The sequence below is a fragment of the Pygocentrus nattereri genome, chromosome 25 (genome assembly GCF_015220715.1).
Source record: "Pygocentrus nattereri isolate fPygNat1 chromosome 25, fPygNat1.pri, whole genome shotgun sequence".
NCBI lineage: Eukaryota > Metazoa > Chordata > Actinopteri > Characiformes > Serrasalmidae > Pygocentrus > Pygocentrus nattereri.
In genome coordinates, this window is record NC_051235.1 from 23,967,791 (window position 1) to 24,080,802 (window position 113,012).

Below are 113,012 nucleotides of genomic sequence, written 5' to 3' on the forward strand. Positions count from 1 at the left end.
TGCATTTTTCATGGAATCCTGCGTCACTCTAGGCCTACATCTGAGAGAAGTTGTTTTCGTTCAGGTAGGCCATATAACATGAGACTGCAGCATTTGCTTGGAACATCTGTGACAACGTACGATTGCTCTGAAAGAGAACATCTGGTTCTTTACAGCACATGTAGGCTTATAAAATATATTCTCGCTCTAGTAAAACCCTGTAACTTGCAGAATTCCTTATGATGACACTTTCTATAAGAAGCATTGAGCATTTTCATAATACATTATAATGCATTTAAAAAGGCATAGTACACATGACTGTATATACACTTTATAGTCACGTTTACTCCGCATCGTGAATTGTTAACATGATGTATTAATAGTGTTCAAGACCTGTTATGTTGTCAGTACTAAAGAAAAGTCCCGTTGCAAGATGATCCAGTACAAAGTAAAACAACTAAAAGTTACTACTATATTCCAGATAACTCTAATTCATAAGTTATTAAAAGAAAACATAGAATGACTCAGCTTGTGTTTATGACTAGGCAGGCTTGTTAGTTATTTTCTTTGGGACTGACAATATAACATGTTATAAACATTACTTAAGGTAATGATATGATCATTTATACTGCTTAATAGACATGGCTATAAATTGCAATACATTTCTAAAAATATGCATAGCAGGGGTTGCATAGACCAACAACTAATAGATGCACTGTGTAGTTGGCGCTGTGGGCAGTGCCTGAAATACAGCGGATGTAAAACTTTCTAAAAGCTGCAGTGAAGAGGCAAGAGGAGAGAACAGAAATCAGTTCTTCCAAAGTCTTCTGTCTTTTTTGCTGAACACAAAGTCCAAAGGACTTAATTAGTGTGAAAACTCTACATGAAATTAAACCAATTCCACCGCAAACTGCACAGAAATGCAGGGTCATAAATCAGTTCAGGTAGTAGGTTTTAAGAACCGTGATGGAAAAAGGCCATTTGACTGACATACAGAATGTCTGAATTCAGACCATTTATTGCAACTCTCAGCAACAAAGAAAACAAGCATGAAACATTTTGTCCGACCCATCAAGTGGTTGTACTAAGCATGCGCATATCATTAGTATAGCGTAGTAACTTATTGTTTCAAACATTTTATTGTGTTTTCAGTGCTAATTTAATACAGACTTGGGGTAATATTACTACTTACCCAATGATAAGCTGATTTAAGTTACCCTCATTGGTCCTACAATGAGGGAAAGTTTCACGCATTTAAGCCCATTAGTGCAGTGAAACATTCATATATAGAATGCACACATGCTAGGGTGGTGGGCATCCCTATCCACTGCACCTGGCGAGCAGTTGGGGGTCAGGTGCCTTGCTCAAGGGCACTTCAGTCACATATTGTCAGCTCAGGGGATTGAACCAGTGACCAAGGCCGGGTCTCTAACTTCCAGCCCACAAGTTTTAGTCTGCAAAAGTATACACTTACCGCCACTTTATTAGGTACCTGTTCAATTGTTTGTTAACACAAATAGGTAATCAGCTAATCACATGGCCACAACTCAATGCATTTACGCATGTAGAGGTGGTCAAGACAACTTGCTGAAGTGCAAACCGAGCATCAGAATGGGGGGAAGAAAGGTGATTTAAGTGACTTTGAACATGGCGTGGTTGTTGGTGCCAGACGGGCTGGTCTGAGTATTTCAGAAACTGCTGATCTACTGGGATTTTCACACACAACCATCTCTAGGGTTTACAGAGAACGGTCCAAAAAAGAGAAAATATCTAGTGAGCGGCAGTTGTGTGGACAAAAATGCCTTGTTGATGTGAGAGGTCAGAATGGGCAGACTGGTTCTAGGTGATAGAAAGGCAACAGTAACTCAAATAACCAACCAAAATCTCTGAGGAACGTTTCCAACATCTTGTTGAAAGTATGACACGAAGAATTCAGGCAGTTCTGAAGGGAAAAGGAGGTCCAACCTTTTACTAGCAAGGTGTACCTAATAAAGTGGCTGACGAGTGTATATCCTACCTGTATGTTTCCATACTGGTAGTAGAAGCATAGGTAGAGGTACAGCAGCATTTAACTTCATAAACAAGTGTTTGTTTCCCAGTGGATAGTACACAGGCCAGAGCCAGGTTGAAATCTCTGTGAGAGGTGAGTACAGAGAGCTGTGGAGAATTTCCTTGAGATAGACTGTGTAACCCCATGGGCAGAGTGCCTGAGATTGAAACTTGTTGAAATATAACAAAAACCTCTTCTGATGTGCATACCTCGCACCTCAAACTGCAGCATCTGCTGCTCTGCTAGAAAGCTTTTAATAAAATACTTTCAGAGCACACACACCTTTTGACCGTTTAGTTCAATCAGTTGAAAAATTATTAGCCTTGCAACCAGATAGGTTTATAATGTGTATTGAATGCATTTTAACATATTATGAAAGTGCTCATAGATTCTTATAGGTATATTCACAGAATGTGTTACCAAGTTGATTTGAATCCTTTTACACTATATGAAAACAGCAGTAGCCTTTCACAATGTTAACACTTCTAAACAAATTGACCAAAAGAAATGGTCCAAAATTGCTTGGAATATAAAAAACTGCGATTCATCTTACAACAACAGCGTTGTGCTTTTATTTTATTTCAAACAGGAAACAGAAGGCATGCGTATTGCAAACCCACCAGCATTTTAATGCTTCTAGTTTGTACAAACACATTCCATTACCAAAATATGCTCAGTCATTTTCAGCTCTCCATTTTCTCCTCATCTCCTCTCCAGTATTACTCAGGTTTCTTTTTATATTTTTCATATTGCCAGACACAATTCTCAGCACCTCCTACTGTGAAAATCATGTTGAGAAGTAAATTTCATTTTTCTAAATGAATCTAACCACATAATTCGCTCAGTCTCTTCAATCTCCCTCACAGAAAATCACACATCCTGCTTCTTCAACAGCAGAATACGAGTTCTGCTCAAGTCAGCCTCTCAGACTTTTGGTGATATAACTGTTGTTGTGTAGCTACTTCACAGCATTGTTTCATGCAGAAGACTTATGTTTTGTTTTCCGCCATATTCCACAGGCTTGTCTTACCTATAGCTGAATATATTTCATGTGTTTAGTTTAAATGAGGCAGATGGTCAATGAATGTCCATAGTGCTCTCCAAAATAGCAGCTTTACAGGAGAAGGCAAAGAAATTCTTTACTTTTAATGTATGTTAATGTGAAGTGATCTTATTCCAAGCAATTTTGGAGCTTTTTTATTGGTCTATTCATCATGACATTTTCACACAAAGTAAAGGGCAGCTTCTGTGCTCAAATGATGTAAAAAAATGGAAATTGAAAAAAGAGATATAGTGATGATATGCAAGTGAATTTGTCTCCACATACTTTGACCAAATAAATATGACCTCTCTCACCTGAAAACCTTTAGTTGTACTGTAATTCCAGAAATGGACTTTCAAAAAAAGGTGCCAAAGTTGCCATAGTGGAACCACTTTTAATTCCCTAAAGAACCTTTCAGTGAATAATAAAAATGGTGCCAGTAAAAATAATGGTGCCAAAAAGTGTATTTGGACCAGCTGCTTTTAAACTGCTCCTCAGGCCCTCCCAGGTGGTCCAGATATTCCAACAGCTTTATTCATGTTGGAAGGTGAATTTGAGCATAATGCAGAACAATTGGGTGGGCCCCAAGGACCAGTTTGATATTTTTATAAATGAGATTTTTTAATTTTAAAAAATCTCCTCGTAATGTAAAAGGTTCATACCAACTAAAGATTATTCTTAGAACTGTACATCCAAACACCATTTTATAATCATTTTAATGCTGTACATTACTATTTTTAATTTAAAAATTGAAACCTTGAAAACTTCACTCCAGGCCTTCTGCAAGTCTCAGATACATCAGTGACTGAGAATATGAGTGGTAGGCTGACTAATCCATTTCAGAAATGGAAAACAGCAGCAGCAGCTCTGTGTTAGAGAGCTTTACTGAAAGAGTCACTCTAAAACTGTAACAAGGTAAAATCGACGGGAATGTCTGTTACAGTCTGCTACAACCTTTGATGTAATTTGCAATACCGTATAAGGTTTTTTTGTTGTGAAACAGAACCATCAAAACAAACTACATCAGTTCTTTATTTTTCTCACCAGTTTAGTTGTGGCCAGTTGCACTTACTGGTTAGGTCTCCCCTTACCACACAATGGCCCCAAACTGGGAGAGAGAAGGCTACAATGTGCTTCCCTCAATACATATGAAGCCAACACATCTTCTCAAACTGCCAAAATGCAACATCATTGAACTGTAACTGCCAATTGTATTGCATCAGCTAATAGAAGCCTATGTTGCCTAGCCTTGCTAGCAATGGGGCAGAGAAAGGGCCCAGCAGAGATAGCAAGGCCATTTATACTGCCTTGGATTCCTGGCCCCAGATGGTGCAAATTTTTCCTCAGTGTTGCTACTTCATGCTAAAAAATGTCTTGTAAACCTGACATATGATGCTGCTTAGACAGCTGAGGCACTCAGAAGACTTTTAACATATCAGCACACAGGAATACTTGGGGCCAGATTCACAAAAGTTTCTTTTTTAAAGAAAAAAGTTATGAAGATTGCTATTCTTCAGATAACTTAGTAAGAATTGTCTGTTCTTAAATGTTTTCTTAACCATATGCTAGGCCCATACTTGCCATAGGCTGTAAGAGTTGACGAGGCGAGCATCAGAACTTACGAAACACTGCACTGCGTCTGCCACAACCTTGTCTCTTGCTTTCCACTATTACCCCACAATTATCATATTTTTAAAGGAGGATTTTCTTGTCGGCTATTTCTTCCTCCATCTCATTTAGTCTTTGTTTGCTATTTTTTTTAATGGTTGGTTTGATGTATTTCCTCCATTTTGCTGTTCTCTGAGTCGGTTAATGAATGCAAGTAACAATTAATACATTCAAAATGTATCTTGTGGCATTTAAAACCTCTTTTTTTGGGGGGATTTGCATTTAATAACATTATCATGAACTTCTTAGCGTTTGTCTCATTGTTTTTCCTTACGAAAGCTTTTGTGAATCCGGCCCCTGGTTTATTAACTTTGTTAATGCACACTTAAAATCTCATTTAATACTGTGAAACTATTAATACCTCCTGGCATTTATGTAAATCGGAGGACGTCTGCACAAGATAATTCTCTTTAAAAAAAAACTGTCCACAGTTTACTGGAAATGGTGTCAAGAAACCCATTGTCTTGAGTATAATTAGGAAATTCACACCAGTAAATAGAATTTTGTATTGTTTTTAAGTCTTACACTTACACAAGAATGAGTGCCAACCATCCAGAAAATAATATTACGCTTTTTAGCAACTGAATCCTCATGCCATAAATATTCATAAAACTCAGACAGCATATGCAACTAAACTGGAGGCTTTGCACTTTAGGAACAGACACATTTTGGAATTTGTAAGACACTGGTAGAATAGCAAAAGCAGCCCCTATACATCCATTTGGAGCTTTGTAAGGAGACTTTCTGTCACAGTAAATTATTCCAAACACACCCAGTCATCAGACTGAATGCCTGGAATGAACACAACATGCCACCAATGTGATAAATAGCCTGGAGTTTTGCCTTAAAAAAAACTAGAACCTCTAACATTAAGATAAACTCGCTTACTTTTTTTCTGTGTTCTTCAGGGTGCTATTCTCAGTCACTAGCATATTGCAACATTAATCATACTGCAAATGATGAAAAATAGCCTTTGATATTCTGTCTGCAACATTCCAGACACATGTATTTAACTATACTATAAGAGATATGATATAAATCTGTTTTTGTTTTATTTATTTTTTATCTCCTGTTAGTAGCAAATCCCCAGTGTAGAGGCCTCCTCTACTGAAACATCAGTCTAAAAATATGAAGACTGTATATGATATCAGGATCTATAAGGTTTTCCTGTTATCAGCCTCTCAATATTGTCAATCGCTTTAACATGCTTAAGGTTCTGTCATGTGACTATTGTGGCCATGTATACTACACCCTTAAAAGGGGGCTCTTTAAGGTTTCCATTCTAAAAAAATGTTTATAAAGTACTGTGCAGAAGTCAGAGCCACACTTGACTTAATTTCTAGTCAAAACTGGCATTATATTGGCATAATATTTCTGAGGGACCCCTAACAAACATGAAAGATCTGGTGGAATATCAATCACATAAACAATACATAAAGTGTTCATCTTTGAGACAGAGGGGGGAAATCAAGCTCCACTCTTGCTTTAGATCAAAGAATACTCCACAGGTGTTTCTGTCCATCTTTCCCCTGTGTGAAGAGAACTCTATGCCATGGGAAAGGACGTGTAGCTGTCAAGATACCCCTGCTGAGAAAAGGAAATAGGCCAGTCAAACAAAAAAGCTGCTGGTGTTCTCAGAACAATGGACTGACCACCCCAGAGTCTAGACCTCAACATCACTGAATGTGTTTGGGATTACTTTTGGAATTGTGAGAAGCTGAAAATGCAACCAACTTCTAGGACTGAACTTTAGAGGTGTGGAAAGATATCCCTGCAGATTTCTTTGTAAAAAGCTCAAAGCAAGTCTCTTGAAAAGAATGGAAACTATAATAAGGGCAAAGAGTGGAAATAATAAATACTGAAAAATGTTGTATTTGGCTGTTAAGGCTTTGATGTTATTTTTCATTAAATATATACTTTCTGTGACTTTCTGTGTAAATGCTTTTGTAATGCTAACAAATGAATGACTTAATAGATGTTTTGACTGGAAATTAAATAAAGGATGGGTGGCCTCTGACTTTTTCACAGTGATGTATATTAAATGGTGAGCTTAAGGAACTGATGGTCAGTTATTGTGATCTCTTTTGTATCTAGAAACCTAATATCAAAAAAAGAGCGAAAAAAAGAATAATTTCTGTTTGGCCTCTATTAAAACCAACTTTCTTGTTTTGTTTTTTTTTGGGGGGGGGGGGTTGTCTTTTTTTTTGTAAATGTATGCTCTTTCCAAATTTGATGCCTGCAACATGTTCCAAAACACTTGGAACAGGAGCTTGTTTACCACTGTGTTACATCTCCTTTCTTTTTCCTTTTAACAACACTTAATAATCATTTGTGGGACAGACACCAACTGATTCCGTCTTTTGCATAATTTAAAATCACATCTGCCATTCACAATTTGTCAAAATTTCAAGGCGGGAGGACCAACAGATATTGGTCCAAAATCAGTTGGAATAAATCAAAAATAAATCATGTCTCCATTGACATCCAATAAAAGTTAAGAATGTTTGTTCTTTTTTCTGCACAGTTATCATTTTGGAGATATAAAGATTTGTTACAACAGTGACAATGTGTTGCTGCAAAATGTGTCCAGCTTTAATGGTGCTTTCACAGATGTGCACGCAAGGTACCCACTAATACACCCCATACCAATACAGACCCTGGATTTTAAACTTTATGCTAGTAACAAGCTGAATGATCCTTTTCTTCATTTGCCTGAAGATTGCAACAGCCATTATTTCCATAAACAAGCTGAAAAGTTGATTCATCATTTGTGACATCAGAGAAGAACAGTGTTTATTGACAATGGTTCATCAACATATTCCAGAGCCCAGGCAGTGATCAGGGGCGAATTCAGTGATTCTGAGGCTTTAGGTAAAAGACAATGTGTATCGCAGGGGCAGAAGCAGGTTACAAATGCAAAGTTGGTTTAATGAGACTGTCCAGTACTCATAGTCACAGCAGACAGAGGTCAAGATAAGTCAAAATAAGAGGCAGATCCAAACCCGAAAAACCAAAGAAAATAGCAGGGGTCAAAATCAGGGAAAATCACATTATGAACACCGAGACTTGGCAAACACTCTGACTGCTACATATACCCCTTCAATGACAGACGAGGGAAACATAATGCAGTGATGGGGCCACCTGGGTGCACATTTTTTAATTAGTGGTCAGTGCAAAAAACTGCTATCTTAAATATAATATTTTGTATTACAAGATTATTTAACTGATTTCAAGGAATTTATACTCTTTTGCATTAGGTGAATTTATATATATATATATATATATATATATATATATATATATAGTGAGAGAGAGAGAGAGAGAGAGAGAGAGAGTGTAACAATTTAGTATAGATAAATGTACTAGTAAAGTAATGAGATTACTTTATTCACAATGTAAAAAGTACTGTAATCCAATTACCTTTTGAGAGAAGGAACTTTTATCAGTTTACTTTTATTTGAGTAATTACTGCAACACAAAAACAGTCTATACTTACATTAACACTAGCATTATGTATGGTCTACTGAACCTCTTCAGATGCATTTTTGGCGAAGTGCCTAACCTCAACCCATCTTTGCATATTTGCATAATTGCATCATCTGTTTAAAATGGTTTTTTGAACATTTTTGAACATTCCTAATGTTGTCGGCATCAGTTTCAAAATCTATGTTTATTTATAAAAACAATGAAGTTGATAACATAAAACTACTGTGCCATGTCTTTTTAGGAATTGAGCTCATACTGTTGTCGTCTGTGATATCAATGATAGGGAACCTGTTATATTTGGTTCTTTTAAGCATCTTTTTCAAATGGTTGGTTGGTTGGTTCTATAAGGCAACGTAACGGTTTCCATTGTTGTTACAGAACCTCTTTAGTACTATATAGAACTAATTTTTGCTTTGTATCACACTGTTAAAAATTTACTTTCAGAAATGGTTCTTGGCTTGGATGAGTGCTTCTTGGATCTTCCTTCAGTGAGAATAAGATCATTTCAAATTCTTCCAGCTGCATGGCACGCCGATTTGTTCTGCTTCATTACGATGCACTAAACCAAAGTTATATATCATTAAAATATGATCAAATGATATTGAAGTTGTAAAGTAATAAACTCAACCTTGAGTGAGTGCAAAGAGACTAAATTACCCTCCCATTACAATGATGCTCGTCTTATAACAGCTACTGCAGAGAGTCCGTTATACGGATTGAGAGAATTGTTATAAGTGACCCACTGTAGTGGGATCAAGTAGAGCTATTTATTATGTTCCCAAAGAGAGGCTGACACCACTCCAACTAAAAAAAAAAAAAAAATGCACAAAAGAGTCACTCGACTCAAAGCCAGGCCTGTGACTCAGGCCAAATGACACACAAGCAAAACCGCAAGCGATGTGCACCAGTCTAGATTCAGATGTCTCTCCAATGAGTCCTCCACATCTGAGCCCTTACATAACCTCGCAGTACTGCTGTTGCACTCAATAATGATGTTTGATCATTCATTTTCAATTACCTTCTGATCAAACCTCCCTCTCAGACTCCTAATCAATTTAGCGGCGGTGAGTCAGGAAGCAAGGCCTGCCGCAAGGCCGAGTAATTGCCAGCCAGATTGGCCTCTGCTGCGAGCAGAAGACACACAGCATCAGCATGATGAGCCGAACCAAGTAGCAGGGACAAAACTCATTAAAGCCTCCCAGGCGTCTGAACATACTCCTCAGTCAGTCCCTTTTCCATAACAGCTCCATGCCATGAAGACAGAGTGTTAATTTTCATGGGAGAAAAGGCACGCCATGTGAGTGCATGAAGTTCAAGTGCATCTCTATAAAGGCTTTCACCAGTCGAGGTTATGCTAATCTTCTCACTACGACTCAAAGCAAGAGTGCATGGTGTGACACACAGCTCACAATCTTGATGCCACAACAAGGTGTCTTCAGTGCACTGAAAGGAAAGAATGGAACTCTTTTGCCTTTTCTTCACGTATTTCACCATTTTCTGCAATAGTGAAAATGCCATTCATAGTCATGGCTGAAGACTTATTCAGCATTGCTGGTGTAGCCATAGCTTTCCATCTTAGATGAAAAAGGCAGCTATATTGAAGTAAAGGTATTGTTACTTCAAGAAAATAGGATCTCAAGTAGAAGTAAAAATAGCCTAGAAAAAAAAAACTTGAATAAAAAGGAAGCAGGTCAAGAAGTCCTGAGATCCCTATAGAAAAAGATTTTGTTAGAACAACCAATATTTACCAGCAGAGCTGTGCAGAGTGCTCTGAAATGCAGTGATGGCTGAATACTGAATATACTGTACTATATGTACAATATATCTTAGGCACATGGAAAAACTCCTATGCTTTTCAGTATATTATAATCTGATGCTGGTGATCTAAGTGAAAGTGGGACAGGTTTTGATGGATGTACCAGAGGACCCACATAAAAACTATACACTCAACTTTGTGTTTTTGCTAGGTGTCCCAAGCCTGTATGTAAATGTATTTAAATTGTAGTGAATATAGATCTATTTGGACATTATACACCCTGGAATTCACTTAGACCCTGTTTTTCACTTGAATCATTTCTATGTAAAGTGGGACTTCTAACATTTTTTCAAGATGTATACATAATTCAATCGTTGAGTTACAGTATATATCCAAAAGTACCCCCTACATTAGAGTTCAAGTATCCTGCCACACCTATTGCTAACAGGTGTGCACAGTTAAAAACAAAGCCATGCATTTTCTATAAACAAACATAGGCTGTAGAAAAGGTTGTGCTGAAAAGCTCAGTGACTGTCACTGTCTCTGAAAGCAATATCAGCCCAAAAACTGCGGCACCTTCATGAAATGGGTTTTCATGGCCAAACAGATGCAGTCAAGCTTAAGATCAATATGTATAACTCCAAGTGTCACCCAGAATGGTGTAAAACATGCTGTCTCTGGACTAAAGCAGACAACACAAAGAAGGCCTTCAGAGCTGGAGACAGGGAGGAGGTGAAAATGATCCAGAGGGAACTGAAGACAACTATCAGGGAAGCTAAGAACAAATACAGGAGAAAGCTGGAGTAGAAACTCCAGCAGAACAACATGAGGGAGGTTGGGAGTGGAATGAGGACCATCACCAGCCTCAGGTCCAGCAACAACAAAAGGAGTAGAGGGCAGCATGGACAGGGCCAACAAGCTAAATCTGTTCTTTAACTGCGGGCTCTGTCCTCCCCTGTCTTGACTCTTCTGCTGCCAGTCCTCAGCAGCCCACTCCACTCACCCTCCCTCCTCCTCCTGATAGCTTGCCCCCCTCCTGTGACTGTCCATCTCACACCTCTACCTCTCCCCCACCTGTCACCTCTACAGTGAGTCTCACTGCTGACCAGCTGAGAAGACAACTAAAGAGACTCCACCCAAACAAGGCTGCTTAAAGCCTGTGTCACCCAGCTTTGTGGAGTACTGCAACATGTCTTCAACATGAGCTTGAGTCTCCAGAGGGTCCCTATGATGTGGAAGACATCCTGTATTGTTCCTGTTCCGAAGACGCCACAACCAAGTGACGTCAAGGACTACAGGCCAGTGGCACTGACATCCCACGTCATGAAAACCATGGAAAGGCTCGTCTTGGATCAGCTCCGGCCCATGGTCCAGCCACTCCTGGACCCCCTCCAGTTTGTCTATCAGCCCTGCCTGGGAGTTGAGGATGCCATCATCTACCTGCTCAACCGAGTCTATGCACACCTGGACAAACCCGCCAGCACTGTGAGAATCATGTTTTTTGACTTCTCCAGTGCATTCAATGCCATTCGGCCTGCTCTCCTGGGTGATAAGCTGGCAATGATGCAAGTAGATGCCCCCCTCGTGTCCTAGATTGTTGACTACCTGACTGGCAGACCACAGTATGTATGCCTGCAGCACTGTGTGTCGGACAGAGTGGTCAGCAACATTGGTGTCTCATAGGGAACTGTCCTCTCTCCCTTCCTCTTCATCTTTTACACCACGGACTTCAGTTACTGCACAGAGACTTGCCACCTTCTGAAGTTTTCTGATGACTCTGCAATAGTTGGATGTATCAGCAGGGGTGATGAGGACAAGTACAGGGCGACGGTGAAGGACTTTGGTGCGACCTGAATCATCTGCAACTCAATGCGACAAAGACAAAGGAACTGGTGGTGGACCTGAGGAGGGACAAGGCACCGGTGACCCCTGTGTCCATCAGGGGGGGTCAGTGTGGACACTGTGGAGGATTACAAATATCTGGGTGTGTATATTGAAACTGGACTGTGCTAAGAACACTGACGCCCTCTACAGGAAGGGCCAAAGTCGTCTCTGTTTTCTGAGACACCTGAGATCCTTCAACATCTGCCGGACTATGCTCAGGATCTTCTATGAGTCTGTGGTGGCGAGTGCTATCCTCTATGCTGTTGCATGCTGGGGAAGCAGGCTGAGGGTGGCAGACGCCAAACAGACTCAACAAACTGATCCGCAAGGCCAGTGATGTTGTGGGTGTGGAGATGGACTTGCTGACGGCAGTGCCGGAGAGGAGGACGCTGTCTAAGCTACAGGCCATTATGGACAATGGCTCCCACCCACTCTTCAACACAGTGATGAGACACAGGAGCTCATTCAGTGAAAGACCCATTCTACCAAAATGACCACAGAGCACCACAGGAAGTCATTCTTACCTGAAGCCATTAAACTCTATAACTCCTCCCTCAACATACAATAACTCAGAGGTGTAATAATTTGAACTGTTTTATACAGTATGTTTCAGATTTATTATCACAGTCACTGCCACTTACTGTATTTCTACTAATTTAAACTTGTACATATTTCAGATTTCTCTTTTTTGTTTTAATTTTTTAAAGTGTTTATTAATTTAAATAAATGGTTGCAACTGTAACAACTGCAATTTCCCTCTGGGATCAATAAAGGATTCTGATTCTGATTCTAAAGCCTTTTCTCTGGAGTGATGAATCCTGCTTCATTGGCAGATGGTAGAAGAATGCTACCGACCAGAATGCAATATAGCAGCAAAGGGGCCACCTGTTAATGGCCATGGTTTTGGAATGGGATGTCCAACAAGGTCATGTAAGTGTGAAGGTTAGTTGTGTACATACTTTTGACCATGTAATGTATATGTATGTACATGTACAGAGTCATTTAGAGTGGCTTGATATGAAGTTGTTCACTGCAGAGAACCTTCCTGACTCAGATTTCTTTACAGTGGTAGGGATAGGAGCCAGGGTTGTAATGTTGCCAACACAAATATAGCCATTTTATTTATTATTCAAACAAATCAGTGAACATGTATGTTCTGAGTTTTTATTTGTATGCCAAGCAGGCCACAAAGTCAGAGCAACATCGGCTTGGCATCATGCTTGAGCTACGGATGGCTGAAGGGGTCAAACTTGGAAAATATGAAAATGGTGTTAATTATTCATTGTGTAAACACGTTATTAGCGTGTTAGCTTTGGCACCATTAGTTGGTGCCTATATAGTTGTATGTGGAAGCGTGAATGTTTGGGTGCCCCCAGTCAAATCACATGTTTCCTAGATCTGCTAAGGGAAAGTAAGTTAACACATACTCTACAGAGAACACGCTTCTGCACATTTAAATGCACAATTACTGTGTATTTGGTGAATGTAACATATATGCAAAAAACAAATGGCCTATGTAAAAGCAATGGCACATTCACTTTCCAGACCAGGCCAGTGAACCTATGTGTTCTGAGTTTTTATATTTAATGTTGGTAATGGTAGAACAGTAATAAATCTGGGAGGGGGCAGTGTTTAGGGGACTATTTTGTCTTACAGTATGTATCTCTCTGCCATGAATAGCTATTAAAAAATTCTTTTAAGCCAAAAGCTTATCTCAAAAACTGTCAGGCATCTGGCAATATATTTGTAATCAGAAGGGGGTAGAATTGAATATTTGACATCAAACCACTCTGGATTACTTTGTTTACATGTCAATCATTTAGAAAAAAAAAACTAAATTGGTGGAATTCCCTTTTAAGCTTACAGGAACCACATTTCCAATAACCTCCCAGCAGTAAAATCCTCCATAGACCAACAAAACATCTGATCACATTTGGCTGACTGAATAACCACCACAAACTCTACTGGCTTAATAATTTCAAAGGCAATCATGTTTAAAGGATGGATTCAGCAAGTTCCCTGACTCAATCTACATTTTTCTATCATACCACCTTTCATTCTCTCACAGTTTGGGACTGAGATTCAACCCTCCCTTGTATCACTGTTAACCTAATATAGGTATTAAGCCTGTTAAAATATCAAAAATAATAAATCTTGTTTAATTCTATTTACTTTATTTGCCCAGATTTAAGCCTGAAGATTTTTCTTCCATCTAAGCTTCAACAGAATGTGTTTATTATTGTCAGTAATTTCATAACATTACTTTCATTGCGTAAACACAGAGTTCACATGAACTGAACATGAAAGTCGCATTAATGCAGAGTCAGTGTGAAATATGAATATGTTATCTAACGAAAGCACAATTGAAGCCCTCTTGCTCTGGAAATGCTACAGTACATCTTGTTTCAAAAGGTAAGTGCAACTTTCTGCTTTGTTATTGCTTTTGTTAGTTTGCTGCTCATTGATTTATCCATACTTCTTCCATGAGCACTGTTCAGCATAGTCTACCGAATTATTGATATTGTCGGCATCAGCGCTGTGTTTTGCTGTTAAGTGATACTTCAGACTCAGTGCACTTCGGTTCTAAACAAATTTATGGCATTGCAGTTGATTAAATAACTTTTTTATAAAGACAGCAATCAATGGAGCTTTTCATTGAACAGCTGTATTTGAATGAAAGGGCTGCATCGCACAAGCAGCTGGCCTTCGGGCTGGATCTGTTGATGGTTGGAGGGGCCACACTAGGAAAATGCAAAAATGGTGTTAATCATTTATTATGTAAATACATTAATAACATATTAGCTTTGACACCACTAGTTGGTACCTATATACAATTTAATGCACAATTTGGGCACCCCTGGTCAGTTTTATGTTTGTGAAGTGAAAATAAGTAAAGTCATCTTCTACAGAGAACATAATTCTTCACATTTTAATACACTGTTTATAAGCAATGGCACATGTTATGTTTTTTTTTTTTTCAATATGTCAAACTCACCAAATAAACAGAAATTTTGCCCTAAAATGAGCAGAAAATGTCATATTTAAGTGTGTTCCCTCTAGAGGATGTGTTAAATTATTTTCAGAAAATCAACAAAGCATTCAACAGGGTGTGTTCAAACATTTCAAGCACATGACAATACAAACACAAATAATACATTATATGCCATTTTGGTAATGACATAATGGCATTTGAATGTTTCACCATAAAAAATAAACCAGATTGGCTTTAAATAGAGTGTCACTTTATCTGAAAACCTTGTCCCACTTTAGAGCAGCCTATCATGCAGTGGGTAAGCATTCTAAAAGTATTTTTCTAGAAATGTAAAAGGAAATACTGCCTTTTGAAAATGTAGCATGGAATAAAAACAGATACATAATCCTGAAGTCTAAATACATATTCTGAATACTTGTCCCAACCTGGTGGTTTTCTTATCTTTTTGGGATGCTGTTGGTCTAAAATAAAATAATATCAAGGGAATCCAAGAGAATGAATAGGAAAAATGGAATCGAATAAAACATGGAATACTTTCTTCACACATACACTTGGATACGAGAAAGGTTTTTACCATTTGAAAAGTACAAATTCATGGAAAGTTTACTAAAGTTCATGTAACTGAGTAAATGCTGCTTTCCACTACCTACCACTCCAAAGCAATCAAAACACACAAGTGGGCAGCAGCCTGTGCTTAGTTGACCAAAAGTAAGGGAAAGCACATTTACCACACTCACATATTAGTTTAGTTTGCTGTGAGTAGGCCTGCAGAGCCATCATCAACCATCAATATGAAGTAGTATTTCACTGTGCTGGGAGAGGAGGCAAAATATGAGTTAATGAAAGTGCTCCCGTGTGGCCATCAGCAGTAAGTAATCGAGTAATTCATATGCTTTTCCACTCAGAGAAGCCCTGCCAGCTGTGCCTTACTGCTCCCAGAGCCTCAGACCTCTCATGCCAGCCTGACCCTGATTAGACTCACAAAAGTACCAGCAGCTCTGCCATGTAACAAGAAGGGTCATAATCTCTCCTTTGTTGGATATACAGTGAGTTACCAATTTATTAACTATACTATGCCTACAGTCTTTGGCCATGTTATTAGCGACACCTATGTATAGGTGCACTATACGTACGTATACGTACACTATATTGCCAAAGGTATTCACTCACCCATCCAGATCGTTGAATTCAGGTGTTCCAATCACTTCCATGGCCACAGGTGTATAAAACCAAGCGCCTACATCAACATCAGTGTCTGACCTCACAAATGCACTTCTGAAAGCTCCTAAACCTTGTGAAAAAGCCTTACCAGAAGAGTTGAAGCTGTTACAGCTGCAAAGGGTGGGCTGACATCATATTAAACCTTATGGATTAAGAACGGGATCTCACTCAATTTCATATGTGTGTGAAAGCAGAACAGCGAATATTTTTGGCAATATAGTGTACATTTACTGATTGTAGCCCATCTGTTGCTGTAGAATTTGTCAGCACCTCTCTACCTCACCCAGCAATGGAAAAGGACCACCACATAGGACCAACACAGTCCACATATTCTCAGTACAGCAGTGATACCAGCATGGTAGAGGATAGGTAGTATGTGTGATGCTGGTGTAAATGTATCACTAAAATCAATATGGCAGAGGCTTCAACTCCAACACACCCGGCTCTATTAATCAGATGCCCCTGAAGGCCTCTATTACATGGATCAGAAGTGACTGACTAAGGTTGGAGCAAAACTCTGCAGGGTGGTAGATCTCCAGGACTAGGATGGGGCAAAACTGCTCTAGGGTGTGAATACTCCTCCATTCAAAAATATACAGCGTTTCTAGACTGCATGTTTAATTTAGTTGTGTGTATACTGTACAGTACGTTTAACCTTTTAGATAAGGATTCTTTATAGCACCAAAAAGGGGTCTTCTGTTGCTGTGATGTGAAACTTGCAACAGTGGAAGAACCTTTTTTGGTGCTATAAAGAATCCTTTTCAAAAGATCTCCATCAACATAAAGAACCATTTCACCACACAAAGAACAATTCAAGCATGCAAAATGTTCGCTGCGTGTTTATGGTTCTACACTGAACCATTTTCTTTGCTACAGACCTCTTGAAGAATAATTTTCTTTACTAAAGAATCCATGAAGAACTATCTGTTTTAAGAGTGTAGCTCACGCATCGACCTTTCCTCTGTGATTATAGTGGGACACAGCAATGTTTTAATGGGGCACTTGACCCATTAAATTGGGTCTAATGATGCTCCCAACCAACAGTGGATCTGTGGTCAGAAACTGCCCACTATTGATGGGCTGGAGGATGGCTAACACAAGCAGTGCATGGAATAAGAAACAGTATAAAAGATAAAAGGTCAGCGCTGGTCCTGTGAGAGACCCTTTGCATTGATGGAGGGGATAGAAAGGGGCCAATATTTCGCTCAGCAAAAAATCAGACCAACAGGGCTACAGTCAGTAACTATAAACCTACAAAGTGTACGTATATGGAATGTGTCCTGATAAAATGGCCAAAGTACAAAGTAGGTGGACCTAATAAAATGCCAACTCAGCATAAGTTACTATGCCTAAGAGACAGATAGCTTCTGTGGATTTAAAGTGTTTAAATTCTTGGTAATATATCAGCACAGTACACAGTGTTTTCTCACCTTATCATCTCCATCTAAGGTGCTATTTAACAGCACCTGCACCTAAGGCCATATCTGATACATGACAAGCGCTGAAGATTTCAGAGCTAAGGTTTCGCTGCCTATTTACAGCTAGTATAAATACATGCTTTCCTCAGCAACCTTGCAAGTGAATAATAGTAAGTCTAATTGAAAAAGAATAATGGAAAAAAAATCAACTATAGCAGTGCAGTAGAGGAGAGCTGTCTAATCTGAGGTCTAATACAGTACAAGATAATGCAGATATCATTTTCTTTAAAGTGTAAAATAAACAATATAATGAGCAAGTTAGATTACATTTATGTTGCACTGTGTCAGGTAAAAGCAAATACAATAGAATGTCTTGGCTTTTGCTTGTTGGGCTTATAATTACTGGCACAGTGCTCTGTTCCTGGTCAGCTGGCTCCAAAAACACTCAACTAAAGCATTACAGGACGTGATTATATACGGCATGGTGATTACCACAACAATGGTTCTCAGCTTGGAGAAGGTAAATAGGGAAAAAATCAAAATGCGTAAAAATAAGTAAAATCTCATTTCCAAGTGGCAAATTGAAAACTCTGTGGTGCTTTACAGGCCTCCTGTGGGCCACAGAGCGTACAATAAGAGATCCACTCCAAAATTCACTACAGGTATTCAGCACCGAACCATATGCTCCGTTAAAGGTCACCCACAGCCTGGAGCTTGTGGATTGCTAAATGTCACCCTGCTAATATGATTATCCCAAGTCTCTTCCATATTCACACTGACAAATCTGTCATATCGCTGTGATTATCATGTAATCAACAACCAGGTCACCTTTTCCAGACATGCTCATGCATGCTGTTTAGTAAAACATTTGTTCATTACCTCAAGAAAGATATCCAAGGCTCCATTTAATGCTCATGGATTATAGGTCGGGCCGATAATATGAACTGAAATTTCTATCAGGATTAGTGCTGTCAAAGTTAAAGCGTTAATGACAGTGTGATAAATGATTAACACTACTATTTCATTTACAAGGAATTCCACTATTTTTTTCTTCTGCAATTTCTGTCTCCTTAAATTATGGAGATGTAAATAGAGTCATTCAGAGTGGTGGGATCTGCACTGCAGAGAAAGCTACCAACTCTTTACAGTGGTGGTGATAGGAACCAGGGGTCACAATGTCTTCAACACAAATATAGCCATTGTATTTATTATCCAAACCACCAGTGAACCTACATGTGTCTGAGTTTTTTGTGTGTAAAGTTGATCATAGTACAATAGTAGTCAATCTGAATTTCGTTGGATACTATTTTGCTTTGAAATGCCCTGCACATAACTCTGCCTGTGTTTAAAAAGTATTTTAAGCAAATATCTGAATTTAAACCACTGTAAAATGATGTTTTAGGCATCAGGTAGGAACTTCCATCCATCCATCCATCCATCCATCCATCCATCCATCCATGGATGGATGGATGGATGGATGGACCTCCTTTGAGGACACTTTCAGAAGCATTAAATGCTTTGCATGTCTGTTTGTGAACAGTGCTCAGCCTGAAGCCCAGCTGCTTCAGCTGGATGTTGCTGTAAATGTTCAAATACAGTTGTTTAATTACTTAAAAGTTAACACTGAGGAAACATCAGAGCAAATAAGACAGATTTGATTCAACCCAGTTAATGACACAAAATCATGATTAATTATTTTAAATGTTTGATTGCCCTCATGGGGATATGTTAAATTAGACAATATGGATATGAAAAGAAAAAAAAAACAACAACAAATAGAACAAAGGTATTTTTCCACTGCCTCAGGAACCAGACCCTTCAGCATTGGAAAACTGGAACTGACCCTTTTCCACTGACCATCAGTCCAATAATGACAATTCCGGTTATATGGGTCATTCCACTAGAATGGTTCAAATTGGACTTTGACATTTTCAAATTTTTTGCTTAAATGTATCATTGATATGTATACCTCACAGTCAAACATGTAACGGGGTTGAGTGTGACGGGGTTGTGATTTTTGCACAAAATGGCCGCTGCTCTACATACTGTATACCAGAGAGAGAGCACATGGCATGCATGAGATTCAGAATTAGCATATAGTTTTGAAATAAAAAAAACTTTTTTTATAAGTAATAGTTTATCTTTTTTTCATGTGACGGTGTTAAGTCACTGAGTTTGGCGACCACAATATCACAAGATAAATGACCAAAATTAAATAAAGGAAGGAAGCCACTTGCCTGTCTTTGCTGTCCTGTTGTCCAAAAGACTTGAGTGATGTCACTTCTTGATGTATATGGATCATATGGATCATACCATTGTTTTTGTGGGGGAGATTCATTTGTGTTACGGGGTTGAGGGGTTACTTAGGTACAGAACTAAATAATGTGATTTTAATAAATAATTATCAATTAATTTTGAAAAATAATATCACAAACAATTAAACACAGACAGTTGTTTAGGTGGACATCAAAATATATGGACTTTTTTATAGTTGTATTTGGTATATTCTAAGTATACTTTCGTTGAAGGCCATGAGGGACATGACAAAATAGGTGGTGTCAGCAAAAATAAATAAATAAACAAAGTTCTCATAAAAAGATCAAATAAAAAAAATACACTGTATTAAAGGAGATATTTCAATGTATGTGTAAAGCTGTTAAAATATAGATTTTTGTGACCCAGTAGATAAAATACACCTAAAGAGGAGATGAGGACTCAAAATGTGCCATTTCCATGGAATGACCCATATGTTTTTGGGTATCTGCTTAAAATGACCTCCAACAGGACCTAATGGTACTGGAGGGTGTTCTACTCTGTTTTTGGCTACACTTGCAGCTGAATCTAATATCAATTTAGCACTTTTTACTCTTTCAGATGAAGATAAAGGCCGGGTGTTATTATATCACCAATAAGATCATCAGAATGTAAACTAGAATAGTAAGTTGATGTGTCAATTGCTAGTTTTAGAATTATTACTTTGTAAACAGTTTAATATGGTAAGCTAGCTAGCAAGCGAATGCTAGGCTCTGCAGAGTATATGAGTCTTTTAGCTCATATTTTCACACTCGACATAAAACACATGCTTTGCTTGGTTTTGCACATGATTCTGTGTAATGTTTTGTGAGCACAGAAGAGTGAAGTATATTGTTTCGTACGGGCCAGTAAGTTAAGCTAACTAGCAAGAAAGGCAGCTAATTAGCAGGTTTAGCGTGACATAAAATGATCAAAAAGGCAATTAAAATATTAACCGTAGTTATTATATTTCCAGCTCACTTTGAAGGAGGAGGAAAATGAACTGGAACTGTTTTTGTGTTAAAATAGGCTATGTGTTTTGCCCAGTTGAAAGCAACAAAAGAGTGAAAACACAAGTCAGTCTCAATTGCAAATTAACAATCTGTGCTAACGTGCTAACATGGTCAATAGTTACGATGCTTACATTTTGTGTAATGCTCAGTGTTGAGTTTAGAAGACTTATTTACGCTATTCAAGTTTAAGGGCAGGGATGTTTGTTATTTTGTCGTGTTGTTAGGATTTTCATGATATGCACATTTCAGAAAAATCTACATCATAGGACAGCATTACAGTTTTTTGTTCTACAGCGCCCACCACTAGATCATAGCAGTAATGTACTATTACTATTACTATTAGGAATATTAGGCTCCCTGAAAATTGCATGGTCTCCTTGCCTCACCTCATTTGCCTTAGCAGAAGCCATCGCAACATTACAATGTGCCAAAATTTCATAACCGTGCTCTTTATTTTGTCATTGCTCCACAATTTCAGCCATTGCTGACCATCCAGCAAGCTGAGATTATGTATAAGAGCAACATGGGTACATATCAATATACTGTATTCCACTGGCTGAAATTGTTGCCGAGGTGTATATTGGCTCTGTAACGAACCATTTCTGAGTAGAATTAGAATTAGAAACTCAGCACTGGAAGAATAAATGTTCATGCCATTATTTGTACTTTAATTCCTTCATAAAAACAGAAGATACATTGCAATAGATTTCTTGAAAATGCTGTGAATTGTCACATGCAGGGTTTTAGAAACTCCACCACATCATTTCCATCTGAGAGCTGCAGTTCTTTGATATTTTTAAGCTTCCTTTATAAAAACAGCTCCATTATATCTGCATATCTCACCTTTACCTCTGAAAAAAAAAGGTGGCATATGATCTCCCCCACTCCTGTTCTTATTTTTCCTGCCTATTTTGAAAGCCTGATATGTGTTTTTAATGGGTAACTTTGTTTGAATTAAGCACTAAAGGCTTGTTCTTATAGACTGACCGGGCTAAACCATATACATACAGGGGTCAACTGGAGCTGTGGCAGAATGGAAAATGCAGTGCTGTTAAAAGCTAATTTTAATTCATATTAAAAGCTGTATTGTTTATGTTGTTTTTTGTAAAACAATTTTCAGAACTACCATTTTGTGGGACTTTTCCAGACATACTGTATGTCTTTTTATATTAATGCCAGTCATATGTCTTTATGCATTAGTGTCACACACACAGGCTCAAAAAGAAAGTCTATTTCGATGTTTAGGTTTTAAATACAACATTATGCTGATGAAGATATAATAACAACTGTAAATAATTCACTAACATCCTCAGAAGACAAGTACTTTATCAAGTGTTGACTGAGTTCTCTTTGAATACACATTCAACACGCTCCAAATAATCAGATTCATCTCCTCAGGGAAGTGCGAAGCAGGGTTATTGCAGTTAACTAAAACTATTACTAAAATGAAAACTAGTGTAAAAAGTGCATATTAGCTGTAATAACTATAAAAAACAACAGTTTTCAAAAACACAGGAACTAAATTAACACCAAAATGGAATTGCTGAGATAAAAGACTATTATAAGAACTATTATAGCACAACGGGCATTACGAACTGTTCTTCAGCAGATTGCATGTAAATGCAGATTTCTATCAGAGAGGTCTCCAAATCCCCTAAACTTTTTTAGTGTGAATGTAGTTTCAATAAGAATATTTCAGTCAGCCTAAAATCACATGAAAATGTTTGTGGGTCCCTGTTTTTTTCAGCACCCTCTGTGGAACTGTCTTAATATTCCACCCCAGAGGATGAACCCTTGCTTTTTCCTTAGGTTTGAATCCAGTTGTGCCATGTATTGTATTTATCATGGCAGGTAAATAGGCCCCTTTTGGATTGTGGAGAAGTGTTTTTTTTGTTTGTTTTGTTTTGTTTGGTCTTGTTTTTCTTTCATAACAGCTGTGTGGTAAGGACCTCACTAGATACCACAAGGTATGTTTGCTTTGCAAATGGTGGATTGGTTGTTTGCATCAGCCAGAATTGTTGCCGTTACCCTGAAGATTTAGTGCTGAAGTGTTTGAATTTCCACTGACGACTAAAAAGAAAAACAAGGAGCTCTCTCTCAAAGTGCTTTTGCTACTGTCACGCTTGAGGCAGAATCAAAATTCAAAGTGAAATGAAACACAATGATTAAAATCTCTCAAACAGGGAAAGATGCTGAGCTATTTTTAGTTATTTTCATGACTGCTCTGCTGTTCACTGTATATGTATATGCCTGAAGATGAAAACTTGCAGATGTTTGAAGCTTTAAGTGCACTGAGCATTGAAGTTTATTCATTTTAAATCCCCAAGGCAGCTGCTTTACGCTAACTGCTGCCACTCTCCCTATTCTGAATCATTACTGCTGTAAGATAATAGTAGCATTTTACACAGAAAGCATAAATCAAAGCTTTTTCGGACAATTTTTTTGTTCCACATACTGAACATTAGATGCATATTGAGTGTCTATTAACCATAAGTGTTTTAGCTTTGGATTCTGACAGCTTGATGTTAGAATGACAAGCAATTTTTTTTGATATATTAGTACACTTATCTGTGCATTGAGGTTTTATCCAAATCAACAAAACAGTCTCCTAGTTGAGCAGTTTTATCCTCTCTCTCTCTCTTCAAAATGTAGTCAATTTGCACACTGAAAGAAATTGGAATACATTAACCTTTACTGCTGTTGTTTTTATTCCTCTACTTGATTGTTTAAAATGGAGCAACACTGGTCATCTCGCTGGTAGCCTTGGGACTCATCGAAGCCGTTGTCTCCGATCAGCCTTCAAGCAAACAATTACTACAACAAAGGGAATGGATCCAGAAAAATGGGCCTTTTGTCAGCACAGGTACGTCCCAGCTTTTCTAAAGACTTTGCAATCACCACGGTGCATGAATAAAAGGTCACGGGTGCTTGAGATGGCCCTGAGTTTTATCGCGCAATTTCAGACAGCCTCACAACATCACAAAACACGGCGTCATAACCAGCTTCTCCAAGGAATTAATTTTTCTCTTCCTCCTTATTGAGCAGCCATGCCGGTGGCAGCTGCTGTCTTTGCTCTATTCCCATTACGAGGCCGCTTGGATGCTGGCTGTCACATGATAAGCTCTTGAAAAAACTAGATACCATATTGCATAACAAATACCTTAATTACATACAGTATATAAAGCTCTATCTGTGATCCAGTGTCCCACAACAGCCTCCACGCACTGATTAAAGTGCCATACAAGAGACAACAAATCCGTAGTTGGCCTGCCAAGGTGGTGTCATTGGAATTTCGTTAGAGGTTGAGACAATCTCAACATCATATTTCGGCATCCAATTTATGAAATGCTTTTCACGGCTCTACGAATGGGTTATAGATGTCCTCTTAATGTAAAGGATTACCCCAGGCTGTTAAGACCTGGAGACCGTCAGTGTTACTCATAGCTGTACTCATAGTTTAAACAGGCCATATCCTACATTTTCTCACTAGGATCCACTTATGACATTTGTTTGGATATACATACCCAAGTCAGCCATAATTTATTTTTACATGACCCTTTTCCAACCTCTCTTTATCCTTTAGAATTAAACAGGCTATTTTTGTATTATATATATAACAATGCTAAGATAAGAAATGTAATTGTCTTTTTTTGTTTATTGTAAATTATTAAGTGGCCCCTATCCTACATTTTTCTGGCATTTTATTTTTTTGGCTTAGGTCCATGTTTGATTTTTCTGTGCTTCTGTGCACCAACAACAGTCATATTTCCTTTTTAACATGACAATTTTCCTGCCTCTCTTTGTACCCTTAGAATTAAACAGAATTAAATTCTGTTGCTGTACCTTTAAGATTGGTTTATGTAAATGGCTTGCCTACCCTGTATTGTGCCTCATTCATAAAGCAGTCTGGGCTGAAACACTCTTCATAACTTCAGTGTGAGTGAACAGAACTCAACTACTATTGACTGAATATATATGTGTGTGTTGGTTTTGTGGCATCTCAGAAACAATAAATTCAAAATGGGCTGTTTTCACAGCTTAGTTTCCCAAAATGGACTGAATAGACTGCAGAGTGAAGGGCATGTATATGGATGTTTATTTCATAAAAGATTTCTAAGTACAAGCCTAAAATGACCAAATTGGCTGCTTAGCTATCTTGCTTCCTAGCTGTATTATCAACATAGCTCAAATAAACACGCATTACCTCCTGCTGCAGTGTGGCATGGTGGAGCAGTGGGTAGCGCTGTCACCTCACAGCAAGAAGGGCCTGGTTTTGATTCCCCGGCCGAGCAACCAGGGTCCTTTCTGTGTGGAGTTTGCATGTTGTCCCTGTGCCTTTGTGGGTTTCCTCTGGGTTCTCCGGTTTCTTCCCACACCCAAAGACATGCAGTCAGGCCAATTGGAGATGCTAAATTGTTCCTAGGTGTGAGGGTGGGTGTGAGTATCTATGTCTGTCTGTCTGCCCTGCGATGGACTGGTGACCTGTCCAGGGTGTATCCTGCCTTCCACCTAATGACTGATGGGATAGGCTTCAACTCCCTTCCCCTGCGCAACCCCAGAAGGGTAAGCGGCTTAGAAGGTGTGTGTGTGTGTGTTTGTGTACTCACTGCTGCCCTCTGAATGTGTAACTGCACCAGTCATAAGTTCATTTGTTTAAACTTGTGACATATTTTTTCTATTTGAATACATTTGCCTGTTCTGTTAATGGAAACCCAATCACTTCACATTCAATACTATCAAAAATGATGAAATGTGAAATGTACGTTATAATATATTTCCACTACAGTAGCATGAGAGTCTTTGTGGGAGCATCAGAGTGTTACATCACAAAAGCTTTGACCGTAACTAAAGACAGAGGCTTTTTCCTCCCTTTTAAACCAGCTTCAGAGTTGAGCTCAAAATGTTTTGGATGCTGCAAGCAAATATTGATTTTCCTCTCCTCCCTCTGTGGGCTGCTACTGCAGTGACAAGTTCAAGCCACCCTCACATTGTGTGAAAAGCAATGTGTGGGATTTAAGTGAATCAACCATCTGCCACCCCACCCCACCCCCTTACCAAAAAAAAAAAAAAAACAGGGAAAAAAGCCTCGTCCTCCCCTGGCTGTTTCTCTTCCACACAAGAATACACAACTCTATCAGTGCATTCTGTAGGGACGACCATCTATCCCTATTTAGGATTCAATTCAACCTTCACCGTCCCCTGTGATTTCAAGGCATTGTGCACCGGCTTGTTTCTACTCATGTCGTCCCAATTTTGTCGGGCCTGTCATTTCAGTTTCCCATTACGCAGGCACATCTTAGTGAAAGCTCCCAGATGCCGAGATTGCAGGCACTGTGAAGAAATGACAGCCAATCAACAGTCTCGCTCAAGTCACCTCCTATTGCCCAGCTCTCTTCTGCCTCTATCATTGGAAGCATTCATTTGATAAGTTCCTCTAAAAGGCCTTGCAATGCTGTGCTGTAACAGATGTTAACCTTATCTTCCTTAACATTCAGAAGCTTTGGGCAGTGAAATGGCTCAGCATGTGGAGCTTTCTGTGTTCTATCATGTTTCCTATCACAGTATAAAAGAAGCTCTATGCTGCATTTATTGTTGGATGCACTGTGAGAGTTTCTGAGCTGGCTTGTGCACACATTCAGAACATTTTGTCTGTATTAGATCATGTGGCAAAAGCATTCTTATTAAGGAGAAGAGTGGATTATAAAACAGAGACAATACCATCCATCCATCCATCCATCCATTTTCCAAGCCGCTTCTCTGTCAGGGTCGCGGGGGGTGCTGGAGCCTATCCCAGCAGTCTTTGGGCGGAAGGCAGGATACACCCTGGACAGGTCGCCAGTCCATCGCAGGGCCAGAGACAATACATTTTATATAATGTTAATGTACAGTACTGTGCAAAAGTCAGAGAACACCCTTCATTTATTTAATTTCCATTCAAAACAGCCATTCAGTACAAAAGATTCCTTTTTCAGGAGATATTCTAGAAATGAGATGTTTAAAAGATTGGACATGTGATAATACACTTGCATAAGGAAGGGAAAGTCAAGAAAATAAGTGATAAAACAGGAGTTCAAAACATCATTAAAATATAGAGAGAAAATGAGACTCCTAACAGTTGTACAAAACCTGGAAGACCACCTAAACTGTCATGAGAAGCAGAAAATTCAACCAGCTTCTAAGACTGAACTTTGGAGGTGTGGAAAAAAGAGTGTAAAGAATCAACACGGTAATAAAGGCAAACAGTGGACACACAAAACACTGAGAAATGTGATAATTGAGGTTTCACTCTTAAAGATGTTTCCTGCTTTCTGAAAAATGACATACACAATCATATACAAATGAAGGGTGGTCTCTGACTTTTGCCCAGTACTGTAGTTTATGGAAACATTACATGATTCTTACCCAAAATGTTTTCATCTAATTGTCTTGCCTTAGCACATGGTCTTAAAATGCCTAGATTTGTAAAAATGGAGACTTAGCATCAAGTACATGTCCACTAAACATACTGCATTCCTGTTTGGTGCAGCCAAGACATTTAAATCTATTCAATCCCCAAACATAACTAACAATGCTCATTAACATGCCAGTCTGCTCTCTCTGCACACATACATATACATGCAGACTACTGTGGCCCATATTTATCCTGTACTTATACTGCTTAGTTTTGATTCATTTGCTGGTGCATGAAAAATGGAATAAAATTCAATGGATGCATTGGACTTCCTGCAGTTAGGACTTTGATTTGAACTTGTTGTCTTCTTGGTAACTTTTTTTGTTCATTATTCAAGAGACGTTTTTGTTCTTTGCTCTTAAGAGCTTATATTTGATGTTAGAGGATATATCAGAAAGCTGCATTATTTATGCAGTTGTTGTTAAATGAAAAAGATAATCCATATGTATTCCTTTTCTAAATAATTTTTATACTGTAATGCAACACAGTCAGAATTTCAGATCAAGCAACTGAACCTGGCAGACTGCAGAAAAGCATTGCATAAGATTGCAGAGAGGTACATAAGACTGTCTAAAGTCAAGGTGCTGGATAGAGGGGCTATGTGTTAAGAATGTGTTTTCTATACTGAAATATCTAGCTTTATTATAAAATGCACAGTAAAAATAGCATGCTCAGTCCATACTGACTATCAATATTGACTCATCCCAGATGATAACAGGTAGGCAGTTTTAGCTGGTAATGAAACACTGAAACATAGGGAAAGCACGAATCATACAGCAAGGAACGCAAAGTCACAGGAGACAAGAAGATGAGAAAAATTGCATCAAACAACAGCTGTAATTACTTTTATATAGAGAAAAACCTTCTTCTACCAGATTCATATCGATGGCTTGGGAGAAAACAGTAGATTTAAGGCCTCAGTGTGAAGGAACATTCTGGATGCCTTTCAAATGTCATACATGTTGTACATGGCATGTGAATTGCAACTTGATTACTAAAGAATTGATTACAGTTACAATTAATTACAAAGAGAGTAGGTGTAACGGGGAGCGAGGTAGCGGATGCATGTGCGGAGGTAAGCGACTTTTATTGAGGGCAAATCCAAAATCAGGGTCTTCAGGGTCCAGGGTCATACAGCCAATACGGAGAGAACGGGGTGCAGACATGACAAACCAGAGTACAATCAATAACACAGAGATTCAAACAAAGCAAACAAACAGACCAATACATCAAACAAAGACCGATACATCAAACAGAGCAAGGAACAAAGACCAGCAAAGACAAAGTCCATACACAGGGCTTAAGTAACAAAGGGAAAACGAGGGACAGGTGAAAACAATCAGGGGCGGAGTCACGAAACAAGGGGGCAGGACTAGAAAAACCAAAACAAATACACATGGGCTAAACAAAAACACGAACACATGGACAGGACTGGGAGGGGCCAATCGTGACAGTAGCTTTGTTCAAGTTCATATAAGCCAAGTTGTAAGAAAAGCTATGACTCAGTTCTAAACACCACTTTTTTGTTTTAAGTCGTTGAGATGTAAGCAAAGCCTTTTAGAGTGGTGTGATGATCAATCAGTACTGACGTACTGATACTGATATTTTTACAGTGGTGGGGATAGGAACCAGGGGTTGTGATGTCTACAACACACTTTTATTGGCTATCCAAAATGATCAATGAACCTATTCATGTCTTCTAAATTTGTGTATGTGATGTTGATGATGGTAAAATCTAAAAAAAAAAAAAAATTAAATTTTCTCTGTAAAAGAGCTTTTAGAGGTTAAAGTTAGATGTCTGCTTCCTACTACCACCACTGTAAACAATTCTCTAGAATGGATAATGTCACATCAAATCATTCTGATTGACTGTTTACTTTACATTTAATTATAAAAACATTTTGAAAAATCTGTGGAATTCTCCTTTCACCATTTCTAGCTATACAAACTAGTTTGAATTCCTCTGATTTGGCAATTGCGAGAACTTCATGGCACAGGGGGGAGTAGCAGTAGTTCAGTAATAAATAAGCCAAAAGAATAATGAAATGGATAGTCAGGGATTGCCAATTTCTCAGCATGTTACAACAGGGGAATTGACAGGAGCAGGCCAAAATGCTACCAGTGCAACTCTTCAGCAGCATGGGAGTCTGCTCTTTCCAGATGTCATGGATGAAGGAGAGATTTTGGAGGTGCAAAGGACTTGGCACAGTAGAGAAGCTGCTCTAACTTGACAAGGTTAAGCTTCTGCTTTTCGTTTGGTACTTGAAATGTGTGTATCCTTCAGGCAGCAGATATTCTTTCCATGTCTTGAGACACATAGAATAAGCAATGTGAGGAGATAGATTTTAGTGCTGGCAATGAGTACAATTTCAAATTTTACAGAGAAAAATGGTAACTGCTGAAGGTCATTAATAGTTGACCGAACGCTGAGCCTTGAGGCTCGCCAGAGTAACATTTGTTAGCTACTTACAGTGTACCTTGTCTACAGAGAATGTATCACAAGAATGTGTAAGCAACTTATTGGCCTTTCCAGAGTACTTTTCACACCCAAGAAACTTTGTGCTGAGTCATCCAATCAATAGGTTAATATTGCATAATTGTTGCAGGGCTCTTGTATTATTCAGTGTTATAACAGTATTGCTAGTCATTTACTGAATTGCATACTGATGCAGCAATCTTCTTTTGAGAAGCTGGCAGTTATTGGAAAGGCTGAGAGAAGTGTGGCATCACTCCAGAGGCCCAGGCAAGAAGACAGTGGTAAAAAAAAATTCTAGCCCAGTTTGAGGTGTTTAATATTAAATGACTTATCTATTATTTAACCATCTATCAGAGATATATGCCTGCTTATCTGTGTGCCACATTTGTAACAGAAATAAATAGCCAATCTCTTAGACCTTGCAATCTTGCTCCATGTAGTGCATGTAACCTGGTAATGTGCATTACTCCATGGGGAAAATGTAAACTCAAGGATCGGGAATCGGCTGTCTTGCATTATTACTCTTTGCCAGTGAAAAATTCTGTTTGTCAGTGGTCAGCCGGAGGGAGCAACGCTCCCTACTTGAGGTTTTTAACAGTGTACAGAGACATGACAAACGTAATTATGGCTGCCCTGTTTTGAGGGGCCCTTGTTTATGCTCGCAAACCAACAGCCATTTCGAGGGCCTTGCCTTGACTGTCAGGAATCGCCATTGTTTCGTTGGCACTGGCCTGGAGCAAAGAAGCTGAGCAGTGCATCACAGATGACACGGTATCCGCTGAGAGGCTGGCGTGGGGGAGGTGAGAGAGATAGAGAGAGGCAGAGCGGGGGCTTACATAGCTGGCAGAGCCGCTAGGCATGGCGGTCCCATGGTGTTGGTAATGAGCGTCCTCCGGCTGAGCTGGGACCAGCCTGTCTCTGCCTTCAGCACCGGAGCAGATGCTGACACCGGGCCAACTAAGCCGGAAGAGACCTGGACCAACTCCTTCTCTGTCATGATACAGATGCCTGAGTAAGGCCGGTCTCCGAGCGGTGCTTAATTACGCCATAATTGCTCGCTAGCACTAGGGCTGTGAAAGCTACGGCTGATTTCACAAAGGAGGAAGGGCTGTGTGCCCGTCCTGCATCAAGAGAGTCCGAGGGGGGTGTGTTCATCACTCATGTTGCTCTGTGGCCAGGGATGAGAAATGGATGTGTGCCTTCAGATGAAAGTCACTGGAAGGAAAGGTCAGAGGGAAATTAGTGTGTTCAGGTCCTCATATTGCTTTTATTCCTTTGATACAGCCTGGTTATTGTACACCTTTAAAAGAATGGAGAAAACATAGCATTTTATTTGTAATTCAAAAGAGGAATTCCATCAATTTTGCAAAATATCTCCACAGCTGACTGGTTAAGATGTAAACAAAGTCTGATGTGAATGTACCATTCTAGAGAAAGGTACTGAGTCAGAATGGTTCACATGGTGGTGGTGATGGGAACCAGACATCTGAAGAGTTTAATGCCTCTAAAGCTCCCTTAAAAGTTATTACATGAAAGGGTTAAGAATATGCTTTCTTGTTCTCCAAAGGAAATTTCTTATTTTCAGATTTACCAGTACCACATACCAACCCTTCTAGGGTTATGGTTAGGCCTAATGATATCTGTGTAATAATAATAATAAAATACATTTATTCTTACATAAACCCTGCAAGTATTGAGCTAATACTTTCATTTCATTGTGACATTTTGGTTGCAAACATGAAGGTTAATCTTGAACATCTAATGGAAAAATTATCCAATCAGGCCTTTTTTCTCTGTGGTATCTAGGTAGACATAGCAAAGCGAGCTGCTCCATTGGATAGGACTTCAAGAGCTGAAATAAAAGCCTAATACATCACAAAGGAACTGACCATTGGGTGGGAACAGTTTCATGTAGCGAAGAAATGTCACTCTAGGCCTTCTGTAAGTACTAGATAATTCACTTACTGAGTGTAAGCACTGGTTTGAGTGGAAGCCATCCCCATGCAATTCAGTCAGTTGTTTGAACTAGGAAACAGTACTAGGGCTCTTTACTAAGAGACACTGTAAAATCTGCTACAAGGTAAAATAGATGTTGATGTGTCTATTACCAGCTTTAAGTTAAACATGGGATTTCTTTTACAAGCTTTATATGTCAGTGTTTAATCTAGAACAACCCAAAGAATTCACCTGAATTGCTGTTCGCTTAGCATTAACATGCTACTAGAATCCCATAGATATACAAGCAGAAATTTGCATTATTGTAGAGGCAATTTGTTCCTTGTTTTTGACCATGTTTCATAATGTATGGCCCAAACTGAAGTCCTGACTCTTATAGTCATGCTTCACCACTTCAACAACTCAGAAGACAAGAGTAGGTTTGCTGGTATTGTGTAGTACATTAAATGGCTATATTTGTGTTGCAGACAGCCCTTGGTTCCTGTAACCACCACTGCAAAGAAATCTGAGTGCGTACGTTTCTCTTGAGCATTTCACATCAAACCACTTTGTTTGCCTTTGTTCACTTCTCATGCACTGAATTATGCAGACGTTTTGAAGTATCTTTGTTAAAATCCCCAAATAGTTTTCCTCTTTTGCATGATTAAACCAACTCCATATTTTGACTCTGATCAATGCTAATTTTTTCCCTCATGCCTCAGCCACCACTGTGCTGCCTTTTCTTTCAATTTCATGGTTTTACAGGTGAAGGCTCCGGGTGCCGCTACCTCTAAAAGTAGAATTTAAATTTCAAGCCACATTAAGCCTCCCACATCGCTCTGAGCAAAGAGAATTGTCTTTGGCTTGTCTCGTCTCCCCCAGACTGTCTGGCCACGTTATTCTAGTTCATGTCAGTCCCTGGCTCCTAAAACCTATATCATTTCATGCCACTCAAAAAGTGCAGCCTACTCAGAAAAACATAACTATGATCCCAGGGTGAGTGCCAGGAATTTTCTTCTCCCTTTTCGCCATGACATGACAATGTCATATCGGCTTTGGCAGTGTGGAAATTGCCATCGGCTGACAGAATTCGGTATCTGTCCACTCCCATTTTCATGACTCTACTTGTTTTGCTGTGTGCTGAAGACAAGTTCATCTGCTCCTCTTCCTCCTATTTCACAATGGATCATTCATGAGGGGCTGAACAGCTGGATGTGTTCTGTGCCTTGTGTTTTTGTGTCCTCTAAACAGAGCTCCCTTTGTCATATTTGTTCATAGACGTCCTGCCCTGATGGATCAGTCTTTTTACTCCATATGGGGGGTTTTAGCTGAACAAGTGGCATCCACTTCCATAAGTAGTACAATGACGAAACCCTGCTCCTTTCATGCAACCTGTTCGCCAAAGGGATTTCTCTCTGCTGACAGATACTGTTTATCAAAGAAATTCAAAGGTGCCAAAGCTCGTTCTGCATGCAGGAGGAGGCACTTACTCTGGCTTTCTGGTTTAAAATGTACAAGGGCTCTGCTGAACAAGCTTTGTCTGTTCGCTCATTAGCATTAGCTGGCCTCTCTGCTTTTCATTTCGATCTAAAAATGGCTCTACTTTTTTTTAACAATGATAAAATACTATCAGTGCAGAGTTGTTAAAGCTGCAATATATGAATGTTAAAGCTTTTTATGTATTATGTTTTAATGCGCATCCTAACAAGATTGCAGCTTCCTAATTCAGTTGTGTATGCAACCAGGGGCTGACCCCAAAGAGTACGTTTCTGCGTTAATGAGTCCTTCCTTTCGATGATGCCACAAACAAGGTTAGATTAAGCGTTGAGGTTAGGGCTGGTAGGCATTAGACGATATAATTGATCTGCGCTGGGTTTTCCAAGAGCTTCACAGCACAAAGATCATCGTAAAATGCTGGTGATACTATGACTTTGACCTGTAGGTGCCCTATTTGGAGTGAAATTATTGCTTATTACATGCTGTCCAGTGGTTCAATTACCTTTGAGATGCTTTGTGCTTACATTTTTGCTCAGCGGGCAGTATGGAGCACTGTGAAAGAATTTAGATTTGCTCTAAAAATCTCTTACCATATGAAGTTGTATTTGTGGTAGCACTTTATTTAAAGGCTACCTACATAAGGACTTTATTCACACATATTTAAGCAGTTGTAATGGTGAAAAAAGGGGGGGGGGGTAGAAGAGATGGCAAGGCTTCTTCTTTCCTGGCTTCTTTGGAGGCACACAGACAGGAATACACTCCGTGCGGGGTAGAAGACGTATTTAATGATAGGTCTCCCACTTATCTCACCATCACTGTCCAGATAACTCAGAAGATAGTTACAGCAGACCGGCGGCTCACAATCTTAGACGGAGGGGCTACAACTCCCTCGCGCATGCGCAGTAGTACAGTACCTGTAGGCAATCGTTACGCAGTGTATTGCATATTTATAAGCAATATGGACAAGTTATGACAGCAATGGCAAGATGAAATGATATTTTATGAAGTAAGTACATTTGTATTGACATAAGGGGCCTTAATGTGGAATTCTAGAGGTTGTGATAGAAACTAGACATTTAGTGCTTTTACTGGCCTCTAAAAGCTAGACATGACATGAAATGCTTATAAATAGGCTGCTTTTCTTTTGTTATGTTTTATGATTGACAATATTACAAACTCAGAAGCTGGGTATATTGACAGGCAGTTTTGGATAGTGAATAAAATGGCTATATTTGTGTTGTAGACATTATGATTCCTATCACCACCTCTGTAAAGAAATTTGATTTAGTTTCTTTAAATGAACCATTTCACATCAAACTTCTCTAAATGACTTGGTTTACATCTCAACAACTGAATTATGCTGACATTTTGAAAAAAATCAATGGAATTGAAACTAAAGTGACAGATATTTGTGTCAATATATGCCAATATTTGCAAGATATGTGTGTGTGTATATATATATATATATATATATATATATATACACACACACACACATATCTTGCAAATATTGGCATACCCTTTAGGTAACACGGTAACACTACTGTAGGGTACATTTCATAAGGGTATATGACACCCACATAACCATCTGTCATAAAGGCTACTATTTATCAAAATTGGTAAAAATAGCCTTTATGGTGACTGCTGCCTACTGGAATAAGTATTCACAAACATTTATGTAGAGTTATTTCAGTTGTCGTGACAAACTTTTGTGAGTTTCCTTCTATTGCTACACGTTATTCAATGCTTATGCATGTGTTATGATGTTTCTATGATTGTGGCCTGTAAATAAAGTATTAGCACATTTGTTAAACCTGCATGTTAACTTTCATCTTTGTAATCCAAATCTGTAATCAAGATTCACAAAATGTTTTTAAGCAGTTCCAGGTCTAATGTTTAAGTCTAACAGATACATTCTTAATTTGAAACAGCTCACGTTAGTACAGTTAAGCCTTGTAGAACAGACATTTGAATGTAGTCATCATTATTTTGTTATTACCCAAAAGCTTTTGTGAGTGATTCATCTTCTGTGTATCACTCCACCCACTCCACTCAACTCCACTCCACTTCATAATAAATAGCATAATCAGTTTTGTGGGCTAACAGCTGACAATGACCTTGTTGAGGCTGCATACATTTGTTGAGTTGGTTACATTGCAAATTTTGTTTGGTGTCTTTGTTGATTTATTTGTTTAGTTTTTTTTTAGCTCACACTCTGGAAAATGATATCTTTGTGAGCAAAATAGCCTCAAACTGGTTGCATTTCAAGTAAACCCAATTACATTAACCTTTTGAATGGCCAGGGCCCAAAGTTTTATTAGACTTGTTTATAACCTAGGATCAGCTCAGCCAGTTTGCTTTGTTGTTACTAAATTGTAAGCCTTAGTATGTAATAAACCAATAATAACACTGTTTTTCAATTACTTTCCTTTGATTTATGTAAGTGTATATCATATCTAATCTCAGAAATATCTCCTGAGAAAAGAATGGCAGTTTTGACAGTGCTATACTGCACAGTTTTGTATTTCTAGGCATGTTTACTTGATTTAGTAGACTTGATTCTAGTCACTGACTAAATTTAACATAATTTAAATTGCAAAGATGACTTTTTTGGACCTCTACATTTGAATTGTTTCTCGTATTATGAATTATGAAGATCCATCAGAGCGGTTTTGTTGTGGGGTTTGAGGTGTAAATTAGGTTACACTGCTTCAGCCACTGCATTCACGCATTAACCTCTCCTGCCAGCGCAAAGGCCCCTGAGACCTCCGCCTTCCGTGACAGAGGCCTAAGTTGTGAGCTGCTCCTTGATCTGCCTGAGACTGGCATATTCAGTGGAGTTGCAGTGGAGTCAGTGCAGTTCATGTGCTGATCCCATTAGCTTAGCAGTGTGGAATAAAAGCGTCTCGGAGGGAGAGAGTGACTCACCAGCGCTTCCCTCCTGCTCTCCTGCCCGTGCTGAGTGATGTCACGGCGTGACGGAAATGTCTTCCACTTCATAGCACATGGGAAAGAAACTTGACTGAGTCTGTCAGAGTGTACCTTGTATTCATGTGTACAATCATTTCAAACCGCTGTAATAAATGTGACATCAGTTATAGATACACTGCCGCAGATGTTTACAAGGCAAAGTGTAAGATTAGAATCCCTCAAAGAGCATTCCACAGAAGCACTGTACTATTTAATATTGAGTTTATAGAACTGGGCACCTCTAAGGTCATTAATACCATTAACCGTTATGAGGTTTATATTGTGGAAAACTAAGTTTGCTGTAGGATGTCAACATTGCTAATGTTTCAAAAAGTAGCCCTGATCCCTTTCAGTGTTTAATTTCTCTAAATAAATTATTTTTTGGCTTCATAATTACTGACTTTTCCTAATTTGATGGGGACAACTGGGTAAACATAACATTAATACATGATGAATTTTCAATGTGCTGTACACATTTTGTATTGGTGTCCTTTGGAGTCAATTTGACCTCAGGCTGTTTTAGCTGCATTTTCTGATTTGAACGACACCGAGGTCACTATAAAATGCAATTTTAAATGCTTAAAAACCTAACCTTCCTTCTGTAGTTTTCTTTATGGTGTAACAGGTGGTTTGGAGTGCAGTGTGTTGTCCTGCATTACCCCTTGCCTGTGTTTCATGCTGGAGTAGCACTGGGCTGGGCATTTCTTACTGCCTGTTGAAGTGTCTGTTCAAAATAAAAGAGCATTTGCCTATGTGCACTATGTTTTCATGTCTTCTTCTATGCCAATGCCACTGCCACAGTGGTGTCAGAAGTGAGATAGCAGAATGACACAGTGGACAATGGTGATAGAGGAAGGTGGCAAAGAGGAAGGCTGCTGCTGCTGATGCGGAGTTTCATCTCGTCCAGGTGAAGGACCCAATACTCAGTCTTGACCTGGAGTGGAGTATGCCAGTGAGTGACAGCACCAAGGACATGGCCTTGAGAGAGGACTGGAGCAACCACCACCGAAGATTGGGCACTTGTGCTGGCCATGATGGCAATCAGCCCAGGGATTTTGTTCGGACTGAATGGGTCAATAAGACAGCTGACTCTTGGGGAAAGGGGCTAAGTCGCATAACAGGTATTCTGGATGTATAAGGAGAAGTTGGTGTGGGCTTTGCTTGCTTCAAAGGGCTATTTAGTCAGTCACACTGACCCCAAGCATAAAGCATGTTAGCAAATTTGAAGATTCCAGGGAGGGCTAGACCCTTCATTTATTTAACTTCCAGTCAAAATAGCCATTAGGTACACATTACTAGTTTTTCAGGAGATAATTCTAAGAAGATTTGCTATAAAATAATTTGCTTTCATATACAAGCTACAAAAACGGAACTTGTTTTGAATTAATCGTTTTTGTCACAAAATTCTGGGACTGCTGTATGAATTAGGCTTAAGGAAGAGCAGCCAATTAGAACAATGATTCACAGTATAAACAATCATTTATATGTTATATTTGTTTATATCCCTTAGTATAAAGCAGAGTTTGAAAAACAGGTAAAAAGAGGTTTTCCTGTAAAACTGACTTACACATTTTGGTTACACAAACCCACACAAATGTCATAAGTGGATTTCAGGGAAAACAATAAAATATAAGAAAAACACAGGAAATGGGAAGCACATTAGTTTAATAGTTTTAGAATTAATAACTGAATGGCACATCAAGGTTTCTAGGGGTTAAAAGATTTAACAAACAGATTTATGTGATGCTACTTTAGATTTTGATCTCATGCACGATGAACAAGCTCGTGGATGGTTGTCTACTTAGAATATTTTCAATTATGTAGTTCTCCTCACTTTCAAACCGCCTCCACTTTGTGATCCCAACAGCTGTGATTAGCACTAACACATTAATGCAATGTCTGTATAATTTATCTAATGTACATGGAAGTGCTACTTGTGTTCTGTTGAAAGAGGATTTGTTTGGAAGCAGTTGATTAGAATGTCAGAATGTTGGCACTGTTTAGTGAACAATAGGAGTTGAATTAGTAGGCATATTGTCACGGTCGCATTGCTCCATTTCTACTTTCTTTTTTTTTCGGATTGAAAATAGAAGCTGCCTTTTACTTTGTGTGAACACATCCAGAGGAGTGGACCAGTATGGTCCAAATTTACCCAAAATTACATTAACCTATTCATGTCCAGCAATCAGCAATCCGAAATAGGATGCTGAGGAATAATGCAGCAGAATCTGTTCTCATGATGAATTTTGGTATAGCTATACATATATCAGTACACATTGTTTAGATTGCGTCTAATTTTGTTACTTCCATTTATAAAGAAATTTGGATTTGCTAATGTTTTGTTGAAGAGAAATTCTGTTGAAAACCTATGAATAATTCAATCATTAAGATATAAACAAATCATTTAGAGTGGTTTGATGTGAACTCATTGCAGAGAAACTTACAGCAGTGGTGATGGGAATCATAGGTCACCATGTCTATAACACAAATATAGCTATTTTCTTCATGCAACACAAACAGTAAACCTACATTTGTCTTCTGAGTTTTTATATGTAATGATGATGATGGTAAAATAGCAAATACCTGAAAGAATGTGGTTTGTCTGGGGACTATTTTGCCTTACAATGCCCTACATTTACCTCCCCACTGCTAATATGTTTTAAAAACCACATTTTTACATCTATCTCTAAATTGTTGTAAAATAATGTCTCAGGCGGCGTTTTCATAACCATTTCATGTCATAACTTGCTGTGAGCAGCTTTAAGAGACATCAAACTCTCCAGATGTCTGGTTCCTGTCACCACCACTTTCACCACAGTTCTGTTTGAGCAAGTTTCTCCAGAATGGAACATTTCAACAGACATATCAAACCACTTGTGGCTTAGTGCCTTAGTTTATATTTTAACCATTTAATTTTGTAGAAATGTTAACAAATTTGGTGGAGTTCCCCTTTAAACATAGTCCACAATACTTTAATAGTAAGTTATTAAAGCTCATTCTTAGCCATGTTTGTATGCTTTCTTCAGAAAATATCTTCTGATTTGTGTTCAGGCAAGCTCAGAGAACCCATGGACCGAGAAATTAAAAATATCCTTAATATGTTGACTTACATTCTCCATCTCCTGACTGCAGTGATGTGTTAGATGTCCAATATCATCTTGGATGTTTTCCTAAACTTTTTCGTAACCTTGTTGTTCAGTAATTGGAATGCTGTTTGTCAGCCATTAGTTCGGATGTATATTGCTTCTGCAGTATGAGAGGTGAGGTGAGGTGAACTTCATGCACTTCATGAGAAGACAGCAAAGCAAGGGCTTACTAAAGAGCTGCTCTCTTCCGAGTCATTGCAGGTGTAAAAAAGCGCGAACCGCATTAGTATTCCTGATGTTGGCACCAAATTCTCTCCTTTCAATCAGAGTCTGTTCAAGGTTTTGTACAGCCTCGCGGACTGCCTCGGGGCCGGGCTTCAACCCAGAACCACCACTGACATAACTCAACATGAAATGCCTTGAACATCAATGGTTCCTGGCATGTAAAAAGGCAGAAAACACCACTGAATGCCCCTGGAAAATAAACCTGTTCCTCTTAGGACAAAGAGAACCTCTCGGGTCGATCAAAGATGCTCCTATGGCTACTCGTCAGTCATAACAAAAAGCGCCCCTCATTTCAAAAGTAAGCTTCAGCAGTGCAGATAAAAATGTCCACTAGCTTATTTTCCTCAGTGTAGCTGCTCAGCAGTTCAGTGTTCCACACACTCACCCAGCAGTTAATGCAAACACACATAACACTCATACAAACACACAGGCATAGTCAGAGGCATACACAGGGGGATTAACACGCTTCAGGGTGTCAGGGAAAGCGCTTCAGGGCTGGTTGCAGTTTCCATCTTACCTGACTGCACAGTTCTGAATCACAGTGAACTGAGAGCTTTCAGAACAGAGACACAATGTATAAACATCTAGGCAAAACCCACACGGTGAGTTTACATACAGACAGCAAGGTAAACATGGTGTTCACTCTTTAAATAATGGATAGTAATGCAGTTTTTGTTTTTGACTTCTGTACTCAAGCATAGTAGGTTTGAAATGGAAAAACTGATATGATAATGATCATAACTAATAATTTACTCTACCACGTCTCCGATTAGGGAGACCAGAGAGTGAGTGGAAGGGAATAAACAGAGGAAATGCCTAGAGTACTGTTTTGAGATTAGAGAGTAATATAACAAACCTAACTGCCCTGTTGTCTTCAACATGTTTAGTAACACGTCCATTTTTAAAAGTGATATGTCTCATACAAAAAAGAGCAGCGAGAGAGAAGGAAAGGCAGGAGTGTGGAGGTTAGAGTAGGGACTCTGAACATAGGGACAATGACTGGTAAAGGCAGAGAGCTTGCAGACATGATGGAGAGAAGGACGGTAGATATTCTGTGTGTCCAGGAGACCAGATGGAAAGGAAGCAAGGCCAGGAACATTGGAGGTGGATTCAAACTGTTCTATCATGGTGTAGAGGGGAAGAGAAATGGAGTAGGGATAATCCTAAAGAAACAGCTTGGGAAAAGTGTTCTGGATGTAAAGAGAGTGTCAGGCAGGATCATGAGCCTGAAGTTGGAGGTTGATGGTGTAATTTTGAATGTGGTCAGTTCATATGCACCACAGGTTGGTTGTCAGTTAGAGGAGAAAGAGGAATTTTGGAGTAAGACGGATGAAGTGGTAGATGGTGTCCCTAGAGAGGAGAGATTGGTGATTGGTGCAGACTTCAATGGACATGGTGGTGAAGGGAACAGAGGGGATGAAGAGGTGCTGGGTATGTATGGTGTGAAAGACAGAAATGCAGAAGGTCAGATGGTTGTAGATTTTGCAAAGAGAATGGAAATGGCTGTGGTGAACACATATTTTCAGAAGAGGGAAGAACACAGGGTGACATACAAGAGTGGAGGGAGGTGAACACAGGTGGATTATATCCTTAGCGGGAGATGCCACCTAAAGGAGATTGGAGATTGTAAAGTGGTACCAGGGGAAAGTGTAGCAAGGCAGCATAGGGTGGTTGTCTGTAGAATGAGATTAGAAACAAAGAGGAAGAGAGTGAAGACAGAGCCAAAGATTAGATGGTGGAAGCTGAAGGAGGAGGATGGTAGCAGGCAGTTGAGGGAAAAATTGCAACAGGCCCTTGGGGGCAGTGAGGAGCTACCTGAGGACTGGGAAACTACAGCTAAGGTGGTGAGAGAAACTGGCAAAAATGTGTTAGGTGTTTCGTCTGGTCAGAGGAAAGAAGACAAGGAAATTTGGTGGTGGAATGAGGAAGTCCAGGAGAGTATTCAGAAGAAGAAGGCAGCTAAGAAAAAGTGGGATAACCAGAGAGATGAACGAAGTAGGCAGGAGTACTGTGAGGCTAGTCGCATAGCGAAAAGAATGGTGGCAAAGGCAAAGGCTCAGGCCTATGATGAGCTGTATGAGAGGCTGGACAGTAAAGAAGGAGTAAAGGACTTGTATCGTTTGGCTAAACAGAGAGATAGAGCTGGAAAGGATGTACAGCAGGTTAGGCTGATAAAGGATAGAGAGGGAAATGTACTAGTGAGTGAACAGAGAGTGTTGAGTAGATGGAAGGAGTACTTTGAAGAACTAATGAATGAGGAAAACGAGAGAGAGAGGAGGACAACGGGGGGAGAGATAGTGGATCAGGAAGTGCAGAGAATTAGTAAGGTGGAAGTGAGGGCAGCTTTAAAAAGGATGAAGAATGGAAAGGCAGTTGGTCCAGATGACATACCTGTGGAGGTATGGAGATGTTTAGGAGAGAAGGCAGTGGACTTTTTAACCAGGTTGTTTAACAAAATCCTGGAGAGTGAGAGGATGCCTGATGAGTGGAGAAGCAGTGTATTGGTCCCCATTTTTAAAAACAAGGGTGATGTGCAGAGCTGCAGTAACTACAGAGGTATAAAGTTGATGAGCCACACCATGAAGGTATGGGAAAGAGTTGTTGAAGCAAGGCTAAGGCGAGAGGTTCAGATCAGTGAGCAGCAGTTTGGTTTCATGCCCAGAAAGAGTACCACAGATGCAATTTTTTGTGTTGAGAGTGCTGGAAGTGAAGTACAGAGAAGGTCAGAAGGAGCTACATTGTGTCTCTGTGGATCTAGAGAAGGCATATGATAGGGTGCCAAGAGAGGAACTGTGGTACAGTATGAGGAAGTCAGGTGTAGCTGAAAAGTATGTTAGGGTGGTGCAGGACATGTATGAGGATAGTGAGACAGTGGTGAGGTGTGCAGTTGGAGTGACAAATGGTTTCAAGGTGAAGGTAGGGTTACATCAGGGATCAGCTTTGAGCCCCTTCTTGTTTGCAATGGTGATGGAAAGGTTGACAGATGAGGTAAGACAGGAGGCTCCATAGACCATGATGTTTGCAGATGACATTATAAGCTGTGGTGAGAGTAGAGAGCAGGTGGAAGAGAATGTGGAGAGGTGGAGGTTTGCACTGGAGAGGAGAGGAATGAAGGTCAGTAGAGACAAGACGGAATACAGGTGTGTGAATGAGAGGGAGGCAGGTGGAAAGGTGAAGATGCAAGGAGTAGAGGTTGTAAAGGTGGATGACTTCAAATATCTTGGGTCAACCATCCAGAGCAATGGACAGTGTAGAAAAGAGGTGAAGAAGAGGGTGCAGGCAGGATGGAGTGGGTGGAGACGGGTGTCAGGGCTGATGTTTGACAGAAGGATAGCAGCAAGAATGAAAGGGAAGGTTTACAAGACCGTAGTGCGTCCTGCTATGATGTATGGTTTGGAGACTGTGGTTCTGTCTAAAAGACAGGAGGCTGAGCTGGAGGGGGCGGAGATGAAGATGCTGAGATTTTCGTTGGGAGTGACAAGGATGGACAAGATTAGAAATGAGCAAATCAGTGGGACAGTGAAGGTGGAGCAGTTTGGAGATAAAGCCAGAGAGGCCAGGTTGAGATGGTTTGGACATGTGTTGAGGAAGAATAGTGGATATATTGGTCAAAGAATGTTGGAGATGGAGCTGCTGAGTAGAAGGAGAAGAGGTAGACCTCAGAGAAGGTTTATGGATGTAGTGAAGGTGGACATGGAGATGGTTGGTGTAAAAGTAGAGGAGGCAGTGGATAGGGCAAGATGGAGGCAATTGATACGATGTGGCGACCCCTAAAGGGAGCAGCCGAACGAAGAAGAAGAAGAAGATAGCAGCAGATAATGTTGTAACAGTCAGGGTGGCACGTGCCAGCATCTCAGAAAACATGTTGTTTTTTACATGACTTAATGGAAACGGTGTGGCCAACAAAAGATAAAAATGGTAAGATAGTTGATGTTTTCCATCATGAATACCGTAATGACAATCCAAACTAATGATTCTTCAAGATTAAACTTATATAGCTAAAGTGAGTTTATTCACCAGCATTACTGATAGCAATGTCCATCATTATGTACAAGATAAATGAGCTGAAGCAAGACAGTAGCACACATTTAACTAAAAGTCAAGCCAGCAAACATCCAAACTGTGCCCACTGTTTTAGATTCACTTTTATAGTCTCCAGAGAATAACAGATATGTTCATGCAACACCACAGCTTGTAGCAGACAGTAGACAGTAACCCAGAAAAAATATCTAAAAGCAGCTCTAAATGCTATTAAGGTTAGGTACAGCAGCAGTAACACGTCTTCGTAGGGCAAGTATATGCAGGACTAAACGGCAATAGTTTGTAACCATTCATGTTTTGGTCTATCACAATAGCAGTGATAAATCTTGATTTTGAGAGAAGCCATAAGACTCAGCTTCACAGACAGCAGGGACAGATATGATTGGTTTACAACTTACAAGGATTCCCATCTCCTGTTGTGCTAGAGAATTTCTGTAATGGTACTTTGAATGAACGTCTTTACATATCACTCTGCCTTATTCACCTGCAGCGTAGCAATGGCATCCACCCATTAAAAAGTAACACTGATAACCACCTAGACATTCCAGTTAGTAGTACCATGTTTTAAATCTCTTGTGAGCTACTTCGTAAATGTTGTGTGTATTATACAATACATTTCTAGAGTCTAGCTTGTAATATTTTAATCTACACAGAGTCATGACAAGTTATTAATGAGTAAAATAACAACATTTATTAATATTACATGATCACAAACTTTTAGTTGGTAGTTTAATTATTTTCCATTCGTGTATAGTTAATAATAATGATGGTAGTAATAACTAATAGCCTTAATTCAAGAGCATAGTGTTGAACATGCAGCGTAATATGAATCCCATTTCAGGGGACCATAAGCATTTGGAAAATTATCATTTGCAGTATATACATCATTAGACATCAGAACTAGTGTTTTGCCAGGTCTGTAATGCTCATCTTGAGGGTTTTTTTGCTGCTGTATGTTTGCTTAGTAGTGTTCAAGTTTGCCAGTAAAGAACATTCCACTTTCTGATCCTACACAACTCTACAGTGGGTTTAGCTGTATGTTTCGGGTCATCACCCTGCAGCAAAGTAACACTCTTTCTGTTGAGTTGTCAGGCTTGTGGTTAGGCCTGACAACTTCTGAGAAGATTCTATACACTTCAGCACTCATGCTCCTGCCACTGTTGTCAATCACTTCAATAAAGACAACTGAGCTGGTTCTATCATAGACGTCAGAGGTAGCAGAAGTGCACAAGTCCTCTACTCTCTACTTAATTAAAAGTACTAGTAATCCAAGTAAGGCCAGGGTTGAAGCGGGACTTGAATTACACACACAAAACATGCTAAGATCATGCAATGTAATAACATCAGGCTATAGGCTGTTTGTAACATCAGTGCAGTCATCACCTTCCATATGTTAACAATTCCCCTGACACAAAACAATAGCAACCAACACTGCAGCATGTTACGCTCACCAGACAACTTCTAAACAGAGAACAAAACTAAGTTAAAATCAGACAGCTTGAATGTACAAAATGAAACTTTCAAATTTAAAGATGTACAAATGTAAAACCTTATAATTATTGAAACAAAAAAAAACACAGTGTAACACGGAGCAACGAGGAGACGGACGCATATGCGGAGAAAAGCAAGATTTATTGGGGGCAAATCCAGTGTCGAGGTCACAACAGTCCAAGGTCAACGAGCCAAGACAAAGAGAACAGTGGGCAGACATAACACCAAGAAAACACAGGGTAAACAAATAACGGAGAACAGAAAATACAACAGAGGCTAGCAGAGGTAACACCAAACACAATGCAAACAATACAAAGACCCACAAACCACTAGGAAAAACACAGGGCTTAAATACAACAGGGAAAACAAGGGACAACAGGACACAGGTGGAAAACAGGTGGTAACATCAAGGGCGGGGCCTGGAAGCAAGGGGGCAGGACTAGGAAAGAATCAAAACAAATAGCACATGGACAAGACTGGGAGGTAAACACAAGCACATGGAAGACTTGGAGGGGATTATCGTGACACACAGGTTACTGCCACAGCGGTCGGACCCAAAATTAAGATGCTAAATCAAACAGCTGATGTCCAAAGGATGAGGGAAAACAACACAGAAAAAAACCTGAACCTATTATATAAACCCACTGTGGGCAAAAGCATGAATCATATTTATGGTGCATTTGTCTTACCTGTATTGACTCAATGCACTGAAGTAACGTCCATACAGGAGACGGAACGTAACCCCCACACTGTTTAAGGTGTAACAGGAAATGAAGACAACTTCTAATGTGTATCTACTGTACGAGTCTCAGTTACAGTCCAGGGGCTGTATCACTTCATACATTTGGCTGTAACATTTACAGTGTGAGTGCTCTTTTTCTGTGAGTTTATTCATTAGCTCACAATAACTGGCATCAAAACACTGTGAATTCTCTTGACTATCCCTATAACCCACTCCAGGATTGAGGCCCTGGATGCAGTTTTTTCAGACTTGTTGTCTGTATTAAGAGCTGATTCGACTGATTCTGCCACTTTCTGCCGATTCCACTGCCTCATCTGTATATTTTTCCTCATTTTTCCCATGTGCTCACTTCTGGGACCTGTAAGCCGTGAAAACAGCCAATCACAGGTTTGCTGCCCACCGCCTCCCCGCTCCCCTCACTCCCCTGCTTCACATCCAGTAGGGTGCCGATTTGCCCTTTGGTTGGTGCCTCAATACAATTGCCCGATTTTAAAAATGCGTAAATAAGAAGATAGACAGTAAAATTAATAAATAAATCAATCGTTATACCGAACATAACAAGCCTTTTGGAAAATGTAGCGAACAAGAAGCACAGAATTTTCTTCTAAAATATAGTACACAACTAACCCTTCAGTCTGTTGTGGTTACTCTAACCTTTAGAGTTGGTTGTAACATTTGCTGTCCTGCAACTTCCCGCTGAATTCTTTTGAATTTTTTCAAGCTTTTGACATAATTTGAAAGTGCCTGTTGCCCCTTACATTGTACATACAGTCACTGATCACTTTATTAGGAACACCTACATGTATCTACACTCATTGTCCATTATGTCATTTCCCCTTACTGTATAGGTGTAGTTTTACATTTACAGACTGTAGTCCATTTGTGGTTCTGCATATTTTGTTAGCCCCCCACATTATTTAGATGGTTGATCATTCTCAGCACTGCATTAACACTGATATGGAGGGGGTATGTTAGTGTGTTTTGCACTGGCACAAGTGGATCAGACACAGTGCTGCTAGAGTTTTTAAACACTGTGGCCTTTCCCTGTCCACTCTGTTAGAGACACCTACTTTGTTGATCGACCTTGTAGATGTAAAAGTCAGAGATGATAGCTTATCCGCTGCTGCACAGATTGTGTTGGTCATCCTCTAGTCCTTCATCAGTGGTCACAGGACACTTTTGGATGGATATATCCCTGGTTGTTGGTCTATTCTCATTCCAGCAGTGACATTGACGTGTTTAAATGCTCCAGCAGCACCACTGTCACTACAGTGCTGAGAATGATCCACCATTCAAATCGTACATGCTGGGTCCTGACCATTGTATGGCAGGATGAAAAGGGGCTAGCAAAGTATAGAGAGAAACAGATGGACTACAGTCTGTAATTGTAGAACTACAAAGTGCACCTATATGATAAGTGGAGTTGATAAAATGGACAATGAGTGTAGAAAAAGAAGTGTTCCTAATGAAGTGTTTGGTAAGTACATATACTTATATAAAAATATTATTCAAAAACAAAAATGTGTTTGTACCCTGCTCTCATCTACTGTGGTCTTCTGTTGTCTGTCTGCTTGCTTGCTTTAGCTAAACCTGCCATTGTGCTCCTGCTTCTAAACAATGCCCTAAACGTAATATTTTGGCTCCTACTTTCATTGATTTATTCATTTTTCCAGTCTCATGGTGGTCTGCTTTACTGGCACTGACTCTTCTTTCTAATGTGGAAAGCAACAAGAATAAACATCAGATGCAAATGCTACATTAGAACCAACTCTAGACATTTTGTTATGCAAAAAAAAATTATTTAGTGTCTTCCACAAATACTGACACCCCAGGTAAACATGAGCAAAATTACCTTAAAAAAACATTCATTATTGCTTAGCCTTTTGATCTTTTATTCAAAATGTTAACAAAAATCTAACTTTTATTTGAAACACAGTGATGTAATGTTCTTCTTAAACACAATGCACAATTGTTGTCACTCTTTCATTTAATCATTTCTGCAGCCTCCCTTTGCAAAGAAACCAGCTCTGAGTCTTCTCCTATTATGTTTAATGAGACTGGAGAACAAGGGAGCTGAGATCATCCCTCCATTCAGAACCTCTCCAGATCCTTCAGGTTTCGAGGACCATGCCTGTGGACTTTTCAGTTCATCCCACAAGTTTTCTACTATTCTATTATTAACTACATATGGGCAATGGGCTTTATATAAATATTTATAAGATATCGACATATCTAGAACTCTAGATCTTTTGTTATGCACCAAAATAAATGATATATTGGAGAGTAAAATCACCTTTAATAGATCTAATATAATGTTTCAAGCTTAAAATCTACAACATGGTCAGCCAATGGAATAAGATCACTTCACTGCATAAAATGACTTAGAAGTACAGATATCTTTAAAAAGTTTGAATTATTTTGTAATATTCTTAAATCAACTTCAGATAACATCATGACTATCGATTTGCCTGATTTTATGTTTTTACACTGTATTTCACACAGTGCCAAACAGCTAATAAAGGAAAAAAGGAAGCAGCCGGCTGTCCAAATATTTATGGTTCCCTGAAATGGAGGAACTGTGTATAAAAAGGCCTATAATCTTATAAGTTACTCAGGAACTGATGTAAATGAAAACTTCATAGTTCTTGTTTTATTTTACATTCAGTGTGTTGTAATATAGAGGCAATGCAACAAACAAAGGTGTTGCTGAACACCTTTATATACATATTACAAGCTTTAGTGTGTGTAATGCACTCAGACTCTTCTGTTTCAGTTCCAGTTTCACGTCTAGTTGGATGTTCAAACTGAGAAGAATGTGTTTGTCAAGCTACTGAAAATTTGACTTTAGATGCTTCCACAAGGTACTGAGAAAAGTAGCTAAGCTATTCCTTCGGAGGTCATTTCAAATAGCAAAAAGCTTTACCAACACCCCTCTGATGTGAGGGTTCATCTCATATCTCAAGGTTACTCATAGCGGTGTCTGGTGAGAGCACACTATGTATCAGGCCTGTGGAATAGAAGTTTAGTTTCATAACCAGGTGGGTGTGAGGTGCTGCACAAAGTCAACTCTATTAGGTGAGAGTTTGTACAATTTTTGCAAGAACATGCAAGGTGACACTGCCTTTTCTTCCCATTGCAAGAAATCTTATATCCGCACCATCACGTAACCCAACAAGCCGATAATGATCATCGCTTGCGAGATGCACACAGATGTGTTTATTGCATATAAGCATTCTTCCATTTACACCCATATCTCATTCTGTCTCAATTACAGGCCTTTGTTGAGGAGTTACTAATTCCTCTCATGTAAAAGAGTAGTAGCAGATGGGTCTAATTACGGACTACAGGCTGTGTTGGAATCGCATTTGATGGCCACTGGGAATTGCATCCCTTTCTCTACAGCTAGGGTTATTTCTCTTTGGTCTTCACGGTCAAAAAAGTAGGAAAAAGTGCTGATTATAAATAACGTTTGAAGAAAAGTCAAAGCACTCATAAGCGAGAGTATCTTGTTCAGGGAAATGTTTGTGAAATGAGGTCATTAAGACAATTTGTTTCAATGTAATGATGCTGCATCGGAAGTGTTGCCAGGTGAGGCCTGTGGTGTTGAAACTAATTGATTTCACTCATGGATGTGGCACATTTCTGGTGATGGTATATATTTTCTGTTCTGCTTGATTGTAGGTTCACTGTCTACAAGAAACAACCTGATATCACAGTCCATAGCAAAGAAATTAACCAGATGAATCCACAATTGTGATGACATGTAAATGAAGATGTGTAAATGATTAATGACGTATATGCTGAAGGAAAAACAGCCTTATCGCTCAAAAAGAAAACAGCTTTATCTCAAGTATTGAGACTTTACAGTAGAGTTTTCTTGGTCCAGCCATGCAGCAGTGCAGGTGACCTTGCAGGAGGGCAGAACAGTGATGTGTTTAACCTCAAACCTTGTGTTTTCAAATACACCTGGACTTTACTCTTATAGATAAGCTCCAAAATCGCTCACTTTTGTATGACAGTGTGAGTGTTTATACACTCACACTCCATGGGTAGGAGTAAAGTTTTGCACTCATCACTCAGGCCACCAAGGCGCTTCATCTTGGGGCCAGAATTACAGAAACATGAGTATATACATTGTGCATTTATATGCAAAAGTCTGAGCACTCCTGACCAGATTACATATTTTGGTGATTTTTGAAGTGAGAAGAAGAAAACACGCCCTCTGCAGCAAGCATTTTGTTCTTCAAATGTTAACGCAGTTACTATATACACTTACTGGCCACTTTATTAGGTACACCTTGCTAGTAAAAGGTTGGACCCCCTTTTGCCTTCAGAACTGCCTTAATTCTTTGTGGCATACTTTCAACAAGGTGTTAAAAAAACATTCCTCAGAGATTTTGGTTGGTTATTACGGAATTGCTGTTGTCTTATATATATATATATATATATATATATATATATATATATATATATATATATATATATATATATAAATATATATATATATATATATATATATATATTTTTTTATGTATGTATGTGTATATATATATATATATATATATATATATATATATATATATATTAACCTGGCTTTTGGCCTTGAAGCCTCAATAAAACATCAGGCATGAAATCTTCAACATATGTGAATATTCCATAAATTTTGCACAGCACATGATTCTCTATGAAATAACCAGGGATTCTCTTTAAAAGGATAAATATTTAACACTAACAATGCATTTTATCCTCATCATAAAATATTAATGTCAGAGCTGTAACAATAGTTACAATGTATGGTCTGAAATGCTCTCTAATCTCAATGAGTATTCAAAATCCACTTTGGCTGGATTCTCAGTAGCTGACGCAAAATTACTCATTTGGCTAACGGCACATAATCCAGTGAAGCCAAAGGGATGTGAATAGAAGTATCTCTGTCAGACTTAAGTTTACATGAGGTCAAATTTGTGTCCCCCCCCTCCTCTTTTCCCCATTTATTCAGAGAGAGAAGAGAGGTCAAGACTAATTTGCTGTAATGCTGCACTCTGCTGTACATTGTAAGACACAGCAGCCAATCTAGGCCACAAACGAACACTAAAACTAACAGGATTTAACCAGGAGACACTTTACATAAGCACTGACTCACCCAGCTTTGTCACCTGTCTCACCTATGCTATTTTAAGTCTATACAGTCTCTAGAAATGAATTCTAGTTACCTTCAGTTCAGTTAGGTAAGACAGTCATTTAACCTCGTGACGGGGCCAAACATCTATTATGTCCTTCTAATTTAAGAATAACTCAGTCCTTGTAGGCCTCGATTAATAAGCCTGAGGCAGGGATTTTAAGGGGTTAACATGTATAATAAGACATGCATGTATACCATTGATCATTCATATGTGTTTTTAGGGCACTAGAAATTCATGTCTGCTGGATGGGTTCCCTCCCTTCATACATATTGTATCTGTTTCCAGCTGGAACACAAAGGAATCCTAACACCTTAATCTTTTCTTGTCTAAATGCAAGATGAATGCCCCCCCCAAACCTCACAGCTCACTCCTATGTGTTTTCAGTACGTGAAGGTGTTTGAAATCGGCCTTGACAAAAAAGCTGTAAGTCTCAAACCTCAGCCTTTGCTTGCTCCAGTCTTCCCTCTGAAAGCAACACTGTAGCTGGAAGCATACTCATAAAACCTCAGCAAAGTAATCTGCTACACAGGATGAATATGCTTCTGTGCTGCCCTTATTTTATCGCATATAAATATCTGCCTCTGCATATTTGTTATGAGTGAATGAGTCCATTACTTGGCACAACAATGCCCTCTATTAGACAAGGCAAAAATATGATACCTGCTGTCAGTCAGGGGCTGATAACAGCAGACATACTGGAACAGATATGGGAAAAAAGAATAAATCAGATCTGATTCTGTAACATGTCCAGGGTGGTTTTTATGATATATTGAAGTTGAAATTATAATGTATTTTTTTGGAAACAGTCCATCTGAATGATTTTTTCCTGTATTTTTCCCTTTGAGGTCCACTTATCATGACTGTTTGGGTACAGTACTGTGCAAAAGCACCCTGTCATTTATTTAATTTCCAGTCAAAATGAGCATCAACTGCAAATTCATTTTTCAACGTATAAACAGAAAATTACACTGAAGCCTTAACAACCAAATATTATCTCACATTTAATAATTACTGGTATTTCATGTGTCCAGTCACTGCCTCATTACAGCTTCCATTTTTTGGGGGAGACTTGCTTGCAGTTTTTCAAATAAATCTGTAGGGATATTTTTCTACATATCCAAAGTTCATTCTTAGAAGCTGGTTGCTTCTCACTATTTAAATAATCCCAAGCACATTCAACGATGTTGAGGTCTGAGCTGTCTTGCTCCACATCTCAGATATCCAGTTTCAGTGTTCAACTGCAATTTTTCTCAGTTTTGTCTATTTATTTTCTTAGTAAGCTCTTCTTGACAGCTGCACATCCTTTCAGACTCATAGTGCTGAGCTGCCTTCTCACAGTGGAAGGATGTTTTCAGATCTGAAGCAAAATTGCAGCTTAATTTTCTCCTGTCTGTCAAAGATGAAAGCTTAAATGCTGTTTATCTGATGGGGACAGTTTTGATAGTCTATCAAGTTTTGCGTGGGCTTTAGAAGCCCAATTTTCTAAATATATTTAATTTTTAAAATTTTTTAAAACTCCAGTTTTGGAAACTCCTGTGTTTTCCCTTTTGTAAATCAAGTCTCTTAATCTTCTCATGTGAAAGAAGCATGAAACCAACTTGGGTTTGGGTATTTGCTTGAGTAAACATTAGTGCATCTATGTCATGGGCTGGAGGTTAGGGAACCAGCCCTGTGACCAGAAGGTCGCCAGTTCGATGCCCTGAGCCAACAGTAAATGACTGAAGTGCCTTTGAGCAAAGCAGCTAACCCTAAATGCTCCCTGGGTGTTGTGGATAGGGCTGCCCACCACTCCGGGCAAGTGTGCTCACTGCCCCCTAGTGTGCGTGCTTTCACTAGTGTGTATGTGGTTTTTCACTGCAAGGATGGGTTAAAATGCGGAGATGAAATGTCCCTGTTGTGGGACTAATAAGGGGCATTTAAATGAAGTGAAACATTTCAACAGCTTTTGTTCGGTGGCACATCTGTAACCTGTTGGTTTTAAGATTGGAAGGATGATAGAGTTAAATGCTCTGTATTACTTCAATGTGAATGGGCAGGGCTAAACTGCTCTGGGCTAAATAGGCGGATATATGTAAAAACACTGGTGATACCATAAAAACAATGAATCCAAAGTGGTCCTTTTTTGCCACTTAGGCTCCAGATATGGAGTGTACAGGCAAAGGAGTGAACGGTATGTTTTGAAGTATTAACAGTTTTTACATACTACTTCAAAATTTCAGTTTTCCATTGTCCTTTGAATTGTCCTTTAACTTCTGTTAACTAATATAAGGGCGTCAAATTTTGGCTTTCCTGTGCCCTTTATGTTACTGTATGAGCTTAAAACTGATGTTCCCAAATAGGGACAGACTGTGCTGCTGCCTAGGAGTATCAGTAGTACAACATGTTGCTACAGTGTTTAAAAAAGAAGGCGCCCATCTCTATAAACTCACCTTTTGGGAGAAATGCATACAAAGACAGCCATTGTCCAAAACAACATGTTTTGATGCTGAAATTAGTTCAGTAAGTTACCAAATTTCCAAAGTTTGTAGTTGGGTCTGATACACTATTTTGACACGTTTTATGCAACATTTATGAGTCAGCATAGCACTAAATATAAGGGCAGGGTTCCTGCAAAATGTATGTATAATAATAGCCTTGCAAATCAATAGGTTGCCTAATATACATCATATTGTTAATCACCCGACAGTGTCACATTCACTATTTAGACTGCTTGTCTATTTTAGTTTTTTTTGTTTTGCCTAAAATGTGCATGTACCATATGAAATTAATTGATGTGACACGTTTCTGTGCTTGCAACTGTTTTCAGCAATTTACATTAAAGAAAAGCAGAGGCTTTTTGCCCAACTTGAGAACTGTAGAATGATAAAAAAAGTGCAGTTATTTAGATTTTTTTATGCATTTGAAGTTTGTAGGCCATACTGAGTTGTGTATGCTGTAGAGGCACAAACAAATACGAATAGGCTGCATTATTCAGAATGAGCAGATGCATTCTAATGCATTCTAAACAGATATGAATGCAGATATGAGCAGGAGGTGCACTTTTTGAGTTGCTGTTGTTTATTTGTTTTACCTGCAGTTGTGCATCCAGCTTCCTCTAAGTTTTTTTTTATCTGCAGGAAACAAGTTGCAACTTTGTTATTTTTAGACCCATGCCAGCTACATGCCTTTTACACCAAAGAAACTTTAAAACGTTACAAGAAAATGAACCCGCTGTCCTATATATAATTGTACATAGTTAACAGGTGATAACTGTACATAGTAAACAGCTGCTGCGAGTTCCAAACAGCATGGGCACATGAAAAATGCACTAAACTACACAGGTTGGGTCTTCAGAGGTGAAGTACATCTCATTTAAAGCCTCACAGGTGTTTAGAGGGAAAAGTCTAAACCAGAAATTAAAAAGTGCTATCGTGTCATCTCTACTTCCTGCCATTAAAAACTCTTTTTCACAGCATGAAATCATGAGGGAAACGAACATGAGTTGACCTTCATGGACCTAATCCAGTGTGCAGGACTAAGTATTACTCTCTCAGTTCAGATGATCTCTGTCTGCATCTCCGTCTGCCTATCGTAATATCTGCCTGACAACAGGATCTGTCACCACTTGGGTGCCACATGACTTCAGTAAAAACTCATTGCTCTGCGAATCAATGCTTCCCCTAATGTCCAAGGATGAGCCAGCGGGAATTCAAGGTCATCCAGAAGGAGTTTACACTTTCACCCACCCCCCAGTGCAAGGCGATACATTTAAAATGTGGAAGGTTATATCAGCGGCAATGAGATTCACCTATATGGCTCATATAGTCAGCAACAGGTAATGCATATCATTCAACACAGAGTGCAAAGGTTTTAGAAAACAGTTTTGGCCATGTTTTAGTGTAGGCTACATTTGCTATGCAGCATGAAATGTGCACTTATATTTAATTTATTACTGATTAAAAAATGATGACTGAGACTGTAAATGCATGACAGATGTCGGTTTTAATCTGTCCATAACCTAGCTGAGTTACTATTATGTGGAGATGTTTTATTTTACCACCCGTATTCCGTGAACCGGCCTCCTGGGCTAGGATTGGCTATTAGCGTATAGATGCCATTTGTAGGGGTACCTACTCATAAGCAGCCCGCCTTTCAAATGCTTCTAGCCAATCCTAGCTCAAGGGACGGCATGCTATTAACGCAGGAGGCGGGGCTACTGAATACGGGTGGAGAAAAAGGCAACGGTGCCACAGACAGTTAGATTTGAACAGGCGACCGGCTGTCAGTTGTGACAACACAGAGTGAAGTCGACTTGACAGACATGTAGTCTATATTATGCCTCCATGGTCCGGTCAAATAGGCTAAGTTGGTCTCTGAAAATGTTGACTAGAGGACAAAAATTCACTATTTAGTCTGTCATTAAAGCGCAGAAGGTGACTCTTGAAACTTTTTAGGGGAAAAAAAATCTTTTGCCAAGTAGGTTAACGTAGCTAGGCTGGCGCGCGCTCCCTCTCCGATGAGAAGCTAAGCTAAGCTAAGCTCCACTGCTAAGCTGAAAGTATGACCACTCCCGCTCAAAATGCGACCAACACCTGGACTGTCCGAGTGTCTGCGGCTGGTGAACCTCGAGGGAAAACGCAGCCAGGACTGGAGATGTCAGATATCCCACCCGGAAAGTCGAGCAGGAAGAAAAGCTCGTCGCTGGCCCGAAGCCCGGCTCCTCTGGACGGTACCCGGCTCTCCCCGGATGGTTTCCCCCCCGCGGGAACGGTTAGCACCCAGCGTCGAGCATCTCACCTGTACGGCGGGGGCTATTATGGCCACCGCATGTCCGTTTACAGCACCACCCGGCCCGTCCTCACTCGAGCCTACTTCCAAGGACGCGTGTATAACTTTTTGGAAAGACCTTCAGGCTGGAAATGCTTCGTCTATCACTTCACAGTGTAAGTAGTTGGTGGAGTTATTGTCATTTAGGGGCTGGGAGGTGTGACGATATATTGCTATCGCGATATGGGCGTATTTTTCCGGCTCGATACGATTTTTAAAGCGGGAATTCCACCAATGTTTCACAATTTCTGCATAATTTAGCTGTCGAGATGTAAACAAAGAGTGTTTGGCTGTGAAATGGTTCACTTTAGAAATATTTACTGATTTCTTTACTAGTGATTTCTACAGCATAAATATATCAGCTTTATTTACTCTGCAGAACCACCAGTGAACCCCTTCTACATTTTTGGATGTAATGCTGATGATGGTAAAAGTTAAAAAATTGAACATTTTTCTTTGGGGATTATTTTGCCTTACAACACTGTAAAGTTATCCCTGTGCCATGAATACATATTAAAAATAGCTTTAAGGCGAAACCTCGTCTCATGACTATCTTAACGTCTGAGCCGTCAGGGAGAGTATTCATAAATATTTAATGACTTTCTATGAGGCAGTAAACTCTTCAGACGTCTGGTTCCTGTCACCTGTCAAGTTTCTCTACCACGAAGCATTCCACATTGAAGCACTCTGAATGAATTTGCTTACATCTTAGCAGTTAATTATACAGATATTAAAGAAAATCTGCTCTAATTGTAAACTAAACACTGCACACTGCAATAAAACATTTCATTTTTTTTTAACAAAAGCTTACAAAATAATGAGTTCGTAAAGAAGTGCAACAGACTTTTAAGCAATAAATGCAATGAAAAATATAGAGAATGCATATAGGTCCCTAGTTTTGATGATTAAAAGTGGTTTCTATGAAAGACAGAAAGTAAGGAGTTTTGAAATTTTAATATAGTTTATCAAAAATATGTAATTACTTTTTTTTATTACTTATGTTGGCACACCTGTAGTTGGTATTGTCAGTAGTGCATGCTTCATTAAAATGTGGTGTGTTTTTTCCTAAGTGGTGTAGCTTATTTTGCCCAAGTGTTGTGTATTGTGAAAATGTGTTGCCATATCCTGCAGATCTACTCTCAGGAACATGAAATTAACATGGAAAGTGGCAGAAGTTCTGAATGATTCAGGGGACCCAGACCAAGACATGAGACACTGAACATCAGATTATTGTTCATGTTATCGATTGTAGAGTATATAATATAGATGTAATATTTCCCCGGGGGGCTGGGGGGATTTAAGGCTTGCTCCTGTACTAAATTACATAATTTCAGTGTCTGAATTTTTTTTCTCTCTGCTCTTTATGTTCTCTGAGTTTGCCTCAGAATAAATTTGAAGATGTTTGTCAAATCGATCAAAATATGACTGAAAAGTTAGTTTATGTCACTTAAAGGGGAACCCAAAACTTCTGCATAATTAATTTAATGAGATGTAAACAAAGTCATTCAGAGTGGTTTGGTGAGAGGTGATTCATTGGAAAGAAGCTTTCCAACTCAGCTATCTTTACAATGGCAGTGATAGGAACCAGAAGTCTACAGAGATATCTAATTTATTTACTAAACTATTTATCTAAACCTCTAGTGAACCTACACATGTCTTGCAAGCTTTTCTGTGTAATGTTGATGATGGTAAAACTCTACTTAATTAACTGAAAAATGAAGTTTGATTTGGGGATTATTATTTTTATTTTGCATCACAACACACTGCATTCACGTCTCCGCCATCAATGGATTGTAAAAAGCCAACCTTTTCTTAAAACTGTTATAAAGCAATTATACCAGTTGTTTATAACCATGTCGTTAATAACTTTCCATAATAAACTCTTCAGATGTCTGGTTCCTATTACTACCAGCTTGAATAAGTCTGTAAGTTTCTATAGAATGCATTTCTGATCAAATCGCTCTGAATGACATCTAGACCATTTAATTATGCGCACAATTACAAAAATCTGTATTCCCCTATATTTGTCACCTGTTGCATGAAGTTCAGGCTTTTGGTGACACATGTGACTATGGATTTCTAGCAAAACAATAAAAAATCCTAATTTTTTGTGAACTAATATAATAGCTATAAGAGTTCTATGTGTCATTTTCTTATCAGATGAAGTATAATCATTGAACATGGGTCATTTATAATCTTCAATCCCATTTTATCTTTGAACTGAAGTCAAGCTGCTGAACATCTCTCTGTCAGTGTCTGGATTGGAATCTGAAAGAGAATTTTACTTCACAGCCTGTGAAATGTGTGGAAGATAATAAAATGTAACTAATAAACTACCTAACCGCTGTCTGTTCAAGCAGAAAAACAAGGAGGCACTTCAACCTATCTGTCAGATTAGTGTCGACTCACAGGTGGCAGCCTGGAAGGTGCAGCATGCACGGTCTCTGAGTGTGAAGGGGCTTGTTTTCAGTTTCAGGAGCAAGCTTTGTTGAGGACGGATGTGTAGAGGAATGCTCAGAATGAAGGCACCCGCTGCCTGTCATGTTTTCTATCTCCAGCAGGAGAGGAGGTGATAATGGCCAGCTAAACTTGGCTGCAGGGGGCTGCCCTCTGGAGCCCAGCAGCCCCGAGGGGCCTGCTAACCCTGTGACTCACTGGTGTCAGGAAAGGATGGTGGAAGGTTTGCGCACATCAGTTGTACCTGTCTGCTATGTGTAGGCTCCATAGATAACACATCTGGTGGGTGGCTGGACTGTTACAAGATTGCTTTTAAAGTGCAGGTTTGATCTTCGGTGCTCCTGGGATGGTTCTGTGTTGCGTTCCTTCACGATCGATGGATTAAGAGCTCTCTCCAGCCTCTCGAATGCTTTGCACTTCAAACGTTTAAAAATTTCAAGTCATGTCTCAAGAGTTAGATTGTGTTGTAATCCTTTTAGGAGGAGAATAAAAAATAGGACTCAGCGAAGGAAAAAAAAGAAGTGGGGACAGAGTATAGTAAGAGAGAGAGAAAGAGAGAGAGAGAGAGAGAGAGAGAGAGAGAGAGAGAGAGAGAGAGAGATGGTTGTGCCGTTTGAGAGTTTGGAACGGTAAACTTTAAAAATCAGACAGAATTTCTCCCTAAACAGAGACTGGCCAAGACATGTTTTCTTCTTTTGATTTGCACTTCATTCTGTTATTCATAATATATATTAGTATACTAATTAATATTATGTCTATTTCATAATTTATACTTTTATATTATACAAATAATCAATTAATTGGCTCAAAAATAACCTGTAAATGTGACAAGCGATTACGATAAAATGAAAATAATAGGTTATTGTTGTAGCTCTTAACGTTGCAGCATCATTGAACTGGTTTAACATTTTAACACACAGATTAATAGAGATAATGAACAGGCTTCCAGGATGGCATGCTTACAAAATAAGTTGTATTGTAAGCTAATTCACTAGTTGTGCATAGTTAGGTGGCTATTGTTGCATACACAAGCTAGCTAACTACATACAAATGGTGAACTAGCTCAAAATACAATGCTGCAAAATAGGAAACACTGTGAAAGGATGTGACAGGACAGAACAGTGTGGCATTCTGACAAATCACTTACAGAGCACCCTCAGGGAGTAGTACAGTTTGTCAGAACACCAGCAAGGATGGAAAGCTACTGATTACTGACTGTTCTGCTGCTTCCGGTTCAACAGCACATTTTCTTTTCTGGTGGTTGAAGGCTAAGCCGCTTGAATATTGTGGCATCAGCATAGAATAAGACGCAGGAAATATAGCACTTGAAGTGAATGTTCTTTTATTGAACACAGCAGCAGGGGATAACTGCCTTGTGAACGGCCAGGACGGCGGGGCAGGTCACCTCTCACCATACAGTGTCTGTTCGAGGTTGTCACACAACTACACTAACAAACCACCATAGCCCAGTACATAAAATGCATGCATTCTAGACTAGTATTGACTGTTTACAAGATTTAAAGTCTCTCCTACTGCAAGTTTGGTATACCTGTGAGCCTATGCATGTGGCCTCTGTGCATGTCCATGCCTCCTGCATTTCCACAGACATGTGAGCTGGTAGCGGGATGCTACAATAATGCAACAACTTTACATTTTACATTAATTTCTGATCATTGACGTCAAGTAGTTGTCTCAGTCCTAGGAGGAAGCAAGTAACTTCAAACAAGACTTCTGTTATATCAGCCTAAATTAAATATGCAGACTTTGAACACCAAGCATGTCTTGCCCAATCTGCTATGTTTGGGGTAAGGGAGAGTTGTGTAAATGTAATTTTTCAGTGAACCAGTCATTTGTGTGCAGTCTTGTCCCTTGTGTGAGGGTGTGTGTGTGGGAGGCAGGCAAGGCAAGGCTAGCCAACAATGTGCACTTGCTTATCACTGCTCCAAAGGCAGCAAAGCCAGGGCTGTGGGGGGATGAAAGGCACTTATCATTAAAGCATGACCACTCTCTGTTTGTGTGTTTCTGTGTGTCTGTGCCCTGGTGCATGCACACAATGGTTGCGTGCATATGTGTGTGCGTGCACGCCCCTGACCTCTAGGTGTGGATAAATCTAATTATTGTACCCAGTACATTCTTCATTGTCATCTGTATAACAGTGTGTGATACAAGACAGAGTGAAAGACCAAGAGTGACCAAAGGCAAGAGAGATGGATGAGTGGATCCAAGATAAAACAGGGGACTGGACAAGTGGAAGAAGACAATGCAGTCCATATTATAAACTGTTAACAATGCTATAATAACCATTCATACCGTTCATACATGACCTATGTGTGGAGCATTAAGCCTCAAAAGTCAAGAGTTTTTGCTTTCATTTTGCTATGTTAATGCAATGTAATTATATCATTTTTAATTTTACATTTGTATGCAATTTACATTCTGTATCGACAGATTTGAGTCAACTATTCCAACATTTTATATTGATTCTGGATGTTAAGGAATGACAAAATATGGCAAAAATGTAAAAAATGTTCCGTAAAACAAGACATTTCTGTGCATTTTCATCAAAATCAGATCACAATAAAATATCCTAGAATAAATTATGGTATCAGTGAAAGTTTAGAATCTACATTTCTGATACCATTTCAATTAGTTTTATTCAACGAGGTATGAGCAAAAAATAAATGCTGTTAAATTACATCATGCTTTCATTATCATCAGCAATGGCTGTGATTATAAAGGGTGCAGCTATGCATTTGTTAAAAATGAGAATCACGCCATCAGCAATACAAAAGAAGCCAAAGTTACCCTCTTGATCAAGCCGGTGGCAACAGTGGCAAGGAAAAACTCCCTAAGAGCAGGAGGAAGATACCTTGAGAGGAACCAAAAAAACGCAGAAGGGGAACCCATCATTCTCTGGTTGACACCAGATAGCAAAACAGAGAATAAGGTTTGACTATTAGTATAAAATATGAAAATACAGAAAAGCGGTAAGCAGGTGAAGCAATGGCCATGAGTAAATAGTTCAAGTATGTGCAGCAGCAGTATCATTTGAAGGGTCAGAGGTTTGCACTGTGTTGTACAGCAGGAAGCTCCTTGGTGGTCAAACTGGTGCCAGAAGGCAGGTGAGCAGTGGGCACCCGATGGCAGATGAAGGAAGCAACAGCATCAAACAGCACTGGGTAGGCAGTTATTCAGCTTGACGAAGAAACGCACAGTCAGTTCTGTTAGGAGAGACTGATTACAGTGTACAGTGTTATGTATGATTGTCTGATGCTCAACACAAGGCATTCCTTCTCATTGACTCAAGTAAACGTCTTTGAATTAATTTGACTGATTGTTGAGTCTCTCAACTGTACTGTATTTATTTTTAGTTTTGTTGCTCTTATCAAACTTTCACTTGTTCAGTGTGCATACTTTGCTAAGAACTGCTGTGGCCATTATAGCAAAACTGTCCTTTTTTTCTTGCAAAACCTTTTGATTGTTACTGTGTTTCTGTTGAGTTGCTTGATAGTCATCAGTGCTCCTGCTGCAGGACAGCACTGCTGAAGGCCACGCAGGCCCAGGTTCATGGGTACTCAATGGTAATGATTGTTATAATGACTCCCATGATGTCGGAGGTTTTGACAGCCAGCCATATCCCCATAGGCTGTTTCCTTACATCTCTGATCCCTCCCTATGCGTCTACGCTGACAGGTGACAGCTGGCCTTTCTTTTGTCATATCAGCAGCTGGGCTGCATGCTGTCTGGTTTTGTTTGTTTGTTTTTTTATTGTTGCCATGTCCTTGTAAATACATTTTTGTGCTGTAGAAGAGTACCAGTTCAGTTTCTGCTTGATTGTAGGTTCACTGTCTACAAGAAACAACCTGATATCACAGTCCGTAGCTAAGAAATTAACCAGATGAATCCACAATTGTGATGACATGTAAATGGTGATGTGTAAATGATCATGTGTGAATGCATTTTGTGTCAAGGTTTTGTAAAGTATTCTCCAACTTGTTAAGCCATTACATCAGTCTGGCCTGCCTGATATTTCAGGGCTAATTGTGGGGTTTGTACAGTCTGCGTCCCTGTCAGATTAATGACGTATATGCTGAAGGAAAAACAGCCTTATCGCTCAAAAAGAAAACACCTTTATCTCAAGTATTGAGACGTTACAGCAGAGTTTTGTTGGTCCAGCCATGCAGCAGTGCAGGTGACCTTGCAGGAGGGCAGAACAGTGATGTGTTTAACCTCAAACCTTGTGTTTTCAAATACACCTGGACTTTACTCTTATAGATAAGCTCCAAAATCGCTCACTTTTGTATGACAGTGTGAGTGTTTGTGAGTGTTTATACACTCACACTCCATGGGTAGGAGTAAAGTTTTGCACTCATCACTCAGGCCACCAAGGCGCTTCATCTTGGGGCCAGAATTACAGAAACATGTTTAGAGTATATACATTGTGCATTTATATGCAAAAGTCTGAGCACTCCTGATTTTGGTGATTTTTGAAGTGAGAAGAAGCAAACACGCCCTCTGCAGCAAGCATTTTGTTCTTCAGTGTTAATGCACAGTTACTATATATTTCATTACCACTTACAACAGAAATTACGGCAAAGTTTGAATGCCCTTCTAGGTATAAAGCCTCAAAACTTATTTAACTTGTTTTGCCTTCGTTGACTTGTTAAGACTAGTTAGGCAAGTGAAGAATTGTCTTTAGAATGTTTCAGCTGATGACAATTCCTGAGAGTAAGAAATCCAGTGACTCTCCAGACCTTGTACTAACAATTGGCCTCTACTAAGCTGCTGGATGAGGATCTGAAAATTAACCTAATTGATTCTTACAAAGTAAGGCAAGACTATAAAAAGATATCAGAGGGACTAGTTGGAACATAGTTACAGTTTAATAGAAGGCTTGCAATGTGTTTATTGTCTGTGTTGCGGCGTAGATGACTGCTCATAGGTGATGCTGGTAGTGTCTTCTACTTTTTCTTCAAGCACCTTGCTTAAGTAAAACAACGAAAGAACTCATCTCAATAAACAAACTAAAGGTCGTGGTATGTGAAGTTGATCTCTCTTTACTGATATCAGTTGGAACAAACCGCTATTTAATGAACTTAGACAACTAAGTTGGGCAAAAATTTGAATACAGACCTTGATTCAGTGGTGTCAGACTCCAGGAAGGCCACAAAAATATAGAGTATAACTTTCTGCCTAATTTACTACATCTGAGTGAGCTCATCAACTAATGCCCAAGGCTGTCATGAGTCCATGAATGGTAACACTTTAGTATATGGGGACATAATAATGCCATTATAATGTGCTTACTAGGACTTACCAAGTTATCAGTTGAATAAGAACTACCTGTTTATTATTATATTATTTAGCAGTAAACAGGGGAAATTAAGCATTTACAGAGCACTTGCCATGCTTTTGTTACCAAGCCTGTAGTCGTTAATTATAACTGACTGCTGAAGACTACATTATTAAGGGATAACTAGGGTGAATTAAACTTCTTTGAGAGCATGTTCATTTGTTTATTATACGTCATGACATTTTAGGTGTCCATTAATACACCCTTATGAAACCTCATTATGCCAATTATTTGGCTGCTCAATTATACAGTATTAAGCAGTAACTAGGGCTAGTTAAGCATTTTTCCAGACCACTTGTAAGCCTTACTGAGACCAAATCAAGACTGATCCAAGTCCAATGAAAAAACAGATTTTCAATTTCTTTGTATTTCTGGTCACATGTATTAGACATGATACATATAATAATAATAAATAAATAATATGAACATATCAATCTGTCCTAGTTAAAGAATTTTGACTTTTGAAAGCAAATTGTAGATAATTAGCAATAATGATTAATTACCAGCTGCTGGCTAAAAAAGTCCTAATCAGAGCATTACAAGTGCTCTAAAAATACTTAATTCACCCTACTGCTTAATGATGTGTTAATCACCAGCTGGTTAGTTATCATCTTCTACTTTGATAAAGCATCATGGTGTTATACGTACATTGCAATGTCCCTTAATACTGAAGTGTTACCAGTTGAATTCACAGTTGTAGAACAAGGAAAGCACTACTTTCCACAGTGCTACTTAGCTCTCCAGGACCTGACATTATCATCCCTGCTTTAGTTATTTAGAGGGAAACGTAATATCAGCTGTTTGACAGGTCTGAGAGACATAGTTTTTCAGAAGAATGGCACTTCCTAGGTTGTGTTTGCTGAACTCACATTTCCTATTAGAGCGCAGAGCAGAAAAGTGTTTTTGCACCAAATCTCTCAGAACATGTTGGTCAGACTCTGTACCATTGTAACTTGCACAGGTTGGGCTCCTAAACCTCCAAACAGCCACCTTTCCTGTGAGTAGGATAATCAGTGTCTGAACCAAAGGATCTGAAGTTTGGGTTGAGACAGTCATTAGTTGTCTGTTATTCACAAGGGCAGTGTAGTGACATCAGGGTAAATGTAAATCATTTGTAAGGCTATGGATAACCCCATCTAGTGGTGCATACAAGCAAAGACTCTACTTGCCAGTCATTTTTTCCCCAAACCCTCCCATATGGAACGGGTGGAAAATATTGAATTTCTAAGTACATGCACAATTTGAGAGAATCATCTTGACATCTTTATCAAAGTTGATGTGCTTGACTGGTCCTGGAAGGTCTTGAACCTTTCCAAAGCATTTATGAAGCTGTAAGAGTCCAAGGATACAATGATCTCCATAAGGCTTAAACACGTAAAGTAAGTATGTAAGTAAGTTTTATTTATAAAGCAGTCTTAAAACAACTTGGGTTGACCAAAGTGCTGCTCATCAAATCAGGATGCACATAAACAACACAAGTAGGAAATTAAAATATTAAAATAATAAAAAGAGTTACATAAAATAGAGAAGAAAAAATTAATAAAAGAGCTAAAAGAGTAAAAACAAAATAAAAACATAAAAAAGGGCAGTCCTTTTTTAATTTTCTGTATGGTTTCCCCTAGTTCAACATGCAGGTCCAAACACATAAACTAAGCTCGGATTTGATGTCATGTGAATCATCTGAAGATGTGGCTGTTTAAATACTGCTTGCTGTCTGCTATCTATAAGCAACAAAACAAAGAAAGTTCCTAGTATGATGTACTTCTACATAAGTGCAAGATTGCAGATCTTTTCTTGTTACGTCTGACCCTCAGTAAGCTGTTAAAGTTGATAGAGATTCACAGTCCAAAGTGGACTATTCCTCAGGACTGGATCTGAGGCACTATGTGGGTGATAAGGGCTGTAATTGAGTGAGCACGTCTACAGCCAGATGAACTACATTATGGTGTTATCTTGAAAACAGCAAAAGAAATGGATCACACCAGCAGATCTAGATTTCTAGCTAAAGCTTGAGTTTGTATACTGCTGTGATCAGTGATGTTGGACAATATCTCTGCTGGGCTGCATCTGTCCATTTCAGTGTCTTCTTTGCTGGAGGGCCATCTTCTGGTCAAGTCAGAAACACTATGCCAGTGCATGAAATTGTATTCGTCAGATGGACTGCAGTGTTTAACTGTGTTGCAATGTCTGTATAGGGTTATTCTCTGTATGCACATAGAGCCTTTGTTCTGAGAGTGTGCGTCTTCTGATTCTTTGAACTGCATTATTAACATGCACAAAGAGCCTCCATCTCTCAGTGTAAATGTATCCAGGCGCGATCTTACTGGCAGTGTGGAAAGATATTGCATTGAATTTAATGTCTATCTCAGAGGTAAAGATTTCAGTGATGTTTACCGCCATAACTGCAACACAAAGCTCCCAGGGCGTATAGTGTGTTCAGAATGTAGAGCAGCCTTATACAAATCCAGTAAGAAAGTTTCATCTGGCTCAACAATCTTAAGATAAGCAATGGCAACTACCACCTTTTCAGAAGCGTCTGATGTCTTTGAACTGCTGCCAATACAAGCAAATATGGTTTTGGGATCTGCAAGTGCTGCAATTCCTATTGAGTGAAAGACTTTCCTTTATCTTCAGCTTGGGAGGTGAAGCTTTAGTTCAAGTCCCAGTGGAGACTGGGGCTCTGCTGTACTAAGTGGATTTCAGAAGCAAGATCCAGGCCTTTTACGCACTGCCACAATGTTGACCTCTTTGCTGTGCAAGACTAGTTTATTCGTTAATATGTTTAATTATACATTATCTTACAAGATTCTCCTGACCCTCCTGAGCTACTCATTTAAGGCAGTAAATTGTCACCTCTAGGGATTCAACTTATTTCTGTTCAGGTTTAAGATATTCAAGTTGTGTTATCAGTGGCCATTGGTCTTTTTATGTATCTCTGGCCTTTATGAACCCTGATGATGTCTCTGCTCAGCAAATGCATAATAAGGGCTCGTGGGTCAGGACTCAGTTTCCCAGGTGGCAGTTAATTGAGCTCGCTCAGGGCCAGGTACATTGCATTATATAGCAATTAAGAAGAGTTAGGAAGAAAATGCAAAAATATTTTCCCTCAGTCTTGATCGAAACAACACTAGCTAGAGCGTTTTATGTGTGAGATAATGTGTAATGAGTTTGAAGGCAGGTAATTGCCAGGAGCAAAGGACAGTCTGGGATAACATTCAGCTCTCAGCAGCCTTTAATATTTTATGCATGTATTGTGGCCAGGTGATTGTTTGAGAATTTGTAATTCTAACTCAATAGATTTTTCTTATTATGTAAGACTGCTTTTGCATTGTGCTGTTACACATGTGGCTGAGGGTAGGATTAAGTAAGAGAAGCTTACAATGAATATTTATTGCAGCAGATAGTGGCAGTGAATAACAGTAGTTCAGATTTATTTAGTTTAAAGTTGCACTTAGTGCACTTATTATGTATGATACACAATAAGTATCACAATATTTTGATACGGACAAACTGTGCCCGCAGTGTCACACAAAAAAATTGCTATCAAAAGCTATGAACACAATGATATGAACAAATACCTAGCTGCACTAAATCCAATTAAACATGACTAATTATGCTCTATTTGTATAAAACATGCAGCTGGCTGGTGCTCTTGGATTACTGACAATGTCTACAATGTTCTCAAACATGCATATTGTGTATCAACAACAAAAATGATCATGATAACGATACAATATTGTCATGTTGTGCACTATATACAATTTTTTGTTGAAATTGAACAGAGAAACATTATTGAGTGAATAAAAAATGCTAAATCCTGAAATAGCAGTTTAAAAATTGGAGGTGTCAGTTGGATATCACAGGAGTTTTTCAGATGACAACATACATCTTTACATATTAACGTCATGCACCGACTTAAAAAGAAAGTCCACCTCAATGTTTAGGTCAGAGAGGCAAAATTGACATCGTACTGATGAAAATAAAATGACAATAGTTGACAATCCATTCTCTCAAGACACCTCTTTCATGCAGCTTTGAATACTCTTACAACATGCTCGCATTCATCAGATTCATCTGTTCAGGGAAGGTTTTCAACACAACTGACTTTACAAAATGTTCTACTGGCCACTTATACATTTCTCCAAATAACATACATAGTTCAAGAGAAAACATTAACTTTGTATTCACTGAACACACCGCAAGAAAAAAACTGTTGGTGCACTGCAGAAAATCATTGTGATGTGTTGTCATGATAATTTAACCTAAATCTTTATAACACTGTAATATTCTTACAACAATCTTACAGTGAGACATTGGTACATATATTGCCTTCATTTAAGATGCTTTTACCGAGATGTCGGTTTTGCAGTGTATTGTAATACATTTTCTGTTTGTTTTGCTGTTTTACAAATTCTAAACTGAAAAAATTGTCTCTGTACAGTTTTCTTATATGTCCACAAATTAATGAGTGATGTGTGGTTCATTTTACAGGTTTCTGATTGTACTGTCTTGCCTGATCCTCAGTGTGCTGTCTACTATTGACCAATATCAGGCCCTGGCTCAAGAAACACTTTTCTGGGTGGTGAGTTACGCAAATGTGTTTTTCCTCCTTCTTCTTCTTGTCCTTCTTTTTATTATTATTATTATTATTATTATTATGTTGCTATGTCTTTGCCTGGCAAATTGTAACCTTGTCTGTGTGTTTTTAAAGAAATGCCACTTTTGAAATTCTGTCCAGCAGGTGGCAGTAGTGCACAACATTAACTAACTCTGAAACTGCTTTAAAAATTGAGAGCGCCTCACAAAAGAGCTTGAGGGTTGTTGGATGTCTTGTATGAATGATTGGGAAAATACAAATGGCACTTTTCTCACCTTTTTTCCATCTAAGGAAAAATCATAATCTGCAGTATTCTGTTCTGTGTATATTTAGGTTATTCATTATAATAAATCTGTGACTGAAAGGCAAACAGCCTACCTAAAACAAATGCCGGATTATATTGCAGTATATTGACTGTGTCCAGGTGTTTGTTTTGTTATAGGGTCTTACTGCATCTATCCTCTCCAGACCAGTCATTCCTCAGGCAATTGATTGCTTGGTCAGCTTAATTAATGCAAAAGATTCAGATCTGATCAATATTCCAATCACAGCCTGTTTGGTAATTAAGGTGTATGCACTCAAGGGCGTTGACCCTTGCAAGAGACCATATCAGATACGGTGATAATCAATACCACAGTCAAAACTACGCCCTGCTTCCCTGTACAGTCCAGTGCTTTGACGCCATATGCTAACGTTAGTGGCTGTTGTCCTCACAATAACATGCCTGATGTGTTTATATTAATCTACCCTTTTACACATCGTGGGACAGAGACAAAAGGAGGAAAGAGAGAATCAATCAGGCCGGGGCTAGCAGGGAAAAGGGAAAAGCAAGGGGTAGAGATTATAGTGTGGTGACTGGGCGCTGGATGTCAAAGGTCAGTGCGGCCACTGGATAATGGGATTAAAGCTATGCGCTGCGTTCATTAGACGACGCCTCGCATCACAAGTTAATGCTGCGGCCTCCAGAGCTTGATGCAGGGAAAGAGCCTCGTGGATTAGCTAGAGCAGTGCTTGTTGTTTAAGAGGCCCAGAGCTTAGGCAAGCCTGTAACAGGTGTTCCTGTCTCCATGTGTGGGGTAAGTCTGCCATCAAATGTCAAGTAGCAAGTTTAACAGTGGTTATTATTGAGTACAAATGGGGACACATCATGGACAAGGATGTTTCTCACAGGAAGTAGATTTGCAGACCCGAACCCCTCCTTTCTTCTACCCCCGCCCCTCACTAGCACTCCCTGTTTTAATGAGGCCTGGCCCGCTGTATTCGCCTCACAGCTGTTGGGCTGAACAAAGGCAAAAACCATTGCTGCCATAGGGTCGAGTTATTCAAACTTCTATCTGGCTTGTACGATGATCAGAATTGATGTGCAGATTGCAGGCGTGCTTTTACCTGTGTTTTTATGTGAAACTCACTTGATTTCTTATCACCCACATTTTTAATTAGTGAGTTACACAACAAATTTACACCCTAGATCAACAACTTGGACTCTGCTCTTCTAACTTTTTGTCTACTTTCCAATGTCAAGTAATAACTGAGCTTGTCACAAGTATTACTTCATCTCCTGATCACAGTTATTTGAGATGAGCACAATTATTTCAGCTGTCTGTCATTTTCCACTGGTGTTAGATTTCACGATTCTGCCGCAACAAGCAATTGGAATTGGGTGGACAGGATTGAGGCGAATGAGTTTAACCAAAAAATGGCTTTAAATGCCTTCATTGAAACGCATCATGTTTAGAGGGCAGTGACAGTAATGTTTGTTTATTTGTTATTTAGCTCATTTTAAAATGTTTAGCATGTATGCTAGCAGAATGAGCTTTCGTTTACACTCTCAAGACAACAAAGAAACCTTGCTCCACTCTACCATAGACACAACCATAGACACTTCACTGAGTTCACATAGCTGGGAAGCAAGGTGGCTAATTAGACACTTTAAACTGTGCTTTTATGGTTCCATATGATGAACAAAAAAATGCCAATTTTTTAAGTCAGCTAAATGTCATGATCGTGACAGCCCTAATATTGAAAATAAGTGTGTTCTTTCTACAAAACAAAACCATATGCATATCAAATCATAGTAAAAGATCTCCTCTTCTAATTACAAAAACAAATCTAATGTTGCATTTCTGACCAGATTTCTTGTTTGTTTCTCAGTGAGAAGTATTTAGTATTGAATCATCTTATTATAAAGTTATGGTAGCTGCAACTTTTGTGATATTTTGATTATTTAATAATGCTTTATTTGAAGGCTGCCTATATAAGGACCTCAGGATACACGCGCAAGCATTGAATAATGAAATTAAAAAGCAGTATATTGAGTATTTATGAACAGGTTATGTTAATTTTCTAATAGCCTTTTTGAAGTACATGACACTGTATTGATATACGGGCCCTCAAATTAATGGAACCATTTATAACACTGTTATGAAGCACAATTCCCTACTGGTGGCACTGGTAAAATCGCCACCTGTGAAAGGTTTTGATGCCCTCAAACTGTGAGTGATTTCCGTATATTTTTCCCTTCCTGATACAATATCATTTACTACACAAACTATCTTATTATCTTGCAAATACTGACACAAACTGTTTGCAAGTATTGCTTTTTAAATATGCTAATTCAGTGCTTATTAATGCATTATGAAATCTCAATGCAGGCAGCCTTTAAATTAAGTGTTACTGAATATATTTTGCATTTCAAATCATTGCTGCACTGAATAATGATATTAAGATCTCAGCAGTCCTCAGCAGTTGCTTCTTAACACTTCTTATTGGCAGCAGTCAGTAGATGGAACTCATGCTACAAATTCAAATAGGCAGAACTGTTGATCAGCCCTGTGAATCCAGCTTAGCATGGCATTGTTCTCCTGATAGAAGTGCTACTGCACATTTGTAATGCATAACGTGTCACGTGTGTCACAGGCATATTCATTGAAGCCATTTGTGTAGCGTTGGCTCATTTGTGATACAGACGTGAGGTGCAGGAATTCACACAGGACGTCCAACAGCACTGAAGTCCAACACTTAGAGATTCACACGCGCCACCGAGCTGTGAACACACCCTTGTAAACACCTTCTATCCCTAAGAGAAGGAAGACAGGTGTCATCATACCTCGTCTTTATGCTAATGAGGTGTGACAAGGCGTTATCAGGTGCTTCAGCAGCAGCGGTTCTGCTATGAGGTGCTAACCTCCACACGGAACACCTACTGCAAAGGTATCTTCTGCATATAAAACCTTTAAATTAGTCAGCAAGCAGATGGCTTTGGCTCTGTAAGTGAAAGCTTTGTGTTCAAAGAATCCTCCAAAAGGACAGCTTTAAAGCTGTAACCCTTTAAAGGCCTCAATAATGATGAAGCACTTCCAGCGTAAAACATCCATGAATATGCAATAAGTGTTGATTGCTGTGTTTAGGCCACCCACGCTAATGTTTTACCTCGCGCTAAACAGGAATTCTAACCATACAATTGACCTTGATTGAAATTCAACCAAAGAGAAATTAAACATTATCCGGCACCCTTTGACTTTTCAAAAGAAACATCTTTATGAACAAAACACCAATTAGGAATAAGGAGTGTCTGTTTACATGACTAAAGGACATTCGCTATTAGGAGCTGAAACGACTTTCTAACCCCTGGAGCTTTGAATATTCCTAACCCTGGGTTACAGAGGGTGTTAGGAAGCACCTTAAACACTCTGCCATATTTCACTTCAGTGATAAGGCCTGTACCCGGGACACACCCCTCCCCCTCTTCAGTGACACATGCCTTTCCATTGTTTGCCGTCATGAGGAATTCTTACAGTGATAAAGGGCTTCAGCTACGGTGCCTTACGTTCTGGAAACTTACAGTTAAGTTACTTTTAAAGTAATTTTATTTTTGACATTTTATTTATATTTATTTATTTGTCATAACAACTTTAACTTTTGTAAATTAAAGCAAAGTTTAAGTATTTTTGTTAAGTAAATTAACATTTATCACCTCACCACAGCTCCTGTTTTTATATACCCAAAGTGCTCCAAAGTTCCGTGGGTTATGTCAAACTGCAACATCATACATTAAAAGGTGATCATGGAGAATCTAGTCTAATACATTTTTCCACACAAACATCTGGAGACTTGGGTGGAGCATAGACATGCCAATTTATGTGACATTCTTCTGTTGCGTGTGGCGTAAATGGACAAGACAAATCGCCTTATACAGCACTATGATCAAAGCACATAAATGCATTAGAAAAGCTACATTTACCCCTCAATCGTATCTTACAGGTCACGTCACACAGACAGAGACTGTTTGTCCTGACAGTTCGTCTCACAACACAGCCTGACCCTGGTCTTTGTCTCTGATGCTTTGTGCTTGTGTGTGTATTTGACTGAGAGGCTGTTTAATTGTTTAACTGTTAAATAAAGTAAAAATTAAGCTTCAGTTCTGTATGTTGTAATAATTATGATTACCGGATGATATTTATCAGAGTTAAAAGAATGAAATTGGGTTGAACTGCTGTTGTTGCTTAGCATTTTAATGGCAGAAATGTTCTGAGTATCAGTGAATTTGTAAAGTTTGGAAGCTGTGAATATGAGGGTGACTGTTTCTAGAAGTTGACATCTATACAGTCAGTTAGTTGCAGTTATGTTTAGTTAATACTAACAAGATTCATTAAAATATTAAATAGTGCTCCTTTTTAAGAATCGTTTTGTTATCCTATTAAAACGTGTTTGTGATTTCATAGTTTAAATTTGAAGTGAATTACATTCACTTTACTTTCTCTGATGGATTTCTGATGTTTTCAGTTTGCCTCAATGCCAAGAAATGATGGCAAACAAACAATTTTCATAAAAGTTTTTTTTTTTTTTCCTTTCAGCAATGTTGCATCAAATTCAAAGCATAATATCACTGGTTTTATTTACAAAGATGAATGTGGTATAGATTTAAGCTTTTGAATCTGCATTTTCAACAGTTTTGTTAGTAAACAAAGAGTGAGAATAATTAATATCCAATTACACCATACTTCTTTTTAGCATTGTTGATAAGTGCAACTTCTTTATCAACATAATAGTTTCCAACATGCTGCTTTTATTTGTTTTAGACAAAAACAAGCAAACAACATTTCATTGCTGAATCATCAGATTCATATGTGGTGTTTCATGTCAGTCAATTAAGTGAACTCATTGATTTTGCTGGGCTCATGCTGGAAGTTATTTTTTCATGAATACGTAATGTAACCCTATGAGATGTTGCTGATAGGTCAGCTGGCCCACACCAGCCACCTTGTGTTGCTTCGGTGACGCCTTCCTCTACTCGCCTTGGTGATCACATTCCAGCTGCATTTTGGATGAGAAATCCTATTGCCACGGTAACAGGGAGAGGCCTTGCATCTGGGGTCTCATTTCCTCTGTCTCCCTATGTGCTACTCTCATGGCCCCTGGCGCCCACTGGTCGTCCACCCAGACCTTTTACATGACAGCTGGTCAGTGTGGTCAGCAGCCTAGATTTAATTAGATACTGAGCACTGGGACAAATGAGGCAGGCTAAGATGTCTCACCACTGAATAGGTACACTTTAATAATTTGTTCTTTGACATTTGCTTGGGCATCATTTTTTATCCAGGCATGAACATCTCTTGTCCTGACGCAGAGTATGTGTGGAAATAACTCATTTCCTTAAACTAATTTCCTTTCAATTGTGTGATGTCCTCATAGTTGGATTTGGCCTTTGTTTATTTTGGTGTCAGAGGCTTGAAAGAAAAATGTTTAATTCTTTTATTTGAAAAAAAAATGGGAACTAAATGAAAAAAAAACCCAGATTCACAGATTACTGTTGTTTTCTATTTTGTCAATCATCAAAATTATTTTAGAGATATGTTAAATGTGTTGACACATAAATTTTGAAATAACTAAATTTGAAATAACTAAAAACACTATATAAATGATTTTGTTTTATTTAGACATGGGCTGTGTGCCCTTGTGTTGTTCCATTAACACTCACACTTATTTTGTATGATATGTTTATTCTCTTTAGCCACTGAGCCATTAAATCCAGATTATGTGCATTATTAAATTAATATGCAGTGGAACAAGGCAATATCAGTTAATAAATGTATCATCGGGATAATATACCATTGTTAATTAAGACTACTCTTTAGATTGATCATAAGTACAGTATTAATAAATATAGGTGAACCTGAAGCATTTTACTGAATGCACAGCTCTTACAAGATAGCTAAAGAAATAGTACAATGACTAGAAAGTCATTAATGCTGTTGATGAAATATACCATATTTGATGTCAATACAATATTGCCTTTAGTAGAACTGAAAAAGCTGCAACATTCAGTCAGATTAAAATGTAAATTCAAGTGTTAATAGTACTGCTGGGATAGGGTCCAGCTCTTCCTGTGACCTGGAAGGATAAGCAGCTTAGAAGACGCGTGTGTGTGTGGGCTAATAGTGGGGAGTGAATTTTCTGGCTATAAAGCTGTAAACAAATAAAATATACCATTGTTATTAGTAGCTCAACCACACTGGCTTCAGATTAAAACAGTTCTGAAAGCCTTTTGAGCCCTTTTAGTAATATTTCCGACTACATTGAGATTCCACAAAATGTAAACTTGAACATCAACATTGTAAAATGTCCTAATCCCTTCACAGTTTACAGCTAGTTCAATACCTGCAGACTGCACTATTGACAGCAGTTCCATTCAGCACTTTGGCTAAACTCTGCTGTTCACACGGTGCACCATGGGCATTCATGCCCAGTGGGTGCATTTAGTATCTCCCGTGATTTTTTCCTCACACTGTAAAAAATGGACTGAAAGACACAGAGACTGAAGCTGAGCTACTTATAAGCTAAAAATACTTGTTGTTTGTGCAGTGTCATGTGATTTTCTGATAAATAACAAAACTAAGTATTTATTAGAATAGATTTTCAGATAGAACATGAACATTTTTAACCCACTGTTTTAAAATTCTTTGTTTAGTTGTCAAGGAAAAAATAGGCCTAAATATTTTATTGTTTTGTTCAGCCCTAATGAGAAGTTGTCATTTAAACAGCTTTTCAGTGTTGCTGTCCTGGTATGAGAGCTCCTTCACCCCTGTGCGGTTCACCTCTGTCTCTGTTTGCCTTCTGGTCAACTCCACCTTTCCCCCATCAGTCCTGTTGTAACCCTCACCCCCTGCCTAAGTGCAGCAGGCCTTGCCTGATCCTGTTGTTTTAATCCATTTTAAGGGGACAGTTGGACAAGTTGCCAGTCTGCCCAGTGCCAGGAATTGCCCCTTTCCCAGGCTGGATAACCCTCCAGACTGCTCACAGGACAGAGGGCTCCACAGCCAGCCTCATAACTCATATTTGTCTGGTTCCTCACAGCTCTCAATGGGGCTGAATTGGGCAGACTCTGAGCCTCCCTTTGTTTGCCTCTGTTAAAGAGCGAGACAAGGGCAACTGCTGTTGTTGGCCGTGACCATGAACCAGCCTCCCTGTGTTGCCACATGACGCCTGTCATCTCTGCATGCGTGGTAGCATGGCTCTATTAAACACAGCCTGCTCTTAAATGCTTTTTCAAGTTTTTAATTAAACTATATCTAAAGCTTATATAAGTTGAGTCATAGTAAATTATAGATTTTTTCCCAGCACATAAACCTTGGCCGGGACAATTATATATATATATATATATATATATATATATATATATATATATATATATATATATATATATATATATATATATATTTTTTTTTTTTTTTTCTTTTTTTTTTTTTTTTGCACATCACTTAAACCATCCCCTGAATCATAAAACAGCTATGTAGTCAATTCTGCATAGTCTTGAATCTCAGTTAGAGTGTTGGGTGCAGAATAGAGGACAATATAGGTCTTTGCCTTGAAAATACCTTTGTAATAGATTGAATGGGCTAATCCTCTAGAGAATTTTATAGATAACCACAAACTAGGTCTACTGTGAAAAACAGTCTATTTTGCCGTACAATAAAACTGCACTGTTTACCTTTATTTGCAGCAGGCGACCATGGTTACTGAAATGAGTGACCACACTTTACCATAATTCAATGCAATTTAAATGAACACCATAAGTGATCCCCATTGTCAAAGACATGAAAACTGCCTTTGTTATAGATGGGAACCTGTCTGTCTCTCCCTGCCAGGAAATAGTGCTGGTGGTGTTCTTTGGAGTGGAGTATGTTGTGAGGCTGTGGTCAGCAGGATGCCGCAGCAAATACGTGGGTATACTGGGAAGACTTCGCTTTGCTAGAAAGCCCATCTCTATTATTGGTGAGGCCATGGTCAATGAGTTAAAATATGTTAACCCCTTAAACTCCAGGTTTATTAATCTGTTATGAATCTTAAGAGTCATTATTCAGTAACTACTATGAATCTAGTTTGTAGGTTGCCTAGTTTTGAAAGTGAGGAACTGAAGTCTGAAACCATTTTTTCATGTGCTTGCAAATTTGCTTGACTGCAGTTTTCATGTTCTGTTCAGATGTCACTGATGACATTTCCAGCCGTCTTTTCTTTGTGTTTGTACCCACAGACTTAATTGTAGTGGTGGCCTCAGTCATTGTTCTTTCAGTAGGCTCTAATGGGCAAGTGTTTGCTACCTCTGCTGTCAGGTAATGAGGATCCAAATGTGTTCAAAGCATAATTCCTCTTGGATTTTTTTTTGTTATTTTGTTTCATTCTTGGACTGACGCTGTGCATTTGTACTTGTTTTGGCCCAGAGGAATCCGCTTCCTGCAGATTCTGCGAATGTTGCATGTGGATCGGCAGGGAGGAACTTGGCGACTCCTGGGCTCAGTGGTTTTCATCCACCGACAGGCAAGGAACTTCTCTTATCAACCGTTTCTCTTCTTCTCTTATCAATGTGCCTTATTACACGCCCACTGAGACACAAACTAAGGGAGGTCCACAGCAGTGCCTTTTATAATTAGTGTATCCTTCCAGGAGTTGATCACTACTCTCTATATCGGATTCTTGGCCCTCATCTTCTCTTCCTATTTTGTGTACCTGGCGGAAAAAGATGCAGTCGATAGCAGTGGAGTCACAGAGTTTTCCAGCTATGCTGATGCACTGTGGTGGGGAGTGGTAAGCACCCTTCATAGTGTAGACACATCTCATAAAATGTGGAGTTTAATGAGCCTCTAAAGAGCCCTTTGAAAAAAAATAAAATTAAACGCTTTCCTGTTCAGATCAATAGCTTGCATGTGCACCAGAAAGTTTTTTTTTTTTTCACAAGATACTTTCACATTTCAAACAGTGCACTGAAAGTTTCTCAAGCTTTGGGATTTAAAACTGTCCTCATACTTTCCTGTTATGTTTTAGGTGACAGTCACCACTATTGGTTATGGAGATAAGGTGCCACAAACCTGGATAGGGAAGACTATTGGTTCCTGTTTCTCTGTCTTTGCCATCTCCTTTTTTGCTCTGCCTGCTGTAAGTCATAGACTCTAGCTTTGGGACCCTCAACATATTTCATATTTCCTTCACCAAGTGCTTGACAATGATAAAGATGAGCATTTTCTTCAGGGTATCTTGGGTTCAGGCTTTGCCCTGAAAGTTCAGCAGAAGCAGAGACAGAAACACTTCAACAGGCAAATCCCTGCTGCTGCTTGTCTTATACAGGTCAGTTTGAGTTGAGATCAATGCACTGTTGTCTACAGTTTTGTTTCACTTAATATGTGTGTGCTATTCTCAGGTTGAACTCCTTTCATATTGCTATTTCTTCCCAATGTGATTCAGACGTCCTGGAGGTGCTTTGCCGTAGAGAACCCTGAGTCTTCCACGTATAAGATGTTTGTGCGCAAGAGACCCATAACAACTAGCCTCACAGCTTCCAGTCCTAAGCCCAAGAAATCAGTGAGTAGGGCAGATTCATTTAACCCTTTAAGTCTAAAATCTAAAAAACTTTTACTTTATATATCACTATCAAGTGATCTATGTCGAATCACATGCATATATTTAGTGTAAAGGATGAAATTAGTGTACAAAAGAAAACAAAAAATGCAAAAAACATTGAACAAAAAATCGATTTTCTATGCCTATGTCAAGCTACATGGTCAGGGTTCAATACTTGAAAGCTCATTAAGAGATCACTACAGTGATTGAAAAAAAAATAATGAATTAAAATCCGGGGTTTAATTACTTTGGCCTACTTCATGGAAAAATGTGTGGTTACACATAAATACAATGTTTTGCATGGACACAATAACTGCCAAAACACTTAAATGTAAAGAAAGCAATTGTGTTAATGTAACATATTTTCTTGGTGTGCAACCACTTGACACAACAAACCCATTTCTTTCAGTTTTTTGTGGTCTCCATGCATGGATACACATGTTTTTATCACATTCAAAATATTTGAAAGCTTAATTCTTTGATTATTTTTCTTTTCTTTATTTGAGCACCATTTGTAGTCAAAAAATCCTTTAATGTCGGAATGCTTCTTTTTGTTTTGTTAGGTGAAGATGAGGAGAAAGATGAAGACCAGTGAGAAGGATAATGGCCCAAGTACTCCCACAATCCCGACCATTACCTATGACTTTGACGATGGTAGAGACCCCAGTCAGGACACAGTATACAGTACTGAATTGTCAGGTACTATCGGTACCTTACTCAACAGACAGGTTCTGCTCTGATCATCACATTTTCCCTTCTGGCAGCTCAGAACTTTGTGTTCTGCTTTCACCATAATTGCCTATGAATTGCTTTGGGAGTTATACTGATTTCCGTGTACTGATGATTTGTTTTCCTGGCTCACTTCTCTCCCTCTGATCTCTGCTCATGACAGAAGCAAACACTCTGAGAAGATTTGGTGAGCTGCTGTTAGTGTCTACTGCTGCATGCCTCTGCATAATAAACCACTCCTATTACTGAACACTGTCAAGGTTCTTTGGGGGCTTTTTCTCATGTGCTCTGTTGTTGTATTTATTTAATGGTGAATCTCTATATTTGAATATTTTTCCATCCCTCTTCTTTTGCATCTGGGGTTAACTCTGTGAAATTAAATGGTGAACAGTTTAGGTAAAACAGAAGAGATAACATGCATTACTCCCTCCCCTCATAGAACGTCAACAGTCCTGGACCTCTATATCTTCCTTCCAGTTCTCCCCTCCTCCAGGTAACTTGATCTTAGCTTTTAGGCCTGCTTAACCCCAACCTAAAGAATGCTAAAATAACAGGGAGAGGGAGGAAATTCTTAGTTCTAATACCTTCCTCCCATCATGAGGTTTTGTTTGGGACTGGAAATGGTGAAGTAATGTCACTTATGCCCTTTCACTCTTTTTTTCTTGCACTATGATTTTATAACAACAATGTTCATAGCATAATGTCACTGTCATAGCAAAACCTTGTATCGAAGGGGTCACTTTATAGGAGAAGCAAAACGGTTTTCAGCTTTAATATGCATTAAAGAAGAGATTTTCATTTTAATTCTAGACCATTTCTATTGGTTCATTTATCTTAAAATGCTTAGCCGACATTTTCCCAAATGGTGGATGAGTTGTATGAGGTTTTGATGTGACAGCAACAATAAACAGAAATAATACATCGATGTTCATGGCTCACATGCAGTTTGTAGAGAGCTGTTTGGCATGCCAAACTACCTCCTTGAAGGTTGAAGGTGACTTTGAGTATGTGTGTGTGTTTGTAGTAAAGAAAAGCTCAGGGTCTTTGGACATCCAGTCCCCTCCCCCGCTGCAGAGGAACAGCAGTTTTGCGGATGATCTGGAGCTGGAGCCAGAGAGGGACAGCCTTATCCTGCCTGTCACTCACGTGTCTCAGTGAGTAGGAGCACAAAACCACATACATACATATATCTGATGTGCTCCACATGGCCCGTGTCCCAGAAAGAACATTTCCTTCAAGCAAACATGACAAACACGAGTCTTATGCAGCAGACCTAGTAGACCAACAAAACTGTCCCCATCAGATAAATAGTACTTAAAGTGTTGGTCTTTGAGAGAGAGGAGAAAATCAGGCTGTGATCTGCAAAAGCACACAAGTGTTTCTGTCCATCATTCCACTGTAAAAAGATAACTCAGCACTATGGAACTATGGGTCTGAAAGGATGTGTAGCTGTCAGGAAGCTGAGAAAAGGTAATAGACCAAAAAGAAGAACATTTATACTAGAACACTGAAACAGGACATCAGCGATGGTGTAAATACCCAAACCTGAATGTGTTTGGGATTACTTGGTTATTGAGAAGCAGAAAATGCAATTAACTTCTAAGACTGAACTTTGGAGGTGTCAAAAATATCTTTGCAGATTTGAAAATGAAAGGAAGTTTCTGGAAAGGAGTAAGCTGTAATAAGAATAAAGGATGGACACACATAATACTGAAAAAATACAGTTATATAGCAGAATTTTTTCGTGAAATATGTTTTTCCTGATGATAAAAGATGAACAACTTATATTAGCCTAATGGTCATTTTGACTGGAAATTAAATAAATGAAGGGTGTTCTTTGACTTTGCAGTGTACTGTGTCTTCTCTTATTCAGCACGTCACCATGTATATTTTATCATTCGCAGTCAGTACTTGACTATCTACAGTAAATCTAAGTAGTATGAAATGTCTGCTACTCTGAGTGTCACTAGGTTTAATATCTTAAAAAATAAATGGCTCTGCTGAGCGATACCAGAGGAGCCACTTTTGATTCCCTACAGAAACGTTTTTGAAAAATGAAATAATCTCCACATAAAGTAAACGTGCTATTTGCAGTTCTTTCTGAAAAATGTCAAAGATGTACTGTCATGTAACACATACCTCATCTTGTCTGAGTTATTGTACCACAATGTGCTTAAAGTTTGCATAGCTTGGTGTTATCAACAGCCGTTAGTACTTGATTATCTTCAGTTAGTACCTAATTAAATCCATTGCTATGTGAATAGTCTCAATAGTCTACTAATGTCCTCAATCACCTGATTCTTTGCTCATATATGTAAAACAATTACACTTTCTCTTTATTTAGAACAAGCTGTACTTGTTCGGCTCACCTTATAAATTCTACCATTTACAACATGCCTTTTACCATTTTTAGTTTTTGTTGGCAAAGCTGATGGAAATGAACAGATTTCTAGAGTCTGTTGGTTCCCATGGAGAGAGCTCCTGGGTGTGGATTGCCTGTGAGTGGTCTATTAGCTGTATCTCTGCACCCCATTAGCTGTGTAGCATGTGGAACAGTCCAGAGCCCATGCTCTGCTTGCTGTTTGTTTTCCACAAACGCAGGGTGTGTACTGTATACCACCCACAGAGACGAAGACGGTGCCATAATGCAGAGTGATTTGGTCAGTTTGTATGACATGGATATTTTATGCTTGTTGAGTTGCTGTAAATGGGCTGTAAGGACGTTTTGCTCTACTATGACCGATGTGCTCGAGTTCTCTGGCATTACGCCTTGTAGACAACTAGAGGGCAGTAGAGATGTTTTGTTTTTTTCGAGTGATGAATTCAGCTGCCAGTGCATTGTTCCCTGTGCTCTAGGTTAAATGGCAAAGCAATGTTTCTGTCACTTGCTTAGAAAGAATTTGCTGTGTAATGTGAAAGCATCCCATGACCTATGATTACAAAACACAAGCAGCATAAAGATTAAGCTTCATACTACTGTGTCTGATGGTCATGTAGTAATCATTCAAAAGGGTATTTCTGTTTTATAGAGCCCTGTGACCCTGAGGGAGAAGCGGCTTAGAAAGTGTTTGTGTGTCTTTTATAGAGACACATAAGACATTTTTGTAACCATATAAATTATTGTATTTTATCAACTTGCATTGAAGCTTATTGTTTCATGCCTAACATATTATCTTGCCGCTAGACCATTAGATTAGGACAATATCAAGCCCAACTTTTATTTCAAACATTGTACTTTGTAATGTTAAATGCTCTAAACTGGAAATTGAAACTTTAACATATTAGCGTAAGTCACATTTTATCTGTATTTAAACATGCATCAAATTTAGACTCCACATGTCATATTGTATTGAATTAAATTCTGTGTATCATTACACCTAGGAATGGGTGATATGGCAAAAATGTCATATCACGATACTAAAAAACATGTCTAGATCCACAATATGTATCATGATATTTTGACACAATGCATTAGTATTGCCACAAACCAGCCATTAGGGGTGTACTTTGTGTACTTCTGGTGCTGGTCCCAAGCCCGGATAAATGGTGAGGGTTGCGTCAGGAAGGGCATCCGGCGTAAAACCTGTGCCAAAACTATCATGCGGATACAAGACAGTAGTGCGTCCTGCTATGATGTATGGTTTGGAGACTGTGGCTCTGTCTAAAAGACAGGAGGCTGAGCTGGAGGTGGCGGAGATGAAGATGCTGAGATTTTCGTTGGGAGTGGCAAGGATGGACAAGATTAGAAATTAGCAGATCAGAGGGACGGTGAAGGTGGAGCAGTTTGGAGATAAAGCCAGAGAGGCCAGGTTGAGATGGTTTGGACATGTGTTGAGGAGGATTAGTGGATATATTGGTCAAAGAATGTTGGAGATGGAGCTGCCGGGCAGAAGGAGAAGAGGTAGACCTCATAGAAGGTTTATGGATGTAGTGAAGGTGGACATGGAGATGGTTGGTGTAAAAGTAGATGGATAGGGCAAGATGGAGGCAGATGATCCGCTGTGGCAACCCCTAAAGGGAGCAGCCGAAAGAAGAAGAAGAAAAGCCACAACAGCCATCAAAAACTCTTGGTACAGTAATACTTATTCAATGTTTTACATCCTGTACAGCGCTAAATCCAGTTAAACAGGACTAATAATGCTGTCTTTCTAGTTAAACATGCAGTTGTTCAGAGTTTTTCTAATAAACTCCACAGTATGCTCAGAAATTCATATTGTTTCTCATAATAACAAAATTTGATCACAATAAGATATAATCATATTTCCCACCTCAATCGTAGGTGACTATTGTTACTCATTTTAGTGCCATTTGCAATGTATATTCAGAATTCAGAAACAGTTTAGTCTCATTTTAAACCTGCCTCCAAACAATAGTGTACAGCTCCAAAATATCCTAATCATAAACTTTAATTTGCTTATGTGGTCCCTATGCTGTTTTTTTGCCATCAATATCTTTGTTTAAATGGATGGTATGACTTTTTTTCTCCCAGCTGGGGATTTGATTTGTTCCACCTCTCTTCTCCTGTCCTCTCCCCTCTTCAGCACACATATTACATCTCCTCCACAAAGGCTCTCTTGTCACTGCCTGCCTCTGTTTGATCTTTGAAGTTTAATGAGCTTTCACTCATCTCACACTGAGATGCAATGGTAACAGCTGGCTCTCTCTTTTTTATATCTCTCTCTCTCTTTCTCTCTCTCTCTCTCTCTCTCTCTCTCTCTCTCTCTCTTTCTCTCCCTCTCACTGTGAGTCTGATGCGTGTTGTTTATTTGTTTATCTTCGACAAAGCAGATAAAAACAAAACAAAAAAATTCAATATGGCAAAGGCGAAAAACTGCATATCTCTCTCTTCCACAATATTCCTCTCCTATCTTTCTGTCTACTCTCAGGGCATGTTACTCACAACCTTTCTCCTGCACTGACCTCTGACCTTGGCCTGTTAACTTAAGAGGAGGGAGAGGCCCGGAGCCCTCCCCATGTCTGCAGCTGAAGCAGCTCGCCTGCGCTGGGGGTGGGGGAGAGAACAATGCCATAACTACGCTTCTCTGACTGTGTGCACACACTTTTACGCACACACACGCACACACTTACAGGCAATAGGACACACTTTCATTTCAGCCCGCACTGCTGCCCACTATACTATACAAAAATACCAGGTCAAAACTATCAACAGATTACTCAAAGAGTCCATATCCTACATTTTTGTTGTATTTGATTACTTCATTTTTTGCAAAGATCCTTGTGTGATGCTTGGTTTTTTTGTTTGTTTGTTTTTTATTTATTTATTTATTTTACCAAACACAGCCTTTATTTATTTTTACATGATCATTGTCCATCCTCTCTTCATCCTTTAGGATTAAACAGGCTGTTTTTGTCACTGTGCCCTAAATACTGATATACAGTCATGCACATAGTATGCAAGTTTTAGATGCAACAAATACAGATTAGGAAGAAACATTCTGGAACATCCCTTTAACTCCCTGAACGCTCCATTAACATTGAAGCACCCTTCAGCTTTCTTTCTCTAAGTTTTTGACAGTCTGTGTCTTTCTGTCTTTCTCTCTCTCCCACACACATGGGTGTGGTTGACATGGATGAGAGATGCTGTCTGACCCCAATACAAAAAATATTACAATAAAAATACAATATGCTGTAATTTTTGCATAATGTTTTGCTGTATTTTATTTTGTTATATATATATTTTTTTGTTATGTTTTTATTTTACTCAGTGTGCTAAATTGAGCTAAATAAATAGTAACCGTGTATTAAAACATGCAGAAATATGTTCTCTGTAGAGGACATATTAACTTATTTTCACAATAAACTGCTGTGGGCTGATATGTAAATGTTTTGGTTTTTGTGACATTACGGAAACAAACTTCAAAACTTGCTGTGCAACCTTCTATATATGGACTGTATGGACCAACCATGTTTACATACATACATAATTTTCTATGATATGGGCCCTTTAATATTTTAGGAATGGTTAAGCAAAATGTATTTGGTTTTATCTGGTTTGTTGATGAGATGAGATTTTATTCCAAGTAATTTGGCCCATTTACATTGGTCCATTCATTCTAAAATGTTCACATAGTGTGAACAAATGTTGTAGAATATGGAATGGATATGTACGTTTAGACACAAAAGCATCTATATGCAAAAGAATTTACGATTGTATTTGATTTAATGTCAAACAGCTTGAAACGCCAAGCGGGGTGTTCACATTTCAAAGCAGCTACATGTTCCTTCACATAATATTTGTGTTAAAAAGTGCTACGTGTTGCTGTGCAGGGCCACGCCTGCTCCTGGCCAAGGTGAAATGCGCTGGAATCACAGCAGAAGCAGGTGCATGAGAGAGTGAGTGAGTGAATGAGCGAGTGAGTGTCCGTCTGCTTTTGCTCCGATTTGCTCTTCTTGCCTTGTGACAGTGGGGTGTGTGGTTTACCAAAGGCTCAAAAGATTGATTTATTCTCAGCAAACAGAGAAGGGCTTCTTGTGGCCGAGGCAGGGCCCGGTCGTCCACTCCAGCCCAGAGACAAAGAGCCATTGTCTGCAGCTTTACGCACGCCGACAATAGCCTGATTGACAAGCAGCTCCAGTCGTACTGGGCTCCTGAGCTAAGACTGCAATGGCAGCTTTGTTAGAAACACTCTTATCGTAAGTAACAATCACCTCGGCCTGGTGAGGCTTGTGTTGTTCGATTTGGCCATGTTGTAAAAGAGTGATAGCTGCAGGTCTTGTAATTTTTTGAAGTTATGTCACAACGTTTAGTCTAAAGGACCCGTATTCTACATTTTTCATTTATTTTTTTCACCCTGATGCCCAAGATTTTATGTCCCAAAATATTGTCCATTTTTACATGACCTCTGTTTAACCCTTCACATATTTTCTTTACATATACCTTTTAGACTGTTAAATGTAAATTAGCTCTGTTCTGATTGGCCACCCTATGTTTCACCTTATTTTAAAAGCAGACCAGGCTGAAACACTCTTTATAACTTCACCATGAATGGGCGGAGCCGAAATACTGTATAGGTGTTTATATGTAAATATGTTCATGAATATGCATAGACCCTTTAATTCATTAAATAGTTTGCTTTTCAGAGACCAGCGTGAAATACAGGAATTAATGTACTTAAATTAAAAAATACATTAGTTGTTTTTTGGGTCTCACTTTATTTGGATAACTATAGTCCCCTGTAGATTATCTACAGATGTTCCATTTTTTTTACAAATTATCTTGAAACTCAGTTGATTCTAAACAGTGGTGGGGTCAAGGTTAGGATTTGGACCAGGATTAGGGATGGGAGCTGGGTAAGGGTCAGGTTTAGGTGTTGGGTTAAGATTAAGGTTAGGGTTAGGATTAGAGCAGATTTAGAGTTAAAGAACATTACAGTCAGTTTTGTAGATATTTAGTTGAATGTGACTTAAAAGTAAATTAAGTGTCTACAAAGCATCTAAAGTGTACTATCCAAATAAAGTGTTACCATTTTTGTTGTTAAAGACTGGCAGAACACAGTTATTGCTGATATTTTAAAAACCCACTGAAAACAGGAAATAGCCCTGTTCATATTAAAAGAAACAGAAAATAGAATCTAAAATTAATAAATTCAAATTTCGTAAAATGAATTACCTGTTAGAACTGACTCAGTGCACTGTCTGTGCTGGTGTGTGTGCGCGTGTGTAACAGAGTGAGTAGGAGTGTGCGAGGCATGCTGAATAGGACAGGATCGTTGGCTCACTAATGCCTCTTCAGCGCGGCTTGCCAGCACAAGTCTCTTTATCTGGGCCGTCACGGCCGCCTTTTCTTCCCTCTTTAACAGTAATTGCGTTTCGTTACAGTGTGTCAGAGCTAACAAGGGACATGGAGCGAGAGTCAGCTGAGAAGACAGAGAGACAGAGAGGAAGAAGGAGAGAGAGTAGGGAGAACGAGAGTAAAGAGAGAGGATGCAATGCAAGTAAGAAAACATTGCTTAGGATTCTTCTGTATTCAAGAGGATAAACTCCCAAAATATCCCAAATGATTCTCCCTATGTTATCAGAAAATTCAGCAAAATGCATAAAAACGCAGAACTAAAACTTTTTAAACTTGTCATTGCACACAGTGCACGTGTAGTTCGACATGTTTATTTTAGGCTTTGTTGTCTCTTATCATTTCAAATGTTCAGTGCTTTCTAGGAATTGCATCATTGTTTTCTTTAGACAGCTGGCCCATTTACCTCCTCTTGTGGTTACAATACCCATTTTCTTTCTCATTTACAGGTATTTTGATGATATATCTGCATAAGTGATCATTTTAATGTCTGATAAAATGTGTTCAAATTTACCACGTTTGCTTTTGTAGATATGAGGTAAAACACATTGTTACAATCAGAATCAGGATCTCTTTATATGCCAGTACATTAGGGCTGAAAGATTATATCAAAATAGCCATTTGAAAGTGTACTACTTACTTTCCAATTACAAGAGCTGGAATTTTTTATTGTAGCTTACCAACATTGTTGTCTTAAAAATAAATTCCACAGATTTTTCAAAATTTCTGTATGATTAAATTGTTAAGATGTAAACAAAGTCATCCAGAGTAGTTTGATCTAAAATGCTCTGTCGTAGAGAAAACTACCCAAAAAACAGATTAATTGCTATATATCCATAATCAACTTTATATATAAAAACACACAAGACACATATTGGTGGTTTTGGTTAGTAAATAATTGGCTTTATTTGTTTTGCATACAGACCCCTGGTTCCAATCACCACCACTGTAAACCAGTTTTTATACAGTGAGCCATTCCCCATCAAAATCTTTCTGAATGACTCAGTTTACAACTCAAATATGTCATTTTTAAAAATCAGTGGAATTCTCCTTTAACAAGTGTTATTTAACCTAATAACAGGAAGCTTGTGAACTGCCCGTAGATTAATTAAACCAGTCAGAAGCAACACCCGTGCGCTGTGTACAACACAACCACAACTAACTGGCAATTGTGGCACTAAGCATTCAAGCCTCAAGCCAGAAAAACTATATATGCTGGTCTTCTTGGCCAGAAAAACTTTTTTACAGAGAATAATGCTTGTCGCAATTAGATATTTTCAGACATACAGTACGTGTTGGCAGGACTACTGGATAAATACACAAGGCACAGGAGGTGAACATCACAGATCACTTTAGAGACAAATAAAGTCCTGTGTTTACCTCAAAACATGAAGTTAGAACATAAAAGTGACAATGTTCTAAGCAAACACAGGGGCTGCCATGGGCGGCGCCATATATGAAGATGTGCATGAAGGTGCTGAGTGGCAGTCGTTTGTCTCCTACTCTGCTTGGGATCATGTGAGGCAGCAGGTTTGAGACATAAGCCATTTAGTCATGGTGCAAACCAGAAAGGCTTGCATGTCGTCGGCAGCGCCGCGGTGCTCTGAGTCAACCTTAATAAGGATATTTAATACTCTGTGTGCTCGCCTAGTCCTTTGATTATGAGGATGAAAGAGAGTTTTGCCTGACTGAAGCCACGGGGACCCCTGTGTGTGTGTGTGTGTGTGTGTGTGTGTGTGTGTGTGCGGGGTTGCTTTTGTATGTTTTCAGGACAAAAATGTCTTGACCTTTGAAGAAACCAGACAGAAACAGTAACCAACAGTGTCTGGATGAATAGAATAAAGTCTTTAAGTCTTAAAAAAGTCTTTTTATAAAGTCTTTAAAAAAAGGTTTTCTTTTAGTTACTGACGTCAATGTTTTGTTGTCTTTCTATGAGAAAATAAATTAACACATCCTCTACAGAGAACACACTTTTACATATGTAAATGCACAATTGTGAATTTAACATATTGGGGGGAAAATATAAAATGTGGTCTGTGCAAACATTGTGGTCCATTTTATTTATTTATTTAGTTATTCAGTAGTTAAAATAGAATAAATAGAATGGAATAAACAGAAATTGTGCACTACAATTTGCAGACAAATATATGTGCTTTTCTGTAGAGGATGTGTTAACATGCTATCATTGAGAAATAAAGGTAGTTAAGTTGTATACTTGTTGGACATGATACATATAGGTATTTACCTCTATATCATGTATAAATAGTTATGTATAATATATATATATATATATATATATATATATATATATATATATATATATATATATATATATATAATAGTTATGTATATATAATATTATTATTATCATTAGTGTATGTTGATACTTGTGACCTACCATTGGAACTAACCCTTGTATCTCCAAAATAGTTTGCAGGGGAAGGAAAACCTTGTCTTAACTTGGAAATTAATGTAACATGATTTTTTCCTAAATGTACTGTGCAAAAGTTGTAGACACCTAAGACATCTGTTTAAAACCATTTATCTAGGCAATAACTGAGCTTCTGTCTGGAAAATTAAAAACCTTATTAGAGCATTAGAATTTCTCCTGGAAGACTCCAGCCATGGATTTGTTGAATTCCATCACAAGCACATCTGATTAAATTCACAGACGGACTAATTAGAAGACGATTAGAAATGGATGAATCAAAAAATTGTCATATGTAAAATCAGTACTTATTTTGTTAATGTTATTTGTATTCACAATGCTTACCACCCAGATAAATAGCTTTTTGAATATATTTGCTGTCCAAAAAACTAAAGATGTGTCTACTAAATGGTAACCATAGAGGAGAAGACAAAAACATTGTGAACTGTAAATTTAAGTTAATGTCAAAAGATTTTATTTCAAGTAATTCTGGACCTTTTCTGTTGCTTCTTTTACCATGACATTTTCACACAATGCATAGGGCAGCTGCTGAGATGGAGATACGTGTTTATTTTCAAGATTCAAGAGTTTTATTGTCATGTGCACAGCAGAACAGGCAATTCTTACTTTGCTGTTCCTCCATTCACCATATATACTCTTAAATATAAGAATAACTAAAAAACAGTAGTAAAAGGTAAAAGAAAAAAAGTGTACAGTATGTGCAAAGTTGAAATAGAATTAAAGTTACACGTGCGTATGTACAAATAAGTGGAGCAGCTGTTCATAAAGTGCATCAAGTGACAGATGAAAAGAGATGTAAACAGTAAACAATATTACTCTGTGCAAGTAATAGATGTAAACAGTATTGTTCTAAAAGCAGCAGTACAGTGTAGGTAAGCTGCAGCTGTTGAGTGCAAGGTTAAATCAGTTCAGATTGGGAGGGGGGAAGAGCATGAGCATATTTGAGCATGGACAGTGTATTTTCCTCAGGTGCCTACAACTTTTGCATATATAAAACATATAGGACACATTGTATTATTATTACATATAAATATTTAGTATCTATGTTATATATATCTAAATGGAAGCTCTGACAATGTTTAAAAATAAATGTGTATGTGGTTTGTGTGTGTGTGTGTGTGTGGGTGTGTGTGTGTGTGTGTGGGTGTGTGTGTGTGTGTGTGTGTGTGTGTGTGTGTGTGCATCTGCGTGTATGACATCCATAGCCCTATGCCACTGACCCAGCTTGAGGGCCTGACTGACAATCCTCTTGTTTCCAGCTTCTGGTCAATGATTATCAGCTCTTGGAGCCTCACATGCGCTTATCACTGCTGACCACTTCTAAAAACGTCATTGAGGCATTTGAGCTGAAAGCCGAGGAGAGGGCCAGTGTTTGGATTAGCAAGCTTTTATTGCGCAGAAGTCTCCCTGCAGACTGCGGCTAATCAGAGTGTTGTCCCCCTCCTCCTGCAGGGTGCTATTCTTAGACCCACAGTCGGGGCCCCTGCAGCCTTTTAATGCCCCTGTGCTGTACTCCCAGAGCCTATGGAGCAACACAGGCACACAAAAGGACTTCAACTTTTGACTCTGGAGAGACGAGGACAAGAGTGCGCTCTGACTCGGCTGGGGGTGGGGTGGGGCTGGCTGTGTGTGTGTGTGTGTGTGTGTGTGTGTGTGTGTGTGTGTGTGTGTGTGTGTGTGTGTGTCGGAGGTGGTTACTGTGGTAACAGACCCGTGGCTGTTATGTGTCACGTGATATCTTTTCTGGAGTATAAAGCCTTTGAGGACAAGCCTTATTACTCATTTCTCACTAGCTTAGTCATGGGGACTTTTGTTGGAGTGTAGTCTGTGTTTAGAGTTTCAAAATGATGACATATGCAGAATGGGCGTGTGTCCTGAACACTGCACATTCAAGACATTGTTTGTGAGTATTTTATAGAAAGCAGTCGAAAGAGACTTTGAGTTTCAGGTGCTGAAGCTAGGTATGAACAATTTGAGCGTAATGTCTAATTGTGATTAATTGTGAATATCTTACCAATATTGTGACAATATAAAGCTGCATCATGTAATTGTTTTTTATTTTAAAAATGTAAAGAGGTACTGTATAGAAAGAAGTACTTGAGCTACTGTGAGAGATCGTCAAAAAAAATATGAAATTTAAAAATGAATTATTTTAAAAGTCAGGAGCATTGGGATTCCCGAGTGACGCAACCGTCTAAGCATTGGCCCTATCGTTAGGAGATCACGAGTCCGATCCCTGGTGATGCTACAGCCATCCGTCGCCAGAAGTCCAAAAGAGCACAATTGTCCTTGCTCTCTCTGGGTGGGTAGGAGGGCCCCCCTTCTCCCCATCACAGCGCGATGCTAGCACCTGATCTGGTGGTTGGTGCTTTTCTCTGAGCACGTTTGGCTGTCCAATGATGTTGCGTTAGTGGTGGTTCGAAAAGATGCAGTGCCTGGTTTCACAGGTCTAACACAGAAGCCTGTGTTAGCCTTCACCCTCCTAGCATTGATGGCATTGTGTGACTGGGGGAGTCCTAACTAGCGAGTGAAATTAGAGATGACTAAATTGGGGAGAAAATCGGGTAAAAATAAATAAATAAAAAAAAAGAAGCGGAGCTTTTGGTCAGATTTTGTGTCTTTTCAGGTCACATTGTACATCTTAATGTATTACCATCACATCCACAGGCTCAAAATGCAGGTTTGGCTCTGGTTCTGTGTTTAGGTATGAAATACAAAGTCAACATTATACCAATGAAGATATGATGACAAAAGTAGATCATTCAATTTCATCCTCAGACGACACGTCCCTCCCCAAGTTTCGACTGTGTTCCTGTCGCAACTTAGGGAAGAAGTTGCAGCCCAACTACACTTCCACCAGAGATGTCTCCAAATCCCCAACATTTGAATAGTGTAGCTTTAAATTGCGATTGATTTTCTGTAAATGGAGATACAGGGCAGATTATTTTGGCAAAGAAGACCAGATTATCCACTTTTTCTGCAGTTTGAATGCTGAACATTGTGTGCCAGACTACCAGTCAGTTGTGGTTGTGTTGTATGCAGTACATGGGTGTTGTTTTTGTTGGTATTACTGACCTACAGGCAGTTAACAAGCTCTTTGTTGTTGGGTTGTATTTCCCCACATAAAACAAGACAATGTTTTGATCATGTAAGCTATAATCAGAATTTCATGTAATTTTGGAGTAAAAACAGTAAGTCTTTCAGCCCTATCTGACAAGCATATCTGAACCTTTTGTCGTCCTGCACATCATTTTATTACCACACAGCTGTGTGTTTGTTAGTCTCTGCATGTTTTCCTGTTCCTGTATGTGTGTGTTTTGGAGTATATGTGTGCGTGAGTATGTGTGTTGACTGCCCTGCACTTGCTCTGGCTTAATGTTTCTCTATCTTGATGATAAGATTAGAGAGAAACTCCAGAAACAGATTGTTTTGCTTCCTGTTTGTCTAGTCCTGATTACAGTCAGATTAGCTGTGCCCTGCTAGGAAGAGGTCAGATGAACGACGGTTTAAAAAAATGCTGGGCTTTCATAAAAACGAACATTTCTGTGTGTTGTAATGATCTAATAGTTTCAGCTATTATTATTGCTTGCTCAGTCATCTTTTTCCTTGCCATTGTTACTGTTGTAACAAAACCTTCAAGATGTTGACTTTACTGGATAGTAAACTTTAAAGGATGGTCAGTAAAACCTTGTGTCTCCAAATTGTTAAAAATTATGGGGCTTGTGTTAACATGGACAGCAGTAGGATTTTAGTACAATCCTATTACATTTACATTTACAGCATTTAGCAGATGCTCTTATCCAGAGCGACTTACAAGAAGTGCTTTGTCTATCTAGAGAAAGTATCTTTGCTAGTTACCAATAGCTTAGAGAAAAGACAGTCCTGAGCTCAGGTACTGCTAGAAACAAAAAGTCACTGAAGATACCGAGAGAAAAAGGAACAGAGTTTAACACAGAACTCTGTGCCATTCAATGCAATGCAATACAATAAAATACAATACAATAAACTTTTTACATCTTTTATTACATCTGCAAGATTTATATCCTTGTTCTAGTAACAAAACCTTTTATCTCCAAAAAGTAAGCAAAAGACGTCCCATTAACCTGAATATATTTTAACAATGAAAGAGAAGGGCACAACCCAACACATTCTGGCTTTAGCCCAGTAGTTTAAAAAGTACAGTCATGTGCAAACGTTTGGGAAGAATGTTTTGTTGATTTTCTAAGTGAAAATAAGTTAGCACATCCTCTACAGAGAACACACCTCTGCACATTTTAATGTCCAGTTACTGTTTATCTGCTGAATTTAACATAGTTGAAAAAAATGTGACTTGTGCGAAGGTTATGACACATTTTATATTTTGTGTTTAATTTTTTCCAATTTGTTAAACTCAAATAAACACAAATTGTCCATTACGTTTGTTCCCTGTAGAGGATGAGTTAACTTATTTTCACATGAAAAAAACAAGTACACTAAGAGTGTTCAAACTTCTGCATGCGCCTGTATTTGAGCAATTGTAATACTTCATCTTACATACTTCATTACTTAATATTACATCTCTGCTACAAATGGAAATGTCAGCATTGTTTCCAGCACCTCTCGTTCAAGAAGGCAAAATTGCCGCAAGTGTTACGAGCCTAAATTGCTGTGTGTTACAACTTGATCCATAGTATTGGTTCATTGTAACAGATGTAGGAGCAGTTGCTAAAAAGTCTGGTAAACTAATGCTAAATACAGTTTATTCAATATTGTTCTATGTGGTTTGAACCAGACAAGCTTCTCAGACAAAATACATAAAACTTGATTCATCAAAATAAATAGGACCATGAAAAGGGAGTGTGTCAAATGTAGTAATTCTTGAAGAAGGCCAATAAAATAGTGTTGAAAAAAATGTTTTGTGCTATTTTTATGGCATAAAACCAGTCTTCAGGTGGAATTGCAAGAAAAAATCTGTCTGATTGCTATCAAATATTGTGGATGAGGTTGCTATGGTAATACGACATGATAAAAAGCACATACCGCTTGAACTTGTTTAACTTAATTGTCCATATTTTACCCCAAGTGAGCTCTCATTATGCAACATTTCTGTTGCTCTATTTGTTGTGAAATATTCACTCAATGTAAAGGACGGTTTGCATTTTCATTTTAAAATGGAATGAAAACACAATTTACAAGGTTTTGATGTGACAGTGATAATATACTGATCTTCAAATGCCTGTGTCAGACTCATGTTATCATTTGGTCTGTAAGCCAGGCAGAAAATCCTCCTCTGTCCTCTCACCTTGTTTACTTCTCTCATTTCCCTGCTAATGACTCCTCTCTGTAGTGTTCAGTCTGTTTACCTCACCACTCCATCTCTGCAGCATCACTATCAGTTAAGCTCCAATCAAGGCCGCAGACGCACCAAACAAAGCTTTTGTCGTCTGTGCTTAAGAGACGTTGCCTGCAGCTAGCGCTCCAGGATCAGCTGTCCTTTGTTTTACCCCTGCTGGTGACCATGCAGCACAGCAAGCCCAGGCTGAGCTGAGGTCAGTAATTAAAGGGCAGGGCCTTGTTTAGTCAAACACGCCCTGTTAGGCAGAGCTCAGTTCGTTTGATACATGTGGGCGGGCTCTTCAGAGCGGGGTGTTGATGGCAGTAATGGCGAGGCTGTTTCCTGTCCCACGCTGCACCTCTTTGATCTTTATTTGGTGAGCATGTCACTGTCATTGTCACAAGCACAACATCCGTTAGTATTCACACAGACAAACACGCACATCACGACCTTTAAACAGTTCTGGTCACTGGTAGATTACAGAAGGATCGCTTGAAATTGATGCGTTGCCTTTTCTTTTAACCACAAATCTTGATCTTGCACTAACATTAGATCACATGTTCACATGGGTTCCCCTTTTGAGCTTTGGCTCCAAGGTTTCTTCATCATGTTTTTTCCTTAGCACTGTTGCACCAGGATTTCTGTAAAGATTTCTTTGCTCTACACCTGATGAAAAAATGCTATACCCGTATAACTTTTTTGACATCTATGTTAGATAGTTGTTCCTTTCTTTCATTAGTTTTAAAAGCTTTTCTTTTTTAAAAAAACAAAATAATAGGAGGCAAACAAAGCAGTAGTCTCATTTTTCTTTTCACAGCTACACCAAGACATACCAGATAGTTCAAATATTGCCAGTGGTGAGCCAGGACTATTAGAGTTAGGTCTTCTTCTTGGGCTACAAATGTCAAAATGAGGCAAAAAACACTTTTATAATGTTACTAATTTCTGTTTAGCATCCTTATGGGATTTTGATGGTATGTTAGTGCTATGCTAACAGCAATTCACATGAATATTTATTATCTGACATTTGAAGCTTGTAAAAGACATTCTGTATTTTATTTCAAACTTGTAACTTGTATATTAGCATATATTTCCCCTTGTAGCATTTTCATGCTGACTCCGAGCTATGAGATTCAGCTACCACTGGTTTTTTGCATCTGACTGAAGCACATTGGTCAGGTTACAACTTGAATTCAGCCAGTGACGGATCTAAGACTTCCAGAAAGCCTAGAGTGACTCACAAAACTGGTCCAACTCATTGCAAATCAAAACATGATTGCTTGCTTCTACTGTGACTTCCTTTTTATATCTGTGGTTAATATGATGTGTTAGGATGATTATATTAAACAAAGAGAAGCTAAAATTACAGGCATATATGCTTTTAAATCCCTGCTGAATGTTACACATATCTGGACTCCTCTGTTTCTATAGTTTTGATTTATTTAATCAGCCATGTGGAGGTTTGCCATAAAAACTGAATAAATCATGTTATGAACTTTTAAACATATACATGTTTTTTGCAAATCATGCATCATAGAACTGCAAAGAATGTTGGGACACAAGCATCGGATAATCTGACAAAATAGGTGAAAAGGTGAAGGCAAGCAGGTGTAAATATGCAGATATTTGTTCAGTGAAAGTTGTGCCACCCTGAGTTTTTGCTCTGTCTGTCATCTGATAATGTGTAAACCACATATAACTACAAAAAAAAAAAGTGCTAAATCAACTGAACAGTTTTGGATCACCTCTTATGCTAGCTGCATGTTTTAAGTGAATGTTAAATGTTTCGTGTTTTAATTTTTTTTATGCATAATGGTATATTATCAGGATAGTCCAATACCAAAAATACATCAATCATGATTTTTTATAACTGTTTCCAGTGGCTATTTTAGACAAATGGGCTGATAGCTAAATCTTTTGAGTACGCTTTATTAGCTTTTTTTAACCCAGACCTCAAAGCCAAAGTTGCTATTATAAGTAACATTATTTGCTCTTTAATGAGCCAAACTGGCATTTTACATTTGTAAATAATATCAGTTTAAATAACATGAATCAAATGAAAATATGAGAGGCAACTGTTTCCAGGTGTAGCAGCAGCAAATACAGTATGAATGCACTTATCTGTCTCACATTATTTATGTGTATGTATTTATATATTAAATTCCAACACAGATTGGCAAAAATCTAAATAATAAACACTGCGTTTTCAGCAAAATTCTGCCAACTACAGTAGCCGAATGTGAATGCTCACTCCGTTCAGATGCTGTTTGTTTAAAAATGTGAATCTTTGAAAGGCAAAATGGCTAAAATGCTCTTCTTTTCTATGAATAGATGTTCTTGTCACCTGGCTAATGGTAAGAACCCCATGTTGAGTAACTCTCATCACGTCTTCTGCTGTGCGCTAGTGTTTACAGGTGTACATTTGAGTCCCTTATCTCAGTGTTGTCGTCCATCTCTCTTGATTTTCAGACAGACTTCCTTTTTTTAGTGAATTTCACATCTGGCTGCTATCAGCCAGTGCGAAATTGGATTGGGAAAGGAAAAGAGAATCCTCTCACTCCTTCTCTTGTTCTCTCTCTCTCTCTCTTTCACTCTCTATCTCTCTCCATCTCTGTCTGTGTCTCGCTCGCCCTGCTGGTCCCAGGGGAACCCTTTCTCTCCTTTGCCTAAGTTCTTGCCAGTGTTTGCCATTAGCCAGGCTTTGTGCCAGCACCAGAGGCAGATGGTGACCCTGATGAGGTCATGAGACCAGCGTTGCTATGCTGGTAACCAGGGCTGGGGAGAGGAAGTGGCGCTGCCTCGTGGACAGATGGGTTGGTTCCCATGTTCCATCCCCCTCCACTCTCTCTTTCTCTCTCTGCCTCTCTGACTCTCTCTCTCCCTCTCTCTCTTTCCTTTCTCTCTCACTCACATGTGTACTGTCTCTGCAATCTAGTGGTCTACTGGAATGACCAACGTCACTTAAGGTCTAATTCCAGAGCACGATGTTCTTAGTTATCCCTGTTAGGCACAGTGCCTGGATCCCAGACGCACTCCTGAAAGCAGTGGAGTGCCCATAAGGCAAAGATTCTTAGTCCTGGTCCTTTTGGTGCTTTCACTGCTCTAAAACACCTCATCCAACTAATCAGCTTGTAAACAAATCTTTGCAGAGTTGAGGAAGGTATTTTAGAGCTGGTAAAACACTAAATTGACATACATGAGTTCATGGCAGCAAGCTTTACAAAATTGTAGCAAACGTCCCGTTCAGCTTGCTGCATAATGTTGAGTTTCCAGTTTAGAATGCTTATGAGCTGAACCATATTGCTCTACCTAATCAAAAATGATAATAAAGTTGTTACCATGTTAATATTAGCTTAATTGCACGAACAAAATAAAAAAAAATCACCCAGTACATCCTATCAGTGTTAACACTCTAACTATAGGTATAGAAACTGAGTTACACTGTAAAAAAGATTTATTGGACTAACATTAAAAAAAAAAAACAACTAACTAATTTTGCTGCCTTATTTTTGAGTCTCCTTAATCTCTAAGAGTAAGTAAACAGAATAAGCTGTCTTACATTCTCTAGAAATTATTCTATTAGAAACTATTAGAAATGGAGGCTTGTCACTTGCATTTTAAGGTTAAACATCAAAACATTTTTAAAGTGTGTACTACAGTTTCTCATTAGGTACAATATAATTTTTGACAGCTTTCTGTAAAACTTGTCATATCTCACTAAAGGTCTGAAAGAATGAATTTGTCGCCAGAGCACGGATAGGTCAATTGTGCCGGGCAGATTTTCTCCAGGACAAAGGCTGGGGACAACTCTCATACAGCTTCCAGTGTCATCCCACGGGATGACAGCATTTTTATTGTCCTTAGATAGACTATGATTGTCTAGCCTCTTTCATGACTGAAGACAAAATAGCCAAATGTTCTCTCAGTTATGTAATGCATGTATTATCCTCCAGTGGAATGTAAGATGTGGGCCAAGGCTGTTATTTTGAATAATTGTGCTTTTCTTGAAGACAACTTGTTATTCATGCTTAGACATTCATATCAGCCAGGGTTTCTTTCTGTTCTCCATTGCAACCATCATTATGAAAATGAAAGTAGTTTGCTTGGTTGCTTTATTGAATTGGTTCTGCGTGTTCAACGCTTTTCCAGGTTGACCTTGTGTTTTATTTTTTTTCTTAACTACACTTTGAATTTATTTGCAATTTGAAATTAATTGAGAGGAATCATGGGAGCTCTAAAATAAGGAATGTTACTACATATAACTTCCTCCATATTGCTACTACTTACTATTGGTAACTTGCCTAGATCACTGATTCAAGCCCTGAATAGCTCACCAGGGAGCCATATATTGCCAGTTGCCTGGAGCCATGCATATATGTATTATCTTCCATTTCCCAGTACTTTCCTTGCCAAGGAAGATCCAGACTCCCTCAGGCAGCCGTGTCCATGAAGTCATGCAGGCCTCATAGCCTGCAGCCTGTCTAATGCTAATGCCTTTCTTTGAAGGGCTCTTGTGACTGAAGTTGGTGTGACACACACCAGATGGGAGCATTAGTATGGCAACACAGCACAGTATGGCAATACAGCACAGACCAGGGCTCAAGGATTGACACATATATACATGCCCATTCTTCATGATAAAGAAAAAATGCTAATTTTCAATTATACTAAATGATTCTATTGTAGAAGATAACAAGGAAATGTCCCCTCAGACAAACACTTTTGTTTTTGTGCAGTGTGAGAGTGATACATATGTCCCATATGTTTTATATACTGACCTCATTGTCATGTTCATTGAAACCAGTTTGAGATGAGTTATGCTTTGTGAAAGGCTGCATTATCTTGTTGGAGTAGTCATTGGAACATGGGTAAATTGTGGCCATAAAGGGATGCACATGGTCAGCATTCATGCATTCATACTGAGGTAGGCTGTGGCATTCAAATGATGCTTGATATTTGAAATCCCAATGTGCCAAATTATGACCCTTCTATCTCCGCACCATGTCCAGTTTGAGTGAGCCTGTGCCCACTGTTACATCAGAGTCCTGTTGTTAACTGTCATAAGTGGAACCAGATGTAGTCTTGTGCTGTTGTAGTCCGTCCACCTCAAAGTTGGATGTGTTTAGCATTCAGGGATGCTTTTCTGACCACCCCTGTTGTAAGGAGTTACTGTAGATTTCCTGTCAGCTTGGACAACTTTGGTCATTCTCCACTGACCTAGTTTTTGTATAATTCTGGGTAAACTCTAGAAACATTTGTGTGTGTACATCCAAGGACAGCATTTTCTGAAATACTCAAACCACCCCTGCATCTACAACCATGTGGTCAGAGTCACTTAGATCACATTTTTCCTAATTTTGATTCTTCATGTGAATTTTAAGTTAAGCATTTCACTACAGCAACATCCTTGCCTGATCGGATAATTGCTAAAGACTAAGCAGGTAAACAGGTTTTCCGGTTAGTGCATATGTCAGTACTGAAAAGTAATAACAATGTGTCTCGTTTGTATTTATGTATGTTAGCTTGTGTGATAACACATAGAAACAAAAAATAAATGGTTTTACCCTCACAATTAAAAAAAATGTACCTTGAAACGTTTGCAAAAAGCACTTTGTTGTTGCTGTAGATGTTCTTTAATTTTCCTACCAATACAGTACATGTAAATGTATGGACAACTACACTTGCTAACTCTCACGGTTGTATTTTTTAAAGGCTTTAAAAGCTGAACGCCTTGCGTTCCACTCTGTGAACTTCGTGTCCTAGTTGTGACCCCTGCTTGTGTCTCTCTGAGAGCATTACCTGAGTCTCTGCCATCTGCAGGGACTGCTTACAGCCTCACCTGAGGGTCTTTCCCAAGCCAGATAGGATTGATTTGCAAATGCTTGTGTCAGAAGTGCACTTTAACTATTGACTTGATGATGGTATTGGTGCTTTACAGCCTTATTGTTCTCACCTTTACTGGATGTCATAAAGCATTCAGACATACATTAGGCCTGGTATGAATTCAAACACACCCGGCAACCTGTGAGAATAACTAAAAGGGGGTTGCTTTTTCCATTTATGCTCTTTGGAGACACTGTTCCTAGCTTTGAAAAGCTTTAGGACTGCTTTCTCACTGTAATGTATGTTTCTCTCTGTCCTTCATTCATCAATCATGACTGCCTCAATAACGCTATACATAAACATCCAGGTTGCGGGAATCCCACCGCGCTGCCATTCGAGTGATCCAGCGAATGCGGTACTTTGTGGCCAAAAAGAAGTTCCAGGTAAGACTTTTTGATGCTTAGTAAATTCTGAAAAATTATTACTGTTACTTTGCAGTGCACATGTAAGGTTATCTGCGTTCATACTTTTAAAGGTATTTATGATTTGATTTAATCCTTAACAAACTTCTCAGTTATTTTTGCTGAGGATGTGAACCAGTGTTCCCCAGCATTAGATCACTTATCACCAAAATATGCATAATATGCTGTTATTACGTTTGCGTGAAAAGTTCTTAATTAATTATTTATTAATTGGTGTGTAGTGTCTCAAGCTGGAGAAAGTGTGAATTGAGTGCTAGCCCACATGCTTACTTTGGCTGGTACATTAGAGGTTACACACTAGAGGTTACACATGTCTGTTGAAGTGAGGACTGTAGGGCTGGGCTATCTACAAGAATATCAACATATTTTCTTGCTAAAATGTAAAAGAATTATCACGCATATAATTTACCTACTAGAAGGCCTGTTTTCCATTAGGCCTGTGTCTGTTGCCATGGTACCAGCCTCCAGTGATGGTAAAAACTCATTTACTGCACTTTATAAACTGTTCGTTCATTTATTGATTAATTTCATGCAAACAATACCAAGACACTAGTATTCCCACATTACTGAGCTTTTAAGTCTGAAGTGGACACAGGAGCAAATGAAGCCAAATCTTTGCTAAATTTCTGTGATAGGGAAAAATGTAATTTGATATTATTTGGCAGGATGTTTAAAATTAAATCAGGCATATCTAGTTCTCAACATGGATGACTATTGACTTTTAAGTGCTGGCATCAAGTTACTTGTCAAACATTGCAAATATCTGATTACATCGCCTCATTGCTTGGCCCTAGTACCATACACACTGTCCCCTCCTCTTGCAGTAGACACTTGACACAGGTCACAGTTTTCTGTCATGTTTTCTCTCTTTGTCCTTCTTCCTTCTTAGTGTCCTTTCAGTTGCATTTGCTTACCACACTGATGTATCTTTGAAATCCCCTCACCCCTCCTCTTCTCCTCCTCTCACACTCCTGTGACGCCGAACACACAGTCATGACTGTGTGTGGGATGCTGTTGGCCAGTTTCACTGTGTCTAAACTCATGGCAGTGTTTGCTCTTCCTTGAACAGATTTACTCTTGTCTGAATTGGGTACTTCCCACCACAGACGTGTGAATGTTTGCATTTTTTTTGTCAGACTTTCTTACTTAAGCAACTTGAAACCTCAAAACAAATATGTGACTTCCAACATTCTCCACACATTACTCAGTGACTTCAAATAAAGTCAAACAGCTAAGGGTGTCAGAGTCCAGGCCTAATCAGGTTCAAAAGCGTGGAATCAGCGCTTGATCAATATGAAGGTTTGGTGTTGGCAGATGTGGCTTCTTTACTTCAAAGCCGAAAGAGATCTTAGCTTTCAGGCAACCTTTGATCTGTGGCTGGATTAATGTCAGGTGATGATGAAAGTGCTCAAGTGTTTCTCATAATATTCATGATTTAATTGCTTACATGTATCCCATGTATCCAGTATGGCAATTAATCAGCAGTTAATTCCAATCATTCTGTTGGAGTAATTTGTTGATTATCTCCACATGCCATGCAGTAGTTTCTGCCCTCTAAACTTTTAACATCGAATACAAAGAGGCAAGTAGAAACAAAGCGCTGTGGTGTGTGTGTGTGTTTGTGTTTGCAGCAAGCACGAAAACCATATGACGTGAGGGACGTGATTGAGCAGTATTCTCAAGGCCATCTTCACCTCATGGTGCGCATCAAGGAACTTCAGAGAAGGTCAGCATGTCTAGCTATCTGTGAACTGAAGGCCTGGACATAAATAGTTCTGGTGTCCTCATTCTCCAAATTTCTGTACCCTCTTTGTAGGAGTTTAACAGACACACATTTCGTGATATGAAACGTATTGTGGTTTTAGTAATGCTTTCTTTTACAGTCATGCAAGTTCTAGGTATTAACCAGATGAGAATGAGGTACAAACTCCAAAGTACTAGGTAATTCTTTTGGGTAAAATGATGGTGACTTCACAACAGTGTACCTGTATTACACTGAAATGACAAACAGGTTCTTGGTAATAACTGGCTGAGTGTATAGTACAATTACCAAAATGCTGTGTAATTATTTTGCATAAAATAATAATACACAGACAGTTTAGATATAATAGACTGAAATACATAAGGTTCAAGTTATTAAAGGGGTCTTTCACAGATTTTTTCAAAATGATTGCATAATACTATAATTAAGGTACAAATAAAGCCATACAGAATAGTTTGATGTGAAATTGTTCATTGTAGAGAAACCTACCAACTCCAATGTATTTATGGTAGAAACCAATGGTAGGATGGTAGGAACCAGGAATTGTGATGTCTTCAACACAAATGTAGCCATTTTACTCACTCTTACAAACAGCCAGTGTGCCTACATGTGACCTTCATGTGTAGTTTTAGTAATGGTAAAATAGTGGTAAATCTGAGAATGTATATATTTTCTATACTATTTTGCCTTTCGTCTCCACCTTAAAGTTTAACAACACGTTAGGCCAAGACCTTCTCTCAAACCTATTGTAAAACATAGTCTCAGGCATCAGGCAATGAAGTAGTATACATTTTAAGTAGTATCTTTCCTGAGTTATCTCATTAATGGATAATTATTACCAAAATAACTACCTAATATTTTGGAGTTTGTAACTCACATTTCCCTGATACAATTTAAAGGACTGTGAAAAGTAAATGTATCATGCCTATATATGGTAATATGATACAGAAGTAAAAAAGAAGCAGTATCATTCATTTTGTTTTCTTTTTTTTTTTTATCAAAGTCTAATCACAAACATAAAACCACAGTCCCTGGTGAAAGCACGTTTACCACCAGGAAGTAATTTTCTTAGGAGATTAATTTAACCATTTAAATACATTCAAAGTGTAATTTAAATACATGCAAAGTGTAAATAGATTCAGAGTGTATGGAGTTTTTTTCTAGCATAATATCAAACTATTTTTGATGTGCGTCGCTAAACTCAACAAAAAAAAAAAAACAATAATCATGCTTTCCGTAACACTCTTACTTTCTTGTATAAGATTGTGTGACTAAGTAGATATATGAATGCATCTGACACAGTCTTTATTTGGCTTTCATAGACTGGATCAGTCCTTGGGAAAAATAACCTTGTTCCAGACAAGTTCAGGTACAGTGAGCTAATTTAGCTCATTCTCTGTCACTCATCTCTTTTAAATAAAACATTCTTTTATGCACACTTTCCTGACTGGCATTTGTCAGTATTCTGTTTTGTTGACATCAGTGTTATGTGCTCATCATTTAGGTGCTATTCTTATTTTCAACAGACCGCGCTAAAGACAAAGGTTCAAATACTGTTGGCTCCAGACTCAACAGGATGGAGGAGAAGGTAATGTTTTACATATTTGTGTTTGGCTAAACTTAGCAAGAAAAAGATTGATGGCATTGTTGTGCCTCTGAGAAAAAAAAAGCTAGTTTGGTGGAGATTCTTGGTTCCAGATACTTAAAATACCTAAGCTGCCTCTCCCTAAATGCCCCAGACAACGACAAAGAGCTCTGAAATATACAGTGTCTGATGTTTATAATCTTTTGCACATGTACAGTGCTGTACAACACTTTTAGGCAGTTATGAAAATAGCTGGTCATTTGGGCAGTAAGCATTTACTTGCTTTGAAAGTTAATATTGATTAATATTAGAATAAATACAAATACAGTACATTTTTTTGTCTGTCACTGTGTTTGATGAACCTTTCCCAACTGCATGTCAAAGAAGCCCAGTGATATTTCTATTTATCATCTAACATCTGGTTTGGCTAATCAGTGCTTCATTATATTAAATCAGGTGTGCTGGTTATGAAATTGAACAAATCCATGTGATGGTCGAGGGTGTCATGAAGAAATCTGTATCCAAATCTGTGTTAATAATGTGTTAATAAAAAAAAACCTTTTTTATGAGGGTAATGCTCCAGAGCACTAGATCATTGTTTTAGATGAAATGATGATAGGTTCCGAGACAGGTTAACTAAGTAACACTGAAATGAGGAAGGGGTGGGTATAAATGTATTTTGGGTAAAAAAGATGTAAATTACCAAGACAATACAACTGAAATACACTGAAGTGACCAACAAGTTCATGTTCACAAGCAGATAAAGGACAGAAAAAATTATTTGGTTTAACAAGGTGGAAAATACAAACATACTCACTAAATTTCACTGTGATGTTACATGTTTAAATTTGCAAGCAAGTCAGAAACACCTCCAAGTACCTGGTAGTTATATGGTGGCAGTATTGCACAAAATATAAAGATGCCTTTTTGCAGTAAATAGTAAGAACCAAGTAAAACCACAGTAAGAATCAGTACAACCCAGAGCCCAGATTCAGAATCATTTGTAAGTAATAAACAAATGCATACTATATAAGACTGTTTGTACTGAAGATTGTGAAAGGAAATGTTAATGTTGATATTTAGATTTTTTTATTATTTATTTATTCTAAAATTATATGTAGATTTTTGTAGGCGGTAACAGAGATACTGTATTAAAACACACACACACACACACACACACACATACATATATATATATATATATATATATATATATATATATATATATATATATATATATATATATATATATATATATATATATATAAAACAGATTGCTTAGGTCATTAAATCAATTTGCAGTGTACTGTACATATTTCACCAGGCTCCACAATTCTGGGATATGTTATTGATGGATTGATAGCATTTGGGTTGAAAAAGCTACAGATGTCATGGTTCACTCAGCAGGCTCGAGCCTGAGACAAAGTGAGATGCCTTCTTGCCCTTCATTCAAATGTCACTTTTTAACTTACTTCTCGAGTATTTCTCTGAGTGATGTGTGCTGATAAGGCCATTTAGTGTCTGAAAGGCACTGCTTTCCTCACATACACATGAATGTGTGTGTGTGTGTGTGTGTGTGTGTGGGTGTGGGTGTGTGTGTGTGGGTGGGTGGGTAAGTGTGTATGTGTGCGTGTGTGTGTGTGTGTGTGTGTGTGTGTGTGTGTGTGTGTGTGTGTGTGGATGTGGGTGTGTGTGTGGATGTGGGTGTGGGTGTGTGTAATGAGAAGGCTCTTAGTCTGACTGACAGACAGCGACTCAGGAGCTTTGCAAACACTCACTCTGCTCCTGTTCATTTGCCACTCTGGCTCTAAATCCCTTTACAAACACTTTTCATCCCAGACATGAACTCAGGGGAACACACACACGCTTACACAGTCATCCCTCCCTCCCTCCTGCTCTTTCTCTCCCTCCCGCTCTTTCCCTCTGTCTGTCTCTAACTCTCTCTCTCTGTCTCTCACTGTGCCTCTCTCATCCCTCTCTTTCTATAGTGGCTTCTCGAAGGCTCAGAACGTACTGAAAATCTAGGAATTTTTTTCATTTAAACATGGAAGCCAACAGCAGAAAGTTGTAGAAATTTTATATCAAAGAAAAGTTCTGACAAGTAAAATTAATATGAAATGTGAACAATTCTGCCCTGATTCTAGGGCACTACTAACAATTTTGAGACAAAAATGTCAAATATTTAGCATTTCCTTCATATTGTTATTCAGATAATATTATTTATAATGAAGCATTGTAGAAATAAAAGACAATAATGTGTAATAGAAGTATTTTCACTTGTGATCTCACACTTTTTGACCCCTCTGTATCTATATAACTGAGAATCTGTCTCTATCTTCATGTACATCTAGCTTAATGCAGATGTACATGAAAAAATTGTTCTTTTTAGTAGCAGTTTGTAAAATAAAAACTTTATAAATTGAACACTAAACACACTTTAAAAGCAAGAAAAATGATTTACTTCATTGGACTATATCTTCTCAGAATGTTATAAGATAAACATTTAAATGTTGTCTCCTCCCGAAGAACCAGAGGATTGGGTCTTTTTGTACTGCTAATGTCTCCGCTGTGGCCTTTGGAACCATTATATTTGCCAGGGAGAAAGTGATGACAGCATCCAGAGATGACAGGATGCCCTGCCCCACAAACTGTTGTGCTTCGTCCCATAATTCGGCAGTAAACAGGAAGCAGACAGTGTCTGAGATAAACAGGAACAAATAGCTGGAGCTTTTTAGGCAAACAACTGCCTGAAGCATTTCACTGACCAACTCTCTGTATTCTTCTCTGCCACCCACCGTGACACCAGACCACACTATCATATGGGAAACATATATGCTCAGTATTTTGTAACCGGACAAAAAAGAAAGAACTAAAATACTTATTACTTTACATCAGGTTAGGGTACATGTGCATGTACTATACTTATATTAAATGGCAAATATTAAGAGTATTTTGCCATATATTTCATTTGCTAGTGTTTTTTTACAATCATTATATACAAATTATGCATTTTTTAGCACAAGAAAAAAAGCAGAAAACATGCATGTAACAAAAAATTAAACAAATGCCTCAACAGCTAAACATATGAGTTTTTTAGTATGTCCATTCTTTTTTCAAGTACAGTCAAAATGTTATATAGTCAGTTAAAGACTTTCTTGCCCAATTACAACTGCCTACTGCGTTATTAAAAACAACAAAACTAGGTCATGTGGTCAGTTTTCTCAATACACTGGAAAAAAGTGATGTATTGAATTTACTTCTTTCAGATTAGTATATAAATTCCAAAATATATTACAACCCAGAAATTAAGTGTATTTATCTTGAAATGGAAATCAACTAAATTCCTCATTTTATTCAATGTGCAAAAAATCCAATCTATATGATTAGTGGCTTTGTACGAATCATGAGTGACCACACGACCCTTTACAGTATTAGCACGCAATGTCATGACTTGGAATGGCAGATTTGAAGCATGTCAGTTATTCACACTAAGTGGTTTCAGCTGGTTCTAGTCATGAGTCTCATTCCACTTCATTTGAACTGGTTCTTGTCTCTCTGCGGTTAGCAGGGTGTATATTTGTATATGTGTGTCTACGTGGGAGAGCCTGTGCATGTTTACGTGTTGAGTCTCATGCCATGCGCTGTATGGACATGTGTGCTCATGGGTGTGTTTGTGAGTGCGTGTCTTAACGCTATCGTGGTATAAACGATGTTGTTGCTCGGAGACAACTCGTCTGTTGATTTGTAATGGAGTGTAGACAGACTTGGCTCCAAACATCACTTAACGTGGACTGGACCTTTAACCCCAGAGCAGTATATCTCCATATGCATCCAAACATATATTATAAACATATGGCTGCCTCATGTCTGGACCTATTAACGAATAACAAACAACAGCAATAGCATGTACTTACTCCAAGGAGCTTCTAAAAGGGAAACTAGCTTACATTGTGAAATTCCTGAAAGCATTAAAAGTCTGGCTTTGTTCAACTGGGGTATGATATCAGCTTGGAATGCCAGCAAAGTAATTATCCAGTAGAAGTCCTCAAATATCTAACTAAAACAGCCAGCTGGTAACATTAATAGCTTTTGCATTTTAGTTATTATGCATAATAAGGACACCTTTAATCATTTCATTAATATTGTCCTAGAATGCTGCAGACATTCATCCCATAGCTGGTTTTAATGGCATGTGGATTCTTCAAAGCACATACAGAACTGTGCAAAAGTCAGAGACCACCCTTCATTTATTTCCAGTCAAAACAGCCATTATGTACAAACATTTTTCAGGAGGTGTTTTTGAGGAGATTAGACGTAGGATAATTCACTTGCGTATGAAAAAGGGAAGCCAATGGAAAATATGTAAAAACAAAAAAAATTCTGACTTGCCAGAACTGAAATTTTGTTAGAGAATTGAGATTCATAACAACCACGTAAGACCTGACTGACCACCAAATCTATCACCATCAGTTAAACAGTACTTTCATCTTTGAGAAAATCAGACTCTTGAGTTTTTGTCCATCCTTCCACTGTCAGAAGACAACGCTGTGGAACTGAAAGGATGTCTAGCTGTAAGAGGCCATTAACGAGAAAAGGGAACAGACAGAAACACTGAAGATTCAACCAAAGAAACTGCTGATGTTCTCAGAACAATGGACTGACCGATCCCGAGTCCAGACCTCAACATCACTGAATGTGTTTGGAATATACCAATATATATATATAGTTTTTTTAATTGTCTGAAATATTACGTATCTGAACGTTTTAGTTTGTGTATATTTATTATTAAATATTCATTAAACTAAGTGCTGCATAACTTTGCAGTGAATTCTCCCAACAGATTCCACTCTACTTTGTCTCTCAATCAGATCTCACACATAGACAAGACATTGAACTGCATTGCTGAATCCCTGAACATTCTGCTGATGAGGGAGGGTGAAGGAAACGAGGCAGCAAGAGCTGGACAAAGATTACCAGGATCCAACAGCCTGCCCAGCTATGACCAGCTCTCCACCCCAAGCTTTCCTTGCGCTCTTGAGGAGAGCTCCTGATCTAAAGTGTCCTTAGATCTACTGCATCACGGTGTGCCTCATCTGTGGTTAGGTGTGTCTTGAACAACAGAGGGAGAGAATGGATTGAGATAGACAAGTTCTTATTTAAAATCAGATCTTAAGTATGCTGGAAGTTGATTAGATTGCTTTTTTTAAAAAAATTGTGACCCCATTCAGTGGGACCAATCATACAGTCTAGGAAGTCACTCTGTTATCTCCCAAAAGCACATAGTATGACACTTTATGTAGTGCAGGTGATAAAAGAGCAACTTACTATATGAGATGAAAATGACATGAGGTGAATTTTTAAGCTCTTTGAGCTGATGCTGTTTGCTGACATGTCTCACTACTGATTAATATCATATCAATACGTTTTAAAGGTGACACTCTTAAAAATAAAAGTTCATTAAAGAACCATTTGTATTAATGAGATGTGCTAATGTGAAGAACCTTTTAAAGTTGAAAGAACCTCCTCATAATGGTTTGATGCCTATAAAAGGTTTTTAATACAAGCATATGTCCAGGCCAAGAACCATTTAGGAACCTTTATTTTCAAGAGTGACAGTTATTCTTTTAAGTGCTATTCACAACCATGCAGTATCATAAAGTGGTCAAATTGAGTAATATAGGGCAGTATTGATGTTTTAAATCGGGTTTATTTATTAAAACATGTATACATTGATTCACAATGCATACATGTGTAGATTTTCATTTTTTCTCGCTGTACTGGTGTTTTTTCTAAAGTATGAGCCAAATGTCATTGTTTGTTTATTCTTGAAGCAACACTACTGAATCAGTGCGTCAGACCTCCTTAGGCCATTGATTTTTATCATTTCTTTTTTTTCTTTTTCATCTTTCCGTCATGAATGAGACCTTCAGTTCTCATCAATAAATATTAACCAGCACCAAAATATTTATTTGTATTAGTTTTCAATGGGTTTCCATTATTACGTCAGACCACATCACCATTCAAATCCTAGACAGACGTCCACGAGTTTCCCGCTCTTTTTCCCTGACCACGGGCCTTAGTGGTTTGGTGGCAGAGGTGGTGGTGTGGAGGCATTTATGGCATTCAGGAACAGTTGTAGTCCTTTTTCCAAAAGTCTGTCAGTGATGCTTGAATTCCTTTAGTGCATCGTGACAGATCAATGACTTATGCAGCACACGACCATATGGGCAGCACCGCGACCTATGACCTTAATACAATACCTTTGGTCTTTTGGGTTAGGGGCCTTGTTGCCATGGGGATGACTCGATTATGCACTCGCTGACCCTCTCTTGTGAAGGAACATGCCTGTTTCTCTGCTTTTTTCATTCATTGCTTATCATGTGGACTAGTATTGCTTGAAAAAATAAATGCGCTCGCCATCCTCAGGAACTGACCGGTGCGAAAGAAGACGATACAGTTATACTTAATTCATTCCTGATAAGAGACAGTGACTTAAATAGATTATTTGAAAGGCAAATTCAGAATAATTTTAATATCTTGCATTTGGTAGGAATCTTTTTGTCACCCATTGGTGAAAGACAATGAAACATAAACCGTGGCTTCTGTAGAATTTACAGCAAATTTTATGTTTCTTTGTCTAATGTTAAACTAATAAATAAAATGCAAATTAATAAAAATTGTTTAACTTATTTGTGTATTTATAAAATCTTATTTCTAAGGAAAATGCATACTGGGTCTTAAAGACAAGTCCTTATTTAGAACTTTTAGACTTACTAAAATATTGTGTAAAACTTTTTTTAAATCAAAATTTGACACTATAATTTTTTGTATTCTTCTTTAGTTTAAGAGTAAAAGAGATGTTCTGTATAGTACTGAAAATGATTCTTTGACTCAGTAGTGAGAGGAACGGTTTTTGGTGAAAAAACTTTCTTTTTGGTATTAAATAATTTCTTGAAAGGTTCTTCAAAAAAACAAACAAACATGCAAAACAATTCTTAGAGGACAACCGCACCCTTAAAAGGTTTTTCAGGGGATCTTTAGCAAAGGCTCTGGTTATATAGAGAACCATGACAACTCAAATGCTTAATTCTTAAATGTCTCTCTTTGTATGATGAAATGGTTCTTCTCGAATAATAATAATAATACATTTTATTTATAAAGCGCCTTTCAAGAGACTCAAGGACACTGTACAGTAAAGTGCGAAAAACAACAAACATAAAAACGAGATAAAACAATTGTTATAACAATAAAAATATGGGAGAAAGAGCATAAAAATAAAACATAAGATAATAATAAAAACACAAGAAAGATGAGCTGCTCACTCATATGCTATCCAGAAAAGATGGGTTTTAAGACTGGCCTTGAACAATGATAATAAGTACAGGTACGCAGCTCTAGTGGGAGTCCATTCCAGAGTTTGGGGCCAACAACACTAAACGCTCTATCACCTTCTCTGTGATAGAACCGCTATTGTTTATGGCTCTTTTACAGAAATGTCGCACCAAAAATTTCTTTGCTTAGAGTGCAGGCAACTAGTGCAGATGGTTCTTTGAGTTGTTATGGTTCTATATATAACCATTACAAGAAATCTAGCAGAACCCCTTTTTAAGAAAGTAGTCCTTCCCATCTTCCATAGGATGGCATAACGTGAAGTGCTGTTCTGAGGTATATTATGTCAAAAGGAAAGTAACAATTGCATTGTCATTACAAAACTTCTGCATGCGAGTTCCTGATTGTGGCTTTAGTCAGCTGTTTCTTGCAGAGCATCAAAATTAGTGAAAACTGCATTGCTTGTACATTGGCTTCACAGTTGTGCAAATCAAAGCATTTCTGTGTGATGTTGCTTCTTCCCTCATCTACTGAAGATATATACATACAATCATCCAGGCAGGAATGCACACGACAAGCATGCCTCAAAGCTATTGCTGTGTCACAATGGCTCAAAGGAGTCTGAAGATCATATAGGCCTGATAGAGCTGGTTTCTAACATAGAAGGATTTAAACCCTTGAAATGGAGCAGAGGAGATGAGTGACAAGAGAGAAGCGTTGTCACGGTGTTAGTTGTCCTTTGGAGTTTGCTACCCCATGTCAAGACAACTATGTCAACAGTGGAGGCTACGGGACAACAGTCTTGGCAGGCACCATAGAGAGCGGGCTTGCTACAGTGGGGGTCTGGGCCATATGCCGCCACATAAATGATGGGCCTTTGTTATGCGTTTAAAAGGACGCACTGCTGCCACTTTCTCTGAGACTGCTGAGCAAACTTTGGGACCAAATGCCATTAATCCAAGCTAGTGAACCCATAGAGGTGTATCCAGCCTTGAAGACACAGCTTGCCAGTGCCTCGGCTAGTTTTATGGGCCAAATGATTCGGAGAGAAAAAGAAGCGCTCCGAAATGAACGGAGGCTGAAATACTGGGAAGATGGATGGTTTGATGGTTTGGCGGCAACTTGGCAGAATGGTAGAGTCTTAAAAGGGGTTAACAGTGCTGAGAGAGTGATTTGCTCTGTGGCCGAGGGGTTAAATCCCTGAATCCTAAATCCTGAGATTGTTTGATTGGGTGATTTGAAATTAAACCCTGTGTGTTATGTTGGTGTAAAATCTTAAACTGTAAACCACAGAGTGCTTTTTTTGTGCCATTTCACTGGCAGAATTTTCAGAATGTATTTGAACCTTAGAAATATGTGCTTTAAATTGTGATTTTAAGCTAATGTCCAGACTTAATTTGCTTAAAATCTCAGTAAAACCAGCTGAAAAAAATGTGGAATTGAGAGCTAATTTCATTGAGGTTCATACAGATTGCTAGGGGCTGAACAACTGTGGCTCTTTGGGATTTCTGCTAGTCAAATTGGCGGTCCCAAGAGCCTGAGGAAATCATCCATCTGCTCCCACAGATAATAGCAAAGCATACTGACAACCCTAACAATCTGGACATAATGATTTTAGTGTAAAAGATCAAATAATGAAGTCCCACTTCAAACCCTTGGGGGCTTCA

General features: G+C 38.7%; 1 protein-coding gene across 2 annotated transcripts; it reads left to right on the forward strand.

Annotated features, from left to right (window-relative positions):
• Positions 1 to 55,208: 55,208 nt before the first annotated feature.
• Positions 55,209 to 109,980, forward strand: kcnq1.1 (potassium voltage-gated channel, KQT-like subfamily, member 1.1). 2 transcript variants are annotated; one of them, XM_017716419.1, is made up of 18 exons: positions 55,209 to 55,880; positions 68,066 to 68,156; positions 76,316 to 76,442; positions 76,702 to 76,780; positions 76,889 to 76,985; positions 77,112 to 77,252; positions 77,490 to 77,600; positions 77,694 to 77,789; positions 77,907 to 78,023; positions 78,626 to 78,761; positions 78,955 to 78,978; positions 79,231 to 79,284; positions 79,816 to 79,945; positions 100,555 to 100,630; positions 102,301 to 102,395; positions 103,754 to 103,800; positions 103,958 to 104,019; positions 108,885 to 109,980. In XM_017716419.1, exons 1-18 carry the CDS (start codon positions 55,498 to 55,500, stop codon positions 109,065 to 109,067), a joined length of 2,049 nt encoding a protein of 682 aa, XP_017571908.1. In that variant the 5' UTR covers positions 55,209 to 55,497; the 3' UTR covers positions 109,068 to 109,980. The 2 variants fall into 2 exon arrangements, with proteins under 2 accessions (XP_017571908.1, XP_017571909.1); XM_017716420.1 differs by lacking the exon at positions 78,955 to 78,978.
• Positions 109,981 to 113,012: the final 3,032 nt, after the last annotated feature.

Coding starts and splice junctions, on each gene's coding strand:
- kcnq1.1 (XM_017716419.1), top strand. CDS start 55,498: ATGACCACTCCCGCTCAAAATGCGACCAACACCTGGACTGTCCGAGTG. Junction 79,285..79,815: donor CCAGTTCTCCCCTCCTCCAG/GTAACTTGATCT, acceptor GTGTGTTTGTAG/TAAAGAAAAGCTCAGGGTCT. Junction 102,396..103,753: donor ATCAAGGAACTTCAGAGAAG/GTCAGCATGTCT, acceptor TGGCTTTCATAG/ACTGGATCAGTCCTTGGGAA.